The sequence below is a fragment of the Lemur catta genome, chromosome 19 (genome assembly GCF_020740605.2).
Source record: "Lemur catta isolate mLemCat1 chromosome 19, mLemCat1.pri, whole genome shotgun sequence".
Lineage (NCBI taxonomy): Eukaryota > Metazoa > Chordata > Mammalia > Primates > Lemuridae > Lemur > Lemur catta.
In genome coordinates this window covers 33,905,053-34,049,231 of record NC_059146.1, presented here as the reverse complement: position 1 = coordinate 34,049,231, position 144,179 = coordinate 33,905,053, and the positions used below count along the sequence as shown (strand labels likewise).

Here is a 144,179-nt window from a genome sequence, read left to right as displayed (position 1 = left end):
GGCTGACATGTGAGCAAAACACACACAGCATGCCTAGACACGGGAGCCAGGGGATGAAGGCAGAGCTGACATCTGCACCGAAACAGGAGTCAGAGGCTTGAGTGCAGACCCAGCTCTGCAGCTAAAGATTTTTGAGAGACTCAGGGAAACTCCTTCCCCTCTCTGGGTTTTATTTACTCAACCCTAAAATGGGCTTATGTCCTTCTAACCCTAACATTCTAGGACACTGATTTTCATTCAGCACTTTGTTCACAATGCAACATGGCATAGTGGTGGTGCTTAGCAGAGCATTTGTGCATTTGTACAGAATGTGCTTGCTACACCACAATATAATGAATTTTCTCACAAATTACACATGCAAAGAATTGCTCAGATGGAACTATAAGATCACTTCAGATGCACTATTGATTTTCATTATTTTAGTTTTCTCCATCTCTGAGTTCCCTGCAACCATCTCCCAATTTGATTTCACTAAACAGAACAATCTCTGCCTCCTCTTTCTAGGAGTCAGTTCATAAAACCTAAGAACTTGGGAGTCTGAGAAACTAGGCTGTTTTGGATAGAATGTCTATCCTTCCAGGCTGGGCACAGTAGCTCACACCTGTAAACTCAGTACTTTGGGAGGCTGAGGTGGAAGGATCGCTTGAAGCCAGGAGTTCAACAGCAGCCTGGGCAACATAGTGAGACCCCCATCTCTTAAAAGAGTGGGGAAAAAAAAAAGTTGAGTATGGTGGTGTGCACCTATAGTCCTAGCTATTATATATGTGGGAGGCTAAGGTAGGAGGATTCCTTTGCTTGAGCCCAGGAGTTCGAGGCTTCAGTGAGCTATGATCGCGCCACTGCACTCCAGCCTGGGTGAGAGTGAGATCTCTTTAAAAAAAAAATGTCTCTCCTTCCATAATAGGGATGGTAGGGGTGGTAACTGCCAACCTCCTGGAGTCACAAAGGATTCCTCTGGCTACAGCAGGTGTCCCTCGATGGCCATGTGAAGCATCAGTCACGTACACATACACACTCTTCTTATACAATAGAGAAAGCAACTTCTGGTAAGAAAAAAATACCCTGCTAAGGCACAAATGCTTTATTGCCCCACTACGGCTGCCTGCTGGGGAACACTGAGCATCCCTTCTGTGTAGGGCTCTCCAGCACCCACTTCCCATTCATTTTGCCCTTTTTACCCTGTTTCCTTGCAGTGACAGGGCCGTACAGCTTCCAGGCAGCATCAGTTCCTCAAAAGGGCAAGCAGGATAATTTTCCAACAAAGGAGGCCTCCCTCGACTTTGCAGAAGTCATCCAGGGGGCTGAGATCCCTTGGGTGTCCTTTCCAACATCTCTCCTCTGATTCATTGTCATCCCAGAACAGATTAGCTCTGCATACAAACACCAAGATATTAAAATTGGACACTGACTCTGCCTCTGATATTGGGGAACAGTCACAGATAGCTTTGTATAGAATGACTTCTGTGACAGAGCAACAAGATGAACGACTCCAAGGCTATTAAAAACAAAGCAGAATAAAAAAGTAAACCCAGAAGGGCTGCTAACCCAAAAACTTTCAGGAGAACAGGAATTAAGTCAAGAGACTATCATAGAGAAAAAGACCACAAAGAGAAAGGACTCAATGGCTTAAAGTGTTGGCCTTGGGGAGTTGGAATGAGCTCATTCACTTGTACAGAAGGCTGGGCACTGTCCTAAGTGCTGAATCTCCACACAGCTGAGAACACCCAGCAAGGTCCCTACTCCTCTGGCACTCACATCCTAGTAAAGGAAAACCAACAATTAAGTTGTAAACATATCACAGACAAGATGACTTCAGAAAGTTGTAAATGCTATGAAGAAAATACAAAGGATGGAGTGATTGAGAGAAATTGGCAGGGTCAGGGGAGGCCACTACTATAGCCTGGATGATCTGGGAAAGCCTCTCTGAGGAGGTGACATCTAAATGGAGTATGAAGAAACAAAGAAACCCAGGGTAACTGCTGGAGCATTTTGGCTTAAACAACTCTTTGATGGGAATGAATTATCAGCGTGTCAGGATCAATGACAAACCCTTTCCATTATTCTTGAGACAGACACAAGATTTTGTCGTTCAGGAGTTTAGGTAACAACTCATAAGAAATATGTAAGTGGTGGCAACATCAACTCTGCAACATGAGAAATATTTTAGCTTTTGTTTGCATATGATGATTTTTAACCTACTTCCTCAAAAAAACAAAGGCCAAGTAGAGGTTAGAAACAAATGTTGGCATAAATATAAACATCTATTTTGTGGAGACTTGATCAAAGCCAGGCCCTTCCTCTGCCAGAAGTGTGATTCTTATCTGCAAGGGCAGCAGAGGCCTTAACCCAACGGTTCGGTTGGAGATCCAGATTTTAAATTTAGTCCAGTGGGTCTTGAAGCCAATTCAATGGAGAATGGAGCATCTTTTTTGAGAATTCTAGTGTGTTTTATGGAGGTGAGGGGGCAAAAACAAATGGAGGGTGTAAGAGAGAGATGAGATTTTAGAAGAGGCAGAATATCAAGGAAGAGAAACTGCAAACAGATTCATGGGCATTGACTGGCTGCCTAGCAGCAGATATCATGTCTGTGGTTCCTGTGAGGGAATCACGTGACCGTCTCCAAGTGCGCTTGCTAGCTGTGTGGATGGCCTCTAAGGAGACGCAGTTTCTAGCCAATTGGACTTCACGTTGCTCAGTGCCAGCTTGGCGATTAGTTTTGCATTAGCACTGTAGCTTGTGAACTTGGTGAGTAACTACTCTGCATGGACAGCCAGAATCCTTCGTGGCACTTCACTTTTTCCTTAAAAAGAAAAAGATGGTGGTGATGATGATGATGATGATAACGAAAATGAGTTCGATCAGGTTACCATCTTGAAAAGTTGATCTATAGCAACCCAGATAATAGGTCTTTTAAAAATCTTTTCTGGTTCATTCCAGGGAAGAGCTCCATACATTTTTCAGCCTCTGCTCTTTTTGGGAGGACTAGGCCTCCCCATTTCTTTCCTTTTAGGCTCAGGATAATTTAGAATCCTGCAGCTAACAAGATACCTGGGAATTTGGTCTGGAGCAGATTGAGCTGGGGGTGGTGGGGAGTAATTTAGGAACAAATGCATCAGACTTAAACAATCTCAATTGTAAATATAAAAGTTCTCCTGTGTCTGATACCACCAGAAAAAGTTGGATTTTTCTTCTTTAGGAGACAGAAAAGAGCCATTCCCAGCAGAAGCAGTCTATCCTGGTCTCTGTTGTGAGTCCACATAAACTTAAAACTTTGAGCTGAGCTAAGAGTCTGAATCCCTGAGCATGCTCACTGAAGCTCCATTACAGCCTGCCATTTACTCTGAAAAATCTGTGGTCCCCTCCCCACATCCCTCCTAACCTCTTTCCAGAACAGAAAAGAGCGTGTTACTGTGATACAAAGAATTGTTCCATGATGCATGTCACTGCTCCTTCCACAATGGGACACTTGCTAGGTAAAAGAGCTCACTCTCAAACCTCCTTGCAAGGCAACTGTAGGGGTCAGTCTCTGTGGAAGAGGAATCTTGCGTGATGAATTCCAGCTGCAACTTCTGCTTTAATGAGAACTGCATAGAGCTGATCAGAACCACTGGGCTGCTGAAAGGAGTCAATGAAAGCTGCACCCCATCATCATACAAAACTTAAAAGGCTAATAAAAGGTTTCGGTGTCAATGACAACAAATGTTTTTGACTTACAATGAAAAAGAAAGGCCTCCTTAGCTTAGAGATGTCACAAAGAGTGTTTGCTCATGCACGTGAGTTTGTAGGTGCTGTGTGTATGCATGTACATAAGTGTGTGGGTGCATGTGTGTGCGTGTGTGTGTCATTTTCAAAGTAACAGAAGCCAAGGCAGTCTATTGATTTTCTGACAAGCTACATGGTCCTTTTCAACCATCAAAAACAGAAAGATGACCATAAGCAGATGAATATTGTCAGGGAGCTCAGGAAGTGCACACCAGGCAGACCCAAGCACTTGATCCAGCTCACACTGGCAATTGTTCGTGGTGGAGTTCTGCCATCAACATGGTCAAGATAATCCCCCCGGCACTGCGGCCCCTTAGGTCGAGCCCAGAAGTTGCACAGCTCATTGGTTTTACACCAACATGTGCTGATTGGAAAGTTGCACCCTGGAGAGCCATGAATTGTTTTAAGTATTTTGTGATCTAACATCTTAAGACTTCAGGCAAATACAACTATTTCCAAAAGACAGTATTTCCCCTATGCCTCTCTCAAAGAACCCAGTGTTAGCAAGCCATTTCAGACTTTATCCTTTGTTTGGTGATGCGTTTATGAGATGGTTCCATAACGTATAAAATAAGCTTGATCAAGGCAATATGTGGCTTTGTGTAAATTAACAGGCAAACGAGAGCTGCTCTAGAGTCCAATACAGTCAGGACTGGTTACGGCCAGACTCGGCCAGACTCCCAGCTCCAAGAGGGTGCCACGTATCAGCACACAAAGGGGCAGCCAGAAGGCAGGTCAATTCTGAAACACATAAACACTGCAGTCCAAAGAACTTGTCTTGTTAGACCATTTTACATAAATATTTTCCAACATATTCAATCAGCCCCCTCAAATTGACACTGTCACCAAAATTAAATCAATACTTCTTGTGAGAGAAGAATAAGTATCTTATCTAATAATCAACTTATTTGAGATTTGCAATGCTGGCCGCTATTACCAAAAGGCATTTCTCAATTATTTACATTGAACTATACATTACTTTGATTTTTGTCTCAGTTGCATTCAGATAAAATGTGAGCTTCTAATTTAATTTTGTTTTGGATTTCCTTTGACATATCTATTTATGACAATTCGCCCAGGAAGAAAAGGCCATCAGCAATAATGATAGTTTCAGAAAACACTTATCCAGCACTTTTAACAAGCCAGACTCTGGGCTTAAGCCATCACCAGGCCCGTCTACTTCAATCTTCAGGCACATCTGTGAGGAGACCAGGGATTGGTATCCCTCACTTTATGGATGATGAACTGGAGCTGAAATTAAGTGTCTCATTCCCAGGATTTGAGCCGGGCAGTCTGACTCTAAACCCTGCTCCTGACCACTGATAGCTCCACTTCCCAATGACATGAGTAATTCTGAGAGGAGACGGCCGTAAGATCTCCCACTGAGTCAGCAGATAAGCAGAGGACCGATGACGTTAGGCACTAGAATGGACCTAAACCGATGACCCAGTCCCTGAATATGGTCAAAGTCACTTCTGTCCACCGTTCTCCGCTGCCGTTTGGTTTCCTTGTGTCTAAGATGTTTGCTCTTCCCTAGGAGGGAGCACCATCTCTTACATTCCTTAGACAAAGGGCATTTCTGAGTAAGAATCAAAGGGAAGGGGAGGAACATGTGGATGTGGCATGGCGTGTAGATGAAGAGTAACTGTAAGAAGCCCAGCTCAGCATCTACAACTCCACGTTCCTGAGGAAGGGTCAAGTCTCTTCAAGTCCTTCAGTTTCTTCATCTGTACCATGGAGACAATCATAATCCCTCTGCTGCGTGTGGTGAGGGAGAAGATTGTGAGAAACAACACATGTACGGCGTGCGTTGAATGCCTGGGACAGAGTGAGTGCTCGGTCTCAGTTATGAGAGTTGTGATCACCTGCTGGGACCCCGCCCCCATCACCCTGAGTGATGCCTGCTCTGAGGTTTTGTTCATACACCTTCCTGCTCCACTGTTCTGTGGGTCACTCATGGGCCTGGGTTATGCCTCATTCATCTCAGGATCCTCCGCCCCCGACACAGTTCCCAACCCATGGTTAGCACTTATGCACGTCTGCCAATGGAGGGCTTACATATACGCACTTATGCCAATCTCAGCTCAGACGCCAAGCCTCTAGCTAAGGCCACGGAACTGGATGGTGGCACAGCTTCGAGGGGACTCAAGCCACTTGACTTCGAGTCCAGTGTCTGTCCAGCATAGCAGAGTGCCTCAACTTTGCCTTTTCTTTAAAAAGATTTTATCAAAGACCAAGACCAAAGTGATAACAGAACATCACTAATATTATCAAACTAGGGACACATTCAGAATCCATTTTTCTAACTTCCCATAATTTACATGTCAGCAATCTAGCACATGAAATGCAAAAAAAAATTTGCAAAAATATGGACCTAAACATTTTTAGTGTCTTGCATCTTAATTACACAGTAATACTACGATAATCTAATAACAATTGACAAGATAAAAATGCATAGTAATCATGTATTGTACGTGATAGAAGCAATATTATATCACCTGCCTTTTACACACCTATTTCATTACTTGGAAGCTCCCTGGTAATGAATATGCTATTAAGCAGGGTTTTTTTAATTTGCATGTTTCTCTTATAGTGATTCTTCAATAAATTTTTCTGACTGCCTTCATAAATAAGTTTCATTATTCCTCATTATTAAAAAAAAAAAACTACATTCTCCTTTCCTGAAAGGATGTCATATATTAAATGACCTTCCTATATAAAATCATAAACGAAAAGGCCAGACAACCTGCAAGGAAATAAGTAATCAGACAATAGGGTGCTAAATACAGCTGGGCAGACATACGGCATTACAGTATAGTTAAAAGTCTGCAAAAAGAATATTTTACGATGCAAAAACCAAGAGAGAATTCAGTTTTACTACTACGGCATGAGACAAGTCCCAGCTTTTGCACAATTTATCACTGATTTCTTCATTTTGTTGTTTTAAACATGCTTTTAAGACATACTGGATAACTAGTAAAAATTGTATACAATTCAAATGACATTTCAGATAAGTTTTATTGACTTAATGCTCTGATAATAAAATTATAACAATCAGTATTATTCTGATTTATTACAATTTTTACTTTCACTTTGTAATGGACTCGGTGCATCACAGAATTGAATGTAATGTTGCTGCCACCTCAAGGTCACTCTCTGAAAATGAGACAACTCACTTCAGTCTAATGCACTAAAGCAAGTAAGTAACTGAGGGCTTTATAGTTGAAAATACCACTTTGTGGTCACGTCACAGTAAATCTAAACTTTTATTTGCAAGGAAACAATGGGTTTTATATGCAATTTTCAATGAAAACACACTCCAGCAATGCTAGTATGGCATTGTGAGTACTGGGTCTGTGGGAGGAAAGCTTTTATATAACAGTCCAGGGGAAGAAATGTCAATGCATCAAACTGAAGAACCATCTGTGCAACTGGCATATTGACACCGCATAATCCAGATACAGTGGTTTCTTTAGAAAAAGAAATAGTCCTCGAGTTTATTTTTCTTTCATGAAGCTTACTTGGCTCTTTTCCTCTCCCTCTTCAATCTTTCCCAGTTGGTGACCTCCCTGAACCTGACACTCTTCCGTCTGGATTTATCAAAACTACCCTTAACATGAACAAACAGTTCACAGAAAAGGAAATGCCAAGGACTTAAGGAGATACATGTTTTGCCTAACAGATTGTCAAAGATCAACTTTTGATAACACTGGTTTGGCAAGGTAGTACTGTAAATTAGAAAAGAGGGAAATGTGATGATATTTTCCAAATTTTAAAATGCATATACCTTCTGACCAGCAATTCCACTTCTAAAAATTTATCTGTCAGATATATACATCCATGTGCACAAAGATGTATGTACAAGGAAATTTATCACAGCGAGAGATTGGAAACAAACTAGATGTCCATCAACAGAAGACTTGTAAATTATGGTGAATCCATAAAACGGAATACTGTGCAGCCTTTGAAATCAAGAAGGCAGCTCTATATGTACTAGCATGGCACAATTTCCGAGATCATATGGTTAAGTGGAAAAAAAAAAAGCAATGTGTAAAACGGTGTGTATAGTAGGCTCAGTGTGTATGTATTTGCATAGAATCTCTTTGGGGAAAAAAATACAATATAAACCATTAACAGCAGTCCCTTTGTAGGAGGAAGTGGGGGACTGATAACAGGGGTGGGGGAGCTCAATTTTCACTATAGATTGTTTTTTCTCTTGAATTTTAGACTGCATATATATATTAACAATTTGAAATGTAGAAACAAGAATAAAACATTTTAAAAACTGCTTTGGATTGTAATGCAAAGGGAAAGTCAAAATTTATGAAGAAAAGACAAAGAAGGCCTGAGGGGAGGAGAGAGGAAGAGAGGGGTGGACAAGGGCAGCAGAGCTGCCTCTGGGGGCCAGGGGCTGGCTTCCCTTTACTGCCCTTCCCGCGACCTCCCCCGGATGGCTCCTCCCTTCTGTCCTGAGCCTGTGTTTCTTTTCTGATCTCATTTCTTCCACTCTCCTCAGATGCCCACATATTCTCCTCCCCACTTCCATTCATTCTCCCTCTAGTCGTCAATTTTCATTCTGATGTCTCTGGTTCCTTGTGTTCTGCCTGCCTCTAAGGATTCTCTGCAGCCCCCTCCGGGAGGAGGACCAGAGCCAGCCCTTCTGTTCTGGTGCCAGCATGTGGCCAGGCTTGCCAGGTATGCGCTGTGTGCACCCTGGATGTACAAATAGTGTGAAGAAGCCGCATTGCGGTTAACAGTCCCATCTGCCATCTGCCCTCTACTGGAACTCGAAGTATTCAGCAGAGAGTTGTCTGTGCTCTGCTGCTTCTCTAAGCACAGATACCACAATGATGAACACTGTGTCTGCCAGCATGCAGAATAAATGCATTTGGGATGGGGTCTAGAAAACCGAAGACACTCCATGAGTTTGGGGGAGGGCAATGGGACGGGCGGTCACCCAGTCGCTCAGATGTAGACCCAGGAACACCCAGCACTACCTGATGTCTGTGTTGAATACCTCAGCAGAAATAAATGGTGAGGAAAACCAAGCATAGAGGAGAAAAGGGAGTTGAAGAAAGGAAGTGGGTACCTTCAACTGTTCAAGTGATTATTGGATTTATTTACCTTTCCCTTTTTCCTCTTTTATTAAAACAAATCCCTTGCTATTTTTCTAACTCCTTTCAATGACACATTATTAACAGTGAAGCCAAAATTCTATTTAACAATTACTTAATAATTCAAATTCCATCAAATGTCCATCAAAACACTTTCATAAGCCACTGAGACACAGCATGCACATTTCTCCTACCCAAGCCCACACGGGGACTCCCTGGCTTTCTTTCAGTACTGATTTGAAGTGCTACAGTTCAAAAGGTGAGGAGGATTCCTGCACTGACCCAGCAAGTTTCCTAAACTTTATCCAGTTTGAAAACAGGCACATCATTTTTATTATATTTGGAAGTTACTAGAAAAGTTCGGAAGCAAACCAATAAACAGATTATTTCGTCTTAAAGGGATGCCTTGGTAGATTTCTGGCATACAGAAATCTTTCTCTATTTTTCTTGCAAAGACCCTCCAAAAGGAGGTGAACCTGCTAAACCCTGAGGCACCGCCTTAGACTCCCAGGTGGTACGGGAGTACTGACTCCAGGCCTCAGTCTGCTCATCACCTCACACTGCCATGCCCACCTCTGAGATCCTTCCAGCTCCAAAACTCTACAACATCAACTCTGAGATGAACAGTGAAACAAGAGGAAAGCAAAATTGAAGAAGAATGAAAAGAAGAGTTTGGAAAGCTTAAATCAAGCCTTGGGCTAAGTCAGAGACAGAAAATGAGCTTCCCTTCTCTTCCCCTCCCCTTTTTTTAGGGATTTTGCACAGATATGAATTCAGAGAGACTATTTCCCTTTTGCCTCCAGATCCCTTCTTCCACCTTCCGTATAATTACTTGCAATCATCTCAAACGTATAAATAGACACATTTAAAAATACCCCCACCTCATTAGGTGTTCCAAACTGGGTTTTGAGATGGTGTTCTAGAAACCCAAGATCTCCTGAGGATACAAGGCTTGTGATGAAATGAGGAATAAAAGGGGCAAATATAGCCTCGCACCGGGAAGCTGACCCCTGCAATGAACATGCAAGCATGGCGGCTGCAGGATAATGGCCCATGGGAGAGCCAAAAGGTGGGATTAAGAGACAGATGAGCTCCTGAAAACAGTATTTGGGGATGGGGGAAGGTATTGTCCAGAAGGAAACAAATTAAGAAAATGACTCAACAGTAAAGCATCAACCAAGGAACCTAAGATGAGGCCTGCCGTGGTAACACCAGTGATCGCCGATCTGATGTGGAGGTCTCCCTGTTGACTATATCCCAGCATTGTACAAAGGTGGATGGGACAGAATTACTACAACTGTCAACATTACAGAGTTTCGAAGACTTTTATTCTACATTTAGGAGATTTACAGGAAATCTCCAGGCAGTTAAGCTGAGGGGCTGAGCTTGTCTTTCAGCTGGCTCCAAGCCAGTCATTTGGGGGGAAGCTTTAATTCCTAGGATATGGAGTCACACAGTCAGGAAGCAGCCCTGACCCCAGTAAGGTCAGTGTCATGGCCAACTACCCTGGGCTCAATTTAGAGACATAACTATGGCAACGACTGTGCCCAATCGGTTATTAGAGGAGATTTATTGACGGATATGCTTGAATAGCAGAGCCATTAATTGCAATTACCAGACAAGACACTTTGTTCATCTCGGGGAACTGAATGCCAAAATGCCCTAACAACTTTAAAATCCCATTTGCTCTTGGGCTCTCGGCTGGCGTCCCTGCACCTGCTCCAGCTTCCCCAATCCTGAGGAGAGGAGAGGGAGCATAGCTCAACGTGGCACCAGCTGGAGAAAATGGCAAGCACTGGGTGCCCAGGCATGAGCTGGAGGAACCTCACATGGGCCCCACAAGGCCCTTCTCAAAGGCGAGGGAGGCATGAGCTGTCCACTCCTCCCACTGCCCCTCCTCGGGCTCCCACCAACAGAGTGATGAAATGCCTCCCACCTCGCTCTGCCACTCCACACCAGTCACTTTCCCCAAGAGTCTCTGGGTCCCCGCTTGGCCTTCCTGTGCTTGGTGTTCTCAACCAAGGCTCAATTCACTTTGTGGTCCCCTGAACCTGGAATAATCACTTCTGGTCTTCCTCAGGGCAGCCTTTCCTGAACACCCCATTTCTCTAAAACAGAGATTCCCCTGCCCCCACCTTCTGTCCCCACCTCTGAGTTACTTTCCTCCTAGTACTGACACTACACTGTGCATTGTCAGCTTGTTTATGTCTGCCTCCCTCAGTAGATTCTAGGTCCATGAGAGCAGATATTCGGTCTGTCCTTTCCACCACTGTCTCCCTAGCACCAAGTACAGCACCTGGCACACAGTCAGCACTCAAGAAGTTATTTGTTCAATGAATGAGTGACCTGGTACATTCTGTGGTTGTGCTCAGAGGGACCTTCTCCATCCAACTGCATCATAACTTCCCTGAAAGCAGGGATTCTCCCACGCTCAGAGCATCTTCTTCAGGGCCGTGCACAGCCTTAGGTGCTTTGAAACCGAAACAAGCGAATAAGAGAGGTTGTGAGCCACAGACCCCATCCTGGCATCAGAATAAGTAAAAGCTATATCCCACCACTTTTTAAGGAATAATAATGGCTAACACTGATATAATGCTTTCTACCACAGCACTATTTTAAATATTTTCCAGTGTATTCATTCATAAAATTCACATGATAATGTGTGAGGTGTGGAATGTGATATTCTGCAAGTTAGAGGTAACAAATTGGGGTTACATGGCTGGTCAGTAACAGTGGCAGAGCTAAGAAAGAACCCCAGGCAGTCCAGACCCTTAACCTCTATGCTATGTCATTTCTCCTGACTTTGAAAACTAGGATAAATATAAAAACAATTAGAAAAATACCCAAGAGAAGACTTTGGGCACTAATACTACGTTCCCTTGAGTTTACTTTTTATTCTTTTATTTTTTTTCTTTCAAAGTAGATTACAAATTACAAATCTCTGCTCCAAATTAAGATGTCATTTGATAATCTCTGCCTTCCAGATCAAACATCAAGACTATACTTAACCTGAGGCTAGTGAGGCAAACAATTTTTAGGAATGTATTTCCAAGAGAGAGTTGAATGTAGGTCTTCCCCAGAGCTGTGAGAACACAACCCTCTTCTTGGGCTCTCTGCCAAGAGCCTGGATTACAAGAATTTTCAGCTAACATACATGAACTTCTCCGTTGCTACAAAACTGGCCATACCAGGTGCCTGTTTATTCTACATCATTTTGGTGTTAACATGTAGGAGGACCTGTGAGTACCGAGACTACTCACATAACTGGCACTTCCTATACTCAACACTAAGGCCCACCAATGTGAATTATGTATTTATTTAAAACAAAATTTCCTCAGTAGGTCCTACAACCCACATGCATATAATCCATGTTGTCTACCATCCAGTTCTCTGTTTTACACCATTGAACAGAGCGATCTCACATCAGGCTGATGAACCTGAAGCACTACAAGAACCTCAGTTCTACTTGCTAAGGCAGGAAACTGAACAAATGCACTTAAAAAGAGAAGGAGAAAGGTCAATAGCAAGGGTTGAAATGAAAAGGACTTCCTAGCTCATTTCAAGAGAAACAGAAGGATGGGGGTGGCACACACCTGTAGTCCCAGCTACTCAAGAGGCTGAGGCAGGACGATCACTTGAACCCAGGAATTCAAGGTGACAGTGTGCTGTGATTGGGCCACTGAACTCCAGCCTAGGTGACAGAGTGAGACTCTGCTTCTAAAAAAAAAAGATAAACAGAAAATTAAATCATCAGAGTGCACTCTCCAGAGTGGTTCAGTTAGGCTACATTTCACTACCCTCAGCTAACTCTATACAAGTCTTGCAAATAGCTCCCAGAAAACCTCAGAGCTTGGTAACAGCCAGGGCAAACTCATATTCAACAATGGAGATGGGATCTATTTTGCATTGCTCTCACTAAAACATAAAAAAAGCTATAATGTAGCAATTATTCTTGTGCTGACATCAACAGTATTATGCATCAGAACAGCAGGTTACTGATTTTAATCAGCACAAAAATCACAGAATTTTCATGCTGAAAGGAACCTTTCATGTTTACCATCTGAATATTTGAGTATTTTTCCATTATGTTCATAGATATTTTCATGTATAGTTTATCTTCTTTTAACATGTGTGTTTGGTGTCCTCTAAATAAGCTGTATGTTTTTCACGGGCTAAATCCATGTGTATTGCCTTTCAGTTTACCCTCATTCCCATGCAAACCCCAGTGGGACACGGACACACACACACACAAGAGTATACCCAGAATGTGCTCAATCAACACCATTAGTTGACTGACTTACTGACAACAGACTAAAGGCTGCCTCCTGAGTCTGATGGTCAAAGCCATAAAATCAAGACATTGATCTAATCTCCATTTAAAGAATCTGATAAAACTACAGGGCAGAGATGAGGTGAACCACCAAAGACTTGCTCCACTGGGTTCTCAAAGAATGGGAAAAACCAAAGGAGCTAGAAGCTGAGGCCCCAAGCCCTCTCCATGCAGCGAAAGTGACTTTGTCACCCATGGGAAGAGTGGACTAGGATAAAACAGGAGAGCTGAGAAGGATGCCACACCGCTGGTTAAAAGGTTGGGGGGAAATCTGTACATTAAGCAAACTGAGATGTGTTGCAATTTTATTAATAGAAGGAAAGTAATTTTCTTAGATGACAGCAGAAGCCACTTCCAGCTTTTTCTTTTCTTTGATCTATCAGTGCTGCCCTGGCCACCAACCAAGTTCACATAGTCCACGCATTTTGGATTGCATCAACATGTTAGCACTCCTATTTTTCAAAATGTGGAGGATATATATCTAAGATTAAACCTATAGAAATCAACCCCTAGATGTCATTGTTGCTGCTGAAATATCAAATCTCAAGTCTTTGAATTTTTAAATCTGAAGAGATAGCAGTGTTAATCTGAATAAGCCACTTAAATAATGCAAATTCAATTCACTTTCAATTTTTCAAAGCCAAGTCCAAAGTCTTCTGGACTTCTTAACCAAAATGTAACTAAATCTTAGGGTGTTAGTACGCATTCAGTTGCCAACAAAATCCACATTTAGGAAAAATAGGCTGAAAACCCACGTAGTCATATGTGACATTACTAACGTGCTCACATCAAATTCCACGACATAAGCTGATTATAGAGTAGCTGGTTGATTCTGCCCCTCTCCTCCTTTCCCGAGTGCCGTCTGACTTCCGTGCTGGCCTCTGTCGTTGGTGTCTGGAGCCCAGCGCCATCTGCGCCCTGGGAACAGCAGCTTCCCACCCAGGCCACACAGAGAGCAGAGGTGCTCATTGGCCCCCAGCTTCACACCCTATTTCCAATTAGCCATTGAATGCGACATAGTCTTTGTTCACAGCGTCCCTCAACTCCATCCCTTCCTTCCATTTCATGTCATTCTTGTCTGCATCTTTGCAATAATAATACTTATTGTTTATCAGTCACTTTCCATGAGAGGCACATCAGTGCCCCATATACGTTACATCCTTTGAACTTTTCAACAGCCCTTATGAAATAGGTATCACTATCCCCATTTTACAGATGAAGAAACCAAGGCACAGAGAGGTCAAGTAACTTGCCCTACGTTAGACAGCTAGTAAGTGCTTATAGGTTTTGAAGCACACGGTGAAACCCAGTCCACAGACTCCAGACCCTTAGGGCCTCTCTGAGGCCAACTCCCAGGTCCCTAACTGATGGCCACCTTTATTCTCCCTCCCAAGCCCCCAGCCTCCAATCTGAAGCCCCATCTGCCCAAAACACTGCTTTTGAGTAGCACCTCCAATAAACTAGGAGCATGTCTGCTAAATAAAATCACTTTTTCATTCAATCATTGAGTATTTACTGACTATAGCTACATTCTAGGCCCTGTTCTAGGCTAGGGGAAATATCAATTAACAAAACTGACCAGCTCTCTGGGCTCTTGGAGCTCATTCCCCACCAGAGTAGACAGATAGTGAAGCAGCTATCACAGGTGTAATCAGTGGTGATAGAGCTAAGTCCACAAAGGTGTGTGAAGTAGCACAAGTAAAGCCCCTAACACAGGCCTCCCTCAGGAAGGCCCTCAACACATGCTTGCCACCTCTCTCTGCATGGCCCAGCCCCAGCCCCAGCGTGACTTTCTGGCCATAGATCTTCCTGCTCCCCATTCCAAGCCCTCCATGCCAGGCAGAGAAGTCTCCACTATCCAGACAGATGCCCTGTGTCCACTTTCATTCACATCTCCATTCATGTTGGTGCATTTTCTTCCACATCCAAGGCAACCCGTTCTTAAACTTAGTTCGCTCAAGCTTTTCCCTCCCATTATTTGGCCACAGGGATCTCCCTGCATGTGGCCCAGAGCTGTGAGTTAAAGCCCTGCTCATCCCTGATTCTGGATGTGCCACTTCCAGCTCACAAGAATTTCAGCTGGGCCCTCCTGCCTTGTAGCTTTGTGGAGCTTATGCTGAGACTAAAAAGGGCATGAAAATTGCTGTGTGTACTTTCTCTGGGTACTGTATGCACTTTCCCTTGCTTTTCTTACTCATGTCCTCTTCTTGGTGAAACAAACATCCCAAAAGGTCAAATATTATACCATGTTCCCTATGTTCAGTCTTCTGCAGTATATGAGGAGCTCAAGCTGGGAACCTTAGACAGTAGACTACTTACTATCTATGGTTATCCATTTACTGGTGTCTTAAAGAAGCAAGAAGTAGAACTCCCAGCCAGCTGAGGATGATGCCAGCGGCTCCTCCTAGTCTATCACCTCAAGAGGAGCTGTCAAAATAACAAATGACATATTTTTAAGTAGCAGGATTACCCCTTAGCTGGGCTCTCTTGGTTTGATTAGCAGTTACTTTTCCTTTTAGTGTCTTTCTTCATCTTCTTCTCCTTCTTCTTTTCATTTTCTTCCTCTGCCTCACTCATCAATAAAGGCCACTGCTTTAGGGAAACTGCTTCTCTGGGAAGAATTTAGCAGTATCGTATTACAATCACATTGTCTTGTTCAGAATCAGGTGGTATTACCTGTCAACAGGGTTTTGGGCATAGCAAATGCTACCCCTCAACTCAGCTGAGCTACCACCTGGCTTCTGGGCAGATAAAGTGGCAAAAGGAAAGAGCCCTTAGGAGGCCTCAAAATCTCATTTTCATTCCGCTTGCAGAGAAGAGACTGACTTTATTGACAAAGACGACTGAAAATTGCTTGAGCGTTCCAATAACCAGTCTGCGTTGAAGCAGAGAGACAGTCTGGCGGAGGCGAGCTCCCTGCTCCACCGCGTAGCTCCGCCGAGCCACGCTCTGCTGCAGCACAAGTCTGTGGCATATGCAGACTAGACTGAAAGGAGCCTCCTGTCGGCCTCCAAAGCAGCCCCCCTCCACCTCCACTCCCAGCCTGCTGGTGCGTTTCCTGGATCCCAACCATAAATCTGCATGAATTCAGGGAATCTCTGCCAGAAACCGAACTCTTAGACTGATTCAGGGGCCTGGGGTCAGGCCTGGGTTAGCTGGGCAAGGCCAGTGTCCCACTTCCCACTGGAGTGCTCCGTGGCATGACTGCACATTCCAGGTAGGCCACTAGATGTCACCACCAATGATTCTTGTCCGTATACCCAAGTCCTGTTTGGGTATACAGACAGAACTCCAGACAGAATTCCATCACAACCTTGACTGCAGGGCTGCTACATTTGCTATGACTGTCTGAGCTCCTCAGTGGGCCTCTTCTAAACCAGTTAGCATCTCACGCCCAAAACAGCTGAGCTGCAAGTTCAGCAAGACCTCTGTTAGCCAAGCAAAGCTCAACTCTCACAATCACATCCTCTGCTGTTTCTCTTCTTCCTAGTCACAGTTGGTTGTTGGGTATCCTTCTGGTTCAGTTGGGCCCTCAAAAAGAAATAAATTAATATGTAGCCTCACAGTACCCAGGATTTTAGATGTCGATGTGCTGCTGAAATAATGTAGGTCTGTGGCTTTTAGCAGAGAATGAATGACAGATGGAGAACTTATAATGATTCTTGAGACCTGAACTATAATTATGAAGTATTTCTAGGTATCTATTCAGAATGCAAAATGTAAGGAACCTGGAGCTAATGCTAATTTATTACTGACAGCTGTATATATAATAATATGTCTTTTAATCTTGCATTCCTTCTGACTTACATCAAGCAATCTTTTCATTCATTAATAAAATCAAGCCTTGCTATTATTCTTAATGATGAAGTCCCATTTTGAACCCAGAGGACTCCTATAATTAAACTCTGTGCTTCCATATACCAGACATCTGAAGCTCAAAAAAAAAAAAAAAAGATAAATTGAACTTGTTTTACAAGCTAGGTTAAAACATTGGAAAGATGGAGCCCAACTGCTCACAGTCCCACAGGAACTAAATAGCAAAATCAGGAATAATTTTTGAGTTTATCTTCTCAGCTCACGTCATCACACCCTTTTCCCTTTTGGCCCTCCGGCCTCCTCTCATCCTTCCACAATCTTTCCTTTTTTGAGGCAGTATATTTTCTAAAGGTCATGATAAAAATTATAGCTAAAAGAAATACAGGTCACATGTCTTGTCCAATTTTCTGTGCTGTGCCAAAGACTTACATGATTAATCCCTTCAAAAGAAATCTAATCCAATCTTATTACACCAAAGACAAGGTGTCCTTCATAAGTATCAAGGCTAGAAACAAGTAAGGTCTTCCTCAAGTTTCAAGTGGTTTGGTGTCTCATTCGGTTTATAACCAGTCATCACCTTGGAAACTTACTGCACTGTCCTTTGTGTCCCCAAAATTCAAGCAGTGCTCTGGTTTGATTTATAAAGCACTGTGTATTATCAGGCCTGGCCACTTTAGAGATACAGACCCATGATACTTGTAGAAAAAAGCAAAACCTTTAACCTCATCGACTAATTAATGACCCCAAAGTAGAATAATGAGGTGTGTGGAGATAGGGATTCAGTTACCGGGTCATCTCTCCTCTGGAAACAGAATCAGATTCTACTGAATAGGCGCTAGATAACTGAGTAAGCAAGTTTCCTATCTATAACTCTAAATCTTACTATGATCGGTTAATTAAATCATGAGAAATAACATTCAATGGAAGGTACAGAGAAGAGTCTAGGTGAAATGTCCACAATTTCAATGGAACTACATCTCAATGTCTTTACATTCCTGACTCAAAAATATTTTTTGTAAATTTTCTGGAGAGCTCTTTTATACGAAAGAGAAACACTGAGGTTTTGTGTCACAGGCTTTCTGAAGTTGTCTAGGTTTTTCTCTTGGATTCTGCATCTTATACCTTCTCAGTCTTCAGTAATGAAGTTCCTAATTCTTTTGTTAACATTCCTTTCTGCCTGTAACGATTTCTTCCTATTGGCTCTGGCTCTTCCAGTTACTTTAGCATAGGAAGGAGCATCAGCAATGACTATGTCATGTTCCAGTAACAAACAGTTCCAAAAACCTCAGTGATGGGCTCACCCTACGTACCAACCGTGGGTCAGCTGGGGGCTCAGCTCATCACTGTCCCTCTAAGATGTTGGCCGACAGGGTGGCCACCACTTGAAACACTGCCAGTCATCAAGCCAGAGGGAAAAGAGTACTCTGGCAATTAAAAGCTCAAATATGGAGAGGATGCCCTCACGTCCACACACCATTTGTTAGCCAACCTCAGTAACACCCCCAAGCCACAGGAGAAATGGGAAGTTCTAGCTAACCTTGTGTCGGAAGACGGGCAGTGGAAAAAGCTGGTGAATACCAATGGTGACTACCACAGGAACTTCAGACAAAGATACACTTTTTTTCATTTGCTTTAGAAGTCTCTTATTTTCCCTAGATTACATTTTCTCTATTTTGTTCTTGCACTGTCCCTAGATCAAATAATTCTCTGATTTCTTTTCTGTCTACTTTCAGATTCATGGATATTACAGTTAAGCCATTTCTAAAGAGAAGCCTCTCTTCAGACAATTCTAAATCAGGATTGTTTGGGCCAGTAGCCCAAGGAAAGGAAAGGAAAGGAAGGGAAAGATTTTCTAACACTAGCTGTTTGTTCTTTCACCCTTTTGTATTTCTGGTTTTCCTTGATGTTTTTCCTTTTGCTTTTCCATGCTAGTCTACTACAGAATCTCTTACTTTTTAAAAAAAAAAAAGTACTCAACATTTTGACTTCTTCTTAGCTATTTTTTATCCAATTGGCAAAGGATCCTGTGGAATAGCAGAACTCTAACTTTGGGGGTTCCCCAACCCCCAAATTCAGATGAATTTGTACCCTGCAATACAATAAACGGAGTTACCAGCCTGTCAGAACTGTGGCTCTAAATTTTGCTGGCTTTTCCTCCCAGGACAATGACAGCCCAGCCTGCCCTAAAGGCCTCTAACTGTATCTGTGATTCCCACGGGGTATCTCACCAAACAAGCCCAGTCCATTGCTATGACCAGAGTCTTCAGTTTTACCCCCTTCCTCCTGTCCATGGCCCACCCACTGAGTCACGACCCACGCTGTGTGTTCTAAATATGGCAAACCAGGATTCTTGGTGAAGTTGGGCAGAACGCTTCAAGCCACCAAGTCCGGCCCTACAGACCCCGAACACCTCTCACACAAACACATTTCCGGAGCCATCTCTGCCCCTCAGTAGGCACAGCTAAAGTAAAGCCATGAACCCAGCTAGGGCCTCTACATTTTAGCCAGGAACACCTCAAAAAGTACAGCCCGACCAAAAAGAAAGAAGCTGGAAAACGTGGCTTAAAAGACCTCAGTGCGGCTGGTGAAAGCCAGTGGTGCGGGGGGCGTGGGGGGACGAAGCCGCCCACAGATTCAGGAGGCGTGAACACACTCTGACCTCTAGACCTAGACGACCGCTGACAGGACAGCGCAGAGGTCATTAGAGTCAGGCCACACGGGCCCGAACCCCACCTGGGAGCCGGCACTGTGGCGAACCCGCCCGGAACCTTCTTCGCGCCCGCCCGGCCTCGGCTGACGGGGATGCCCATGGGCGGGGCCTGGGCCTCGCCCCGCCCCCGCTGCCCGCCATTCGAGTCACCTGACCGACCCACGGCTCACGTGATCCGTCCCCAGCGCCGCCATTTTGGAGCTCCGGGTGAGGAGGGGGAAAGCGGGGGAAAAGAGGGAAAACAGCCGGGAGGGAGTGGGGCGAGGACGAGGGCGAGGGCACGGCCGAGTCCTAGCCGGCCAAAGGAGGCTCGCGGAAGCAGCAGCCGCCGCCCGACCGCAGGTACTGCGTCCCGGGGCCGCCCCTCAGTCCGCTGTTAGCGTTGCCGCCGACCATGTGCATCCTCCCCTCAGGCCTCTGCCGGCACCCGCTTCCTCCTCAGCCTGCCGAAACCTGCCTAGTGTTCTCCACATACCCCGAGTTCCGTGTCCCTGTTCTGTCCTCTGTGCAGCCCACGGCAAGGCTTGCGGAGACCTCGGGCTTGCCTTGCAGCTGGGTGGGTGGGAACCTGCTGCTCCCCGCTTACTGTCACCAGCCTGGTCCGCGGGCAGGTCCGCCCGAGGCGTTGCTTCCTTCCCTTCTGCAGATGTGAAATCGCTTAGGCCGGCCAGGATGGTTCTCGCCGCATTTCTTGATTACTCTTGTCAACTCCCCACCCCCAGTCGTCCCAGTCCTTTAGCCACTGCGTAGTGTGGGAAAAGCTAGTACGGAAAAGCAGTCTTGGCCTTCTACACTTACTACCAGCCTCTTCATGGAATGATCTCTCCAGAGATCACTGACACCCTGGAGGAAGCTCCCACCGCTTAAGACCTGGGGGCATCCGGAGTCAATGGTTTGTGTGAAAACCCAGGATGATTAGGGAGGCGGAGGCCACCTTGCCAACCCGAAGGCGATCTGGGCTGTAATTTGCTATCAGTCAGCATCGCTCTTCTCGGGCAGTTGATGGATTTATCACCTCCTTGAGTTTGTACTTCAATACTCCTCTCTGGCTCAGTGTAAGGATTGCCTGATTGATTAAAAGAAAGCCTGGTCCTTCATTCCTTTACCTCACCAACTCCTTCAGAATTAACTTGGGGGAGGCCCAAAGATGTGCCTTCTGCCCTGACAGTGAACTGTTTTATTTAACCATAATCGATAAGATAGTTGCATTCTAGGTGAAACGAATAAGCGTTCTTTTATCTTTTAGATTAATTTTAGCTAGTGTAAGAAACAGTAACAAAGAAATATTGGGCCAGGGTAGGAATCTGCATTAGAAGATATATAGGTCACGCCACTGTGTCATATCTTTTTATGTCGCTGTTTTGCCCACTGTTTGTAAAATTTGCAGAATCACTCTTCAGATCGTATTTTTGGTTAAGATTAAAATAACGATATTGCAGTTTATTGTTCTATATTCATTAGAAAGTGATGTCAAAACCCAATTGTGTTTTCAGTCAATTACTTAAATTCTGAGGTAAAACATAAAATGTGCAATTATTGTGAGAAGTTTCCAGAGCTTTTTTTTCTTTTTCTTTTTTTCCCTAACTTCTGCAAAATCCTCAAGTATACTTGTTAGGTAAATTATGTGAATTTGCATCATGTAATTAGCTTGCATGAACATTCCTCTGAATTTCTTTTTGAAGTGGAATATTGGGAAATTTTTCACTGCCAAAACATCATTACTTTGTTTCATCAAGAAAGAAATGTTTGATACTATATACTTTCATTCTTGGCCACAGCTGGATTTTGAAGATTGATCCAAGGGACTGTATTAATTTCAGGAATTGATTTGAAAGACACTGGCTCTGCCACTTAACAGCCATGTAACTTTGGGTAAGTCACTTAAACTGCGCTGAGTGTTTTCTTATTTATGAAATTGTGTAACATCCACCTAGCCTGTCCCAAACAGTTAAGAAGATCAAATACACTACCATGTTTGATACAGCCTAGATGTAAGGATACATTTTTGTTCTCACTAAGAACTAGGAGGAAGAGTGGTATATTTGAGAAATCACGGTTTTAGAATCAGACAGGCCTGGATTTCAGTTCTTAAACCAGTTACTACTTAAATCTGTGAGCCTCAGTCCTCATCTGCCCAAAAAAAAAAAAAAGATTAGTATTACCAGGAATTACATGAGTATTAAACAAAATCTACGTAGGTGTTACACCCTGGACTTGCAACTCAAGGGCAAGGATTTCCTTATACGTTTTTGTAGTCTCCAGCACTGTGGTTGGCACATTATAGGTGCTCAATAAATGATAGTAAATCTGAATATTGGTTTATGTTAGTTAGACCTTATGTCTTAATTGCAGCTGCCAAAGTAGAATGTTCTCTCAGGCTAGATGCCAGCTAAGAAACTCTAGACTATGAGATTCATACACTTACGATATTTACACTTAGTTTTTTCTTAGCAGCAATTAATAATTACATTGAGCTAAGAAGATTTTAAGTCAGATAAATTATAGCTGGCATTAGTAAGGTAAATCTATAAATAATGTGTAAGCGGTTTCCAGATAACTTTTTATAGACAGTTTATAATTCAGGGACCTAAAAGTTCATCCATGTCTGCCGTCTTATTTTATATCTGAGGAATCTAAAACCCACAGACAGTGACTTGCCTAAGGTCACACAGCTGTCTGAGGGCACTTGGGGGAGGGGCCCATAAGCTTATGTCCCCTGCGTTCTTTTCGCTGGAGCAAAATAAATGGGTTTTTTTTGTTGTTGTTTGCATTTTTTTATTCATTCATTCATTTAGAGACAGGATCTTGCTCTGTTGCCCATGCTGGAGTGCAGTGGTGTGATCATAGTTCACTGCAGCCTTGAACTCCTGGGCTGAAGCCATCTTCCTGCCTCAGCTTCCATAGTAGCTGGGACTATAGGCCTACACCACCATGTCTGGCTAATTTTTTTTCTTTTTTTTTCCCAATTTTTTGTATAGACAGGATTTCAGCATGTTGCCAAGGCTGGTCTTGAACTCCTAGCCTCAAGCAATCCTCCCACTAGGCCTCCTAAAATGCTGGCATTACAGGTGTGAGCCACTGAGCTGGGCCAATGTTTTTACTTTAGAATTATAATCAGGAAGAATGGGGTATTCATTGGCCATTACTTTTATAGTACAATTTTTTTTTCTAGTTGGAAAAGAACAAATTCTTATTCTGAAAGAGAAGGTTCTTTTGTATTATATTGTACTGCCTTCACTTATATACAGAAAATTACAGCCTTCTCTCTGGGTCCACATGAATTGTTCAACTTGATAACCATGCTGCTATAGCTAAAAAGAACTAATTAGATACGCATATAAACCAAATAGCAAATTATAAGGAAATAGAGACAACCAAGATACTTTGGCTTTTAACTTTTCTTGGAAAAGACATTAATTATAAGCTTTTGCCTGTAGATACTGTTGTCGAGGAAAGATTTGAGAGACTTGGTGGAAAAGGCTATAGAATTTTTCTGGTTTGGGATACAACTTTTGTTTGTTTATTTATTTAATGTATTTGTTCCAATGTTGTTATATCTAAAGATTCCAAACAAGAACTCTGTTTTGCTAATGCCTCTGGTCTTCTCTCCTAGTGAACCTTCCTGTTCAGCTATGTTGATCTTTTCACTAACCCCTAGCATGCTTATTCTCACTTCCAAAAATACAGTAATGTTGCGGCTGCCTTCCTTTTCGGTCTTATCCTTGTGTCAACTTGTATCTACAGTATTCTAAAGAAGCAAATGGTACATTCAAATTAGGATAATTCAAGGAGGGTATATTTACAGAGATACTAATAATAAAGGTGTTGGACTTACGTAGTCAAACCACAGGGATAATACTGTTTTCTGGAGATAGCAGCACCAGGAAAAGGAAAATGTACCAGAATCAGAAGAGTCTTGTAGAGCGGCCTACCTGGAGAAAAGTGGCCTCCTTTTGAGGAACACAGCCAGCCGAAGGTGACCTGGAGGTAGTGAACCAGGACAATGAATATTCTGATCTCACTCTGCTGCCTCCCTCTGAGCTGTCATGGCTCTCCGTTGGCTGACCTCAGCCAGAAACCAGAGAGCAGGGGAGCCTAATGATGTAATCTCTACTGAGACAGGGAATGGAGTAGAGAGGGGGGATTCAGTGAGTCCAGAGGGCAAATGGGTGACATCTGGCACACTGCCCATCCTTTGGGATCCAGTGTACATCTTACCTCTTCGAGAAGTCTTTATTTACTTACCTTTTCCTCGCCGGAACTCTTCAGTCTCTTTTAGGACTTTGTCATTGACTATTGCCTTCTGTTTTACATTGTGTACTATTACATTGTTTAGAAGCTATAACTTAATTCTTTTTAACTTATAAATATGTTTGTCTTAGCCACTTAGCTCAGTTTTAAACAATGAGTCCTATGAATTTAAAATTTTTCCATTCTTCTTGATACCTTGCTTTGTGCCTTGGACATGATGATTTTTTTCTAACTTCGTAGTATGAAAATTTTTAAACATTCACATAAGTAGAAAGAATAGTATAATGGACTCCTAGGTACACATCACTCAACTTCAGTTACAGAACCTGTCATTCTTACTTTATACCTACCCTATCCACCTTACCCACACACTACCACTGTGGTCATTTATTAAAGCTGTCTTTACACTGATCTCTGGGAGGCCAAGGGTAGTATGCAGATTATCATAATCCACGTTGAAATCATTATTGAGCCACTGGGATTATATTTGTATTTCTTATTTTCATCTCTTTTTTTATTCAAATAAATTTTACTTCACTTGACATGCAATCTCATATATATGCATATACCTTGCATATATACATGCATGTATATAAATATATATCTCTACATTTGTGATGTAAGTAAAATTTTTGTGAGAATTTGAGGAGTTAGCCTTAAGGTAACTTCCCCTCTGTGTATCCTTTATTACGAGCTGTTTATCTAACCGTTTTTTAACAGATACTTTTGTTTTTATGAGATTTAACTTGTGCATTGATTTTGCATGTGAACCCAAACTGGTTTTTCAGGTGTTTCTTGATGTATTTTATGTTGTCATATCTGTTTTATAGCTGCCATTACTGTACTTATCCCCAAATGTATGCAGCCTCTAAAATGAGATACTTACATAAATGTTCAGGGAAAATTGGAGCATCTGCTGCAAATTTCCATTAGCTCTTAATGCCTGAGCAGACACAGCTTTAAAAATCTGAATGTTTTGTCAGATTCTTTTGTATTAGTCTTTTCCTTGAGATAAGATGAACTCTTCCTCCTCTTCATTTCACTTTCTTTTTAAGGTACACACTGAAATGTCCATGGGGAGCAATTTGTACTGCTCTTTGTCACTTCTGTTATATCATTAAGTAAAAGAGAGATAACATGAGTCACCTTTGTAACCTTGTGGGTGTCCAAAGTCTGTTGAACAAACATTCACTTGTTAACCTCTAAATTATTGTCAGCCTACATGGATGTTACATTTCATGGGGAAGAAGACCTTAGATCTACAGTAGAGAGCCATATCTTGTCCAGAAAATTGAATGTTTGAGGATTCCTATATTAGACTTATTTAACTAATTTGCATTTAAGAATTGAACTGAAAGAAATAAAGCCTTTAAAAGTTAATCATCCTAAAAAGAAATCAGTAGTCACATGAAGAGCCACAGCTCCCCTTGGCCTAAAAATATGGAATTCTAAGGCAGTAGAGTGACTTAGAAACTCACAGAAGGGTTTTTGTAAAGAAACAAATTGTTCCCCTATTGGTCTCCTCTTCAGTGACTTAAGCTTGAGTGTAACGATCTAAAAAGACTTGTTCTTTCTACCTGAGAAAGAGGAAACAGAACTAGTCTTTTGAGAGGTTGTTCAGGGGAGAGAGTGGCTGAAGGACCACTGGCTTTTGGGAGCTAGAATAGCTGTCACTGTTGCAGTGTCTGTGGAACGCAGTTCCTGCCATGAGGGCAGTCAGTGGAAAAGACAAAAAAGCCGATCCCATGGGGCAGAGTATTAGGGAGGAGGGAAGAAGTAGTACCAAAGAAGCCAAGAGTAAAATGTTTGTAGTTTTGCCTGGTATGGACCTAAATCTAGAAAGCTGGTGTGCCAGAGAAGTAGAAAATAGGAGAGGAAAAGCTGTAGCCAATTGATGTGGGCGTCCTGGCACTGAAGCTGGTCAGAGCACTGGGGGGAGGGGGTAGTTTAGGTATAATCCTGGCAGGTGCCCAGGGGCCCTTTACATGTTGATTCAGCCATGTGAGGAAGAGAAGCCATGATTCACCACCTAAAATAAGAATTCGGAGCCTGTGACTGAAGTTTAAGAATAGTATGGTCTTTGGTCTATAGCTAGTGCCACTAAAAATTTTGCTGGCATTTATTGAATGTTGTGAGTAAGATTCCAGAATGCACCTAAAATGTGGAAAAACAAAACTTGTTGCTGGAAAAAAGCCTAAACTTAAAAATGTGATCCAAGTCAACAAATTAATCTCACTTTAAGCCAAAGGAAATGTTTGAAATGAAAGTACTGCCAGGAAATATAAAGAGTATTCAAGACTTAGGCAGAAAGATTTATGAGTATTTTATGTTTAGTGACTTCCTTGGTCGTAATGCATTATTAGAATCTTCAAATAACCTTTTCTAAGGGCTTCTGTTCATATCTGGACCTGAAATACAATTGGGATATAAACTTTTTCCTTCTCTGATGCCCTTTTCCCTTTCAGAAAAAAAAAAAAAATACATATATGTGGGTATGAGTAATAGCTGACCACTAATGTGACCTCTAGAAAAAACCACAGCATAGTTTGTGGTTTATCTTCAGGAAGATAAATCAAAGGAAGTAAAAGTAGGAACTGGGTCATTACTTTTATTTAGTTTCATTTGCATAGTACTTCTCAAAATTCACTATACCCTTTACAATAGGTTAAATGACTATGGTTTCACAATTTGGAGAGGAAAAAACAGAAATTTATGATTTTAGTAATAAAACTAGTTATTTCGTGTAAGAATAGTTTCTCAAGAATTGTATCAATCCAACTGGGTGTGGTGGCTCACGCTTATAATCCTGGCACTCTGGGAGGCTAAGGCGGGAGGATCACTTGAGCTCAGGAGTTCCAAACCAGCCTGAGCAAGAGTGTGTCTCTAAAAATAAATAAATAAAAATTTTTAAAAAAGAATTGTATCAATCATTGGCTTTATAGAATGTTATTTCTGAGTAACTTGAGGTGGTTCCCCATGCCATGAGAATGGCCATATTCCTTTAATCAGGGAATGAGAGTCTTTTTCCTTGGCGTTGTGGAAAAAGGAGTACTGATTGGGTTCATCTGAATGTCAAGGGCAAGGAAAGTGAAGAAAAATCGAGATAAATGTGGTTAAAGTCATTTCCAAAGAAACAAGGGAAGGATGGAAGGATCTTCATCATCAGTCTTTACAGGACATTGCATTTCAGAGGAAATTCTGAACAATTTGTGTATATTGGGAGTAGCCAGATACAGAACTCCCATCTTAGAAAACACTAAGATTAGCTTAAAATTGGCATATAGTTCCTGAATGCCTGTAAGTATCCTGTAACCTGTATTTTTTCTGTTGTATGTTACCCTTTTTAGATATGGAAGAAAGCAACAGTGTTGCCATGTTGGTGCCAGATATTGGAGAACAGGAAGCTATATTGACTGCTGAAAATATCATCAGTCCTTCGCTGGAAATTGATGAACAAAGAAAAGCTAAAACAGATCCATTAATTCATGTTATCCAGAAATTAAGCAAGATAGTGGAACATGAAAAGTCACAAAAATGTCTTTTAATTGGGAAAAAACGCACACGTTCAAGTGCCACAGCACGCTCTCTTGAAACCCAAGAACTCTGTGAGATTCCAGCTAAAGTAACCCAGTCACCTGCTGCTGCTATTAGAAGGGCCGAGATGTCACAAACAAATCTTACTCCTGACTCTCCCGCCCAGAATGATGGGAAGGCTATGTCTTACCAGTGCAGCCTTTGTAAGTTTCTGTCATCGTCTTTTCCTGTGTTAAAAGATCACATTAAGCAGCATGGTCAGCAGAATGAAGTGATACTGATGTGCTCAGAGTGCCATATCACATCTAAAAGCCAAGAGGAACTTGAAGCTCATGTGGTAAATGACCATGAAAATGATGCCAGTAGTCATGCTCAATCCAAAGCCCAGCAGTGCATAAGCCCTTCCAACTCCTTATGTCAGAGAACAATAGAAAGAAATAATGACCCCATTCCTGATGTCCCAGTAAATGCAGACAGTCCACAAACCCATGCTATCCAAACTTCATCCGTGGCAGAAATGGGTAGGAGGAAATGGTATGCGTATGAACAGTATGGCATGTATCGGTGCTTGTTTTGTAGTTACACCTGTGGCCAGCAGAGGATGTTGAAAACACATGCTTGGAAACATGCTGGGGAAGTTGATTGCTCCTATCCGATCTTTGAAAATGAAAATGAGCCCCTAGGCTTGCTGGATTCTTCCGTGGCTGCTGCACCTGGTGGGGTTGATGCAGTCGTCATTGCTATTGGAGACAGTGAACTGAGTATCCACAATGGGCCATCAGTACAAGTGCAAATTTGCAGTTCAGAACAGTTACCATCGTCACCTCCTTTAGAACAGAGTGCAGAAAGGGGTGTGCATCTAAGTCAGTCTGTTACCCTTGACGCTAGTGAGGAAGAAATGCTAGAGGTGATTTCAGACGCGGAGGAGAATCTGATTGCTGATAGCCTACTTTCATCAGCACAGAAAATCATTAGCAGTAGCCCAAATAAAAAAGGTCACGTTAATGTGATAGTGGAGCGGTTGCCAGGTGCTGAAGAAACTCTTTCACAGAAACATTTCCTCATGAATGCCGAAATTGAAGAGGCGAAAAACCTGAGCCAGGCAGAAGCCCAGATTGGGTGTGAAGTAACAGATGACGTTTATCATGCCGATAAATGTACTGTTGATATTGGGGGTTTGATCATAGGCTGGAGCAATGCAGAGAAGAAAGACGAGTTGATAAATAAAGGCCTGGCCCCTGATGAGAATGCCCCGCCAGGCCGAAGAAGGACAAATTCGGAGTCTCTTAGACTGCACTCACTAGCTGCAGAAGCCCTTGTCACGATGCCTATAAGAGCTGCAGAACTTACAAGAGCCAACCTCGGGCACTATGGGGATATAAACCTTTTAGACCCAGATACTGGACAAAGGCAAGTAGATAGTACCTTGGCAGCGTATTCAAAAATGATGTCACCGCTTAAAACCTCTCCAGATGGACTAACTAGTTTTAACCAAAGTAACTCTACCTTGGTAGCGCTCCCGGAGGGAAGGCAGGAATTGTCAGTCGGGCAAGTTAAGACAGGCATCAGCATGTCCTTACTCACCGTGATTGAAAAATTGAGAGAAAGGACAGACCAAAATGCTTCAGACGATGACATTTTGAAAGAGTTGCAAGACAACGCCCAGTGCCAACCCAACAGCGATACCGGTTTGTCGGGAAGCAGTGTGGTGGAGTACATCCCTAACTCTGAGCGACCCTACCGTTGCCGCCTGTGTCACTACACGAGCGGTAACAAAGGCTACATCAAGCAGCACTTGCGAGTCCATCGACAGAGACAGCCTTACCAGTGTCCCATCTGTGAGCACATAGCCGACAACAGCAAAGATTTGGAGAGCCACATGATCAACCACTGTAAAACCAGAATATACCAGTGCAAGCAGTGTGAAGAATCTTTTCATTACAAGGTAAGCCTCAGTTGATGAAATCTTTCAGAGGACCTGAGAATTGTACAGTGAGGTGGGAACTTTGTAGATCTAATCCAACCACCTCCTTTTATAGATGAGGAAACTGAGTCCCAGATAAGTCTGACACTTTGCCCTGGGGATCCCAGCTAATTAGTGTTAAAGTTGGGACTGAAATCTAGACCTTCAGAATTTCTGCTGCTAACATCTTTCCCCTGCCTGCTGCCTCCTTGAACAACCTCTGTGTTTATTAGTGTTTTAGCGTGTATATATATTTTTTAAGTGTTGATTTTCAATTATAAGGGAATGTACAGTGGATTGACATGATACACACGTTTGACTTATACAGATTTAACCATGTATCATCAAGGTAAAAAATATGTGTTTTTCATCTTACGTGGCCCCAAAATGCAAGTCATTCGCTTCAGCTGCTACACAGCCAATAGTAATTTGTATCATTGCAGAAGGAAAAAAATAGGCTATCTTGGGCTTATTGAAAGGCAGTACAGTGAAAATAGAGCCACATACACTGTTTTTTACAGCCAGTTTAAAGGACTTCAAAGGGTAATTTTGACTGTGGTTTTCATCTCATGTGCTGACCTTAAAACCAACAGCCTGTATGAAATCATTCTTTTGTAAAGAAAACTTGCATTCATTGAATCATTGGTTTAGAATTTTTCTTCTTCAGTGGGCCAGGTGACTCTTTGAAAATGTTTTAAAAATGTATCCTAAAGGGCTAACTGGGATGTAGACTTTTTCTCTCAGATGCCCCAGAGCTGGGGTCTAGCTGATAGTAAAAAGGTAACCAGGAACAAAAAACCTTTGAGTCTGAGATTCTGTGCTGCCTGGATCACCCTCATGAAATTCCAAGTAGCACATCCAAATAGGCTGAAATGCAAGTTCCAGAAGTTTCTAGGAGCTTTTTTTGCTGCTGTACTCTTGATTCATGGGGGTGAAAGTAGAGGAGGAGGAGATCACTGGAGGAACAGTTCCAATTAGGTCTCTCTAACACATTTAGTTGATATTTAAAGGCAAATATTAGGAGTCCAGTGATTACTGATGCAGATTTATTTTTGTGAAAGTGCTGCATTCCTCTGAGCACTGCCCTCTCCTCCTCTGGGCCTGCCAGCGGTTCAGTAAGCATGCACGTGCCATGCAGACAACACCTGAGACAGCGGTGACTTCTTTTGGAGAGTATGAAAGAGGAACTGCCTTTTTGAAGAGATTATGATTTCTCTAATGTATTTGTTTCTATAAATTGTCAAATATGTCAATTAATCTTTTAGCAGATTTGATTTTTAAATATTGATAATATATTCTGGGTACTAAGCCATGAATGCAATAAACCCTTTTTACAGTAGTAACTGCACATGTGTATTTACTGAAAATCATATATTCTCTCAATTTTTTAGAGTCAACTGAGGAATCACGAGAGGGAGCAACACAGTCTTCCAGATACCACGTCTGTAGCAACTTCTAACGAGTCAGGAATTGCCAGTGATACAACCGATGGAAAGTGTGTGCAGGAAGGTATCTGTGTTCATATTTTTTTATACAGGCTGCAGTGACTAGCATACGAAGTAAAAATGCTCTTAGTTGTCATGTGGATTATTTTCAGGACTAAAGTATACGAATTCTCCCGTGTTTTTACATTATGGATGTGAGTGAATCTTATCTCTATTTCTGAGGAAATGCCAAGGGCTAAATGAAGTAAATTATTGCTAGGTCCTAGGTAAGAAACACTAGATTAGTAAGGACTCAGCTTTAGCTATGTAGGTAGATGGTGCAGTTGAAATTTATGCTGTCCTGTAAGAGCCAAACTACAGCATAGACCCTCGGAAGGTGCTGTACCAGCAAGCTGGAGAAGCTGCAACAGAGAAAGAAAACCTCCTCTCCCTCTCTCAGTACCCATTGACCTACTGAGAATATAGCTTTTGCAGATGGTAGGCCCCCACCTCAAACTTTAACTGAGGCTTCCTGCTGTGATCTTATTCTTATCCAAGTATGACTGCCAGATTTCATCTGCATTATTTTAAAAAACACACACACAAGATCTTTTTATGTACTAGTTAGGTACCAGTCGGCCGAGTTTCTGGTAATAGGAATATTAGAATCAAAAGATTTAATTAGAGTTCCATGAAAAGGCGGATGCCACATCCGGAGAATTAGGGATAAAGTGTACTAAGCTGTGCTTCCTTGCTTCGGCTCACTTAAATTGATATACTTTAAATGTCTCAAGTGTGGCACATAGTGTTTATGGGAAATAAAACATATTGGGGTGACTTTCCTTTTTAGATTTGCTGAGAATTAAAGTTAGAAACGACTACAGAGTGAAATGTTTTACCATAATGTTTCATTAAATTATACCCCAGAAAGCATAACTGATTCTAGAATGTTTCTGAAAGAACTGATTTTGACACCACTGTAGCACCAAAATTCCCTTGTCAAACAGATGTCATCCCTGTAAAACTATCCAAAACAAAAGGAGTTTATGACATAGCATCTGTTTCTGCGATAGATGGCTGAGCTAAAACAGTTTTGTTTCCTCTTTACAAAATAGCCCTAAATGCCTCCTTTTATTTTAATTCATTATGTTTCCATATCCCCTTTAAAGGAGACATTAAAACATTTGATATGATTGGACCATAAATCCCTGATGAAGGAATAAAGTACGTACTGCTCACTAGCACCACCTGTAGTTAATACCAGCGCTGGAATATGGCTTTCCTAGCACCAGCTTAAAAGTCAAAAATTTTCAATTTCAAAAATCAAAAATAAAACTGTCCAAATGAGTTAAGAGATTAAAATTCACAATTTTAATAAAAAGATTAAGATGTCAACTCAAAGTTAAACCATTTCCAGCTCTACAGTATTAGTGTCTATTCACCATATTCCATTTTGCAGCATCTTTTCTTTGTGGATCGTACTTTTTTCTTAGGGACAAATGTATGGATTTTAAACTGCTTGTGGTGCCTTTTTCTCACCCCACGTGGCTCCATTTGCTTTTATCTGTCACGGCATTAACAGTTCAGATGACTGTCTTCCTTCCTACTTACACCTGGATGGGTACTTCATTAATTCAATATTAGATATTTTGAAATCTGGTTGTCAGGCCAAAGAACAAATTTTTAACTTACAAAGAAGGTAATAAATAATTTATGTTTTGTTAAAACTTCTTTAACCATTTAGTAAACTTACTAAACCAGAAGGGAGTTGTGTGCCTCTGTGGTCCCTGTTTCTTCTGCCCGTTATGATAGCACAGATGCCTCAGGGCATGTTTTCAACTTAGGGTATAATTGTGCGTCAGACATTCATTCGGCCACCAGGCATGGCATGCGTGTGTTCGGCTGGACACTGTGCTATGTACTGGGAGTACAATGAAGAGCGTCACTGCCCTTGAGGAACCCAGCTCGGTGAAGAAAACAGCTGGACTGATGGGTACAACAGCAGACACCACAGGTGCTCTGATAGAACCATGGGCAAAGCACTTTCATATGGCCTTTCTTCATGAAATTCAATTAAATAGTTTTTTATTGGAAACCTGTAATTTACCAAGCCCTGGGGATTCAGTATAAACAAAACAAGCACATCCTTGCCCTCAGGGAATCTACAGCTTAGTGACAGGGCAGAGACTTTACTGAGACATACAGGTAATGTACAGACTTTGGTGAAGGAAAAATACAGGATTTATTAAACCACAGCGTGAGCTTGTAGTATTTCCATCTTGTAGATGGGAAAACTGAGACCCCAAGAGGTAAAATAATTTACCCGTGATCATACTGGTAGTAAGTGGCAGAGCAAGGACTAAGCCCAAGTTTTTGAACTTTAAATCCAATATTCTTTCCATTGGAAACAGTTGCGTGAAGTAGCACAGGCTCTCATTCCGTGCTATATTAAGTTTTTCCATCTGTCAGTTTTATTAGTTGTCATTGATCTGTAATATTTCTCACACAAAACCATTATCCAATATTTCACACTTCATTTTTTCAGGATTTGTTTAAAACTGTATTTGGAACAGTGCCATTTATAATCAAGTCCAAGTTTTTAACCTACCAATTAAGAGCAATACTTAGATTATAATTATGATTAGTGTGTATATTAATGTTGTAGATTTATACCAGGAAATTAGGACATTTTGTTCTGCCTGGCAGTAGTTATTAGCAAAAGAAAGTTTCAATTTTAGAAAGCTTAAATTTAACTTAAGGATTTTCTTTGTTGAAATTTTAGTGTGGGTTTTCTTTTGTACCATTAATTTTTCTTTTGTGCACTATGTACTAGTGTTCCACCTAAGCTTTCTTCCTGCCAAGGGACACAGCTCTTCCTGCTCTGCTTACTCTTCAGCCTCCATGCTTGCTTTGTTTCTGAATATGAAGCAGTCAGGGTGTGAGTAGCCTGTGGATTTTATGCTGACAGAGAGCAAATAAAGCATTGAATATCTTCAGGAGACACTTTCATATGATCAGATCATTCAACTTGTATTGTCATATGCCTAGCCTGACTTTAATTACCCAGCCCTCTTGTTGCAGAGTGAGTTTACTAGCATGGCCTATTTCCATTGGATCTGTGTTTCCTGCATTTCAGAGAGCTACATATTCATGTTAGTCATAACCTTTGTCTCTGTGTCCTGTGAGTTTACTAGATGGAATTATACTACATTATAGAGCACTTAATAATTTGCAGGTGCTTTTTCTTCCATGTTGCAGTTAGCTCACATTTAGTTGTAAAGAAAGAAAACCCACAGGGTGAAAAAGCTTTTAGGCTTTTTATATTGAATTTGTCATATATGCTTCATAGCCACACTTTATAATATTGGATTATAGTATTAAATTACAGCTTGTCAGAGAATCACTGTTTCCTTAAGACAGTATGGCCAATATTGATTAGAGTAGCACCTATTTGTTGATAAACATCAACAGCATGTCTCTGGTTAATTTAGCTGCTACACAGTCAGCAGGAAGCAAGTTCATTATAATTTAGAATTTTGTACAAGGTTATGCAGAAACTAACCCAAACTATCTAGGTTTATGGGTTAGAGATGATGTTCAGTTTTTATCATCTTACGCAGGAGAACCTGTATAACCACTTTAAACTTGTTAAATTTAAGCAGTGAGAAAGCCTTGATTGAAATGTTATTACTACTGTGTGGTATAAATGTTCATTTATAATGGAATGTATATGCTGTCATTTAAATCCTATGAAAACATGCTGCTAAAACTCTGAAATACTTTGTCTAGGGAATAAGTCTTCAGTCCAGAAACAGTATAGATGTGATGTATGTGACTATACAAGTACAACATATGTTGGTGTGAGAAACCACAGACGAATCCATAATTCTGATAAGCCGTACAGGTAAGTGTGATGATCCTAGAATTTTAATACTTGCATTAAAATATTTGATAGTAACGAAATAAAACAGAAATAATCAAAAATTCACAGCACTTACTGAAACACAGGTTAAGAACCGAGACACTTTTACTGGTTTTATAAGTCTTGTTTACCTTGTGAAGGAACATGAACTTTAAGTTTGAGTCTTGGGATGATAGAGCTTTTGTCTAGTTAAAATATAGGAAGATGCTTTATCTGTCAGATCTATGTTTTCGTTTCATTTGGATATAAATTATCATGGCAATTTTCAATGCTTTAGATTACATTTCAGTAATTTGGCTGTTAGGTACTCAGTATTCCAGCAAAAGATCCTTAAAACTTAAAGGCAATAAAATTTTCTATGAAAGATTCTAGTTTTGAAAATTAAGCTATCACGTGTAGAACAAGGTCATTTAGTTTGATTTTTCACAAAAGCAAATTCAAATATGTCTTTTAGAAAACATAGATATTCTCAGTGAATTAAGGTAGGCTGATAAACAGAAATCATTATTTCTTAAATTAACTTTGCCTCTTGAGAATAAACTATTTGTTGTTTATGTATAGTAAAGGTGCAAAGAGTTTGTCCAGCTGTCACAGAGCAGTTTGTTCTCCCTGCAACCGTGGTGAAACGTCAGGGCCCGCACAGCGCTAACCCCGTCACCATGACTGACAGTTTTAGGCCCACGGGCATGAATTCTTTTAACCCGCTTGGCAAAACTTGTTTCACGTTTTAATTCTCTCTCCAGGTTTTATAAGTATGACACAAGTGAGTGTGTGAAAGTTATTCTGTAAATCTAAATGAAAGCCTGACAGACTGTGCCAAAAAGGTCATTACTTGATTCTGTCGTGTGGCACTCTATATATGGTTTTAAATGTTTAATATGTGCTTAATTTCCTAATCAGCAGACTTATTTATAATTACTCTTTAAACAGTGCCTGTTTGCAAAGTCTTACAGCTCTGTGGAAGGTATTTGACCTTACCTCGATGTCTATTTCTATTTAAAATGTTTTCAAAACTAGAATCCCTAAGAAAGATTTTTGCCCCAGAGTACAATGAAGACCATTATTAACAGTAGTAACTCAGTGCCATAACACTCTAGATAAGGAAGGATAGGTGAGATCGAACATGTATCCCTTCATAATTTACACTGGGAAATGTTTAGAGGAACATGGTGGAAACGGGACACTAGTTTACCTGATAGGAGGAAAAAGCTTTGTGTCAAATTCATGTGATTTGGGCAAGAATAAAATAACACTTTTTGAGTATAGAATGATTCTGTTCTTTCATTTATGGAGAAATATTTATTGAACAAATACTGTGTTCCAGGGGCTGTGCTAAATCCTTGAACTACAGTCATAACAAAAAAGGCCTCATCTTTGCCGTCGTGGAGTTTGTAAACAATAAATAAGTGAACTCTAAAATACATAATCATGATAAATTTATGAGAGGTTAATGATTGATTCTGGAGTTTCACATCTACCTGAATAGATTAGTGTTACAGCTTAAAGATTCATTTTGGCCAGGCGCAGTGGCTCACGCCTGTAATCCTAGCACTCTGGGAGGCCGAGGCGGGTGGATCGCTCAAGGTCAGGAGTTCGAGACCAGCCTGAGCAAGAGCAAGACCCCGTCTCTACTAAAAAAATAGAAAGAAATTATCTGGCCAACTAAAATATATATAGAAAAAAATTAGCCGGGCATGGTGGCACATGCCTGTAGTCCCAGCTACCCAGGAGGCTGAAGCAGGAGGATCGCAGAAGCCCAGGGGTTTGAGGTTGCTGTGAGCTAGGCTGACGCCATGGCACTCACTCTAGCCCGGGCAACAAAGCGAGACTCTGTCTCAAAAAAAATTAAAAAAAAAAAGATTCATTTTGATAGGTTTCAATGTCTTAGGGATGTTTTTTATGTTCTTCAAATAATCACAGACTCATAGGATCGGTTGCAGTTTTTCTAGGATCTTCCTACCAGTAGGCAACATCCTATGAGAATCCTCTTCATGTAACATCTGAGAAGTCTCAGTTTGTTACAGTTTTCCAAATTTATTCACACCCCTCTTTGTCAGTGGTTTTGGCCTGAGTGTTTATGTCTTAGAAAAAATGTCATACCTTCCTCCAAGTAATTATTACCAGGTTTTTCTCATAAGTCTTATTTTCTAATCTTGTGACTTCCCTTTTCACCCTCTTTAAATAGATATTTATTTTCATGGGATTTGCACTCTGCAGAGTATTGTGGATTAATATGTTCTATTCCAATATGTTTCTGGGACTTTCTCTTCATTGTCACATACTGTTTGCTTTAAGCTGACCTAGTAAGCATAGCCTTCATAATGTCTGATTTAATCTAAGGATTACAGTAGTTCTTCTGGTTCATTTCATATCTGCTTCATTCAGTTTTGTAGCCTTGTACGTTTATGGTCAGAGTTAGGGCTTGTTTTCTCAGAGTCCTTATCCTATGCGTTTCAGATTTTACCTAAATTTTAAGAAACACACTCACAAGTAGCAGTGATGAATTTCTTACAGAGCAAGAATGCATTGTTGCACAACTTCTAGACTTTGCACAAGAGCACAAAAGGTTTATCATGTATTTTAATGTGCCTGTTATGTAATATAATAGATTTTACACAGTGGCAATACCTGTTCCTTGGCTTTTTATGTGGCCATTCCAGTCCTTCACTGTCCCCATCCATGCGTCTGGGCAGTATAGCTTCATAGAGGCCTGGCTCGGGGGAGATAATCCTGGGATTGAACCTGAGCTCTCACACTTACGGGATTTGTGACCTTGAACAAACTGTTTCACCTCTCTGTGCTCGGTTCTGTCATTTATAGAATGAGGATGTTGAAGGTTGTGAGGATTAAATGCAATACCGTGTAAGGTACTAGCACATAATAAACAGCCAGTAAAGGGTAGCTGTCTAATAGATACTGGGCCCGGCTTTTATTCTCATCCCTTCTCAATGATTCATTGTCTAACAAAAAAAGGAGAGAAAGGGAAGGCTGTTGACCTCTCATCATTTGAGAAACGAAGACTAATTCTGTTCCTGGGTAGGCAGGCACAGCCTATCTTACAAGAGAGATGCTGTGCCCCCTGCTGTCACTGCTGAGGTCCCCATGCCATGTCTGGCTGCTTTAAAGGCAGTGTCTTGGGGAGCATCCATGCTCTAGAAAGGTCCCAGGTGTGGACTGTACACTTCTTATACCCCACCGGTGACAGTGGGAGCGTCAAGCTAAGCCTCCTTTCCCATATGAAACTGGGGAGAATACTGCCTCATAAGGCTTTTTGAAGAGTAATGAGATTATGTTACCTGATGTAGTGAAGAGGCTGGCTCCCTTTTTTTGTTCATGAAGTCACGAGGTCATCCCAGAAACTCTGTCCTTACTACAGAATGGAGAGCTGTTTTCCATTCCTGTGTAAGGACAGGGAAAAATTAAAATGGCCTCATCCCATCCCAATTTCTATCAAATGCAGTTAACTTTGTTTTTATTCTGTGTAAAACATACTCCAATTATAGTTATACCTGCTATTTATTTATTTAATTTTATTTTGTGAGGAGGGAGAGAGTCTCCTCCTTTCGCCCCAGCTACAGTGCAGGGGCGTCAGCCTAGCTCACTGCAACCTCAAACTCCTGGGCTCAAGCTGTCTTCCTGCGTCAGCCTCCCAAGAAGCCGGGACTACAGGTGTGTGCCAACACACTAGGCTAATTTTTTCTATTAGTAGAGATGGGGTCTCACTGTTGCTCAGGCTGGTCTCAAACTCCTGGCCTCAAGCCATCCTCACGCCTCACAAAGTGCTAGGATTACAGGCATGAGCCACAACGCCAGGCCTATACCTTCTATTTATAAAATTGACCCGAAAGTTTTACTGAAAGGTTTGATTCAAAGTTTTTCAATATTAGATTGTCTGCAGTTTAGTTTAATACTGCAGTACTAGAATTCCCCTGATTTACATCCCCCAATACCACTGTTGTGGAGAACAAGATGGGAGAACAAAACATTTTTCTGAGGTTACCAGGTTTCTAACCATATGACATTGAACTCATTTTCCCTTAGAAACACAATTGTCTTTGGTACTTAGGTTCTGAAACTCCAGTATGGCAGGGGGAGCAACAGGATGTAGAGGAGAGCACGTGGGCTTTGCACTACATACAGTACTCAGCACACTGCCTGGCACATGGTAGGTGCTCAGTAAATGTTGACTGATAGTTAACTGCATACCTCAGGTTTTCTCTTATATAAAATGGCTCTTATTCTGTAAGTTTATTGTATAAGCTTAATTTATTATTGAAAATAAATGTATAGTGTTATTACTATGCTTTTTTCTTCCTTAAGTGGAAGAGCTGCAACTTCAAATATTTAAGTTGAATTTTTTTAATACTCAGTCCAATTTTAATACCCAGTCCAAAAATACCCAATTTTTCCCTAAATGTTTCAAAATATACTTTAAGAATGAGTTGTTCACATCAGGAACCAAACGAAGTCCAAACACTGCATTTGATTAATAAGTCTCCTAAGTCTCTCCCTCTCCATCCCTCTCTCCCCCCCTCCCCCCGACCCTCTAAATTTTTTAAATTGACTTTGTAATTGAAGTTAGCATACATCCTAAAAATTACATAAATCATAAAGGTACAGCTTGATGAATGATCGCAAATTAAAATGTTTTATGCTTGCAACATAAAAAAAACACCTTTATAGGCCTTCCAGTCATTGACTCTCCCTCCTTTCTGGTAACCACTATCTTGAATTCTAACATTATTAACATTATTAATTAGTTTTGCCTGGTTTTGAACCTAGTAGAAATGGAATCATATGGTAAATATTCTTTTTTATGTCTAGGTTTTTTCACTCAACATCACTCTGTGTGGTGTGTGTGTATAATTCAGTGTAGCACTAATACATTTCACTGCTATATAATGTTTCATTGTAAGACTATACCACAGTTTTTTCTTTCTACTTATTGATAGATACTTGGGTTATTGCCCAGTTTTTCTCCTCATTATGGATAATGTCATTCTGAACATTCTTTCACATGTTTTTTGGGTGCATATATGAAATTAGTCCATTTCTATTGAGTTTATAGCAAGGAGTGGAATTTCTTGGTAAGTGGGCATGCATATATGTTCAGCCTCAGTAGATATTGTCAGCAGATTTCCAAACGGGCTGTACCAGTTCATATCCTTACCATCACTTTGTATTGTCAGTCTTTAATCTTTATCATTCCAGTAGGTGTATTGTGGTTTTAGTTTGCATTTCCCTGATAATTTATGAAGTTGAGCATCTTTTCATTTGTTTATAGGCTATTTCCCATTTCTTTATTGGATGGATTGTCTGCCTTTTTCTTACTGACTTTTTAGGAGTTGTATATATTCTTAATATAAGTCATTTGTTATATATATTGCAGATACCTTCTTTTTTTTTTATTTAATTTTTTTTTTTTTTTTGAAACCGAGTCTCACTCTGTTGCCTGGGCTAGAGTGCCGTGGCTTCAGCCTAATTCACAGCAACCTCAGACTCCTGGGCTCAAGTGGTCCTTCTGCCTTAGCCTCCCAAGTAGCTGGGACAACAGGCATGCACCACCACTCCTGGCTAATTTTTTCTATTTTTAGTAGAGATGGGATCCCACTCTTGTTCAGGCTGGTCTCCAACTCCTGAGCTCAAGCCATCCTCCCAGCTTGGCCTCCCAGAGTGCTAGGACTACAGGCGTGAGCCACCAGCCCGGCAGGTATCTTCTTAACTATGGCTTGCCTTTCTACCCTCTCAGTGATGTCTTTTGATAAACAGAAATTTCTAGTTTTAATGGACTCAAGTCTATTAATCTTTTTCTTTGTGTTTTGGGCTTTTTTGTCTTTAATTTTTTTTTTTCTTAAATAGTCTGGTGAACAAGGTAGATGACAATACAGAAATAAAAATGTGTGTGATTCTCAGGGATGGTACATCAACTGGGCTGAAAGTACTGTGTGCCTATGTATTAATAAGCCCAATTTTCTAGTATTGCACAAAAACTAAAAGAGAAATCTCAAAAAATTCCAGAAAGATTTTGAGCCGTGGGAATGACAGTTTGAATAGGAATGGCAGGTTGCCTCTCAGTATGGTCAGTCATGATATGATCTTTGAATAAATGTATTGGAAATAATAGCTAACATTTTTTAGAAGACTTTGTGGGCCAGGCAATGTACTAAGTGCTCAATGTATGTCAGCTCACTTAATCCTCACAACAGCCCAGTACTTAGGAATAATTACTACTCCTATTTTGTAGATATGGAAACAGAGGCTAGGATAAGTTACATAACTTTCCTCAGGTCCCACAAGTGGCAGAGCCAGGGCTTGAACTCTGGCTCTTAATGACCATGCTGTCCTACCTGTCTGTGCTATGCCAGGGAGATCTCTTCATGAAGTGTACTGCTGCTGTGTGCCAGACCACCCCTACCTGGTGTGAAACATCATCTGTTCCATTATGCTCAGGGATTCTGTAGGTCAGGAATTTGGAAAGGGCACACAGAGATGGCTTGTCTCTGTCCCATGCAGTCTTGGGTCTCAGCAGGGAAGACTCGAAGGCAGGAGGCAACTCAAGACAGTTGGGTGTTATGGGCATCTGAAGGCTCCCTCACCACAGGACGCTGGCTGATGCTGGCTGTTGGTTGGGCCTCAGCCTGGAACACATACATGTGATTTCTCCTCCTGGACTTTGCAGAGATGCTAGTCCTAAAAAGAACCTTCTCAGACAGGAAGTAGGCAAAAGCTGTATTGCCTTTTATGACCTAGCCTTGGAAGTCACATGCCATCACTTTCCACTACAGTTACAGACTTAAGTTTACTCTTTTAATCTGTGGGCATATTGACTTTTTAGTCAATGGTATTGGCTTGGGGAAAAACTCAAGTCTTTGAAAAACATGAATTTGTTTTAAGGAAAACACTTTAGCAGATAATTTAATTTGGAGGGAAAACATACGTTTTATTTTGAAGGGATGAATTTGTTTTTCACAGTGGCATGTAAAGACTTCTCAGGTTCATCACAAAATTGGTGTTGAAAGCTGTTTTTCTGGGCCTTCTTTATTTATTTGCATGCATAAAAAATGAATTGAATGTGGTAAGACAATCCCTACTGCATATTTTCTATTGAAATCCTGGCATGTATGTTTTAACCACACTCGAGTCACCCCAAATCTTGTAAGACATCCAGTGTCTGCTCTCTCCTACCTCAGAGGCAGTGTCCTAATTGAATCCGACCTGTTATGGTGTTCATGTATTTCCTCATGTCACAGGTGTGACTTTGCCTTGATAGACTTGAATAATTGAAGTACCAAATGCCTCCATCATCAGGAGCACCAGGCAGTTCCACTAAAGGAGCAAAACAAAATTGTGGCAGATGTTATGATAAATATGCCCATGCTGCTGCTATTCTTTTGTCAATGCAGTTTTGTTTTGGCTTAGATTTTTTTTGCTGAGTGGATGGGGTGGGGTAGGAAGAAGCAATTTATCCTAAATGGAAATGTGGACATTACTGGTCTGTTGGTGAGGTAACCGGTTAGAAATGATTTGTTAGACATAGCCTCTGTTTTAAAATGTTACTTTCTTCTTTTTCATACATTTTATTCTGTATATTTGAGGTTTATAACAATACAGGATACATATAGATGGTAAAATGGTTACTATATTGAAGCAAATTCACTTGTCATCTTCCATACTTATTTTTGTGACAAGAACAGCTAGATCTACTTATTTAACAAAAATCTCTAATACCATAAAATTTTAACTATAGTCCTCATGTTGTACATTAGATCTGCAGTCCCCAACCCCCAGCATCACCGCCTGAGCTCCGCCTCTGCCTGGGGCCCCACCCCCCACCTCCCCCACCTGCTTTTTGTGGAAAAATTGTCTTCCATAAAACCGGTCCCTGGTGCCAAAAAGGTTGGGGACTGTTGCATTAGATTTCTAGACAGGTTCATCCTACATATCTGCTACATTGTATCCTTTGGCCTACCTCTCCCCATTTCTTCCTCCTCTCCTCCACCCCAGTAACCACTATTTTATTCTCTATCTCTGTATTTTTTACTTTTCCGTTTTTGGATTCCACATATAAGTGAGATCATGCAGTATTTGTCTTTTGGTGTCTTGTTTATTTCACATAGCATAATGTCCAGCAGGTCCATCCATGTGATAATAAATTGCAGGATCTCCTTTTATAAGGCTGAATAATATTCCATTGTATTTTTACGCCACAACTTCTTTATCTGTCCATCAGTGGACACTCAACGTTGTTTCCGTATCTCAGCTGTTGTGCATAATGCTGCAATAAACATGGAGTGCAGGTAGCTATACAAAGTGGTGATTTCTTCTCCTTTGTTATATACCCAGAAGAGGGATTGCTGGGTCATGTGGTAGTTCTAATTTTAATTTCTTTATGAACCTCCATAGTATCTTCCATGGCTGTACCAATCTACATTCCCACCAACAGTGTGCTAGGATTTCCTGCCCCCGCACCCTTGCCAACACTTGTTATCTGCTTTTTTCTTTTTCTTTTTTTTTCCCCTCCTCTACTCTGAAGGAACTGTTATCTTTTTGATAATAGCCATCCTAATGGGTGTCAGGTGATAATTTCATAGTGGTTTAATTTGTACTTCCCTGATGATGTTGACCACCTTTTCATACACATCTTGGCCATTTTTATGTCGTCTTTGGAGAAATACCTGTTCAGATCCTTTGTTCATTTTTTAATCAGGTTATTTGTTTTTCTGGCATTGAGTTGTAAGAGTTCTTTATAAATTTTGGATGTTAACTCCCTATGCTGTTTGCAAATATTACTTCCCTGTCCCTAGGTTGCCTTTTCATTTTGTTGATTGCTTTCTCTGCAGTACAGAAGGTTTTTAGTTTGTTGTAGTCCCGTTTATTTATTTTTGCTTTTGTAGCCTGAGCTGTTGGTGTCATATTCAAAAAATCACTGCCAACACCAATGTCAAGGAGATTTTCCCCTAAATTCTCTTCTAGGAGTTTTATGGTTTCTGGTTTTACATTTAGGAACTTTATCCATTGGAGTTGCTTTTTGTGTTTGGTATAAGACACAGGTCCAGTTTCATTCTTCTGCATGTGGACATCCAGTATTCAAGGCACCATTTGTTGGAGAGACTGTTCTTTCGTCATTGTGTCCTCTTGGTGCCCTTGTCAAAAATTAGCCAACGGTATGTGTTTAGATTTATTTGTGGGTTCTCTGTCCTGTTGCATTGGTGTGTGTTTCTGTTTTTATGCCAATAGCTTACTATCCAAACATGTTTTCTATCATTTCTTCTTTCTCTGAGTACTACATGTACAGATCAAAAGCCTTAAGAAGGGGTGTGTCCCACAGTCTAGGAATGTTCTTAACTCGGGAAGAGGAAGAGGAGGAAATCAAGGTGGGGCACACGATCTCAAAGGAATGTTGGTGATGTTCTGTGTCCTAACTATGAATGCTCATTTTTTCTTTATTATTCTTGAAGGTTCTTGGGGGAAAATGAACTTGATCCTAAAGGGTAATCAGTAATGCATTTATATTGATGTATAAGGTATTTATTATATTAATGGCATTGTTTATAATCTCAAAACAATCAAAAATATCCTCGATTTATACTACTTAGCAGAGTGGTTTATATTATACTTTTCATAGGATAGAACATTATACCCCGTTGAAAATGCATAATTCTTAACTTTAGAAAATACTCATGGAACATTGTCAAAAATAAGATTAAAAATCTATAGAATGATTCTGCTTTTGCCTCAGGTCTACATGTGTACATTAAAAAAGAACAGGAAGTTACGCAAGTAGTTTTTTAGTTTTTGTCTTTGTACTTGCCTGTATATTCCATTTTTGTACAAGAAATATAGATTATATAATCAGGAAGAGTTTTAAATAAAGACAGCATTTGCTGACCAGTTGAGTGGAACAAAAATAGGCTCAGCAATTTAAACTAACCATCATAAGCAGGGGGCTCTCATTTCAGACAACCTAGTGGACTGGATAACCTGAACAACTCTCCAAATGATGACTAATATGCTGGATGAATATCTTAAATGTTTTACTTCTGCAGTTTCTGTCAGGAAAATTGAGAAACTGCAGAGGTAAAAATCAAAATAAAAGCAGGTACCCTGTAAGGTAAATGAGCTATACCTGTTAACTTGGGTGGATCTTTTTTTGTTTTCTTTTTAATTATCCCCAAGTCTGTGACATGGATCTCAAGAACACTGAACTAAAGATACACAAGCAAGTCACAGAAGAACACATAAAGTGTGATTCTATTTATATACTCAAAAACATGCAAACAAACAGTTGTTTAGTGATACACAGAAGTAAAACTAAGGAAAAGCAAGCAAATCATACAAAAACAAATTTCAGACAGGTGTGCTTCTTTTCGGGGAGGAAAGGGTATGAGATCTTGGAGGAACACTCAAAGAGCTCTTAAGGTAGTGGTGATGTTCTTCTTTAGCAGATGTAGTTTACAGTGTTTATTATTTTTTTTAATTGCATATCTATGGGAGAAGTAATGGTGAGAAAATGGAATTAAGTATGTAGATTTTGTAAGTAATTCAGTTTCTTATTTGTTGTTTTGAATGGTGAGTAGAAAAAATAAAAACTGTTTTTTCCCTACTCTCACCTCACAATAATCAACATAGAAGACTTCTGTGACCAACCAAGCAATTGATTCTGCAGCTGACACCAACTGGGTATCCTCCAGAACACTGTGTATACTAGTTTATTATAAGGGATGTTACAAAGGATACAGATGATGAGATAATGTACAGGATGAGGTATGGAGGATGAGGTGGGAGCTTCCATGCCCTCTCTGGGCACAACACCCTCCAGGAACCTCCCTATGTTCAACTATCTGAAAGCTCTCCAGACCTGTCCTTTTGGGCTTTGTGGAGGCTTCATTACTACGTGGGCATGATTGATCAAACCACTGGCCATTGGTGATCAACTTAACCTTCATTCTTCTCCCCTCCTTGGAAGTTGGAGGGTGGGGCTGGCAGTTCTAACTGTCTAATCCTGCTTGGATGCTTCCTGTGACCAGCCCTCATCCTGAAGCTACGTTAAGGGCAGCCTGCCCTCAGTCAACTCATTAGCATACAAAAAGACATTAATTTGGAAATTTTAAGGATTTTAGGAGTTGTATGCAAGTATGGGCTTTTCCATTTCTTCTGGTCATTTATTCTGTACCTCACTAGTACTTTTAAAGTTTTCTTCATGCATATTATTATGTACATTTCTTGTTTTGCATGTGTGTATATGCATACACATATATATGTGTATATATGTATGCAAGTAGTCCTCAGTTTGTACAATAGCATGGGGCTGTAAAAACGACCAGTGACTGTGCACTTTGGAACCATGCAAAGTGATCTTAATAATAAATTACAATTGTTCCATGAACTTTAAATTTTTATCTTAAAACATTAAAACCTCCCTTACTGTCAGTTATATAGGGAAATGAAAACTAGGAAAAGTAATATTTATTTAGAACACTATGTTTCTGAGTCAGTTTTCTGTTGCTATAAAAGAATGCCTAAGATTGGGTAATTTATAAAGAAAAGACTTTTTTTAGCTCACAGTTCTGCAGGATAAGTTCAAGACGTGGCCCTGGCTTTTGATGAGGGCTTTTATGCTTTGTCACAACAAGGCAGAGAAGGTGAAAAAGGAAGAGGACACATACAGAGAAGAAAAAAACTGAGGGGCATCCTGGCTTTATAACAACCCACTCTCTAGGGAACTGATCCACGCCCATGAGAACCAGTCCAGTCTCAGAAGAGCGAGAGCTCATTACCGGGAGAACAGCACCAAGCCAAATACTTCCCACTAGGCCCCACCCCCGACATTGGGGATCAAATTTCAGCCTGAGTTTTGATGGTGATAAACCATATCCAAACCATACCACTGTGTCTTAGTCTGTTCAGGCTGCTATAGCAAAATATCTTAGACTAGGTAATTCAGAAACAATGTAAATTTATTGCCCACAGTTCTGGAGACTAGGAAGTCCAAGAAAGAGGTACCAGCTGATCTGGTGTCTGCCCAGGGTTTGCACTCTACTTCAAACATGGTGTCCTGTTGCAGCAGCGTCCTCACACAGTGGCAGAGGTGCTCCCTCAGTCCTCTTTTATGAGGGCACAATTTCGTTCACAGGGGCTCCACCCTCCAGACCTAGTCACCTTCCAAAAGTCCCACCTCTTAATACCATCGCCTTGGGAGTTAGCTTTCAACATATAGATTTCAGGGGGCACCCACATACATTCAGATCATAGCACACTGTAAGTAAATACATAGAAACTTTGAGAGTTAAAGTTCTTTTTAATCTCTTTGTAAGAAACTTGTCGAGTGTTTTGAACAGTGCCTGCCTTCTCATTGTGCCCCTCATGATGTGCAGTGAGCATCTTTTCTATGCTTTGGCAGATTGTCCGTTCTAAGCATGGGTTGGCGTTCAATATTTTATCCTTTGCTCTTTCAGTATCGTGAAACATTTCCAAGAGTTCCTTTAATGTGGAATTTTTTGCCAGCATGACTCCCTTTGGGAACCACAGGCCTCATCTGTGTCATTAGATGCACCTTCACCAAGATCCTCTGGCTTCACATACAGTTTCTTCAGTGGCAATAGTGGCAGCATTCCTGTGGTCAGCTGTTCGTTCTGTAACTTACTTACATTTGTGTCTAAATGTGCTTCCAGCATTATCACTTTTTGGTTTTTTGCCACACTTCTGTTTTTTTGGCCAGTTCTCCTCTTTTGATTATCCATTTTTATAACATGTCATGTGGGTTTATCCCTAGGAGACAAGGAGGTAACACAACTACCTGCTTTGCTGTATGTGCGTGAACTGAATGGAAGCACAGTGACCCATCACAAACAGACTTTGAAAGCAGTGACATCACTGGTCATGGTCACGATGCTTCTCTGTTCACACAGTGGACCGAAGAGCTGCCAGTGAAGTTTCTGCTCTGTGATTACTCACGGTTAGCATACCTATGCCAGTTAGTAACTGAAATTTGAACAGTTAAATGACTGGTGACATTTAACGAAGCCATGGTAACAAATTCATGCGTATCCATGCAAAGTGAGGGCTCTCCACACGCAAACACTCATAGGCTTATTCCTGGGTATTTTTTCCATTGCTGTTATAAATTGTTTTTTCCTTCTTCCTAGCATTTTATATTGTTTTTATATAGGAAAGTTGTTGATCTGTGTGGAATGTTAGCTTTATGCCCTAATTGAGTTGTCTTTTTATAACGGTTTTTACTTTTCTTTTGGATCGTTAACTTATGTAACTATATAATCTACAAATAATTTCTCCCTCTTTCCTTTATATTTTTACCTCTTCTTTCTTTCTCTTGTCTAATTGTACTGACTAGTACCTCCATAACACTAAACAATGGGATAGTAAACATTGTTATTTTGTTCTTGGGCTTAATGGAAATGCTTCTAGTGTTTCCTCATTAAGCTTTATATATGAAGTTTGGAGTTGGGATAGATATATTTTATCATGTTGAAGAATTACCTATCTACCATATTGTGTAGAGAAGTTTTATTAAGAATATATATATTGGTATAGAAGAAAGAGTGTACGTTGTGTTTGGTGTATTTATTGGGTTTAGTTGTCGTCAGCCTGATCTAAGTGCCTCCGAGTGTGGCGGTGGGAAATACATGGCTGCACCCATGGAGCATATTTGTTTTTAAAAACAAAAAAAAAGGAAGAATTTTTAAAAATCTGACCTTGAATCCAGTGAAACCTCTAGATCAGTGATTCTCAACCAGAGGTGTTCCCCCACCCTAGGACATTTGGCAGTGTCTGGAGACATTATTGTTTGTCACAACTGTGAGAGAGACTGGTACTAGTACTGAGTGGGCAGAGGCCAAGGATGCTGCTAGACAAACTAAAATGCCCAAAACAGCCCCTACAATAAAGCATTATCTAGCCCAAAATGTCAAGTGCTGAGGTGGAGAAACCCTTTTCTAGATCTCACTACCAGTTACAAGAAATGTGAGGGAGATAGAAACATAATGAACTACATCATTAGAAGTCTACAAGCCAGATGACCTGGTATCGTCAACATATAAATGTATGATTAAAAGAGACTTAAGTATATACCAGCCAAATACAATACATAGATCTTGTTTGGATCCTAATTTGAAAATTACATTTCTAAAAAAAAAAATCAGGGACATTTAAGTTGGGAGAATACATGAAACAAGATTGGTAAAATTCCGATAATTATTGACACTGGGTGATACAGATTCATTATACTTTTATTTATAATTTTGTCTTTGTTTAATGATTTTCATAAGTTTTTCAATAGATATTGAATTTTTTAGATCATCTCAGCAACTTTTCTGATCCTTTCAATGGTAAATCATAATAATAAATTTCCTAATGTTGAACTGTCTGTATTCCTAAAATAAGCATCCCCTAAAAGAAAGCATATTCTGGTGTACAAAATAGTTTGTTCTCAATGATTTTAACCAAAAGCCTTAGGTACATAAAATTCTTACACAAAAATGATTGTCAACTTTTAGAATTGCATTAATTAATTCGTTTTTGCTTTCTTAAGAAATAGAGTGATATAATGTATTAGTTTTATAATTTTTCGTGTGTGTGGTTAAATCATTTAAAGATTTTTTATATTACTATATTAGAAATCTTTCCAAATATTGTAAAGCTAAAATAATCTGAGATGTTTGTCTTGATTCTTACAAGTCCCTTACGATATAAAATACCTCCTTTCGTTGACTGATTCTAGGACATCCATCCTAGGACTTCTCTGAAACGGATATGCCTCTCAGAATCAGTGGCATCCTGGACTCAGTGAAATATGATATGTCTAATAAGGCTTCAGAAGAAGAAATTTAATAAGTGTTACAGAATCATTATAATATTTTAAATCATACTAGGGGACCGTTCTGATTTTACTCCTCCCTACCTGTCTTTCAGATGCTCTTTATGTGGGTATGTATGCAGCCATCCTCCTTCTCTGAAGTCTCACATGTGGAAGCATGCGAGTGACCAAAATTATAACTATGAACAAGTAAACAAGGCTATTAACGATGCAATTTCACAGAGTGGCAGGTATTTGATCCTATCCCTTCCCTTTATTGCTATATGAACATTAAAGCTAGGATTAAATCTACTAGTCCTACATAATATCCCACTCAAAGTTTGGTGTGTTTTGTTTTGTTTTGTTTTGAAGAGTTCTAGGGAAATCACCTGGAAAGACTTTATTAAACAGCAGTGAAGAGAAAGCTGATCCTATCACTGGAAGTTCAGAAAATTTGGTGTCATCTTCAGAACTGATTTCCCAGGCTCCCAGTGAAGTTGTATGTCCCAACGACAATGAGAAACTGAGCCCTACAAATAATACCTCATATAGTTTAGACAAAATCTCCAGTCTGGCCCCTGCTGGCATGGAGTATTGCGTTTTACTCTTCTGTTGTTGTATCTGTGGTTTTGAATCAACCAGTAAAGAAAATCTCTTGGAGCACATGAAAGAGCATGAGGGTGAAATTGTAAACATCATCCTAAACAAGGACCACAATACAACGCTGAACACGAATTAATGGAATAATTACTCAAAGAGGAAAACAGAAGAGGATTCCTTTAAACCACAGTTTCACCTTTGCGCTGTCAAATAATAGACACAGAAGAAATAGTTAGTGTGATGTTTGAGAAATGACATGTGACTCTGGACCCAAACTCGTAATCTAATAAAAGGAATTCCAAATGGATGAGCATTAATGATATTTAAATATTTTGAGTAAGGGGAAGTGGGTTGAGGAGGAAGCAAAGATGTAATCCTGTATTAACTCTCTGTCACCTCTTCTTAGTGTTGAGTGTATTTATTAATAAAAGCTTATTATAGTATGGAAATGCAAGCAAAAGAGTAAAGAAAGGGCTTTTCAGGATCTATTCTAAAGCTTGTTATAAAAGTGTCAAAGTCGTAAGCAGAACTTAATTTTCTTCTCATTTTGACAAGCCAGCTCTAGAATGACAGGCCTCCTGTGAGAAATGGGAGGCAGCTCTTGTTTTTTTGGTTTGTTGGGTTTGGGTTTGGATTTGGTTTTGGTGTCACCAACAGAGTCAACAAGGAAACAGATAATTAGAGGGCTTTGAACTTATATCCCTAAATTAGTAGGAATTAATGATATACTCAATCTAAGATATGTTGCTTTACTCCTTAGAAAAGAAGAAAGACCTCTAAATTCAAATCTGGACCGTAAGCAGGCATTTAAAAAGTAAATTATTGTCTTAAATTTACAGTGAATTTCTTGTGCTCAGAGGAGGAAATAGGTGAATTCCCATCAGACTCAAACCAAATCTCAAGTTCATAGAAATGGTAACTGGTTGAGCTCAGCGCACTTCTCAGAGGTTCTTTTCAGAGTGTTTGTCAGGACATGGCACACTTTCTGCATAGTTACACGGGCCTTCTGCTCCTCTCGGCTAAATGACACCACGCTCATTGTGTGAAAGTGTCTGTTAAAACAGCAAAGTATGAAAATTTGCATTTGGTCATCAGGCCTTGAAAATAGTTTGAACTATTTCCAAAAATCACTTGGGGGATGAGGAGTGAAACTCAGAAGCTCCTTAAAAAGAGTACTGCTACTGAGATTTTCCTTCCTGGAGTTTTTTGATGTAGTTATATTCAGCAGAAGAGGAATAACCAAATGTGACTGAAATATAGTAAAAAATTCAGGTTGTTTATAAAAATCTTAATAACAGCATTTGGCAAGTCTGTAGGACTTCCATCTAGGAAATTCCATTTTGTTAGAGTGCGACAGCACATAGGGCAAACCAACTACAAGTGCTTTTGCATTAAAACTTGCCACCAAATAGATGTAATCTCCTGGTTACTTACACATTTCGTATTATAATTATTTCAAAGAGTGAAGAAAATGGTGTTTTGGGTTTTGTAGTTCTGATCACTTATGCATTGTTTTGTTAAAGTAAATTCTGCCTACAAGTCAGAAGGTCAGTGCACTGTTTGGTGCACCATCTTCACGGTGCTATTTCTGAATATCTGAATATTCTGAATGTTGATTTCTAACATCTAGAATTGAGGCTGTGACTCTGATAAACTTAGAACATCCAGAAGGTTTTGAATGGGCTACTGTTTGAATGGGATACTGTAGGCATGTTTTAGGAAGGAATTCTGTTCCCAAAGTTCCGATGTGAATTAAATGAATTAATATTGTTTAAATTATTACTATTAGGAACTGTTTAAGTGGGGCCAGGCATTTTGAAACATTGATTTGTTTTCTTAATCTCATTTGATGATGATATTTAAACAAACATAATTGATTATAATTTTACAGCTTTTTTTATTTAGCTTTAATTTATTAAAGTTAATCCATTTCTGATGTCCTTTTTAAAAAGATAAAATGAATTTATAGATACTAAATTATATTCCCCAAATCCACTGAATGTGGATTTATATTCATTTTCTCCTATTTTCAGAATTGAAATATTTGTATTTCAAATTCCAATAAAATATTTTAAATAGTTTCACTATTGTCACTCATTGTTACCACTCATAAGTCAGTTTTTTCATCGCTGGTAACTATGACTCAGTGTTCCTTTATAAAAATCTGTTATTCTGAAAATTAACAACCTTAGGATTTTGTTCTATAAATTTTCCTTGGCCTTGATTTTATGTTGTATTTGGAAAATATTAATAACCAAAAAAAATCCCAAAAATTTCAACAGTATGAATTTTTAAATTACCTGTCTTCATTTCCTTAAACCACTTCCATTGATTCTTTCTTAAATTTTCCATTTGGAATCATGGATTTAAAATTTTCTCAGCTTATGGGGAAAAATTAATCCAAAAGTTCAAAGCCTCTGTTTTCATCTGATTCTGTCCTTACAACGTCTTTAAAAGCTGTCCCATGGCCTCTTGGAGGAAGCATATATCAAGGATGTTCTGTACCTTAGCATTATCATTTTGTGGCAAGCTTTCAGTTAACAATGTCTCTACCAAGAACAATTGAGTTTTCTAAAAGTTATAATGAAAATTAAATATGTGCAATTATAATTATAGAAGAAGTGGCTCTTAAGAAGTAGGAACTCCCTTTATAGGAATAACATTTTATTTATTGGTACAGACCTTTGTCATACAAAGCTCATAGTATTTGTTTTCTGCTCTGAACACCTAAAATTCTAAGATTTGATAGTGAGAATAGTTTTTAAAGGAAACTTACTGGCTATGGCAAAGGTGGGAAGGGGGAAGATGATGCATTCTGATCATTATAAATAATACTTTTCAGGGCTCTATCATTTTCTCCCTTTCTCTGATAATCTAGAATATGATTGGTGTCCTCAATGTTCCAAAAATACCATGGTAATATTCCATTTCATCTGTAGACGGAGTTCTGTGGCCAGGCAGTGCAATGTAGCCACACTGACTGAAGCCTTTGTTGTAGGTCTTTCATCCTGTTCAAGGTAGCCATTGGTAGCTTTGTAATTATTTTTTGTTTTTTCTCACAAAGCAAACGGTGGGCGTCCATGTTTACATTGTATCTCCCCGCAGTGTACTTGCCTTGACAAAGACAAGCAGGCTTCTCTATTGAGACTTATTATATTTTTAGTTTTCATAGACACTTATTTAATCTTTTTTATTGTACAGCAAGGTGCTCTAAGTAATATTCAATAAAATATATTTAATAGAAATTTGAGTTTGATATTCATGAACATGAATACATGTATTTTTTTAAGAAATAAGTATTGTGTAACACTATGGCATTGCTTCTATAGCCAAAGTATAAAAATTTCTGGAACACTGACATGTAAAGACTACAGTTAATTCTGACACTGTATCTTATTAAAATAGGATGATTTGCATTTTGTAAAATTATCCTGCACATTGAGCTGCATGCCTTAAAGCTGAAAGTCTAGGATTGTGTTCATGGTAGAACAGTTTATCTGTTCAGAACAGTGAAGCAAGGCCTATAGCGCTTCTTTAACTACCTTTGGAAATACTGTACAATGTTAGAATAATTTATTTTGCTTTACAGGAGTTTGTCACGTATTGACTTTAATATTGTATTTTGGTAATAAATTTTTTGTTAAAAAAACTTGCCTCTAAGTTTTATTAACAAGTTATATCCATTCTTATCTTAGAAATATTGACTTTATTACTTAGAAAGTTGTATTTAAATTATTAAAAGCTTCCCAAGGGTTAAACAAGGCTTATGATTACTCTTTGGTAACTTGTTAAACTATTGCCAACTACTATATAACTGTGTTATACAAAGAGAATTGAAAAAGCATTTAGCTTTTTAAATCATTTTAAAACTTCAATCTAATTTTGAAGATTTTTTTCTCCTTGCTACAGTTCTTCATTTTATCTTCCAAATCACACGCTTGTATGCTTTCATTTCTGATGTAGTCAAAGTGCTAAAGACTATTTCTGTTAATGACAATTAGCATTGTTTAGTGAAGCCCAAAGATTACAATAATGTGTTCACACCTTGATCATTTTGTGGCCTGTGTCAAATATCTTTTGACATCATATTTTTGCATTGGCAAATGAACCTAACATCATCTGACTGTATCATTTATCTGGTTATCAATTTGTGCCCTTGAATCCTAAGCCACCTCAGTTTAAAGTGACTGAGGCCAATATTTCTTCCCAATAGCTGTAATCTCTTGTCCTGTGCTCCCCAGGGCAACATAATCATATCCCCTGTCTTTCAAGAACCAAATCTCAAACTGTGTCACTAAACTCCAAATTCCTTGTAGAAATCCTAGCATGGAAGGTCTGGAATATGTGGTCCAATTTGGTAGCCACTAGCCACATATGGCTCTTGGCAGGCACTTAAAATATAGCTAATATACTGTAAGTGTACATAACAGTTGCAAAGACTTAGTACAAAAAGAAATGTAAAGTATCTTATTAATAGTTTTTTATATTGATTACATGTTGAAATGATATTTTCGATATCTTGGGTTAAATAAAATGTATTATTAAAATTAATTTCACTTGATTCTTTTTTAATGTAGCATCTAGAAAATTTTAAATCACATATGTGCCTTACATTTTACTTCTTTTGGACAGGGCTCATATATTAGAGAGATTGGCAAACGAGGGCCCTCACTTCACATCCAGCCTGCCACCTGTTTTTGTAAATAAGGTTCTACTGGAACACAGCCACACCCATTTATGTATCCTATATTTCTATTTTTGTGGCACAACAGCAGCAGTGGGTAATGTGATAGAGACTATATGGTTCCAAAAGCCCAAATTATTTACTATCTCTTTGATAGGAAAAGCTTGCTGACCTCTGAACTATTAATAGAACAGTTATAATCTGTGTGCTTTAAAGCTACCAGAAACAAAAAACTTTTCATAAAGTTTTTTGTAGTATAGCAGTGTTTTTATAACTATATTGCTTCTTCCTCTGTAATTTTAGTAGACTACCTGATCTTCTACAGCTCTTACCTGTATTTTAGGACTATAACCTAACTCACTGTTTCATCATCTCTGATATTTAAAACCAAACAATTTATTTAAAATAACAATGCAAGTTAAATAATAAAATGCCACTGCGAAAAGTGTCATTTTCCTCCTGACTGCCTTAACGGTGTCAGTGTTAGCCATCCCTGCTCCACACTTCAGTGCCGTGACTGCTACTGCTGATGCGGGTCACACCACCTGCATGTGTAACCATGGTGCAAGGTAACCACAGTAACTAATCCAATCGACTGTGGTGACAACTGACTTGAATAATCCAGGATACAAAGAAGAGTCTTAGACACACCTCTTTATAGTGAATAGCATGTGTGACTCTAAAGCCAAATGTAAGGCTTGGGAGGAGGTTGTAGTTGGCTTTGGTGTAGAGCTGTTGATTAAACTGGCAGAGCTCAGAAAAAGTCAGAACTCTTCTACATAGATTTCTTCCAAATCAATCAGCAAAGATGTAAAATGAGAACGTTTTTGGCCCTATAAATTCTTAGAGAACTTTCTGTTTTTAATTGGCGCCATACGATAGGCTTACTTAGGTAGCGGGTTTTGGTGTGTATCTCAGAATTCAAATGAGTGTAAGATGCTGAAACCATTTTCAGAGTCCCACGTGGCAGCAAAATCCAGTTTGCATTACTGTGTTAGGGGACTAAATACCTCATCTTTTCGGTGGTACATTAATAAATATACTGTACCTAGTTTTATTTGAACTATGAAGTGTCTGTAAGATTATATAGCTTTGGTTTCTTTAATCTACTGATTTTTTTCCCCAATAATGCCTAATCACTGTTTGCCTTACAAAAGTAGATTATACAGGTTGTAGGTTTTCTTTTGAATTAAAAAGTTTAATCTTAGGCATTTAATGTAAATTCTTACTGCCATATAACAAAATCATCAAATGTTGGTATCTTTTTGCTTCCTAACTCAAACATATTTACACAAGTTGTGTTATTTAATCCAGATAGTAAAGGTGCTGTTCTGTAACAGTTTGCAAAATTGCATATAAGACAGGTACTTCTAAGGTAATATCGGGGTAAATGGGGCATTTATTTAAAAAGAACTCTACATATTAGTTGGATAGAATTTTACTTACACAAATCAGAAGATAATGAAATGGGAGGGGGTAAAAAAAAAAAAAAAAAAAAGATAATGAATCCTTGCCCATGAGCTCAGACCCAACTATTTCATCTTTTTGATTTCTCAGCTTTGTCCTTTGTTAAAGGAAAAATAAAAAGAATATTTATAATCATCCATGTTCTTGCTATGGATTAATCAGTAATCAAGTATGGTTTTTTTAGTAATAAAGTATGTTATCTTAAATGTGTACACAATGGAAAATTGTGACCTGAAGGGAACCTTCAACAAAATAAAACATGTTCATTTTTCAGGTCTTTTATTAGCACCTACTAGTGTTATTTAAAGGCTTATTCTCACTACAGTACACATCTCCAAATTTTTTTTTCTACTTGTCATTTCATTAATTTTAGTATCTATATTTCAGAAATAATGTGGCTGCATTCTACTGAAATAGGAACATCAGTCCACATCTTGCTTTTTGTTTGTATCTGCAGTCCTATTTAAATTCAGTATCACCAACCACAAAAGGTGTTAGAAAATCCTATTTCGGGCTGATGAGAAAAAGTACAGCAGGATGTGGTTCAAATCTTAAGCTGTATTTATTTCTGCTCCTCTGTAGCTGGCACTGCACAAAAAATAGTTATGCTGTAATAATTAAATGTAGGAGACCAGTGGTTTCAAGGTTACCTTCATTTTCTAAGCCCGTCTCCACGTGGAGCGTCAGAACACAGTTGGGGAGGTGGTGCCTCCCTGTGATCAAGGCAGAGCACCACCCAACGAACAGGTGAACAAAGAGGCGCTTCGCATCTGTGCCCACCTGAAGCAACCCTGTGCACAGTCTGCAAATGCGGATAAAAAGGCTCCAGTGTATTGTAGGGCAGTTTTCTTAAATTACTATTAAATAGCAGGCGGGGGGAGAGCGTGGATCTTCCTCACGGGAAGGCAGTCGCCACATCCCCTCTGAACAAGGGGGAGGAAGTCAAGAGCTGCACACAGGTGTGTATAGTTAACCTCATCCAACTTGGATTACAGTTTGGCTTTTCCTTTTTTAACCTCCTAGGCGTTCGGTTCTTTCCTCTATGTTTTTCAACGTAACATTGACAATAGAACACCTACCTTGTATAGTTGTATGGATTAAATGAGATTGTCTATGAAATGCCTAGTCAAGTTCTGATGGTTGGGGCAGTGCCTGGTCCCATTCCTAGCTCAGCAAGCCATGTGACCTTCACTAAGGCATTCCACCTTTTTCGAGCCTCAGTTTCTTTATTAGTAAAACAGATGGTAATACTTACCTTTTAGGGTTCTTACAAAGATTAGCAACTTATATACAAAAGGCAGGCCTGGCCGCACAGGGGCTCAAAAAGTGCTTACTGTCACAGTTTGAGCACTAACTTTGAGGAGGGGGGAAAAAAATTAAACTGCCGTCATAAATCATGGTGTCAAAGCTATTAGTTACAACCTTGGAAAGGAACTGCAGAACCATACCAATTTGTGTTCCGAGGAAGGACACTCAAAACAAAATGTCCTATATCCTTAAAATACACCAAAAAAGCCAAACCTGGCTTATCAGGTTTATTTGCCTAGAATATTGTACACAATTCATGTTACATCTAAAAAGATAACAGTTTGGGAGAAAGTGTTAGAGCATTACCCTGTTAACATCATATTAAGTTCATGAAATTTTTGGTGTATAATTCTTCTTTCAAAGCTCTCAACTGCCATTAAGGAATTATTTTCACCTGCTGTGTTGGATACAAGAAAAATGTGAAAATGGAGCTTTCCCTAAGTAAGATTAAGAGCTGGCTGCACTGGCAAAACAGGCCGCAGGAGACAGACTCCTACTGCACTCAGTATAACGAGCCGACTACTGTAACATGGTAGCAAGTACCATGCATCGGACCATTTGGGGAAAGTACAAGTTCCTGGAGAAGGTGCAGAACGGCCTGTCACAGACTGTCCAAGTCACTCTTCTGTCTCACAAGGACATTTCATCTGCAGCAGTCATACTTCTGAAGTGTACCGCAGGCCAGTCCAGCAGCCAGCCTCCAATCAGGTGCTGTCCTGAAGGCTTGGGGTATAGCCTTCCTAGTTCTACCGAGGCCTTGTCATCTGGTAGGAAGATGGCAAAGTGACAAAAATAAAACCAACTCAGCACTTGTGTTTAACCATAATCCCATGATATAAATTACTCTTCAAAGATTCAGTGGAATGAGAGCTGAGTAGCCACATTTGCAGCTGTGTTAATACCTTACAAAACAAAAAAGGAATACGGGGCCGGATGTGGGAGCTCACGCCTATAATTCTAGCGCTCTCGGAGGCCAAGCCGGGAGGATCACTTGAGGTCAGGAGTTGGAGACCAGCCTGAACAAGAGTGAGACCCCGTCTCTACCAAAAATAGGAAAAATTAGCTGGTGTCACGGGGCGTGCTCCTGTAGTCCCAGCTACTCAGGAAGCTGAGACAAGAGGATGTCTTTAGCCCAGTTTTTTGAGGTTGCTGTGAGCTGGGCTGACACCATGGCACTCCAGCCCAGGGAAGACTCTGTCTCAAAGAATGTGTTATGCGCATGAGATACAAAGGGCATAACATCTAAAGTAAAACAAAACCGTAAAACAGTAACACTGGTCTGGCGTGAATAGAAGTGCCAAAATTGAATTCTATCTGCACCCATACTTTGTATTAAATACCCTCAGGGGTTTTGAAATTCAAGAAGACATCAAATCTTGCCTACACAGTAATTTGCATTTACATAACACCCTTCAGCTGATTTTCTCAAACACTTAACAAACATCTACTAATTGAGTTTCTAAATGTCCCTGAAAGAACTCTTGTGGTAAAACCTATCCCATAAAATTCAATTTCCAGTTTAAAAAAAGAAATCTATGTTTTCCATGGGGAAAACTTAACAACTAGGGGGCCCAAATCTAGTAGCTGATCGGATTATCAGGTATCTCAGCGTGATGTTGGACTCTTCCCTGACACTAACGAGTTATTCTGGTTCTGCTCCGTCCCCTACAGCCTTCTCACACACTAGCTGCTTTTTGTTGTTTTTACTTGACTAGACTCTATGGTTACAACTGGCCTCTTTATGAAATAATTCTTATGCTGCTTATGCTTACAGAGATTATGATCATCAAAGAAACAGGACTAATAGTAGGCATGAAACAATACACATTCAACCTTAACCTTCAAAGGAAAATCTTTCACACAAGTTGTGGCAGACACTGCCCGGAGGTCATTCCCAATATCCAGTCTTCTCTTCCGTGATGGCAGAATTTTGGACACGTAGCTAGCTGCCCTGCTATACTGTATTTCCCAGCCTCCCTTGCAGGTACATGAGATCATGTGACCAAATTGTGGCTACTGGGAAATGAATGATATATGAAAGTTCTGAAGAGATTAAGTGAAATTTCTAGGGTCACAGAGTTGAAAGTTGGCTGAGGACAATATATCAATTGTCCTTAAACCATTCACTATATTTCATGGCCATCCTTAAGCAAAGCATATTGTGATAAAAATATAAAATTTGGGGAGGCCACGGCAGCAAGTTCACTTGAGGCCAGGAGTTCAAGTCCAGCCTGGGCAACATAGTGAAATCCCATCTCTACAAAAATTTTTGCAAATTGACTAAAGGGTTGAAAAGTATATATATTAATAAATTAACCACTTAAAGATAGTTGTGGGGAGGGAAAGCTACTTCAAAATTTCCTGGTGTCATAGCTGAAAATTTAAAAATGTCATCAAGCGATTGTGATTAAAAACCTCTAAGAGGAGGCTGCATTTGTTACCTACATCATGTGGGGAATCACTGATTTAAGGTACAGGCCAGGCGCGGTGCCTCACACCTGTAATCCTAGCACTCTGGGAGGCACAGGCGGGAGTATGGTTCGAGGTCAGGAGTTCGAGACCAGCCTGAGCAAGAGCGAGGGCCCCCCCCCCCTTCTCTACTAAAAGATAGAAACAAATTAACCAGACAACTAAAAATATATAGAAAAAATTAGCCAGGCATGGTGGTGCATGCCTGTAGTCCCAGCAACTCAGGAGGCTAAGGCAGGAGGATCGCTTAAGCCCAGGAGTTTGAGGTTGCTGTGAGCTAGGCTGATGCCATGGCACTCTAGCCCGGGCAACAGAGCGAGACTCTGTCTCAAAAATAATAAAATAAAATAAAAAAATAAAGTACAGACTCCACTCGGTACAGTCTCCACACAGCTGTCGGGAGAGTTCGAGTCCTAGCCACTTTTGGGCCTGGAGAGTTGCAATCAGACCTGTGAATTCTTATGCATAAGGAGTCCTTCAGGCCACCTCCTCACTATCCACGAGTTGACTCAGGAAGTTTTGCGGGGAGCACTTGTAAGTGTTTGTTAGTGAAAATCCAGCCCAGCGCTAGATTATCCGTAATTTCAGGCATGATAAAATGTCTGAATCTGAGAGTGTCAGAAACACATCCCCTTCTGGCTGAAAGTCCTACTTCTTCCTACAGAAAAACCAAAGAGTCTCAAGCCTGACAAATATGCCTCGGCATATGCTAGCAGGAAAAATCTGCTTCTGGGATTTTTAGACACCTGTGTATATGCCTGTTTTGCAGGGAATGACATTAGAGAAGTCCAACGAAACAAAGTGGAGGGCCCAGCCAATGCCATTGATTCTTGGACCAGAACAGCTGACATCTAAGGAATCATCACATTTGGCAAAAAGCTCATGTGATAAAGCATCATCTGTGTTAACTGAATAGCTTACCTATTCATGTCCTCATTCAAAAATACATAATTACAAGTTATTCTCACCATGGAAATGAAAAAAGTGTAGGTGGTAACCATGGAAATGAAAAAAAAAGTACAGACAAGTAGAGGTAAGAAGAGTAGCAGGTGTTAAGGAAGAAAATGAAGCAGAACTGATCATGTTTAAATACTCTGCTAACTTTAACTTCATTTGATAGAATCTTTGGATAATTGTGGACATACGCTAATCTGCCTATTAATTTCACTATTTTAAACCACTACAAATCAAGTTCAAACAAAGTTGATCAAAGAGAAAAAAATACAAATTATTTCATAATGCCTTTTCTGAAGCCTCTCACAGGGAAGAAAATATTTACTGGCAAATATTTTAAAGGAGGGAGGGAGGAGTCCAGTGTAATGTCAATTCCTGTGCAACTCTGGAATGATCTGAACATTGAAGAAGCTGATCCCTAGGACTCAGCATGGCCTCCCTAAGAACCAAGTGTGCCAAACCAGGAGCTCTGACATGAGTCATACAGAAGGAGTGTATAAAGCAATCCAAGAGGATGCAGGCAGAAAATATTAGGATTTCCATTTGTAGTTAGTTAAATATGTTTATAGGTATACAGAGAGAGAGAAGACAAAAATTTTTGTCTGATAGAAGTTTGGAGATAGATGCTCTGAATTTTGTCAAGACATTTGAAAAGTCACCCCTTCTGAACAAGGTGGAGAAATAATAAGTTGGATCAAAATACTGTTGGAAAAATATATGTAGTAGGCCAAACTGTCCTTAATTGAATACCTGTTTGTGTAAGGGAATATTCAGTATTGTGAAGAAAATTTCCCAAACATTTCTACACATTTTATACAATTTCAGTAAAAATCTCCATGGATTCTATTTTGGAACCTGGTAAATGATTATAAAAGTTATCTGAGCAAATAAATATGCAAAAATTGCTAAGATATGTGTTTAAAAGAAGCATAATGGTCAGCTGCTCTCCCAAATGTCAAAGCATTCTTCAAAGAAACAGTAATTAGAAATATGTGGAACTGTTTCAAGACTAGTTCTTTTGTTTAACCACTGAAACATAATAGTGAACTTATAAATAAGCCATATACATATAGAAACTTAGTATGTGGTATAGGTAGTTCAAATCAGTAGGGTAAGGATGATGGTAAAATAATTGGCTATCCGATTAGAAAAAAATTACATCTCTCTCATACCATATTTTAAAATACTAGGAGAAAGTATAAAAAAATTACAATCTTGAGATGGGGAAGGTTTTTCTAAGCATGATGGAAAACCCAGAAGTTATAAAGGAAAGATGATGGATTTGACAATATAAAAATGGAAAATCCCAACACAGCAAAAGACATCATACCAGATATACAATAATGAGAAAATATCTGCAATATATATGACAAAAGATGAATACCCATAATCTATACATAATCCTTTCTTATCAAGATTAAGTAGATGAACTGGCCAAACACAAAAAGACAAATTAGAAAAAGAAATACAAACAGCCAATAACTCCTGATGTAATTGTCTCCACCTCACTAATAAAGAAATACATGTAAGATAATGGTATATCATATTTGTCACCTAAGATTGGCAAAGATTAAAAATATCCACTATTGGCAAGGGCGTGGATAAGTAAGTACCATTAATACCTGCTGGTGGAAGTGAAAAGCAATAGAATTCTTAACCTTTTTGGAATGTAGTTTGCCAATGTTTGTCACAATTTAGAATGCAAGTTCTAGCAATTCTATTTCTAGAAATATATCTTCAAGAATTACATAAATATAAGTACGTTCTTACAGTGTTGCTTGTAATAGCATAAAACCAGAAACAACCTAAATGTCCAATTAGATGGAAATAAATTATAACACATCCATATGGGGGATTATTATATTGGTTATCTATCACATAACAAAATTACCCCAAAACCTGGTGGCTTAAAACAACAATAAACATTTATTATCTTCACAGCCTGTGTGTGTCGAATAATTGGGAGTGGCATAAACTGGCAGTGCTGGCCCGAGATCTCTCATGACATCATCTGAAGGCTGACTCTCCCACCACTTCCTGCTGGGGAGTCTACTTCCAAGATGGCTCACTCCCAAGGCTGGCAAGGTGGTGCGGGTTGTTGGCCAGGGGCCAGGTGCTGCCCATGTGGCCACCTCCACAGGCTGTTTGAGTGTCCCCTCAGCATGGTGGCTGGCATCCCCCTAAGTGAGCCATCCAACAGAGGCTACAGCTAAAAATAGGATGTCTTTGCAACCTAGCCTCAGAAGTCCCACACTGTCACTGCCACAGCACCTATCAATCACAGAGAAGAGCCACGATTCAGTGAGATAGGCAGCAAGGATCATTCAAGCTGAGAGCTGAAGGCTAAACAGTAGCTAGTCAGGTGAAGAGAATGAAAGAACCACTTTTTATAAATCTTGGGACAAAACTTTGAAAGAAGTTTATGTGAAAAGGAAGTAAAGATGAAGAGGTAAACAGAGCCTGATGTGTGGCAGTCCTTGCAAGCTGTGTTAAGGAGCTTAATTTTTATAATAAAGTCCTAAGCCACAGAAGGATTTACATTTCAGTAAGATCACTCTGGTTGTTACATGGAGGATGGATGGAAGGAACAAGGACAGAGAACAGGAATGGAGGTAAGGAAGAAGGTTATTGAAAGAATCCTGACAAGAAATGGACTATGGTGGTGGCAATGTGAATGGAGAAAAGCGGGCAAGTTCTGAGACAATTTAGGAGATGAACGCAACGGGTCTCAATGTCCGATTGAATATATGGATTAAAACAATAGGGAGGAATCAAGGCTGGCTCAAAGGTTTTTGATTTGAGCAACTAGGTAAATGGAACACATGGAAGGAAAAGGTTTGGGTATTAGAAAAAGTTTAACACGTTGAGTTTGAGGTGCTTGAACATATGGGTATGTCCAGTAGGCAGTGGACATATGAGACCTGGAAATCAGGAGATATGCCTAGACATAAAAACTTATCCACTATCAGATTATCAGTGGAAACTGCAGCCATGGGCCAGACAAATCATTGATTTTTAAGAGCAAGGGGAGGCCGGGCGCGGTGGCTCACGCCTGTAATCCTAGCTCTGGGAGGCCGAGGCGGGTGGATCGCTCGAGGTCAGGAGTTCGAGACCAGCCTGAGCAAGAGTAAGACCCCGTCTCTACTAAAAATAGAAAGAAATTATCTGGCCAACTAAAAATATATATATACAAAAAAATTAGCCGGGCATGGTGGCTCATGCCTGTAGTCCCAGCTACTCGGGAGGCTGAGGCAGTAGGATCGCTTGAGCCCAGGAGTCTGAGGTTGCTGTTAGCTAGGCTGATGCCACGGCACTCACTCTAGCCCGGGCAACAAAGTGAGACTCTGTCTCAAAAAAAAAAAAAAAAAAAAGAGCAAGGGGAGCAGCAAGAGACTTACAAAGGAATGCCAGAAAGGTAGACAGAAGAAACACCCAGAGTCTATTGTCACAGAAGGCAGGAATGATGGAGCATGTTCATACAACTAAGTACAGCAATTTAGAAATGAGCATTGTACATCAAATAGGAAAAAAGCCAATAGAACAGGAGAGCTCTCAGCCCCAGTCCCAAGACAAGATACTTCTACAGGAAGGATGTGATGATTAATTAGTGCAGTGCTTCTCAAAGTGTAATGTACATACAAGTCACCTGGGGATCATATTAAGCTCTTCTTCTAAAGATCTTAATATGATCTTGGGTACTGCCTGAGACCCTGCATTTCTAACATCCCAGGTTATGCCCAAGCTGCTAGTCCACATACCACAGTTTGAGTAGCAAAGTTCTGCTGTGGTTCTCAAACTTTACTGAGCACACAATCTAACAGATTAGGAGGCCCATGCCCCTCCAGATTTTGATTCAGTCGGTCTGGGGTAGGACCTGATGATTTGCATTTCTAGCAAGCTCCCAGGTGTTGGTGATCCCCAGACCACACTTTGAGTTGCACAGCTCAATTCTTGATAGTTCAGCAGAGAAAAAGCCAGGGGGTCCATCTGGGCTTCCAAACATGCTGCAAACAAGTATTCCTGTACACCACTGCAGTCACAGTCCGTTACCAGAGCTCAATCCTTTTATGGTCCCTCTCTGGCTCCTTGCTCATATGCTCAGAAGTGGGGACAAGGGCTTATACGCATTATCCATTTTAACGTGAAGGAAAAACACTGTAAGTATACAGCCCCTGCCCTGAAGTCCATATGAGAGAAGACATCAACAAAAAAAACAGCTGACATTTATTTTTATCCATTTGCACAAACTGTTGTGCTTGTTAACAGCAACGGACACAGAGAGGAGAAAAATGTCCAGCAGGGGTGACTAAGAAAGGCTTCCTAGATGGAGTAATTTAGTGTTGGAATTAGACCAATAATGAGCCGCCTTTTCACAGGTGGAGGTCCCAGAGGGCCATTCCTTTAACAAAAATCAATTAACATGTAGTTTGAGTATGTGCTGACAAGTAAAACGTTTTACCTGTTTTTCAAAGTGTGATCAAGAAGGCTACCTAGATAGAAAGCACAGTATCTGCCCTCAAAACAAAGGCTGCCAATTTAAGTTGGAGACGGAGTAACGTCTACGAGACTAACAGTCTCTTCGGAGATGCAGAAGTATCTCCGTGCGTACTCTCGCTGGCAGTTAGTAAGTGACGTCCAAGCACAGATCCATGGCAACGGGACGCTGGGGGTAGCCGCCGGAACCCGGGGACCGGGCGCGCCAGGCCCTGCAGCGCGGATGCTGGGACGAGTCCGAGTGGCCTGTTTCCGTTCCTCACGCCCGCCCTTACCGAACCCTTCGCAGCACTCAGCACAGGGGCACACGAGGGGAACAACGGGAAGAAGCACTTTTGGAAAGAACAGCCCCCTCTGCCGCCCCAGGCCCACACGGCTCTCGAGCGCCCGGGGCTGCGCGGGGGCCGCTCTGTCCACCGGGCAGCCCTCCTCGAGCCGCCTTTCTCACTCCGGCCCAGGACCGCAGGCACCGCGGTTACACGAGCCACGGAGCAGCGTGACGGCCTCACTGCCAGGCCCTGGAGCGACCGGGACGCAGCAAGCGGAAGTACGCCTCTTCCTTCCGGCCAGCGCCGCACGAGACGGGGCGGGGCGCCGCGGAAGGGGGCGGGGATAGCGTTGACGGACGGCTCCCGCGCCCTATGGGTACGGCTGTGGCGTCCCAGCCTCCCTGGCGCGACCCTTCCCCGGGGCTGCGGACGCCCCCAGCCCCGCATTTCCAGGGCGGTGCGCGAAGCTCCGCCGCTGCCCGGCCTCCCTTCCGCGTGGTGCGCTGCGGCCCGTCGTGCCGCCCCGCCTCGCCCCGCCGGCCGCCCGCCCCGCCGGGACCGCGCGTGAGGACGGCTGAGGCCGCAGGTCTGTGGCTGCGGGTCGGGCCGCCGGCAGCGCGCGGGGACGCGTGGGCGCCGGGCTTCCGCGGCCGGCTCTCGAGGGTCCCGCGGGGCGGGCGCTGTGCCTGCCGAGCGGCGGCTCGCGGAGGCGCGGTGACAGCCGAGAGCCCCTCGGGCCGCCCCGCCCCGCCGCGTGGCGCAGTCGGGGGGCGCGGCCGCGGCGCTCCGGGCGTCCCGGAGGGGGGCGGAGCACGGGATGTCCGCCCGGAATGCGGGGTCGGGGGCTGGGGGCCGGGCCCGGGCGTGGGGGAGTTTGCGGAGGGACTTCTCCTCAGGCGGCCGCGCAGACAGCGGGAGGGCCGGGTCCCACCCTCGCGGCCACTCGCGGTCGTGGGTGAGGTGGAGCGAGGGCAGCACTTGTCCGGCCGCCGCCTGCTCGGGTGGCTGTGTGATGGGGACGCCAGGTGCTGGGGGGATGTGGTGCGCAGGGAAGCGGGGACGCCGGGTGCTGCGGGGACGCCAGGTGCGGGAGAACGCCGGGTGCCGGGGTTGTGGTGCCCGGGGGACGCGCAGGACGGAACTTACAAAGAATTGCTTTCAGATTCCTTTCTGAGCGTTTAAGATGGCATTCTTTTCCATTTGATGTAAAACTTTCGTTTCATAGTTCTTGCAACTATCGCCGTGTCTGGCACATAATTGGCACTTCAACGTGTTGGCTTTTTGCCTTAACATGTTAGAATGTATGAATTGGGGGATTTTTAAAACTACTCTCCTCCCCCTTAGGGCATGACTCTAGGATTAGGTCACTTTGCGGGTAAGGCCATCTCTGGACCTTGCTGAGCACTCCGTTTCTTCCTCTCTGCCCCAGCTTCTCCATTTCCAGTGCTTGAAGGCATAGCCTTTAAATGTGTTTTTTCTCACTTTTTTTGTATGAATGAATGAAATGAAATGTATTATGTTGGTCTGTTCTGTTCTATAGAGCAAGTTTACCTTTGATTACTAGGAATTAATAAACGGTGGAAACAATCATGTCAGGCTACCGGTCATATTTAATAAATAATTAGTAAAACGCTGTTCATTATTCAGAGGAGTGAAGCAGGCTGTTCCAGGGGACTGGGACCCGCTTACTCACTGCCGACACTCCCCCGCCTCCCACTTGCTGCTTCCAAACCAGGCTCCTGCGCCCTGCGGTTACTCCCACTGTTGCTCCCTGGGGTGGCAGCTGCCCTGACTGGCACACCCGCGCTGTCATCACCACCGAGGCACATTCCTAAAGCTTCCAGCGTGAATTGTTTTAAAGAACACTGGTCTAGAAATTCAGATACATAAGACGAAACAATATTTCAGTTCTTCAAAATCTGATTGTTAACAAATTTACTGTTGAATATCTCCCACGTGTTCGGTTCTGTGGGAGATAGAGAAAACCTATGACTGCCTGTGGAAGTGTAGAAAATAATATAAAACTGTATGATTATTTGACAGATTGCATGATAACAGCTCGGGGAGGGAAAAGACCAGAGTAGCAGGAGCACCCTAGGAAGGAAGGCTTCCTGGGAGAAGGGCAGCGACGTTCCTGACTCCTGGCAGTGCCTGCTGTGGAGCAGGCACTTCATAAATATGATTGACTTAAATAAATATTCGTATTGTGTCTTGAGTGTAGCTTTGGAGGTTGGTTAAGATACGGATGGGAAAATGGGGCATGCTAACGGGGGAAACCAGACAAGTCAAGTCCCTTAAGCCCAGGTGAGCATGGGCTGGCACATGTGGATGGGCTGTTTTCTTCTGTGTTGTTTGTAGGAGTGGTTGGAAGAACGATGCATATAAGTCTGACATCATGATGTCCATCCGGCAAAGAAAAGAAGTAAAAACCACAGACGTTTCTGAGGATTTTCCGGCACAAGAAGAAAATGTGAAGTTTGAAAATAAATTGCCATCTGGTAGGTGGCATTTTGGGTTGCTTTTATTTCTGTGTATTATTACAAAATATCACTCTCCAATAGGGTAAAAGTTTGGTGAGACACAACAGTTGAGGAAACTTGTTCTAGTATCTAGTACCCTGATGTTCTGATTACAGTTTGATTGTTTTGGTTTTACAGTTAGAATTAAATAAATGTTGAAAGAGATTTGATTAGGACCCTATGTCAGCTGCCTGTTCATTTGCTTATGGTTACGCCAGTGTGATCTTTTGAGTTTCTAGAGTAATGCTTTTCCCCACCATTCAGATTTTAGTCTCTTCTACATTTTCTGCGTTTTGTACGCTTTTCACGCTAGGCAGCCTTAACTTGAGTGAGTTTCTCATTAAGTATTGAAAGGTGGATCAAGATGTTTTTTATTCTTTAGTTTCAGTCAAATTCCTGAAATTTTTCCCGTTTGGTTTTTTTTAGAGGGGGGGTTGAGTGATCAGAACTTGGTAAATTGTTTATATAATGCTAATGACTTAATAAGTGATGCATCAAATGGTGTTAATTACCAGCTTCTTGCTTCCTGAATTGCTTTTGTAATAAGTATGGTCAGGATTTTAAAAGTTAGCATGAAAAATTTCATGCATATCAACCATTTTGGATATCTGACAAAATTTACATTTGCAGCCATGTCAATTCGTATCAGCCAGAGCTGGTAAAGAAACTTGGGGAAACATGGCCCGGCACAGTGGCTCACGCCTGTAATCCTAGCCCTCTGGGAGGCCGAGGCGGGTGGATGGCTCGAGGTCAGGAGTTCGAGACCAGCCTGAGCAAGACCGTCTCTACTAAAAATAGAAATAAATTATCTGGACAACTAAAAATATATATAGAAAAAATTAGCTGGGCATGGTGGCGCATGCCTGTAGTCCCAGCTACTCGGGAGGCTGAGGCAGTAGGATCGCTTAAGCCCAGGAGTTTGAGGTTGCTGTGAGCTAGGCTGATGCCACGGCACTGACTCTAGCCCGGGCAACAAAATGAGACTCTGTTTCAAAAAAAAAAAGAAAGAAACTTGGGGAAACAGATTAATAAAATAAAAGTAATCTAATGGGAGGTCATGCCATGCAGGTCAGCCATTAGCAAGTACTGCATTTCAGATAATACCAAGTACTTTTTACAGACCTATACAATACAAATTCAAGGTTTTTTTTTAAAACTAAAACACAACTTTAGGGATTCTTCATTTTAGCAAAGCAGTATTTATTCATCTCAGGAAAAAAACTGAAAACCAAAGTTAAAAAGAAGGAAAAAATATCCCCACAAGCCCACCCATCCTGAGACTACCACTAATGACACTATCTTACTGCAAATGTCCTATTCTGTACATGTATATCCATAAGCATTCATATGTAGTTGTACAAAATTGGGATCTACATGCTGTTTTGTAACTTGCTATTTTTCTCTTACATTGTAAACATCATAAATCATTGAATATATTTGTAAAATGTCAGTGTAGTATTCCATTGTGTGGCTGTAGCACAATTTATTTAACCAGATCCTTGTTACTGATGATTAAGATTGTTTTCTAACCTTTTACTGACACAAACAGAACTGTCATAAATATCTTTGTGGTCAAGTGTCTGTTTAAAACTTTAATTATTTCCTTGGGGTGTGTCTTAATCCACTTGTGTTGCTATAAAGGAATACCTGAGGCTGGGTAATTTACAAAGAAAAGAGATTTATTTGGCTCACTGTTCTGCGGGCTGTACAAGAAGCATAGCGCTGGCATGTGCATCTGATGAAGGTCTTAAGCTGCCTTCACTCATGGAGGAAGGGGAAGGGGAGCTGACGTGTGCAGAGATCACATAGCAAGAGAGAAGGCGAGGGTGGGGAAGTGCTAGGCTCTTTTTAACAACCAGTTCTCTTGGGAACTAGTACAGCAAGAACTCACTCACCAGGAGAGCAGCACCAAGCCATTCATGAGAGGTCTACCCCCATGACCCAGATATCTCCCATTAGGTCCCAACTCCAACATTAGGGATCAAGTTTCACCATATTTAGAGGAGTCAAATATCCAAGCCATAGCAGGGAATATGCCTGGATTGAGAATTACCGGTCAAATAATATGGTGGCTTGTACTCACTATTGCCATGTTGCATTCTAGAGAGGTACCAATTTATGCTTCAACCAGCAGTGTTTAATGATGTCTATTTTTTATATCTTTACCCAAACACAGAGTATTAGCATTTTTTAAGCTGTCAAATTGGCCAAGATTTCTAAAAGCATAACTAATCGTTTTGATTTGCATTTCAGCACTAATGAACTTGAACATCTTCTGTGTGTTATTATTGGCCATTTTTTCTTTTGTGCATTGCCTATTCATATCCTCTGTTTCCTACTAGAATATTCATCTTCTTTGTTGAAAGTATTCATCTTATAATGATATTTAAGCTCTCTTACATGTTCTATAAATATTTTTCCTAGATTATGTGTTCTTTAACTTGAGCTGTGAGGGATTATTTATTCCTGTTTTGTTTTTTTTTAAGTATTAAGTATTTTGGTAGCTTTTAATGAATAAGCCACAAATTGTAAGTAGATCATCTAAAAGATTGATTACATCCCAGGGATGTAACCCATTTATTTTCTCCATTTAACAAACTTCACAGTTAAACTATGATTGTTAAAACTATGCTGGACACAGGCCCTAGGAATTAAAGATGAATAAGATAACACACTTGTCTTCAAGAAGTTCACATTCTAGTTGGCAAAATGAACAAGTGAACAGTAGATACAGTGAGGTAAAATTGTAATAAAACAGGTCTGTGGAATCAGAAAGGAGCCTCTGCTGGGGACGGGCAAAGCTTCACTAATGACAGGTAGCTAGAACTTGGCTTACTTCATAGTCTGAAGTAGAACTATTAAATTCTAAATTTTTTTTACTGACTTATTTATCTGTTTCATATTTCTAAAAGGTTGTACCAATAGAAGATTATGGACGATTCTGTCATTTACAATTGGTGGAACCATTGCCCTTTGCATTGGACTTCTTACGTCTGTCTACCTTGCCACTTTACATGAAAATGATTTATGGTTTTCTAATATTAAGGTATGAGGTTTCTATGACCATCGTGTGATTTATTCATCAGTGTCTCCAGTAGTTAACCATGTAGATGAATGACCAAGACAACTCAGTTTTGCCATAAAAAATTCAGTCTCTTGAAAGGTTTGACTATAGATGAAAAGACTTTTGTTTATTATTTTAAAGTAACATCAAAATCTTTATAATCAATTGAGTTTTCTCTTTTTCATGAACTTCATTTATGTAACAGTTACTCTGAATTACTATTTTTCAAGTTGTGAAATTAATGCAGTAGGTAATGAGTAACATTTATTCTGATGAAGTAGAAGAGGATACTGTCATATATAGTAAGGTTGAGAAATGTTTTGTGAAACTTTTATATGTATGTACAAATTGGGTCACAGTATAAAATGTATTTTTTTTTTCCTGTGGCAATAGAGAAAAAAAATCAGAAGCCCCAGCTATAAACCATGGAATCTTAATCTGGCTAATAGAGGGACCTCAACATGTTCATACCTTTCTAATACTATATGCAAATGGTTTTTTGGGGTAGGGAAGCCATAGTTTTTATCAGATTTTTCAAGAGGATTTGTGACTCTTTATTTTTTGGAGACAGAGTCTTGCTCTGTTCCCCTGGATAGAGTGCTGTGGCATCAGCCTAGCTCACAGCAACATCAAACTCCTGGTCTCAAGTGATCCTCCTGCCCCAGCCTCCCGAATAGCTGGAAATACGGGCGCATGTGCCACCACGCCCAGCTAATTTTTTCTATTTTAGTAGAGACAGGGGTCTCACTCTTGCTCAGGCTGGTCTTGAACTCCGGAGGTCAAGTGATCCTCCCGCCTTGGCCTCCCAGACTGCTAGGATTACAGGCATGAGCCACCGCACCCAGCCTCCCCATAGTGTTTAATTCAGTGTTACCCACAAAACAGGTGCAGTAATATCTGAATATTTAATTCAGACATTCACTAGATAAATATTTTATGTGTGCCAGACACTGTTCTAGGCCCTGGGAATACAGCATTAAATATGATGTGGAGCTTAATTCTGGGAGGAAAAAAATTAGAAACAAAATGAAAATAAGCACTATGATGAAAAACAGGATGATGAGACAGTCACTAGAAGGCCATTTGGAACTGGGAAGTGAAGCAGGGCACTCTTGAGGATAAGATAGTAAACCAAGACTTGAGTGACGAGAAGGAACTAGCCAGGCTAAGATCTGCGAGAACATTCTAAGCAGAGGGAACAGCAAGTGAAAAGACTCTAAGGTTGAAATAAACTTGGTAAGTCAGAAATCAGAGAGAAGGCACGTGTGGCCAGAATTTTATGAGCAATATCAAGAATGGTTCAAGAGAGAAGATCAGATCCCATGGGGCCTTGTAGGCTGCACAGGAGTTGGAGAGAGGTGAACAGTCAGAGCTTTTTAGGACATAGACTTGGGAGGATGTATTGATTCATCATGTGGAAGGCTGTTGAGAAGGGAGGATCATCAGGGACGATCTTTGTCCCATTTAGCAGCGGGATGGATGGATGGACATGCCATTTACTATGACATTGACCACTGTGGGAGGGGGAGATCTGGAGGGTTTAGTGACTTGTGACACCAACTACCCAGAGCTAGGCCAGAATTCCTAGGTTGAGGGCACAGTCTCTGAAAAAATGCCCTTACTTCACATACTGGTTGCAAATTTGGGGGGTTTCCAGGCAGCCCCCTCACTTCTGACCAGCTGGCTACAAATCCTTAGGTTCCCACTATCCACTCAGGTTCAATAATTCACTAGAACAACCTACAGAACTCAGGAAAGTGCTATACTTGTGATCACAGTTTTATTATAGCAGAGGGATGCAAATCTGAACCAGCCAAAGGGAAAGGCACATTGGGCAGGGTCTGAGAGGGTCCTAAATGCAAAGTTTTCATCCTCCTTTCCCTGTGGAGTCAGGCCCCGGTACCCTCCTGACACATCAGCCTGTGACAGTATGTGGACTATGCCAACCAAGGAAGTTCACCCGAGTTCCAGTGTCCCATTTTCACGGGGGCTTTGTTATGTAGGCGTGAGAGTGAATCGTTGGCCACATGGTTGGACTCCATCTCCAGGTCCCTCTGCTCCTGGAGGTTGGGCTAGTATCATGTGGCTCAAAGTCCCAACCCTCTGGGCACGTGCTTGGTCTTACTGGCTTGGCCAGCCCCGGTCCCAACCCTTCTCAGCACAAATTACGGCTCACCCTGTCGCCTGTTAGCCGCCTGTTAGCACAAGTAGTCAGACGTGGCCTCAGGAACCCAGCGTGAACAATGAGGACTCTTACCACTCAGGCGGTCCAAGGAGTTAGAGACTACCTTCCAAGAACTGGAACAAAGAACAGCCAAATTCTGTATTCCTAGAGCTTAGAGGTTACCTCCTGGGAAGCAGGGACAAAGGCCAGCCAAATGTTTCATTATCCTGGAAGCAAGGCAGGAATCAATGAGGTCACCTTTGGCTATGTTGGGAGGCACTTTTAAAGCTTCCCAAGTAGAGATATGGAATAAAGGAGGCTGGACTTAGGATCTGAAGGCAGGAGTTCCATCTGTGTTGGAAATGGACGTTTTCATATTGCCGTCTTTTGGATGTGTGGGTGAGGTTGTTTCAGGAGTATGTAGAATGAGAAAAGAAAGGGAACCTAGGCCAGTTTCTGTCTGTTCCTGAGATGCCATCTGGGAAACTATAAAACAGGCCCCTCCTCTAACGGGTTTCTCCCCACCCACCACCATCCTGGGCTCCTGAAACTTACAATTGAGCTCAGAGTCTTAGTGCATTTTTTCTCTTTATTCAAGCAGTAGCTCATAGTGTACGCTTTTTTTTTCTGTATCACAAGAGGAATCCTCCAATGTTGTAACTGTTTCTCAAACCTGATAATACCTCTGCACAGACATTTGGTTTATTTTTTAGCTTAGCTTCTCTACATCAGCACTCTGTAATTAAGGAAATGTTCTATATCTGCACTGTCCACTTGAAATGTAGGTAGCACAATTCAGGTGCTAAATTTTAAATTTTATTTAAGTTTTATTAATCTGAAGTTTAATTTCAAAATGTGTATACATTTTCCGGGCGCGGTGGCTCACGCCTGTAATCCTAGCACTCTGGGAGGCTGAGGCGGGTGGATCACTGGAGCTCAGGAGTTCGAGACCAGCCTGAGCAAGAGTAAGACCCCGTCTCTACTAAAAATAGAAAGAAATTATCTGGCCAACTAAAAATATATATAGAAAAAATTAGCCGGGCATGGTGGCGCATGCCTGTAGTCCCAGCTACTCGGGAGGCTGAAGCAGTAGGATCGCTTAAGCCCAGGAGTTTGAGGTTGCTGTGAGCTAGGCTGATGCCACAGCACTCACTCTAGCCGGGCAACAGAGTGAGACTCTGTCTCAAAAAAAAAAAAAAATTATAAGCATTACTGATTAAAGACATTAGCCAAAGGAAAAACGCATTCTTGGAGTGTATATGCCTTCATAAATTTACTTCTATAATTTATAGAATTTTTATTTATTTTTTTATTTTTTTTCCCCACCCACTCCTCTGTTCAATTTTTATATTGGATTGAGAAGGTTAAATCTATTTTTCTTTTGTATTTGTATGTTGTACCTTATTCTCATCAAAATTGGTATGCTAATGAAAATACTTTGATTTTATTTTGAATACTTTGAATTAGTTGTAATTATTTAGAGAGTATAAAAATATTGCTTATAAAATGGACAAGTCATACATTGAGTTTATGCATTCAGAATGATTTTTTAAATGTTTGTTGCAGTGTTAGTATGTGAAAAATGGTGACCCAAAAGCAGCAACTTGAAAGATAAAGAAAAAGATATTGTTTTTAGATGGTCTTAGAAAATCTGTGTGTAGGATCCTTCCTCAGCATATTTTTTAAATTAAAAAGTTATTTTCCTATTATCTTAACCATTGTGTTACATTTCCCTTGCTAGAAAATTGCAAGTGTTAGAGATTTTTTTAAAAATACCCTTTATTGAATGTCAGCTGTGTGCCCAGAACTATTACATTTTAGGAACATTGCATACATATTCTATTCAATCTGGCTGTCTGCAGAGCCCAAACACTGTAAATTGTCCTTTAAATGCAATTGGCTTTTTTGTTGCTCTTCATTAGAAACAATCTAAAAGGGCAAAGCCCATGTTCCTGCTTGCTGTGCTGCCCTCATGGTGCCTGCACATCCTCAGCACTAAGCAGCTTTCACTCCGTCTGGAGGAGAGTCAGCCTTTGGGGTGGGGGGGTGGAGCAGGCAGAGACTGGGAGGCACCTGGCTGCCGTGAAAGGTCTGGGTTGCAGTTAGAGCAGAAGGGTGCAACTTTCGGAGCTTGCCTTTGGGGATAGGGTGTAGTTAGTACTGGCAAGGGGAGAGCCAATCAGTGCTTTTTGTATGATTTGTGTTTAGTACATGCTGTAGTAAAAACCTATATAGTCTTGGTTCTTTTTGTTTTCAACATGTATTCTGCTTTTTTATTATGCAAACTAGACTGTGACAAATTTTTAAATGAAAAGCATTATTCAGTATTCATTACCAAAAAGCAGTTTTCATTTTTTCCTTCCATTTTTTCATGCTAAGTACCTATATATTTTACTTATTTATGACCCTAATAGTTTTTCTAATCTGTTTTATCTGATGTTACATCATATGCTTTTTCCATATACAGTTATATATTTTCAAACAACTTTTACAGTTGTTATGTAAATAATTATGGTTATATAATTTAATGTTTTTGAGGTTTTTATACCCTTAGTTAATTTACAGTTTTCATGCTCCCAATTGTGGGTAGATTGTTTCTAGTAGTATAGTGAAGCTCCTAGAATTGCTTCCTTCTCATTTTAAATTGGCAGTGTAACAATGTCAGTTTCTCTTTTTCTTGGAGTTAACTCAGAGCAATTAAGAAAAATTAAAAATAGAGTTCACTAATAGCTGTAATTTGAAGGGCTGCTAAATCCAGTGAAACTCAAAGAAGTATAGAAAGATTCTGAGAGAATTCTCAAAGCTGTAGGTTTCAGATAAAGGTGGCAAAGCATAGTTCTAAGTTACTGGCACACCCTGAGATGAAACCAGCTGTCCCCCGATTAGGCCCATGGGAGTGGGTGCAAGAATTAATGGCAGGAGCTTTCTTGGATACGCTTTGGTAAGAAGCATCAAGCTGGGCAGGTCAAAAGGAGTAATCACAGAAGCAAACTGTATTTGTAGGAAGTGCAATTTCAGAGGACAGGAACAAAGGGAGGCAACTTGCATTTTGAACAGCCTTGTAACTGTCGATCTCTGTTGACTAAAGTGAGGAAAAGAGTAAAAAATTCACTCCTATAAAGTACCCTGTGTAGGGAAAATTCTTGCTGGCCTGAGTTATGTCCCTGGCCTCTCCACCACGTGAACTTCTGCAAGTAGCTGGTATAGTAAGAACTTGTCACATTCAGAAATAACTACTAATCAGGAAGGAACTAGCGCAAGATCTGTACAATACTACAAGAAAAAAGGGAAGGAAAAAAACAAAAACAAATGAAGATGGGGTTTGATGAAGAACAGTTACCAGAAAAATTTTACAGCAGAGGCATGAAGATTGTCACCAAACATGCCACATTAAAAAATAACCACATTAGATCATTTTCCACTGTGGAAGATGAATTCAAAGCAGATATGTAAGAAGGTATGTACCTTGTTCAAGGGAATGTAGGAAGATAACAAAAGGAAATGAAACATGAACCGGAAAAACTTAGACAAGAAATAGTATTAAAAGATATAACCATAATAGAAATTATGACCATGTTGGATGCAACATACAGGAGACCAGAATCTTCAGAAAGTGAAGAAAGAGGGTGATAAAAGTAAATGAAATTAGTAAAGTTAAAATATTAGAAGAAAGTGACAGCTGAGGAAAAAAAAGAACTGCAAACATGCATAATTTATGTCCCAAAAGAAAAGAACCAAAACAATGGAACAGGGAAAAATATGTATGTTTAAAGATACAATTGGAGAAAACTTTCAAAAAAAAAAAAAGAAAATTTGCATCTGCAATTGAAAGGGCAGAGTGAGTCCCAGGAAAAATTGGCCTAGAAAAATCGTTAGTAGGATATAGTTCTGTGAAGATGCTGGACTTAAATATAAAGAAACCTTTGCACACTCCAGACAAAAAGAGCAAGCTGCCTATACAGGGAGATGAAGGTCAATGTGGCTTTCATCTTTTCTGTAGTAACATTTAATACTCAAAGACTGTGAACGATGCCTATAAACTACTCCGGTAAAAGCAAGTGATTTACACATTTTAACCCAGTTATTCCGTCACGTATAAAGGCATTATACAGGTTTTTTGTTGTTCCTGGGAAGTATATATTTTTAAGAACACCTGCAGAAATTGGAAGAGGAAAATCTTCAGCCAGCCAAGAAATAAATGGAGGCCGGGCGCGGTGGCTCACGCTTGTAATCCTAGCACTCTGAGAGGCCAAGGCAGTCGGATCATTTGAGCTCAGGAGTTCGAGACCAGCCTGAGCAACAGCGAGACCCCATCTCTACTAAAAATAGAAAGAAATTATATGGACAGCCAAAAATATATATAGAAAAAATTAGCCGGGCATGGTGGCGCATGCCTGTAGGCCCAGCTACTCAGGAGGCTGAAGCAGGAGGATCGCTTGAGCCCAGGAGTTTGAGGTTGCTGTGAGCTAGGCTGACGACGCCACGGCACTCTAGACTGGACAACAGAGTGAGACTCTGTCTCAAAAAAAAAAAAAAAGAAAGAAAGAAATGGAAAAACAAGGGCAGAAAGTCTGTCAGTTGGGCTCAAATTTATCTAACTGTAGCACTAATACCAAAATGTTACAGAACAAAATGTATATAACATAAGGAATCTAATAATAACATGATAATGTTAATGTATGTAATGTTATGATTAATAATAACAAAGTAATACAAGATAAAACAGGAAGGGAAAGAGAGTAAAAGATGGTAGAAATATCCTGATTTCTTTATCCTACAGCTAGAAGGCAGAAAGTTTCATTTAACTGATAAGTCAAGAAACAGGCAGCTGGGCATGGTGACGTGTGCCTGTAGTCCCCAGCTACTTGAGAGGCTGAGGCAGGAGAATCACTTGAGGCCAGGGGTTCTGAGCTGTGGTGTGCTATGCCGATTGGGTGTCTGTACTAAATTCTGCATCAGTGTGGTGACCTCCTGGGAGCGTGGGACCACCAGGTTGTCTAAGGCGGGATGAACTGGCCGAGGTCAGAACTGGAGCAAGTCAAAACTCCTGTGCTAATCAGTAGTGGGGCGGTTCCTCTGAATACCCACTGTATTCCAGCCTGGGCCACATAGTGAGACCCTGTCTCTAAAAAAACAAAACAGAGGTATAGTGTGTTTAAAAGAAAACTCCAAGAAAAATGCTATCGAGTAAAATTGGGCAGGGAAGAAGTATAAACTTCATAAGATTGTTATTACTCATCATAGGAAACCAGTAGTTACTATGCATAGAAAGAAAGAATTAAGTTATCCTATGAAGTTATAGTTACAAAGGTAACTCCTAGAACAAAAACATAAACCTCCCAAATTAAAGGAAACATGCACACACAGAAAACAAGCAGACACAGATAATATAGTGAAGGATTTGTTCTAAAAAGCAGTAAAAAGTATGACACAAAATGTGTTAACACATACACGTATATATATGCATGTTTAGATAAATAAATATTAATATTTATTACTTAGCTAATAAAGGAGAAACTCCAGATCACAAAACAAAACCTAAACCACATGCTATATGCACACAGTCCTCCCAGAGCAAAGTGACTTAGAAGGATTGAGAGCAAATCCTTGGCTAAGGACTTGCTAAATGGATGCAGAAAGGGAAAAGAACATTTCAGATAGAAAGTGTTAAATGAAACAAAGGGTAGTTTTCAGTGATAAGGATGCAGACCACAAATACGACTATGTATCAAATAACTTAGCATCAATATTCATAAAGTAAAAACTGTAGTAAAAACAAGAAATACAGAAACATTTAATTCCTCTTTCTCAGTTCATGAAAAAGCAAGTGGAACAAAAATAAGGATATAGAAGACCTGGGAAAAGTAATACAGTAGATCTAATCTATAAATATCTAAAAGCAGCGTTTACCTTGTTCTAAGATGTCCATAGAATGTTCACAAAAACATTGAAATGTTAAGCCACAAAGAAAATCTCAGATCCATAGATACAGAAATTACGTGGATAATATTCTCTGATTATAACGTAGTGGACAAGAAAAATGAAAACATGTCCACATAAAAACTTGGACATGAATGTTCATAGCATTTTTTATAATAGCCAAAAAAGTAGAAACAACCCAAATGTTCATCAACTGATAAGAGAATAAATGTGATATATCTATATAGTGATACATCATTTGCCAATTTTGCAGTGAAGTACCAATACATGCTACAACATAGATAAACCTTGGCAATGTTATGTTAAATGAAAGAAGCCAGGCACAAAGGACCACATTGTGTGTGATTCCATTTATATGAAATGTCCAGAATAGGCCAGTCTAAAGAGTCAGACAGTAGATTAGTGGTTACCTAGGGCTGGGAGGCATGAGCATTTGCAGAGATATTTAAATGGTACATGGTTTCTTTTCGGGGTAATGAAAATGTTCTAAAATCGATTGTAGTGATACATGCTCAACTCTGTGAATATAGGAAAAGCCTTTGAATCATATGCTTTAATTGGGTGAATTGTATGATATGTGAATTCTATCTCAGTAAAGCTTTTTTTTAAAAAAAAGGTACATTTTAAAATATGCTATGCACACATCTCAGGCCAAATGCTAAGGCGGTACCCCGTAGGGAAACAGAGCTATCGAATAGAACTTTCTGTGATGATGAAAAGTTCTTTATCTGTGCTATGCTGTCTAATACTGCAGCCCCTAGCCAAATGTACTCAGGAACTAAGGCACTGAATGTTTAATTTTGATTAAATGGAAGCAGGCATATGTGGCTACAGGCTAATGAATTGGATGACATAACACTACAAGCTTATCTTCAAGCCAGAGCTACCACTATTATTACTGTTGTTTAACATTGCTTCAGAGATACCAGCAACACAAACATGGGAAAAAGTAAAAAATATATATATAAAAATTGGAAAGGAGAAGGTAAAATTATCATTTGCAGATGATGTGATGCTATATCCCTGGAAACCCCAAGAGAATAATCTGAAAAATATTTTGAACAGTAAGGAAATTCAGATGGTAGCAGAGTACAAAAGTAAATGTACAGAAAACAAAATATTTTATTTTAAAATTTGCCAAATTGAAATTAATGGAGAAGGAAGAGCCCCTTTAGTGCTGCCTGGTAATCCTCCCACACTTCATCCATTTCCCCCAGCCCTCCTGGATCACCGTGGGATGCTTTTCTTCCCTCACACCTTCGCCAGGCCTTCCCCAGGCTTCACCCTCAGCCGATGGCTGCTTCTCATTTTGCTGAGAAAGTGGCAGCAGACTGAGGAAGCCTCCATGTGCTCCTACTCAGTATCGGCCTGGGTCTGTGCCCGTTTACACTGACTTTTCTTTCTGTCTCGTGTGTGTGATATCCTATCCCATCTCCTGAAGCACATCATGCCAGCAGTTGGTTCTCTCCTGTTCCTTCTCCCTTCCTGGGGGGGCGGGGCGAGTCTTTTGTGACCCCACTCTGTCTTTCAGCTACTGTTCCATTTTTCTGCTCATCTTAACACCAAAACTCCCCCAAAAGTTGGTTGACCTGTTTCTCTCCAATTTTCTGTCTCTCGAACCCATTCCAATAAGGCTTTTACCCCTTACACTGCTCTAAAAATGTTCCTGTTACAGTCCCCTTTGACCTGCAAGACGCTTGATGTAGTGGTCATTTCTCAGTCCTCAGTTCACCTGACCTATTAGCGTTTTTCCCTGGCTTCCAGGACACAGGCTTCTGGATCTAGTCCTGCCTCCCCAGCCGATCCCTGGGTCTCCTTGAAGGCTACTGCTCAGCCCCTGGCTTCTCATTAGCAGAGAACCCCAGAACTTAGGTCTTGTAATTTTCTGCCCACCCTCATTTCTAAGAACAATCTTGTCTTTGGCTTTAAATACCATTGATATGCGGATGAATCCCAAATGTGTAACCGCTGCACAGACCTCTCCCCTGTACCCGAGACCTTGCTATCCAGCCCGCTCCTTGGCCACCTTCATTTGGATCCCCAAGAGATGTGTCAGACTTAACAGGTCCAAAATCAAGCACCTGACCGTCCCCGCCCCCAGGTGTCTCTTCTTCAGTCTTCTCCATCTCTCTTCATCCTTCAGTGGTTCAGGCCAGAAACCTTGGGGAATCCTAGTTCTCTCACACCCCACATTACATCCTCAGCAAATCCTAACTGCTTCGCTTTTATGATATCAGGAATCTGATCATCTCTCGCGACCTTCACCTTTATCTCCACCTGGATTATTCCAGCAGCCCCTTCCTCATTGGCTTCCCCGCTTTGCCCCTGCCCCTGTAGCCGGTCCTGAACACAGCAACCAGTGTGGGCCTTTTATTCTAAAATATGAATCAGGCCAGGGCTGTAAGGCGGCTCAGGCCTGGAACCCCAGCACTGTGGGAGGCCAGGGGCTGAGGCCAGGAGTTCAAGAACAGCCTGGGCAACACAGCGAAACCCCATCTCTGAAAAAACCGTATGGTACATATTTTGCTTGTTTATTTGTTGTCTTCTCTCTCTACTCTAGATTATAAATCTCATCAAGGCAGAGATTTTTGCCTGTTTTATTCCTGCTGAATCTCGCAGCACAAAAATGCTTGTCACCTGCTGGTGGTCAATAGGTATTCTTGAGTGAATGAACGAGGAGATAGACTGCAGGAAGCAGAGACCAGTTAGAGGCACAGAATCCCGTGAGGAGAGCTACTTCAGTAGTTGCAGCAAAAAGCTGTTCATTTCTTTCGTTTGATACCGTTGTTTCCTTGAACACAGGCACACCTCAGAGATATTGTGGGTTTGGTCCAGACCACCACAGTAAGGCAAGTTGCACAATTTTTTTGGTTTCCTAGTGCATGTGAAAGTTATGTTTATACTATACTATAGTCTGAGTGTATAGTAACAGCATTATGTCTAAAAAACAACAGACATACCTTAATTTTAAAATACTTTAGTAAAAATAAACTGTAGTTACAGGTGTCAAAATATCCTTATTGCTAAAAATGCTAATGATCATCTGAGCCTCCAGCAAGCCACAGGCTTTTTGCTGGTGGAGGGTCTTGCCTTGCTTTTAATAGCTGCTGACGGATCAGGGTGGTGGTTGCTGAAGGTTGGGGTGGCCATGGCAATTTCTTAAAATAAAACAACAGTGAAGTTTGTGGCATCGATTGACTCTTCCTTTCACAAAAGATTTCTCTGCAGCATGAGGTGCTGTTTGACAGCTTTTTACCCACAGTTTCTTTCAAAATTGGTGTGAGTCCTCTCCAGCCCTGTCACTGCTTTATCAGCTACATTTATGTAATACTCTAAATCCTTTGTTGTCATTTCAGCAATGTTCACAGCATCTTCACCAGAAGTAAATTCCATCTCAAGAAGGCTCCTTCTTTGCTCATTTGTAGAAGCAATTCCTCATCCGTTCAAGTGTTATGAGATTGTAGCAATTCAGTCACATCCTCGGGCTCCACTTCTAATTCTAGTTCTCTTGTTATTTCCATGCCATCTGCAGTTACTAATACTTCCTCCACTGGAGTCTTGAGTCCCTCAAAGTCATCCAGGGAGGGTTGGCATCAAATTCTTCCTAACTCCAGTTAATGTTGATATTTTGACATCTTCCCATGAATCACAGATATTCTTAATGGCATCTAGAATGGTGGATCCTTTCCAGAGGGTTTCCAGTTTATTTATTCCATCAGAGGAAATACTGTCTATGACAGTTATAGCCTTACAACATGTATTTCTCAAATCATAAGACTTAAAGTCAGAATTGCTCCTTGATCCATGGGCTGCAGAATGGATATTGTGTTAGATATGAAAATAACATTAACCTCCTTGTACCTCTCGATCAGCGTTCTCAGGTGGTCAAGTGCACTATCAATGAGCAGTAATATTTTGAAAGGAATCTTTTATTCTGAGCAGTCTTAATAGAAGAGTATTCAATAAACCATCCTATCAACAGATATGCTGTCATCTGGGCTTCATTATGCTATTTATAGAGCACAGGCAGAGTAGATTTAACATAATTCTTAAGGGCTCTAGGATTTTTGGAGTGGCAGATGAGCATTGGCTTCAACTTGAAGTCACCAGCTGCATTTGCCCCTCACAAGAAAGCCTGTCCTTTTGATGCCACGCCTTGACTTGTCTCTAGCCATGGTTATCCTAGATAGCATCTTCTTCCAGTATGAGGCTGTTTTGTCTACATTGAAAATCTGTTCTTTACTGTAGCAGCCTTCATCAGTGATCGATCTTCTGGGTAACTTGCTGCAGCTTCTCCATCAGGACTTCCTGCTTCACCCTGCACTTTTATGTCATAGGGACAGTTTCTTTCCTTCAACCTTGTGATTCACCCTCTGCTAGCTTCAAACTTGTCTTCTGCAGCTTCTTCATAGAATTGAAGAGGATTGGGCCTTGCTCTGGATTAGGCTTTGATTTAAGGGAATGTAGCTGGATTGATCTTCTGCTTCGATCACTCAAACTTCCTCTGTATCAGCAGTAAGGCTGTTTTGTTTTCTTATCGTGTGTGTTCACTGGAGTAGCACTTTCAGTTTCTTTCAGGAACTTTTCCTTTGCATTCACAGCGTGGCTGTTTGATGCAAGAGGCTTAGCTTTCAGACATCTCAGCTTTCAACATACCTTCATCTCTAAGCCTAATCATTTCTACCTTTTGATTTCAAGCGAGAAATGTGCCACAATTCCTTTCACTTGAACTCTTAGAGGTCCTGTTGTAGGGCTGTTAATGTCAACGTTGTTGTGCCTCAGGGAATAGGGAGGCCCAAGGAGAAAGGAGAGGGACAAGGGAAGGGCCAGTCAGTGGAGCAGTCAGAACATACATTTATTGATTAAGGTTGCTGTCTGCTATGGGTGTCATTGGTGATGCCCCAAAGCAGTTACAGTGGTGACATCAAAGATCCCTGATCCCAGGTCACCATGATAGATATAGTAATGAAAAAATTTGAAATATCGCAAGAATTACCAAAATGTGACACGGAGACACAGTGAGCACATGCTGTTGGAAAAGTGGTACCAATAGATATGTTTGATGCAGAGTTGCCACAAACCTTCAGTTTGTAAAAAAAAAATACGTTATCTGCAAAGCACAGTAAAACAAGGTCTGCCTATAGTCATTTTCCCTTTGTTTACAATGCATCCTTCTTTCTTCTTGAAACATGAACTCCTCCAGTCAAAGAGTAGAGTTTTACACCTTCTTGTTGCCCCAGCAAATTAATGTTCACGGATGAGGAAAGGTAATTCTCATTTGGCTGTAAGCACTTAATTACTTTTTTTTTCTTTAGTTTTTTTCCTTGTGCTAACGTTTTCTGCTATTACTCTCTTACTTATTTGACATTGCAGACATTGCATGTATTCCCATTGAATACTCCTGCAAAGCAAGGAGTCTTTAGAATAAACAGGGCAGTCCATGCAATAGTATTAATAACTACAGTGGTCCTAAAACTGCTGATGGCTTCAGTGCAGGCCCAGTGGAAGCACTGTCACTTCAGCAACGGTGCAACCCACTCACAAACCCTGCTTGGCAACTCTCATGTGTCACGGCTTTCATCAACTTTAGGGCAAGAATCATTCCGTTCTAACAGATGGACATGAATTTAACCAGACAATAAACCATGTATGTGCCATAAATATGTTTGCTGAGGGCACGATTCCCAGTACAGAACTTTTGAGAACAGCTGTCTTATCATGAGCTACTGTTTCTTGGTGAGATGATTTGTTAACCTAATTCTGAAAGAGATTACATTCATAAAGTTAATCTTTCAGTGGCTTCCCCACTACCAGCAGCCTAATTTTGGGGGACAGTTTTTATAAATAAAAGTTATTTAGATGAGCGTCTATTTTTAAAGCAAGGTGAGGAAGACTTTATTCAGGACCGTTGTAACAGGTATAGGGACTGCTCCAGCAGGGTCTTGCGGTCGGGGGAAAGAGATTGGGCTCATGTCCTAATACTGCAGGGGCAAGTGGGATTCATAGCCAGAGAGTGGGTTGGGGGACAGTGGATGGGAAATGACTACAGAAACATCCGGAGTAATAGGAGATTCTAGCCCAGCTAGCCTCACAGAATTCTTGCGGAAGGCAGGCCAGGGTGATCTGACATCCCCTGAGGGATCTATTTATATGAGATTTTTAAAAACTGATGTGATGTTTTCTTTCCAGATTTGGTGTAATTTGTGTAAACGGGTTTGTTAACCCTTTTTTACATGACCAGCAACTTGTCTTAGTGCCTTGGGGGATGTAGATCATTAATTGTGAGCAGTCATTTTTTTCCTTGATGCTTTTTTCATTTAGCACTTCTGTTAAATTACTGTATAAACTATTACTTAAATGGTTTTAGCTATACAGTTCTTTAAAAATACAATTCTTTCGTCTTTCTACTTCTTTTCTGTCATTATCTTCAGAGAAGATGTTTCATTCTCTCAACAAACATTGCTTTCCCCAAGGAACCTGTGCAAATTAAAATATGAAGTCTGTGTTCGTTTTACATTCTTTAGAGGATAACTTCTACTGGTGTACATTTTCATTGGCATGATCTACCAGGCAAAGTATAAATTGCTGTAAAACTGGAAAAGTGTTTGAATGAGTAAAGCAGATGTTCTCTTAGCATGAAGCAGATGTAAAACTCACAAGTGTCTGTCTAATAAAATATAGCATTTGGTTCTATACAGCTGGTGCCAGATTGCCAATTAATCATGTTTGAGTGTATTTTTACTAATTAGATCCCCCTCTGTTCTTTACACATTCTGGGTATATTAAAGGGATGGGGCACAAAAGCTTTCTACTTTTAGTACTTTGAGCAATGTTTTTTCTTGTTTCCCAGTCTTTTATTGTTAGGCTCATATAGGCCCGCCTTTTATCCCTAATGACCCTCCAGTCTGATTTGGGGATGTAGGTTTGATGTTAGGATATTCCATTGAAGGCAACAGTTAGTACTTTGAACACTTTAAGGCAGCTGGAGAAAAGAAAAGGAATGTAATTAAACTTAACGTTGTTTTTCTTCTTACTTGCACGAACAAAAACTAGTATGTGTTCACTTAACATCAATTCATAACCTCTATGGTTATTTGAGCAGGAGTTTGAACATTATAGAAACAAGCAATACCAGTTTGTCAAAAACAATAGAGCAGTTTTTCTCAAAGATTAAAGAAGAATGAGTTAACGTAACTACTAAGAAGAGTTGCCTTTAGTGCTATGAAAGATACAACACAAATCAGTAGCAACTGTGAAAGCTAAAAAAGCTGTATCATTCCGTATTGTCCTTTTTATAAAGCAAATGTGCTAATGAAATTAACCTGGTGGGTTTTTTGGTTTTTTTGTTTGTTTGTTTTTGTTTTTTTTGAGACAGGGTCTTGCTCTGTTGCCAGGGCTGGAGTACAGTAGCATCAGCATAGCTCACTGCAGCCTCCAACTTCTGGACTTGAGCAATCCTCCTGCCTCAGCCTCCCAAGTAGCTGGGACTACAGGCACATGCAACCACACGCCCAGCTAATATTTGTTATTTCTTGTAGAGACAGGGTCTCGCTATTTCCCAGGCTGGTCTTAAACTCCTGCGCTCGAGCAGTTCTGCCTCAGCCTCCCAAAGTGCTAGGATTACAGGTATGAGCCACTGCACCCAGCAGTGGGCCTTCTGTTCGTGCTTGATTTCCCCAGGATAAATTTGTTTTCTGTGAAAGGATATTCAATCTATAAGGTTTGCTACCCTACCTCCCATTTTTCTAAAAAGGATTAGTTAACAGTGATATTAATAAAGCATAATAGTTTGGTTTTTTGAGTTGGTGATCAGATATTTACACTCTTAAATAATTAAGAGAATTTTTTTTCAATGCTTTATTTGTGAATTATTATAGTTTTGTAATGAAAAGGAGAAGTATTTAAAGAAATATTTAGAGCTAAAAAGAAAAATTTTTTAATAAATATGTAAAGGGTTGGAGAAATATATTAAATAATTTCTAGGTCTGAAGATAAATGGCATGAGTGGTTCTTTTAAGGAAATGTTTATTACCATTTGAAAGTTAGTTGGAGGTAGGGAAACAAAGATATGCTAAAAGAAGCTCATCTGCTAGAAAGTGAGATGTTCCTTGCTTATTGTCTTCCCCCAATAAAGCTAGCTTTGTGGAATGTGAAAAAACATAAATGGAAGTACAGTTTAATGTGTTGCAAATTCTAGAATCCGGTTTTTTGAATACCGGTGTAAAAGTATCTATAATGACGTAGATTATAATTTTTTGTTCATTTATTTAATACTTTTACATGCACAGTTGAATATCCCTTATCTAAAATGCTTGGGACCAGAAGTGCTTTGGATTTCAGATTTTGGAATATTAGCATGTACATAATAAGATACATTGGGGATGGGACCCAAGTCTAAACATGAAATTCCTTTATGTTTCATATATATCTTATACACATAGCCTGAAAGCAATTGTATGTAATATTTTAATAATTTTGTGCGTGAAACAAAATTGTACATCTAACAGTTAGAAAACAAAGATGTCACTTTGTTGACAATCTTTGGTTGTTTGGTATCACCATCATTCCTGACTGCATTTCTGTTGCCTTTATAAGCAATCATTTTCTCATACTTATTCACATACAAATACTTAACAGTAAAAAACATGACAGTGAAAAGATAATGTGTTCAGAGTAACTTGTGGCATCATGTTAGCCCTCAACAAGTTTTGAATTTTGAAGTATTTCAAATTTCAAATTTTTAGATTAGGGATGTTCAACCTTTATATAAAATTACAATCTAAGAGTATTCATAAGATTATTCCAGAAAGTCTCCCCCATACTTACTACCATTGCCTATGGTAATGATTTAAATTTTTAAAAAAGTATTTTGTAACCGAATTGACTAATAGCTATTAGTTATATCTTCAGTTCTTCTAAGGTTAAATACTTATCTAAAAGCAGTTTAAGATCATCACCTAAGTGCACATTTGGGAATAACACTAATCGGGTGTCGGGCAGATGAGGGGGGGAGCGGATGGGTGTATACCTACATAATGAGTGTGATGCGCACTGTCTGGAGAATGGACACGCTTGAAGCTTTGACGAGGGAAGGGGGGAAGGGCAACATACATAACCTAAACTTTTGTACCCCCATAATATGCTGAAATAAAAAAAAAAGAAAAGCAGTTTAAATATTTCATGTATCCATTTACCTACATGAACATCTTTCCACCGAGGTTACACTTGTCAAAGTAACATTCATATGTAAAAGGTCTGCCTCATTTGACTAGGAATACTTTGTAGAATAAAAAGAAAATTATTAATCTTATATTGTTAGCTTTTAGGCAGGTGTCTAATGCAATTACATTTCTTTTCATTTGGGAGAGTTTTTTAATAGCATTCCTATTTTCCAATTTTGTGTCTCACTAATATTCTGTGGGTATGGTGATATATTTTTAATTTTTTAAAGTTTAAACATTCACAAAAGTAGAATAGTATGACAAACCCCATTTTATCTGTCACCAAGCTTCAACAATTATTAGCTTTCTGTTTTTGTTTGCCACGATTTGAGACTATATCTTTAGAGATTTTTCTCTTTTAAGTTGTAGTTTCCGAATCCTTTCTGCAGTGCCAATACATATTTAAACAAAACTAGGTCAAGTAAACCCAGAGATCTAACTTTTTTCCAGGAAGTGGAGCGAGAAATCTCATTCAGAACAGAATGTGGACTGTATTACTCCTACTACAAGCAAATGCTGCAGGCTCCAACCCTCATACAAGGTAATTACAACTAATAGTCTGATTTGGGGTCAACTCTATTCTTTTTAATATTTTAGTCAAAAATACTTTGCACAGAAGCATTTTAAATGCTCTATAGAACTTGTGTAGTTTCTCCTTGTTAACATCTGATCATTCTATGGAAATGTTTTTTGCTCTGGAAGAAGTTATATAATTCTTTATATAACTCTCCTCTTCTTGCCCCATAGTAATTTCTTCGTGATTTCTTGGTTTTGTTGCTGATTTTTCTCATGATCATTTTGGAAGCAGTCTTTGCAGGTGAAAGGAGTATTGTCTGAAAACTGGAGGTATTTGGGTAATACCAATGAAAATTACAGTTGTTCCTCTTGTCCCCATTCCTTCCTTTATTTTGCAATTGCCATTTTCCTACATTTTCACTTTTCCTAAGTGGTTTACTCCATCTAGTGAAAGCCCCCAGAAGGATCTCTTCTACTTAATACATCCTTGATGTGCTTAACATGGGCGTACATGACACAGAACCACGCTTTTCTGGGCTTTACTTGGATTCAGCTGTGGTATTTTGGTGAGAATTGTTCTCAGGTGATGTTTTGTACGTCGGATTTTATAGCAATAGGAGACATGAAATTTTGGTTATCTTTATTTTTGTGTCATAAAAGTGAATCAGTGTTGATAGCCAGACTCATCCACAATAAGGCCAATTATGCACCAGCCTTTCACTTAGGGCTTAGCAGCCCTTGATTTTGCCTGTGTCTGTTATTTCCATAGGGCTCCGTCAGCCTGGGAACTCCGAGGTGCAGTTTGTACAGGAAAGGCAGGCTAAATATTGATGTTTTTCCCCTATAGTTGATCCTCGTTATTTACAGATTCCATATTTGCAAAATCATCTGTTTGCTAAAATTTAGTTATAACACCAAAATCAGTACTCATGGCCCTTTCACAGTCATTTATGGACATGTCCAGAGCAGTAAAAAATTTTAGTCACTGATGTGCGTGTTCCCAGTAGAACCAATGAGGTGACACTCTGCCTTGTTTGACATAATAGAGCATCCTTTTCTCAGTCTATTGCGTGTTGTGCTTTTTACTTTTTTTTTTTTTTGCTGTTTTTTTGGTGATTTTGCAGTTTACGGTGTCCCCCCAGCATAGTGTTAAAATGCTGTCTAGTGTTCCTGAGCTCAAGAAGGCTGTGATGTGCTTTACAGAGAAAATACATTGTTCGATAAGCTTCATTTAGGCATGAGTTACAGCGCTGTTGGCCATGAGTTAATGTTAATGGATTAATACTATATATATATAAGGACGTGTCTTAAATAGAAGCACACATAAAACAAGGTCATGTGTTGATCATTTGATGCAAACAGGCTCGTAGGAGCCCAGCCTTTATTTCTGACTCACTGGGTCACTCTTTACCAGTTCAGTTTTTATTGCAACTTTACAGAACGTAACTGCTGTGAATAATGAGTATTGACTGCATTTACTAGTTCTCAAAATTATGAGTTGCTTCCGTAGCATCCTCTGACCAGTGGTTCTCACTGGGAGCGTTTGTGTTCCTTGGGCACATGTGGAATGTCTGGAGATGTTTCTGGTGGTTACAAGTGGGGGACGGGGAGCTGCTGGAATCCAGTGGGCAGAGACCTGCGAGCTGCTAACACCCCACAGTGCATGGGCAGCCCCCGCAGCAAAGGGTCGTGTGGCCCAAATCTTAGCAGTGCTGAGGTGGGGAAACTGCTCTAAAGGCGCATGATGAGTATTTTCTTTCTCAGTATCACCACAGACTCAGCAGTTGATTTATGTTAATTTTTGTCATTCATTAAGATTATTCTTTTAGAACATTTCAAACATATAAAAAAAATGGAATCCTCTAATGGGGTTCTGTGTGTCTGCCAACCAGCTAAAAGTTACCAACTCATGACCAGTCTTGTTTCCTCTATGTCCCTGCCCTCAACCTGGATTATTTTGGAGTAAATCCAAGACATCATATTGCTTCAGGTATAAATATATCAGTATGTTTCAACAGTCAGTGTTCTCATTTCCAGTTGTCTTACAGATTTTTCATACAGTTTTTGAGATATCCAAATAAAGCCTGTAACACGTTATAGTTGATGTGTATCTTTAACTGTTTCTTTAAATCTATCATCATCTTTCCATCTTTTTTTCTTGTAATTTTTTGTTGAAAACGCTGATTCACTGTATAAAGAAGTTTTCCACCTTCCGAATTTTACTGGAACCTCATGGTGTCATATAATATTTCTCAGTTCCCTGAGTTTCCTCCTGTTAATTGGTAGTTGGATCTAGAGGCTTGCTCAGATTTAGGTTCTACTTCTTGTTAAGAATACTTCCTATATGGTGTTGTATATGATTACATCAGAGGGCACACAATGTCTAGGCTGTCTCTCTTGGGCTAAGACTGATCCATCAATTATTAAGTTCCTGGTTAGCCTTTCACCTAATGGTTTAGAACCACTGATGACCATGACCCAAATTTGTTAATTTCATAAGGACTTAAAAATGGTGTTAATTCTAATTCTATCATTATTAGAATTTATCTCTAAAGAAAAACATTTTCTCCTCACCTATTTGATAGCACAGTTTAGTTCATAAAGGAAAGGCAGGAAAAATATTTGACCTTTCCCTTTATTGTGTTTAGAATGAGTTGCTTTTCTACCATCTTCTTAAGATTTTGCTTTTTAAGTAGCATTATAAACTTGTGGATTTTTAACATAATTGATGTTTCGATCCTTTGTATTATTATTCTTATATTCAGATTGCCCAACCTTTGTCCAGTGGAATCCTTTCAGATTAGATTGCTGCCTTTTTGACGTGACTCCAGGGGTCTTTGAAAACTCCCTTGCTTTTGGGCATGACAAGATATTTCAGCTCCATTTTGTATATTTCCTACCCCTGATCTGGAATCAGCCATTTGTCAAAGGAGCTCTAGTTCTTTTTAGTAGTTCTTTAGAGACCACAGTTTGGGTATGAGGGATGCTTATTGCTACTAGATTGGTCGTTGTTTCTAGGCCTTTTTAGTGAGCACAGCTAGGAAGTATGAATATGTCTTCCTAAGAGAAAATACAAAGATAGATATTTTCAGTTCAAAATTAGGATAGCAGGGTTTTTACTTTTTGATTTTGTATTTGTTTCTCTTTTCTCTTTAAGTTGAAAACTTGGGTTCCATCTGATATTAAGGTTATCACTTGTTTTATGCTACTATGTGTGATACTTTCAAAGTAACAATAATAATATTGCTACTACAATATGATTACCTGAAAACAGTTCACACTGTCTTTGCGGTTGTTTTTCTCATTAGGATACAACCCACCTAGTCACATTCCTCTATTTTCAAGTCACTCGAAAGAGCTCCCTCTTTTGTGACCAAGCCACCAACTCAATAGGTTTCTTTGTTATATCTTGCTTTTGGTTTTCAGGGATTGCACTGTAAAATTTTTTATTTACCTTTTTTATACTTATTAAAAACGTTTACACAGTTCTAAGTCAGAACTATAAAATGCAGCATTCAGAGAAGTCCACTTCCATCCCTGTTCCCTCCACCCTGTTTCCTTCCTTACTCTTTAGGTAACCGTTCTTACAGATAACCATTTTTATTAGTTTTGTTTTATTCTTCTACTTTTAATATTTTTAATATAAGCAAATACTTTAATATATTCATGTTTCCCCATTGTTATAGAAAAAAATCTTCTTACTGTATAGTGTACACACTGTTCTGTATATTGTTTTTTTCACTAAGTAAAAATCTTGGGGGTCACTCTGTAGTAGAAAATAAAGATATTACAAATTCCTGTTTGCAACTGCATAGTGCTCCTTTGCATGGAGCACTATGGTCTCTTAAAGCCTCTGCTCAGACATGGTTGAGGCACGTCCACTGGCATGCCATCCGTCAGAGCAAGTAAGATAGCCAGACCCAAACTGGGAGTAGGGAAGGCTGCTCTCCCAGAGGGTACTCTCTGGGGGAGAACACTCTCCCAGAGGAGATAGTGCAGGTCGTGTAGCAGGAGGGCAAGGCGGGGAGATATAAAACCCCCTTGCCCAGATTCCTATAGAAGAACCATGCAGGTTTTTTTTCATTGCCATCACAATGGTTTTAATGGTTTTTTTTTGTTTGTTTGTTTTTTTGGTTTTTTTTTTTTTTTTTTTTTTTTTTTTTTTGAGACAGAGTCTTACTCTGTTGCCCAGGCTAGAGTGCCATGGCATCAGCCTAGCTCACAGCAACCTCAAACTCCTGGGCTCGAGCAATCCTCCTGCCTCAGCCTCCTGAGTAGCTGGGACTACAGGCATGTACCACCATGCCCGGCTAATTTTTTCTATATATATTTTTAGTTTTCCATATAATTTCTTTCCATTTTTAGTAGAGATGGGGTCTCGCTCTTGCTCAGGCTGGTCTTGAACTCCTGAGCTCAAATGATCCACCCACCTCAGCCTCCCAGAGTGCTAGGATTACAGGCGTGAGCCACCGCGCCCGGCCACAATAGTTTTGATTTACCTATGTTTGTGTAAACATTTAAATACTGTCCATCTAATATGTGGTGAGCTCTTTGAGGGTAAGACTGTGTTTTTTGCTTATTATTACATTCCCAGTGCATTCCACACTCCCTGGCACATACTAAAGAATCTATGAATAGTTTTGAATGAATAAACAACTGTAAATGTAATTATTTTCTTCCTGATCTTTCAAATATCAATCTTAGGTTTTCACGGCTTGATATATGATAATAAAACTGAATCTATGAGGACAATTAACCTCCTTCAACGAATGAATATTTACCAAGAGGTTTTTCTCAGCATTTTATATAGAGTTCTACCCATACAGGTATGTTGTGTTCTGCAACGTGGAATTATTAATATCAGATGAAAGTCAAAATCTGTCATTTTGAGTTGAAAGTTTTCACATATGTTCTTCTGATCTTCAACTGGTTTGGTAAAAAATCAGCAATACCCGGCCAGGCGCGGTGGCTCACGCCTGTAATCCTAACCCTCTGGGAGGCCGAGGCGGGTGGATCGCTCGAGGTCAGGAGTTCGAGACCAGCCTGAGCGAGACCCTGTCTCTACTAAAAATAGAAATAAATTATTTGGACAACTAAAAATATATATAGAAAAAATTAGCCAGGCATGGTGGCGCATGCCTGTAGTCCCAGCTACTCGGGAGGCTGAAGCAGTAGGATCGCTTAAGCCCAGGAGTTTGAGGTTGCTGTGAGCTAGGCTGACGCCACGGCACTCACTCTAGCCTGGGCAACAAAGTGAGACTCTGTCTCAAAAAAAAAAAAAAAAAAAAAAATCAGCAATACCCTAATTTTCTCCATGTATATTGTGAACTTTGCTTTCTATTAATATATAAATAAATATTGCTTTTTATTTATATTTTACAAGACAACAAGATTTTTGTACATACGTGCTTCCTGGCATATATTGTAATATATATGTGCAGTCTTAAAAGCTGATAAATATTTTCATTTGGAAATGTATATCACTCCTGATTTATTATTCAGATTAAAACATTATAAAATTACCAAATCACAATGAAAATTGGACAAAGGTGTAAAACTGGTCTAGAGTAAAGAATGAAGCTAGACTCTCATGAACTTCCCTCTTCTCTTCTTGGTGGTGGGAAGAAGGGCTGCTAGCACACTCCCATATGAGAGGGGATGATGTGGGCTTACTCCTGGGAAGTAACAGCAGGCTTCTGAGTATTACATTTCTACTGTTGTATTCTTTAAATGACGATGAAGAGGGTTAGGGCTTCTTTGACAAACATTTTTTATTGTTCCCTATACAGAAATATTTAGAGCCAGTTTATTTTTATATTTACACCTTATTTGGACTGCAGGCGATCTATGTCACAGCTCTTTATGTAACCAGCTGGCTCCTTAGTGGCACGTGGCTATCCGGACTATTAGCAGCCTTGTGGTATGTCACAAATAGGTGAGTTGGAATCAGTGTGTCTCTCTTCTTTCTAAAATGAGAGCAAAAATGCAGTTACTTTATTTGGAGTTCAAAGAGATTTCTTCTTCTACGTGTGTTTGGGTAGGAGCATTTTCTCTTTGGTCTACCTAGTGGTTTATAAATTTTTCTTACTTGGTAAGGTAGAAAGTGCTACTTATATGTATTTCCAGCTGAGGAACAGAACACTGAATTGCAAGTCAAGAGTATCATCCATAGTAATCCTAATTCTATTACTTGTTTGCTGTGTGATCAGTATTTCTCCAGCCACACAGCTCACCTCTTAAGGGTTTTAATATTTTCACTATCCATCTCAATAGGGTTGTGTGCAGCTCTCAATTAGCAAAGCTGTACAAATGCAAGGAAATTCTTACATTGTTTGATTAAGCACTGGAGCCTTATGAAATAGCATTTTAAAAATACATGTTCAAGATATATTGAATTATTGCCTGACCTACAGTAGCAATACCAATAGTAAGTGGGAGTCTTAAAACTTGAACACAAGTTCTAATATAGGGGGTTTTTTGGTAATACTGAGCAAATTACTTTTATTATAACCCTGTTGGGTGCTTAACTATATGCCGAGTACTTTAAAAAAGGCTTTGTATGTATTCTTTTAACAACCTTATAGAGTAGGTCCTATTATCATCCCCATTTTAGAGATGAGTAAATTGAGGCTTATAAAGGTTAGTTTTTTTGTATATGCACACATTCATATGTAGGTGTGTGTTTTGTGTGTATCATTCATTGAATGGCTAGTATGTGCAGGGATGATCTTGATGTTGAGTGTACAAAGATGAAAACTTGTACTTGCCCTCTCAGGGTTCACATTCTAGAGAGGCAGGAAGCCTTTAAAAATTACTACCAAAGACAAACTTAAGACTAAAGTATAAAGCACTAAAGAAACACAGAGAAGGAGAATGCATAGCATTGTCTGTTAACATTAATGAAGTTAGAAATAAAAGTAAGAGGTGCTTTGGCCTGATACATTCATGGGTTTAGGAGTCATACTGATATGGGCTTGAAAGCCGGTTCTACCACTTACCAAAGCATAGCCGTGGACAGATCACTTACATTTTCTCGATTGGCATGGGATGATGATGCTGATAAGGACAGTTATTGAGAACCAGTGACCAAAATCTAAGTATACTTATCCTTAATGTAGTACATCTTTCACTTCAGGAAATCTTTGAGGAAATTATTGTAAACATTATCATTTTGGCCATTCATGTTTTCTTTTGTGCAGAATAGATACCACAAGAGTTGACTTCACCATCCCACTGAGGGAGAACTGGGCACTGCCATTCTTTGCAATTCAGATAGCAGCAATTACGTATCTCTTGAGACCAAATTTACAGCCTCTTTCTGAAGTAAGTCTTTATAAAAGTTTATATATGTTTTAATTCCCCAATTTTATATAAGAAGCTTCAAAAAATGTGATGTGCGTAGTGTCCCAGTGTATGTGAATACTACTTGTTACATGACCTATTTTTTTAACTCGAGTTAAATTAAATTCTTTAACTGAGCTTTTTCCACTTTCCAAAGAAAATGTTTTCATTTTTGATGTTAAAAATGTCCTCTACATAATCTACCCTTAAATAGTTGGAGCAAACCCACACACAGTTTCTGAGAAGCTGTCAGAATTTTTAAGCCATTGCTCTTGAGATGTGATTTTGTGCATTATTGCCTCCATAATAGTGTGGAATACACAGAGCGTATGTGAATATTTATATGCAGAGTGTCACTTTATGATGTTTAGAGCTTAAATAACAAATGCAAGGGTTTTTGGAGCAACAGTGTATGGCTTTTCTATCTGGTTTATAGAGATATTGGCTGCTCTTGATAAAACTTGTCTGCAAGGTTTTTTATTACTAGAGACATGTAAATTATACAAAGGTTTTCTTTTTACAGAGGCTGACACTTCTTGCCATTTTCATATCAACTTTTCTCTTTAGCCTGACATGGCAATTTAATCAATTTATGATGCTGATGCAGGCATTAGTGCTGTTCATACTGGACTCCTTGGACATGCTGCCAGCAGCGAAGGTAAGCTTTGCTTTTTTTTCTCATTTGAGATTTTCACTGTTTCGTGTTTTGTATTGTAGAATGAGACGAAAATATGCACATACTTCATGATAAAATTGAAGCTCCTTCTTAGAGCTAAGTATGCTGAGGTCAGTTGATACTGAGCAATTTATGCAGCCTAGTTTGACCATCTTAACTTTTATTCTGCTTGTTTCAAGTTAAAAATGGATTTATTTGGCATATAAATGTCTAGGTCAATTGTTATTTATAGAGATGACTTAAAATTTAAAATATAAGGTAGCTCTCTTGAAATTTCTGACTACATATTACCTTATGTGCAAAGAACTCAATGGGTATGTAACAACTTTTCTGTAGTACTTCATAAAATTTTCATAGTAACATTTAACCAGTATGGGATGTGAATTCCTCTTGACTGGCCGAAGGAAATAAGGAAACCCATATCTGTGTCTCAGTGTCTGCTTGTGTCATTTAATCATGTGTGGTTTTTTTTCCATGTGCACAAACGTGTACATTTTTAATGCATACATTGTGTGCATTTTAAAAATTGTTCATAGTTACGTTGTCAGTGAAGGCCGTCTGAGAAGCAGTAATGAGGCAGCTCTTCCCTTCCCAGCCAGGGTGGTGTCAGCAGAGGCCTGCAGGGAGCCTGAACTTTCACCTTCACTCAGTAAGGAAGCACATCATCCCCATCCCCCAAATGTCAGTGGGTACTCTAGACTTTCATCTCTATCTGGAAATAATGAGACAGCATTTTTCTTTCCCTGCCAGCATAGAACTGGCACAGTGCTACGGTTTGAATGTTTGTGTCTCCTCAGAATTCTTATGTTGAAATCCCAACCCCAAGGTGATTGTATTAGGAGGTGGGGCCTTTTAGGAAGTGATTAGGGCCATTGTAAAATAGGCACAAGGGAGCTTTTTCACCCCTTTCACCAGGTGAGGGCACAGTGAGAAGGTGCCATCAGTGAACCAGCTAACAGCCCCTCTCCAGACACTGAGTCTGCCAGCTCCTTGATCTTGGACTTCCCAGCGTCCAGAACTGTGAGAAATAAATTTTTGTTCATAAGCTACCCAGGTGATGGTGTTTTGTTATAGCAGCCTGAACAGACTAAGGCACATGGTGTAAGAGGAGCCCTGCTGACATAGAAGATTCAAGTAAGATCCAGAGTCCTGTGGTGCAATAGGACACAACTGAAAATCACTCCTTATATGGAGAATCAGGAAAATCTCCCTTGAGTGAAAAGAAGCGATCAACAGATGCCAACACCAAGACACACAGAAATTGGAATTATCTGACAAGGAATTTAAAGCAGCTATCACAGAAAAGCTTCACTGAGCAGTTAGTTACAAACACACTTGAGACAAGTGAAAATATAAGTTGTAAGCAAGAAATAGAATATATAAAGAAGCAAATGGAAATTTTGGATTTGAAAAGTTTCAGTAACCAAAATTAAAAACTCGGGGGACAGGCTCAACAGCAGAATAAAATGGTCAGAGGAAAAAATCAGTGACCTTGAACACAGTCTAAAATTTATGTCATCAGAATCCCAGGAGAGGAGACAGAGTATGAGGATGAAAAAAATATTCAAAGAAATACTTTTGGAAGAAATGACTGAAACTTTCTTAAATTTGGCAAAAGATAGAAACCTACAGAATCAAGAAGCTGAGCTAATGTCAAATAGGATAAACCAAACAGAGCCTCACCAGGTGGATTTTTTGCAGAAATTGAAAAGCTGATTCTGAAATTCATATGGAAACTCAAGGGACCCAGAACAGCTAAAACAATTTTGAAAAAGAAGAATAAACTTGGAAGACTCACACTTTCTCATTTCAAAACGTACCACAGGCCAGGCGCGGTGGCTCACGCCTCTAATCCTAGCCCTCTGGGAGGCCGAGGCGGGCGGATTGTTTGAGCTCAGGAGTTTGAGACCAGCCTGAGCATAAGCGAGACCCCGTCTCTACTAAAAATAGAAAGAAATTATATGGACAGCTAAAAATATAGATAGAAAAAAATTAGCCAGGCATGGTGACACATGCCTGTAGTCCCAGCTACTCAGGAGGCTGAGGCAGAAGGATCGCTTGAGTCCAGGAGTTTGAGGTTGCTGTGAGCTAGGCTCATGCCACGGCACTCACTCTAGCCCGGGCAACAAAGTGAGACTCTGTCTCAAAAAAAAAAAAAAAAACGTACTACAAAACTGTAGTAATCAACACAGGGTGATACTGGCAGAAGGATAGACATTAGGTCATTAAATATGAAATGTCCGATTTCACATCAACAGTGTATGTTTGTTATCTCTCAAACAAGAAGCAGTACAATTAATCAAAGTGTGTGCCTAAACTATCGACACAGTTTTGCCATCTTAACGGCAGCTTGTTTATGCCAGCAGCAAAGAAGCCTGGAAAGCAAGTGGCAATGAAATTGTGAAAAGTGTTTTCCACAGCGTGTTGAGACTTGAATATTTTTCCTTGCAAGAAGTAGTCCAAAGCCTGGAAGAAGTGGTAGTCAGTTGGTGCAAGGTGTGGTGAATACAGTGTATGACAGTTTCCAAGTCCAGCTGCTGTAGTTTGAGCAACATTGTGATACATGTGGTCAAGCTTTGTCTTGCAAGAGAATCAGCCTATCTCTATTGACCAGTATCAGCTGCTTAATCACAAGTATCCTCATCATTTCATCCAGTTGATTGCAGTAGATATCCGCCGTGATCAATTGACCAGGTTTCATTAATCTGTAGTGGATAATACCAGCGCTGGACCACCAAACAGACACCATTAGCTCTTTTGGATGAATATTCAGTTTTGGACTGTGCTTTGGCACTCCATCTTTATCCAGCCATTGTGGCAAACGTTGCGATTGTCAAAAAGAATCCATTTTTCATCACACATAACAATATTGTGTAGAAATGGTTCACCTTTATGTTGTGACAGCAAAGAAAGGCAGGCTTCAAGACTATTTCTCTGCTGACACTTGTTTAATTCATGCAGAACCCATCTATCCAGCTTTTTTACCTTGCCGATTTTTTTCAAATGGTCCAATATTGTTGGAATAGTAACCTTGCTGCTAATACATGCATGGGCTGCGGTGGATTCACTTCCACTACAGCTTTCAGCTCATCATTATCCACCTTGGTCTGAGGTCACCCATGTGGCTCATTTTCAAGATTAAAGTCACCAGAACAGAATTTCTCAAACCATCAACGTACTGTGCGTTCATTAGCCGCATCCATCCCAAACACTTTGTTGGTATTTTGTGCTGTCTGTAATGCATTGGTTCCACAATGGAACTCATATTCTAAAATAACACAAATGTTTTACTTATCCATGGTTTCACAAAAATTGCTCTAAAAAAGTTTTGAAAGATAATCACAAGCCAAAACATGCATTTGAAAGACTGAGAGTGTACCTTCAGAATAAAAATGAAACAAGAAGTGTCAAAGTGAAATGTCAGAGGTATCAACTGTCAAACTTAGTACTTAAGGAAATCAGGTATTTCCTACTTAATAACCTAATAAATCCATGGAATAGAATTGAGAGACCAGAAATAAACCTTCCCAGGATATAAATAGTCAATTGATTTTCAACAGGGATATTAAGATAATTAAATGGAGAAAGAATAGTCTTTTCAAAAACTGATGCTGGAATAACTGGATATTCACATGCAAAAGAATGAAATTGGACTCCTTCCCCTCACCATACATGCTAATTAGGTTAAAATGTGTCATAGACCGGAGTGTGAGAGCTAAAACTATATAGCTATTAGGAAAAAACATAGGAATAACACTTCATGACCTTGGAGGTAGTGCAAGCCTTCTTAGATACAACACCAGAAGCACAAGTGACTGAAAAAAATATACTAATTGGACTTCATCAGAATTAAAAACTTTCGTGCTTCAAAGTATACTGTCCAGAAAGTGAGAAGAAAGCATAAAATAGGAGAGAAAATTTGCTAATCACATATCTGATAAAAGACTTCCAGAATATATAAAGATGTTCAACATCATTAGCTATCAAAGAATTGCAAATCAAAACCACGATGAGAATGGCTAAAATTAAAAAGCAGATAATGACAAATGTCAAGGATGTGAAGAAGTTGAAACTCTCCTATGTTCATCATGGGATTGTAATATGGTGCAATCACTTTGAAAAACAACATTTCTTCAGATTTTAAACAGAGTTACCATATGATTTAGGAATGCCACTCCTAGGTACATACCCAAGAGAAATGAAAACATACACAAAAGTTTGTATATGTATGTTCCTAGCCAAAAAGTAGAAACCACCCAAATGCCCATCAGCTGATGAATGGATAAACAAAATGTATATGTATATCCATACAATAAATAGTATTCAATGATAAAAAAAAAAAGATACTGATACCTACTGCCAACGTGGATGAAACTTGAAAACATCGTGCTAAGTAAAAGAAGCCAGCCACAGAAGACTACATATTGTATTAATCCATTTATATGAAATATCCAGAATATACAAATCTACAGAAACAGTACATTAGGGGTTGCCAGGGGCAGGGGGAGGGGATAACGGAGAGTGATGTCTAATGGGGATGGGGTTTCTTTTGAAGTGATGAGAATATCTTAAAATTAGACTGTGGTGATAGTTGTACAACTTTGTGAATATACCAAAAATCATGAATTGTATGCTCTCAGGGGGCAAATTTGATGGAATATGAATTATATCTTAATAAAGCTGTTAAAAAGGAAAAATCTGTGCTTCTCTAAACAGTAATTCTGCTTTTAAGAATCTTTCCTAAGGAAATGTATTTATTCATTCATTCCTTCCTTTAGTATGTACTAAGTGACACTATTCTAGTGGGGTTGTTTTAGGTGGTAAGAATACAACAGTGAACAAAGTAAGGATTAATAACTAATCAGATGTAATGATCTGAGGTTTTTAAAGATGGGATGTTCATTATAATTTAATAGTAATAAAAAGCTGGGAACGCCTAAATGATCCAGTGGCATAAAAATTATGGCATATGGTAAGATGTTATGAAACCATTTAAAATTTAAGTTTTTCACAGAATAGTCATTGATGTGAGAAAATTATACTGTATAATATAAAGTATAAAAGGCTATATATGAAATATTATACACTGCTATGAAATCAATATTATTTCTGTAGATAATAGTATTGGGTTTTGACTCCAGAGCCCGCCTTTCCATCAGTTGCTGTTTCTTTTTTACGTTTTTCTGAATTTTTAAAGTCAGTAAGATACATTATAATCCTAAAAACTATCCATATCCATTTCGCTGATTTCATTACACCAAGCGAAAGTGCTGAACTGTTGCGGGTCTCACTTCTCAGTGCTTGATGTAGGTTTGTTTCCTTTAAGCTTAAGAGAACAAAACCATGAGGGAAGTCGGATTTGCTGCAGAATAAAACTAGTATTTTTATATGCCCGTATGAATATGGAGTTGTCTAATTTGAAAAAGAATAAGAAAACTAACAGGAAAAGTATCACCTCTTAATCAGGGGTTGTCTTTTTTTTCTTTGTGGCGTGTTTTTTGTTTTTAAGTTGGTTGCATTTTGCCTCCTTCAGTGTCAGCCTGTCAACAATCTTTATTACATCGAAGCTCTCCTTAATGAGTACTTATTAGGCACCAGGCATTTCCATACGTTACACATCCAAGTCTTCCAGCAGCCCCTGCTGCACCTCTGTGAGGAAGGCAGAATCGTCTGTCTTTACAGATGAGCCATTTCCAGCACATTAAGGTCACACGGCTGGTTTATCCCAGAATCAGGACTGCACAGTGCAGGTGCCACTGAGGCCCGGGCTCCTGTTCCTGACCGCTGTGCTGCGCTGCCTGCTGTGAAGCTGCAAGGTGCCTCCCGCAGGGGGAGCTTTGGCTCTGACCAGGGAGTTTGGGCGCACACACACACAGACAGAATGAAGCAATATACGACACAGTCCTGAAGTGCGTAGTACGGAAAACTAGGAAATAATGGAATGCACAGAGTACTTACTATTGGCTGTAAACAGTAACCGTAAGAGAATTTAAAACTGAAGATTACAAATGGCACTTGCCAACTCCCAGAATACATTTATGCCATTGTTTGCTTCCACTGCTTCATATCATCCTCATTCATTTGCCGTTTAATTAATGTTATAAGATTGTAAGTGTTCTGTCCTTAAAAGGTAAATAAATGGTATGTATATGCTTTAGTTTCCTTTTTTAGATGGTGTTTCTTGAAGCTAAGTGGGTTTCCTGCATTATTTGTAACCTGGAATGTACCCATCTGATGACCAATGTGTCAGCATGTGGTCTCTCCTGATAAAATCTGTTTAATCGTCTCCTCTTCGGCTGTTGCAGGCAACGTGGCTGTATGGCATACAGATAACAAGTTTACTTCTGGTCTGCATTCTTCAGTTTTTTAATTCCATGATTCTTGGGTCATTGCTTATCAGTTTTAACCTTTCAGTATTAATTGCAAGAAAACTTCAGGTAGGAGTTTTTTGTTCTTTATGAAAATAAACTTTTTTTTTCATTGTGTGGTTTGTTGGGCCTTATTTTCATACAACGTGCAAAAGAAAATTTATAACCCGACTCCCAGTAAAACATGAGTGGCATTGTTTGCTTTTTTAAGTGCATGTTGTAGTATTGTTGAGCCCCCTGAGATCATGTGCCATCCCTTTTAAATTATTTCTTAAAGAATTGGCATCTTAATTCAGTTCAGGGATTAGCCATAGATGCTTAGTTGAATGTTAAAAGAGAATTCTAAGTTTTTAGCACTTGTGTGCATGTGAGCTCAAGAGTGAGGAGACTCTGCTGCTCACGGGAGTGTTCCTCACAGTGTCTCGAGTTGGCAGACACCTGGCTGTTGTTTGATTTAGTGACACTACTCTTTTCCTGTTCCTTCCGTATCGTATTGCTGATTTTTCAGTGAATTCACATTAACTCTATTTTGAGAATCTAAATAAATACCTTTAGAAATAATGGGACCTTTCCCATATTGTGAAATTGTTCTCGAAAACATCAACCTGATCTTTTGGCTTTATTATGTAATTACATTTCTTAAATTTACATGAGGTTTAAAAGTCATTTGTTTTTGCTTAAAATTGTAAAAAAGCCTGTTTTCTTTCTCATATGCTATAAACATTTCTATATCAAGAAGCCATTTTGTTTTCCACTTTGAGAAAAATCTTTTTTCTTATTATTTACTGTTTTGAGTGAGAATTGCTATGGACAAACTTTCAAAAAGGTTTTTTTAAAACCAGGCTTTTAGTTGACTATCAAAAATAGCAGTTTTCATTCATTCGTTTACCCTGAGTTATAAATATCACTCTAGATATTTGAACTCTTTAGATTTTATATTTGACAGTGTTGTCTGAAGGTTATAAGAAACCTATTATATATCAAAGGGCACAATTTATTTTTTTAATACTGATAAGTCTTTTTAAAATTGAGTTATAGCTATGCCTCTGATACATGAATTAAAGGATAAATGATGTAATGATTTGTTCAATCAGCGTATCTGAGTACCTTCCAAGTGGCAGACCCCAATACTCTGGTTTATGAGGGTTTGTTTTTTATTTTTTTATTTTTGGAGACAGAGTCTCGCTTTGTTGCCAGGGCTAGAGTGAGTGCCGTGGCATCAGCCTAGTTCACAGCAACCTCAAACTCCTGGGCTTAAGCTATCCTTCTGCCTCAGCCTCCCGAGTAGCTGGGACTACAGGCATGCCCCACCATGCCCAGCTAATTTTTTCTATATATATATATTTTTTTTTTTAGTTAACCAGCTAATTTCTTTCTATTTTTAGTAGAGACGGAGTCTCGCTCTTGCTCAGGCTGGTCTCGAACTCCTGACCTCGAGCAATCCACCCACCTTGGCCTCCCAGAGTGCTAGGATTACAGGCGTGAGCCACTGCGCCCGGCCTGTTTTTTTTTTTTTTTTTTTGAGACAGAGTCTCACTCTGTTGCCCGGGCTAGAGTGAGTGCCGTGGTATCAGCCTAGCTCACAGCAACCTCAAACTTCTGGGCTCGAGCATTCCTCCTGCCTCAGCCTCCCAAGTAGCTGGGACTACAGGCGTGTGCCACCATGCCCGGCTAATTTTTTCTGTATATATATTTTTAGTTGTCCATATAATTTCTTTATATTTTTAGTAGAGATGTGGTCTTGCTCTTGCTCAGGCTGGTCTTGAACTCCTGAGCTCAAACGATCTGCCCTCCTCAGTCTCCCAGAGTGCTAGGATTACAGGCCTGAGCCACCAGGCCTGGCCTATGAGGGTTTTAAAAACAAAAAACAAACAAATGAAAGGACTTCTGGTTTTGAAGGTCTCAAAGAGAAAAAAGACTAGCATACATTTTTCTCCTTATGGAGCTCATTTTTAGGGGATTCATTTGCTACTAGAAAGTTGTAAATATTAAGACAGTGAAACCCCATAAAGATTAGCAGGTTATATTTTCCATTTATGTTGCATGATCCAGTGTTTCAAATCCTCAAGTAATCTCATCTTCGGTGTTATGAAGTTGTATTAAAATTTAAGAATTAAAACACAGCTCTTTTTTTATTTTCAGAAAAATCTGAAAACTGGAAGCTTCCTTAATAGGCTCGGGAAACTTTTGTTACATTTATTTGTGGTTTTATGTTTGACACTTTTTATCAACAACATAATTAAGGTAAGTTAATAAAATGACATATTTAATGTGTTTTTGAATTTGCTTATGGCATTAGAGATAATTTTTGAAACTTATTTTTTTTTAATTTTTTTTTTTTTTTTAGAAACAGGGTCTTGCTGTGTTGCCCAAGCTAGCGTCAAACTCCTGGGCTCTAGCAATCCTCCTGTCTCAGCCTCCCAAGTAATAGAGACTACAGGCATGCACCTACACCCAGCTTTTTTGAAATTTTCAATTTCAAATAATTAAATTCTTGCTTTATGAAGTGTATTAGCATTACTGAAGAGTTACCAGTTTTACTTTAAAAGGCTCAGTTTTAACTTTGTTTTAGTAACAAGGATTATTTTGTTGATTTTAATCATTGATGTCTATTCAGTCTTTCTAAATGTTCTATTAATACCTTGAATGCACTTTTAAGTTATTAAATTTTTAAAAACTCAACTTTAAAAACATTAAATATTTCTATAAATTTAAAAAATTCTATTTAGCATCATAGAGTACACATGGTTTTCTACACTGTGGTACTAAAAAAAAAGACGATTTTTATTGGGTTCAGGTAATAAATAAACTGGCCTCACTATCTAACGTCTGCGAGAAAGAAGAGTTGAGCTCATTTTTGGTAGCTATTCCCTGACATTTAACTGACTTACAATTAACAACCGTAACAGCAGAATGACACATTTAGTAACTTAGGCATCCATTTGTTCTATGTTTAGTAGGTGCTTTGCTAAGATTTTTTTAAGTGCCCTCGGGGCTCTGCTTAGTTTAACATGCTTTATTTTTTACTATATTTTTTGCATTTTATTTTATTTTATTTATTTTATTCTATTTTATAAATATATTTATAAAATATATAGTTATATTAATAAATATAATATAACTATATACTACAAGTAGATAGTTCTTGGACCATGATTTCCTCTTTCTTTTTATGTTAGAGCAAAACTACTGTGATTTCTTCAGATGATTTTGTCCCTGCTAGGAGGCTGGTCTCAGGAAAAGAGACATTTGCAAAACAGGCTCCTTCTCCATAAAAGAATGGTGGCCCTTGCTGCTGTCTGTTGACTGTCAAAGAAAAAAAGACTCTTCACACAACCAACCATGTTAAACACCTTATTCCAGGTCCTTGTCACTGTGTTCTTAAACTCTTGTACAGCTCAGTACTTATCAAAAGCTTATTTGAGCAGAACAATCAGCATTTCTGGAAGATTGGCTGAAAGATATGCAGTTCATCCATTTGCCCACTCTACACATTCAGTGATCTGTTCTTGCATGAAACCGACAGAGAGCTGCATCCCAGGACCACCGGTTTTTGACTCCCCAAGAATAACATCTATATTGAATTGCACTTGGTATTTTGTCAGTGACCTACAATAAGAGGGATTAGAAAAATAGTCTTTGAAACTCCTTGCTGTTTTTACTGTACCCATGGGAAAAATTTCTCTTGAGCCTCAGTTCTAAGACTGTTGGGTTCTCTTCTGAGCACCTGGTTTGTTTACTCTTAAGACTCTGTGAGTAAAATAGATGCATTTATCTCCCTCTTTGCATTTACTCCTTGGGCATGAGACCATCTTTGTGGCTCATCTCTAATGAATATATTTTGCATACTAACCACATTTCTGGCTTCATCTTATTTTTTTCCCTATCTTCATTTTTCTTCTGATGCAATGTCTTCACCATTTATCTTATATGGATTTTTGTAAGCTATAAATTAAAAATAAAAATATCAGGAATTAAAATAGTAATCAGTAATGATGAACACTGGCATTTGTCTGTTCACCCCTTGAGAGTTGCAGTCTTGAATTGTGTTTCAGTGAATGAGTCTTAGCATCAGTTCTATCTACAGACCAAAAACCCCAAAGCAAAACAGGCCTTGTATCTGTTTGAGGTTTCAGATTGTCCTATTATCTGGTCTGAAAAATTGTATTTACTGTGCTTCAGCCTTCTCCCTCTCCTTGAAACCAAAAAAGCTCATCCTTTATCTATTTTGCATATTTAACTTATGTATGTTTTTTGAATAAAGGATTATGCTAAAATGGGGGGGAAGGGAGAGGAGGGAGTTTGAAATTTCCTGCTTTAGAATTCCTCAGTTCTGAGAACTGCTGTGAACATTTACTAATTTTATACACACACACACACACACACACACACACACACACACACACACACACACGCACGCACGCACGCCTATGAAATTGGACACTGAATATCCATATGCAATGGGAAATTATCAGGAAACCTGCCTAAGACACCAATAGCAATTTTTTTCTCTCTCCCCAATAGAAAATTCTTAACCTGAAGTCAGATGAACACATATTTAAATTTCTGAAGGCAAAATTTGGGCTTGGAGCAACAAGGTATGACTGTATTGAAAATCTGTGTTTGCTATTTTATTTTAAGTCAGCAGGGACTTTAAAATTCAGGCATCATTATGCCCTAGACTATTAATTGCAGACTCGTTTTAAGGAAAAGTATAATGTAGTTTCCTTGCCTTGTATTGAATTTAATGCTTTGCTTTCCATTTGTTCCCTAGGGATTTTGATGCAAATCTGTATCTGTGTGAAGAAGCTTTTGGCCTTCTGCCTTTTAATACATTTGAAAGGCTTTCATATACTCTGCTTTTTTATGCTTACATATTTGTTCTGTCCATCACAGTGATTGCAGCATTCGTTGTTGCTTTTCATAATCTCAGGTATGGCATATTTCAGAACTGTAACACTTTGCTTTAATGAACTTGTTACATGTTGCAGAAAAATTGCTAAATTGAAAATCAGAATATCAGACACAGTACAGAGTAGTAGTATTAACCTAAAGGGGAAACATCCGGTTTGGCATGGACCCCAGTCTCCATAGCTAAGCCACAGCAAAGAGGAATGGTCACAGTGCATGCTGGTCCGGGTTTAAGTCTTAGCTTGCACACTTGAGAATAAGTGATCTTTGAGTCAGTTATATAACTTTCCGGTATTTCCATTTCCTTGTCTGTTGAGTGGGAATACTAAAAATACTTAGTCTATAGGGCTTCATGAGAAATAAACAAGTTAAAATAATATAAAGTACTTAAAATAGTGTCTCATGCTTATAATATTTGGTAGATGTAAATTATTAGCTGTTAGTACTATTGACTCATAAGTTGCTATTTTGTTTCCCTTATTAATTTCCTGTGTTTTTCTACCTTCTTCCTCTAGCTGCTTTTTTAAATTTCTTATGACATATCAAGAGTTAATTATTGTTCATTTGTTTTCTTGCATCTTGTTTCAGGGCTTATAAAGTTGGAGTACACCATAATTATTAATGTCTACTAAAAGTTTTAAGCAATAATTGCCAGTTTTTTAAAATTTTGCATGTCTACTAGTCTACTGAAAGAAAAAAAATCAGGGAATATAAAGCCTTTTTAAAAACTTACAGAATACCTGTCTGTCAAGCTGGTAGGGGGTTTGCATTTACTACTTGTGTTAAATTGAAAGAAAATTAAATGAAAGAAGTTGAAGGTACTGTCATTTGTGAAAGCTTAATGAAGCTCACAAGGAAGCCCTTTCTCTCCGTAGTTACCTTGCCAATTAAGGTGCCGGTGAAGTATGATTCACAGCCACAAGAGAGGTGTCATTAAAATGAGTCCAGAACAGTTGAGGTGTTTTATGATTATCAAGAATGAAGCAACATTGAACCATGAAAATATTTCATTGACTATAAAGTAGTTCAGTACCTTTCAGATGTGTCCTTTTTTGTACCTAGCCCAAGATAAAATTTAGTCCTGTGACAATAGATGGAAATTATTCTAGACAGTGTAATTTAATATTATTCCAGACACCAGGTGTCGACAGGATTCTAGACTGCATACAAAGCAGGAAGTTCAGTTGGCCTGCAGTACCTTTTGACAGTGTCTGCCACGCTCAGTGTGAATCTGTGAGCCGTCTCTGGAGCTGATTTGGTATATGATCATAGATAAAGATTTTAGAGCATCCTCATCTACCAGGTAGGGATATTAGGACTAATAAGAGGAAAAGCACTGCATTAAAGTAATTAAAGGATCATAGTACAGTGATGCGTTACTTAACAATGGGGATATGTTCTGAGAAATGCATCGTTAGGCTATTTTGTCGATGTGTAAACATCATAGCATATACTTACACAAACCTGGATATAGCCTACTACACACCGTGGCTATCTGCTATAGGCTATTGCTCCTAGGCTGCAATCCTGGACAGCATATTACTGTATGAAATACTGTAGGCAGTTCTAACACAATGGGAGATATTTGTGTATCTAAACATTTAAAAGGTACAGTAAAAATATGGTATAAAAGATAAAAAAAGGTTTGCCTGTATAAGGCACTTACCATGAATGGAGCTTGTAGGACTGGAAGTTGCTCTGGGTGAGTCAGTTAGTGGTGAGTGAATATGAAGTCCTAGGACATTGCTATACACTACTGTAGACTTTATAAACACTGTACACTTAGGCTACATTAATTTTATTAAAAAATAAAGTAATTGTGCTACAATGTTACCGTGTCACTGAGTGATGGGAATTTTTCACCTTCATTATAATCTTATGGGACCACTGTCAACTATACTGTCTTTCATTGACTGAAATGTCATTATGTGGCACATGACTGCACCTTAATATGCATTAACTTTTAAGTAACTTGAAGGATATTTTATCAATGCCAAGTACTTAAAGCATTTCTACCTTTTTAGTACTGGGGAGGATGATACTATTACACTTACACAACACATCTGCATTAGTGTGAAGGCTACAGCTGAAAGGGCACGGTGTTGTATATTCATGGGATTAATAAGAGCCTTCCAGCTTGGCTGGGGTATTGGGGGAGGTGTTGCAGAATTCTCCCAGGTATCAGGGAAAGATAAGAGCATATGTTCTCCTTGTCTGGAGTAACCTTTTAGTATCTATATAGAAGCCAATGTTTGGGTTGTAATATTTAACATTTAAGTAAAGATTACTACCAATGGTGAAAACTGCCTTAGAATATCACTTTACTTTTCCTGTGTATCTACAGTAGTGAAAAGAGGATCTCTAGAAAGTAAAATCTCTGTAGTTATATAGGGCAGCATTATACAGATCCAGGTCTATTGGATATGCATGAAGGATCAGTAGGGCCTTCATGAAAGTTTTATTTTTATTTTAAACTGGCAGCCCTCATTGCTTTCTTTTCCCTCAGCAACAAATTGTGTGACATCTAAACTCACTCATCAATCTTAACATCACTTAAGTGGAGACAGCCAGTTTGTGCTTCCCAATGTGATGCATTCAGTAGGCCCCCCTTTTCATGGGGGGTACGTTTCAAGACCCCCAGTGGATGCCTGAAACTGTGGGTAGTTGTGCACCCTACACACTACTGTGTTTTTTCCTATACGTATATACCTATGATAAAGTTTAATTTCTAAATTAGGCACAGTAAGAGATTAACAACAATAGCTAATAATAAAATAGAACAATTATAACAATATGCCAGCATCACTACTCTTGTACTTTGGGGCCATTGTTAAAGTAAGGGTTACTTGAACACAAGCAATGCCGTGATAATTGATCGGCTGCTAAGTGACTAATGGGCAGGTAGCCTATGCAGCGTGGATACACTGGACAAAGGGATGATTTATGTCTCAGACGGGACAGAGAGGGGTGGCAAAAGATTTTGTAACATAAAAACACAATTGAAAACTTATGAATTGTTTATTTTGAGAATTTCCATTTAATGTTTTCAGACAGCAATTTCCGCAGTAACTAAAACCACCAAAAGGGAAACCACAGATAAAGAGGGACTACTGTACATCATGACCTTGTGAGGAGTTTGTGCCCAAACAAAATGAACTTGACTCTAACAAACCTGTAGCTCTAACTATAAGTTTACAAGAAATATGGAAATAGAGAATGTATTAAACACCACATAAAGCTAAATACAGAAGATGGGAAGAGTTACAGGACAAATGTTATATTTCCTTCAACAAGTCAATGGCTTTTTTTTAAAAGGGGGGGATACTTTTATAGATCAAAAGATATTTAAAGAGATATATCAGTGAAATGCAATACATAATCTTTGTATCCTGATTCAAAGAAAAAAAACTACCAAAAAAAAAATAAGTTGCCACAAACAGGGAAAATAGAACATAAACTGGGTATTAAATGATGTTAAAGAATTAATGTTAATTTTATTGGTGTGATAATGTAGCCATATTTGATAGAAGTCATCTCTTGGAAATACATCATGAGGTATTGATGGGTTAAAAATGTGATTTTGGATTCATAAAATTGGTCCCAAATATTTTGATATATTTTTGCTTTTGCTTATTTGTAAACATTTTAAAAATGCTGGTAATAACTGGTAAAACATCTTTAAATATCTCTTCCAGTTTCCATGATTCCAAAAGGATTTTTTTTGCTATTCTCTTTTAAAGAATTGATGCACTTTAAGTTTTTACTTAAATTGAAGGCTACTGTGAAATTTTAGCTTTTCTAATTACTAATGCATTTATACTGTGACACTTTTACCGTCATATATTCAAAATTGATCAGTACTAATATATTTCATCTTAGGGAAATAATACATTTCTAAATATATAAAGACATAAGTTTCTTATATCTTCTTTAAGATTTAACTAAAGTAAAATTTTTCCAACTTTAATTTTGTATGTTTGTTATCTTATTCAGTGATTCTACAAATCAACAATCTATGGGTAAAATGGGAAAATGTACAGTTAACCTGAAACCAGAAACTGCCTATAACTTGATACATACCATTCTGTTTGGATTCTTGGCCTTGAGTACAATGAGGTATTTTTGTCTTACCTATTTCTTTGATTTATTTTTTAATTTGACCACTGTTTACTTGACATTACTTAGCAGTATAATCTGGAAACTGACAATCATCTTCATTAATGATTATGGTTCCCATAAAATTGTCATGATGTTCTGTCTTCTCCCAGTACAAAATTTTACCAATAATTAGTTTTTTCTTAATACAAACAGTCCTCTATGTTTTACTTACGTGATAGTTCTCAGAAGACAAGGGAATTAATAACTGACCCTTTAGCAAATGGTTTCTGCGTAGTTTAAGATTTTATGGTCATAGACTAAAAAGCTGCCTTTACAGTTATCTCAGACTCTAGGTTTATACATAACTAGTCCTTTGTTGACTTTTGTAAAAACTTCCTGTTCTTACAGAATGAAGTACCTCTGGACATCACACATGTGCGTGTTTGCATCATTTGGCTTATGCAGCCCTGAAATATGGGAGTTAGTTCTGAAGTCAGTCCACCTTTGTAGCCCAAAGAGGGTCAGTGCTGTTCCTTTTTCCATTGACTTGTTAATGGTTTTTAGTATTTCTTTCATACCAGTTCTTTTTTGTCAGTAGTTTCCCATACATCAGTCAGATAAAATGGATACTAAAATTTGAATATAAAAATAGATAACTGATGCATTCAGATTTTATAAGGAATTATTTTGTAAATAATTTTATTTTTAAAAATTATTTATTTTTGCCAGACTGTAGATTATATGTTAACTGTACAGAATTTGGAAATATTTAAAAAAGCACAAAAAGAAATTAAAAATTACCAATAATCCCCTTATCTGAATTGTAACTGTTATTATTATAATGTATTTTCCTAAAAATAATTGTAAGTGTATGATAATGTTCAGTAGCCTAGAAATGCAGTCTTGGATTGTTCTGCCCTATAAATTCACTAGGTGGCAATATGGTAGAAGCTACCAATATCTTATGAACGATTAGAACCCTTATATTGACCTCGTTGTTTTGGGTATTGAGCTCATGCTCCATTACATTATATTTCTGTTATTTAAAAAAAAAATAAGCGGCATCTATTTACAAAGCAAAACCGTTCAAAAAATCCGGGCATGATGGTGCAGGCCTGTAGGCCCAGCTACTTGGCAGCGTGAGTCAGGAGCATCGCTTGAGCCCAGGAGTTCCAGGCCAACCTAGGCAACATAGCAAGACACTCCATCTCTTAAAAAAAAAAAAAAAAGTGTTCAAAATACTTATAATCTAAATAGTGTCTTTCTTATGTAGATATGTATAATGCGATATTCAGTACCGATATTAATACTGCTGTATCTGTGCTATAAGGTAAGATGGATTTTCCTCATTCTTGTCCATTAATCTATTTAGCAGAATAATTGCTTTGACTCAATATGTTTTGTGCATTATTTGGCAAAATAGAGTGGTTTGTGGAGGTTATAAATATCTCTTTAGCTTCTTATTGCAATTGGCATTGATAGAACAAGTAAAAACATAACAAACAAGGAAAACAAGTAAAATATAACAAAAACTACTATAGCATTTAGTCATTCTAATTAATTTTGGTTTTTGATTCTCACTATTCAGCTGATGCAAAGTCTGAAAATAAGATGTTTTCGGACCTATTTTGAAATGAATAAAGTAGAAAAATTGTTTTCCCCATTACCTAATTTATATCGAGTAAGATTTTTATTCATAAATGTATCTTACTTAATCTAGGCCTTTTTATCTGTTCTTCAGTTTCAATAGGAAGTAATGGAAGTTTTTTATACTCTCAGTTGACTAATATCTGAAACAACATTAACTCTGCTTGAATTCTGAGAACTTCCTACTAGAGATGATTATTGATCAAGTTGTACACATCTTTGGGATATAAGGCTTGAATTAGCACCTGGGCAGCTAGCACAGATTGTTTTATCCAATTGAGTTCCTGCCCTCTCTTTTTAAAAAATTTTACATATTTTTTTTAAGTTTAGATTTATTTCGATTCAACTTTTAAGTTAGAACTGTGGATTTCAAACTCTACTGTAAAGAGCCCCTGATTTGGAGGCTGGTAAAGGTCCCCACCCGCAGAGAGGATCAGCTGAAGCAGTTCCGCTTTTGGTTTTATTTGTTTATATTTTCATGTAAAGTTTTGTGAACCAAAGGTTTTAGGCTAAAAAAATATTTGATAAACACTATAAGTATTTTTAAAAAATATGTTCTATTATGTTCCTATACATCAAAACATTTACTATCATGGGCAGAGCTCTATGCTAACTCCTACATGTTGGAAAACACAGAAATAGATTTCTGCCTCTCTGCCTCTGTAATTTTATTGGTCTAATGTAAATAAGTGAAACTTACTAAAAACATGTGGGAAGCAACAATTAAAGATTAAACAGAGTGTCTGTTAATGAGGAATCAGGTAACTTCACCTGTACACAATGATTTTGAGGATTAAAACACTCTCCTCACAGGAAAGATAGCTCTTCATCGTTCCTGTCCCACCACTAAAGACACATGCAAACTGGAACAATCTTTTCCACTGCCTGTGTGCATGTAGTCTCCGTTCTTTTATGTCCCAGCTGTTTATTGAAATTTTATTAATTTTTTTAAAAGCTATTTGAGGCCTAAGGTCCCTCGCTCTTAGTAAAATTGAGGAAGGGCGTTGTGGAAGAAATGAACTATGCTAGAGAGCATAGGCTCTTCAGGTGTGGTCTCCAGACAGGCTGCATCAGCATCACCTGGGAACTTGTTAGAAATACAGGTGTTTGAGTCCCACTGCAGACCTGTTAGATCAGAAACCCTGGGAGTGGAGCTCAGCCAGCCCATCAGGTGATGCTGATGTTGTACCCATAAAGTTTAAGAAACCCCTGCTGTATTGTTAACAGGGTTTCTCAACAGTGACACTACTGACATTTTGGCCAGATAATTCTTTGTCATAGGGGGCTGTCCTGTGCATTGTTTAATGTTTTAGCAGCTCCCTTACTTCCTACCCACTAGATATTGATAGCACCTCTTTCTCCCCTAGTTGTGACAACCAAAAATGTCTCCAGACATTGCCAAACATCCTCTGGGGTGGGAGGAGCAAAATCTTTCCCCTCACTCCTCTTGAAAACCACTGCTGTAGAAGAACCAGTGATAGCACTGAAAAAAGTCATCATTTCCTGGAAATTCTTGTAGATTTTTTCTGATTAAGAGATAATATTCTAAAGAATCCTCTGAAAGATTGTTGGCCTAGCCTCTCTTGGTATAGGACTTCAGGAGAAACCCTAATGCATTCAGCTTTCACTGTATAAAATAGTTTAGATGTTTCATCTTCTCAAAACTTGTCAAATATGAAATCATAGAGAAAATAAAGATGTTATATATCTTAGGGGTTGCCCTGAAACTGAATCTGTTTTCCAACTGTTACAGATTTATCTGTAAGTAATGTGAATTCATATATTTCAAAGCCTGAATTTATATCACAGTTGTAATGAGGGTTTAAAATTTCTTGTTCATGATACTAGTTTTGCTATATCTCTCTTTAGGATAATCTTATTAAAAGGGAAAAGCATGTACTGGTCTCTGAAGTTAAGAGTTTAATCAAATTATTACTCTGGTCTTGATTAATTTATTGGGGTTGCTGAAATCCCATGTAAACTACTGCTGATAGGTAAAAACAGCATATAATTAATTCAGCACTTTCACATTGTTAAAGGAGTTTGCCACAAAACTCTCACTAGATTTTGACATTTTCAGAATTAATAGCAGCAACTTTCAAACTAGAAAAATATCTAATATCCATTGAGTTTACAGATTTCAAATGTTTTATACTGAAAGAATTAGAACATTTCATTAAAATGTTGGCATTCTATTGATTATCAGGTTAATAGGGAAAATGGATAATTGAAATATTACAAAGGTGTCATTTAATCTGTAATTTTGCCACATCTCTTCCAAAAGCTAGAACCAGAAGTGCTGACTCCTGATTTTCCATCCCCAGCAAATTCCCTGATTCATCCACCCAGGAGATAAGATTTGAATGAACAGTAAAAATGGCCAAAGATGAGATGACCAAAAAAAACGTGATAGGGCTAAAACACAGCCATAGACCAATCAGTGCTACTTTGGTTCTACTTAGTAGTTCTTAAGTAAAATTATCATATTTTCTACATCAATGAAGCATAGATACATTGTTGTTGGTCTTCTGTGCCAATATGTGAAATGAATACTGCAGCTGATATGAGCAGATCTTCTTAGTCAACCATCATTTGATAGAACAATTAAGATTTAATTAATTGTTGAATTAAGTAGCTTTAAGTTATTATATATTAGATGAGTGGTGAGTTCCGAGTGTAATTTTTACATTATATCTGCATAACCTTAAATAAATCAAGTTCACCAAGAGGCACCAATGGTATAGTCAAACATCAGATTTTCCGGGAGAGTCCTACATTCAAATGTTCTTCTCTCTCATTTTACCAGTAATTATATTAATATATGTCAAACCATTTGATCAGATTTCTAGTACAAAAAATATAATCACAATATTATGCAATGAAAAGGGGGCTGGATTTGGAGCCAGGTTCTAAGTCATGGCTCTGCCAGTTGTGGCCTGGTCAAGTCAGGCACCTCTCTGAGCCACAGTTTCCGTACTTGTAAAATGAAAAGCAAATCCCAGTGGTGATGTTGCCTTCTGCGTCATCTGTCTCATGGGTTATTGTGAGGGTAAAATGAGATTCTGTGTTCAAAAACATTTTTCTAGCTATAAAATGGTATTAGGCCTATGGGGTAAGGTCTACTTTTTAAAGGTAGATTGCATGATGTTAGTTAATTACATTTTCCTGATATATTGTGAGCTTTCTCATGGTTGGCATTCTTGTCATATCAAAATAATGTTTTACTTGGTATTAACACCACATGCAGTAGTGTTTTTATTAGAGAAAAATAAAAGCTCATTTATAAAGTTGGCGATACCTTTAGTCCTAATTAGCTTCAGCTCAAGATAATTTCAAAGTCTTTTCTCAGACTTCAGCTCCCTTGTGCTTAGGGGGGTTGAGTACAGAGATGAAGGAGTTTTATATTCCATTTGCCATGTTTATTTAGATCACAAACTATGTGGAGTTTCTCTTTTTTTTTCATTTAATATTAGTGATAGTTGTGGGTATGGGGGTGGATTTTGTTTTTGTTTTGTTTTGTTTTTAATTTCAGTTCTGGCCAGGAATGATGGATGAACTCTCCGAGTTGAGAGAATTCTATGATCCAGATACAGTGGAGCTGATGAACTGGATTAAGTAAGAGGATTTTTTTTAACCTTTAAAATTCTAAGTGCCTTTTAAGAGTCACTATATACTTCATTAGTTTTTTAGGGGTTTTTGTTTGTTTCTGAATCTAATTGTGAAAAAACATTAAATTTTTCTTTAAAACTCTATATTTGGAAATAACTTCTTTCCATTCAAGAAATATTCTCTCCAACTATATCCCATGAAGAAAGGAAAAATACCCATTTGGAGAGGAAAGCAGAGTGGAGGAATAAATTTCAAACCACTGACAGAAACAGCAATAAAATGTTATTTATCATCTGTTTTAAAACTCACAGTTTTATACTCTCTTCCAAATTTATCTTTATTATACTACTGTTCAAATTTTCTATTAATGCTGACATTTGAAAGTATTCTTTCCTTGTTAATTATTTTTAAATTGTACTGTAAACTCCAGTTAATTAGAGTCATAATAGCTCAGTGCAGATTTCATTTTAGGTAATCGTATTGCCCAAACATAAGCCTAGAGAAAATGTAAAATACAAAAACTGGAGCTTGTTTTCTCTTGAACATCGTAATACTTTAGCACGATATTGGTTCTTATTTTCTCCTGTGCTTTGTTGCTCCGCCTCAGCCTTCAGCATCAGAATGAAATTCTTGTATTTCAAAGCTTTGTTAATGAAACCTGCCTCCTACCAGCAAAAATAAACTTTTCTGTCCAGAGCAACATTCCCATGCCCTGTAATACTGTATTTCCCTACTTTATAATCAGAAAGCAGCAGTGTTGTTATTCACACATAAATAGATGTTGCAAATCTTGTGTGACATATTCTGAAAGCATGGGCTGTATTGTCTCCATCACTTAGAATTTTTGTAGCAGTATTGGCACCTGGTCATGACTAATGTTTACTAACCAGTACAGTTTAGCGCTGCCTGTGTATTAAGAGATGGTAAATGTTTGATAGCTTGGATCTCTTGGGTGCAATACATGGATTTTATAGAGATTTATGTCTAAAATATATATGTGGCTTTGGTCCCAATGTCGGACTGGGTTTGACTAGATGCAACGAGTGTAATTTTTCACGTATTTCTGGTGCTGAGAGTGTTAAGCAGTGCTTTGTTTTTATTTATTTAATTTTAAATCACAGCAGACAATTATAATAGAGTAAATGATTCCTTCAGTATTTATTATACATAGGAAAAGAGAGTTATTTGTATAAAAGAAAGCTAATTACTTCCACATTAACTATATAGTCAACTGGAAATTTATGACATGTGCATCTGAAAGTGAGGCTGATGTTTTCTGTCTGTAAGATCACACCTGGAAATGCTGTGGGACACCCACGCTCTGGTAGCATCCCCGAGGGGGTAGATCTTTTCCAGATCTGCCTGGGTTAGCATTGCAAGCCCCTCGTTTCCACTCCCGTCTTTCAAGAATTAATTCCAGTCGTTCAAAATGTATTCTAGCAGAGCCGCGGGTTATCTTCGGCTGCCCCAGCCTGGGTGCACTTAGTTGTGGTGCCTTTATCTTCATGCTTTTTCTCACGGAAGATGACTTAAAGTAACATCTGGCTCTGAAAAGTTGTGAGTGAGAGGTTATGCCAGATGTAAAGAAGACTGTGATAGTCTGTTATTCCTCCTTTTGGGGAAGTGTCTTTGTTCCTAGATTTCCTCTTACTGGCAGCCCCCTCTCCCCGAGCTGTGCCTTTGGAGACAGACTCTTCTGACTTTTTTTTTTAATTCTCAGCAACTGAAGGTTTATATTGTTCCAAAAAATTTGTTCCATTGTGATCTAACTTCGCCTTTTTTTCCTCTAAAATTCTTCTAATCTAAATTACCGTTTTTGTAAAAATAGCTGCGTGGCATGTTTGTGAAATAAGCTTAAGTGATGATGAATGTATGCCAAAATAGGGTCTATTTAGACATAAAATATGTTTGTTTAAATCAACATTTAAATCAGCTCTGGTCCTCAGTCTTCCATTCCAAACACAAGTGAATGTACTTAATATTCTTTTAATCTGCCCTGATTTCTTCTGTTTTCGAAACATAAAATATGGCCTTCAGCTTTCAGTTCACTGCTTTGATTCATCACAGTGTCCATTGGCATTAGCAGGTGTGAGTTGTGCTGGGGAGAAGACCGTGGCCTAAGGGCACGTGGAGTGTGCCTGAAAGCAGCCACTGGCTGTCTGGGGGGGGAGCCGTGCTGTCGGAGGGGGTGCCTCAGTTCCCTCCATCCTGTCTTCTGCCTGTGCTGTTCTCAAACACCCAGATGTCTGTCCTTTGTCAATGCAGTCATGACAGTGTCTCTTGGGCAGGGGCACAGCCTCCATTACCAGATGGCTGCCACTGGGGTGAGTCAGAACTAGAGAAATGGTGACCTGCGGAAACTCTAGGGGACCCTCATTTTTGCACAGGGTAACTCTCATGTAAAGTGTGGAGAAGAAGCTTATTTGTCATCTTCCAGCCTCTGCTTGATCCTGGGAAGACCTCAACCTCACCGTAGGCATCACTGTTGGGCTCCAAGGACTCTGAGCTTCCGCTTGGAGATTCAGACTTTGCAAGCATTTGCTGAAAGCATCTGTGCTTTGAGGGTAAATTGAAAGATGACATCGCCTCAGTCAGAGTTAGTTACTTTCTTTTCTTTTTGAGAGGCCTGGTTATGACCTTTTATAGGCTAAAGAGATATCTTCAAGGGAAAATAAAGGGCATTACTTTAGGATAACACTTATAAATTCGAGAGGCATCATGCCAGAGGGATTGGATTTCTGTGTAAGCATTTAAAGTCTTAATATTTAAATTTATTTCACATCTGAAGTTTTGTACTTATTAATACAATTCAGCAGATGTTTATTGAGCACCAGCTATGTATTAAACGTGTTAACGCTGGGTAGCAGTCCATTAACTGCCTCTTCATTAGGGTAAACATTGAACTTCATCTCAGCACCATTGTCTTCATTCTTTTCTCCCATGTTCATTCTTTCGACTCCATTTTAAGATTTTCAGAGGCTTAAAAGGTTTAGTGGAAAAATTTTTTTAGAGTTCTAATTTTTAGTAATAGAAAATGTTGCTTTACACTTTCCTATCTTTAGTTCCTTAAAGGAATGGAGATTTAAGTATAAAACTAAGAATATTTAGGGATTCAGTTGTTCTTTTTTACAAGGATATTTGGACATTTTAATCAAAGACATTTTACATGGCATGGACATTTCGTTAAAATCAGGCCACCGAGATGTAGTAGCCTCAGCTGCCTTCCCTGGGAGCGCCAGGCGGTCAGCTCACCCCTGCTGTCCACAGCCCTAGCCTGTGTGTGCACCTGGCTGCCTGCTTCCCACACTGCACTGAGGTGTCGCGTGCTTCGTTTTCAAGCAGATTTAAATGCATATATTCATATTTACCCCTCTTTGCTGATAATGTTTCCTGGATACAAACCTGGGTGGTTTGTTGGTTCTTTTTTTTGCCTTCTGGTATCTCTTTCAGCAAAAACCAGGTGGTACTTTTATAGGTTTTATGTGTGATTAGAAAGCACATTTACTTCAGCAAGGCCAAATGCAATAGCAATCTGTGCTTCATACCTTTTTCCTTTGTGTCCTTGAATGTTTCGTTTTTGGTTCCTGAAAATTTTCTTTGACATTTTGCAATTAAGATAGACAGATCTGCAGATTCGAATATTTTGAGGTATGACATTTTAACTACTTGGCTATAGGAGATTTTCACTAGAAATAGTCTCTTTTCAGTAATGAAGCGTGTATGTGCAGTGTATTCTCAGTGGGACTAAAAAAATATACCAAGTTTCTTTCACATTTAATCAAAGCAGAAAGAGTTACTGTATATTTTTAATATGATGTAGGCTAAGTTCAGATTTTAAATGCCTGTAAACCTCTTTTATATTTAATGAATCATTTTGTAGCATTTGCATAATTCTGTAAATTTTTGAAGTGGAGGTAAAGCAAATGTTCACACATTATATTATAATGTTCAGTTTACCCATTAGTTCAACAGTAATTAACTTGTTGAAACTTAGGGCTTAAAAAATCGATGAGATTATTTGTTCAAAAATGCCATCAGGTCTTCCTGGAGTGACATTTAAATTATGTAATGTAAATCCATTTGACCTGTGAGTCCTTGTTATTATGTAGTGACATTTCTTACAGAACAAATTGTTTGCAGGTTGGGCAGCCTGTGATGGAGCTTGGCAGAGAACTATAAAAAAAATTATCCTTTCATTTTATACATCATTTGTTCATACATTTGTAAAAATTGCTTTGTTTTTCTGTAATGGAGAAGTGTCACTCAATGGTTAAAAGCACATTAGCTATTTTAGATACAGACCACAGACTGTATCAGGCAAAAGTATCTGTGAAGGAAGAATGCCCAGCATTTTATCTGTAATTGTGCATATTTTAAGTTAAGGACAAAGAATCCCGTCTCCCTTTGTCTGCTAAATTTACCACAGAAACTATAAAATACAACAAATATAGGGGTTTTTTTTAAGTTTAGAAATTGTGTGATTGATTCTTTTTCATTTTGTTCCACTTTGCTTGTTGCTTTTACTTTTGCATTTATGTTACCGGTAAAGTAAAATATTTAAAGTAGCAAGTGGTACAGCCCAGATTTACCATGGAGCTGGCATTTAAAACCAGGTCAAACAGAATAAAGTAAATAAACATCATCTCTGCTATCCTCAGAGGTCAGTAGTTTTGAAAGAACTATTATGTCTAATTCATTTTATAGGCATTAGGATACTTGTATTTTAATACTTTAAAATATAACCAAGGGCCTTAGTGAAAGACTCTGTTAACCACCCGGAGGAGTGTTGCACTCACAGCTTAAACAGATTAAATTTCTTTCAGATTTTCTGATTTTTTGCTAATAAAGCCAAACACTAGGACCTTTTCAATTTAATGAGCTTTATTCTATTTTATTTTTTATTTTCTTATTTTTTATATTTTTATTCTATTTCTTCATTTTTTTAGTTTTTTATTCTATTCTATTTTTTCCTCAATTCCTCTAAGCAGTCATTGACACATCACCGTACTCTGCTGCTGCCTTGGGGGCTGTGCCTGTAGGGGCTTAGGAGGTAGGAACCTCTCAAGTGCTGTTAGAGCATCCTGAGGAGGGAGCATTTTTAATAACTGCGTTTAGTTTCCAGCGTAGAAGGCCTAGGGTAAGCGTTAGCAAATGTGCGATAGGCTAATTACAGTATTAGTTTATTTGAAATGCTTGCCTGTCATGGGAGCTGAGCCTGGCTATATTAACTAGTAAGTTTCTTGAAAAGAGGGTATCAAACCTTGTTTGCCAGCCCAGCACATAGTAGGCCCTCAGTAATATTTTTTGAATAAATAAAGAACAACTTTGTAACTCCCTTGAGAGCAGTTCAGGAGTTTTGACATTTAAACCTCTGTGAACTCTGTAATTCGTCAAAGCATTATGATGAGAGTCCAGGAAGCAGACTGAAACCTCAGTCGTTAGCTGTGAGTAGATAACAAGGTCCGTCACCTGTCTCTGCTGTCGTTGTAAAATAACGCCCTATAAACAGCTCTGCGCATCTTCTTGGTGCTGATTTCTATTACCTATTCAAAACAATGATGCTGTCTGGTGATTTGAATGGCTATTGTAAGCTCGGCTACTGGGCTTGTCTTTTGTGTCGAAAGACCCGGCTTAGCACTCTTAGGCAGTAAGACATACAAACCAGGATTGTTCACCACGTCAGCTTTCGCCTCTGCCTCATGCTCTGCCAGACGTGGAAACCAGACTCTTCCTCTTTCTGCATTCTGTGTCTGTCTAGTTCAGAGGACCCAAAGACAGCCACTTTTTGGTATTAATATATGATGTTATTGTATCATTTCTTTTAGTGGAATGGCTTATGTCAGTTGAGAGTATACAAAAGGAAAGAAGACTGACTTATAAAAATGATGGCACTTTCTTTAATTAATATTTGTTCATATTTATTTTCTTTAGTAATAATGGCACACCACAAGTGAAGGCAGTACGGTATGCAAGGCCCAGAATAAGTGTCAAGTGTCAATGGAATCAAACTGAATTTCAGTAAAACCTTTCACTGAGGAATTCTGTGCACCTTCACATGTTTTCATTTAAACCCACGTGTTCCTCTGACCACGTGGGACAAATGTCAAAGATCCCTTGTAAATTGTTGGTATAGGGGATAGAGCAAACATGTGTTTGTTCTTGTGTTCCTGGGTCTGATTGTCAGAGCGATGACAGCGTATCAAGTACAGCCAAGCCACGCAAAACTTTTTTCTGTCGGAATCCACATTCTAGACTCTGGCATGGGGGGGGGAATGCAGATTATGTGTCATTCCTTGTATGCTCATTGTAATTCCATCCGTTTTTTTCCCCTCACTTAAGAAAGCTTATTGGAATGCGAATGAATGAGAGTGTCATTGTTAGAAAGAAAATCTTGAATTTTTCAAAAGTAAATTATTTGTAAATGTCACAACTTGAGTTGTAGGATGTCTTGCTCGTAGACATCCAAAGGCCTTAGTTGGATGGCATTCATGCTGTAGTCTTAGCGCTAAGTTGGAATACATAAAACATCCTGGTGGGATATATGAATATGATGAGGCTTCTCTTAGAAACCTCAGCAGCAGAGCAAGTTTCATGCCCTGTTCTCCAAAACCATTGAGGGAAAGAAACAGCCTGCCAGAGCTGCTTCTGCAGAGGATGTTGAATTTTAATGATTTCATATAAAATCCTCAGAACTATCTCCCGTATTTAGCTCAGTCAACAGGCATGGATTCCTCTTTCTTAACCCAGAAAGGATAAATGTATCTTGCAGTATTCCTACTGGGCCTCAGGAAAAGTGTGCACTGGGGAGAACCCCTAAAAGAGCTGTGTGGTCTCCACAGTAAAATAACAGCTCATCAGTTTGCAGGTGACTCTCAGGTTTCCAAAAAATGGCAATTAAATCAATTTCTACGGTTCTTTGTTTCTCCGGGGGAAAAGGAAACATGCTCTCTCCATATTCTAAGAGTCTTTCCTTGGGCCCATCATGGTGCCCCACACCCCACTGGGAGGCAGAGGATCATAGCATGGTGGTAACTGGAGAGTGAGGTTGCACTTTAGTATTAGAGTGTCCTGTATTCCTGAACCTGCACATAGTTTTTCATAATCAAAGCTAAAGAAAAGGAATGTGTAAAATATTTTTGTTTCCACATCAGAAGTATTTTACATCCCCATATTGAGTAATCAGATATTTGCTGTTTCAGGATCATCTTTTCACGTTGTTATGTTTTTATTAATTCTCTTTTTCATAAAAGTAATTTATAATATCTGTGATTTTTTTTTTCATGCTTTTTACAAAAATCCTTGGAATTGATTCATGATCACCAACAGTTTCTGGCAATAGTTTGTTATAGTTTACTCTGGGCAGCCCTTTAGTTAAGTTTAATATAAAAAGCAGTGGCAGTCTTTCGAGTTCTTTTTGTTAGAATCAGCCCCTCTGGAACAATAGCAAGAGAGGGTTGTGGGTTTTAGCCTAGAAGCCTCAGACTCAGGAGCTACCTGCCTCTTAAGACAATTCATCATTAAAGTAAAGTCATCCAAACAGTAAGTTAGAAGCTTCCCAACCACTATTCTAATGAACAGTCAAAAACAAACACAAAGCGTTTATGTAATAGTAATAGTTTAAGTGCAAATCAAAACCTACGCAACCTCCTGGTTTTTTTCCCCTCCGACTCTTAACACTTGCTTACATAGCTGCGTAATTCTGAAAGAGTATGTATGATACTGTCTTCTTTGTTGGAAATCTTAGCGGTGGTGTTAATTCAGACTCTAAAATCTTTTAGTTCTAACACTCCAAGAAAGGCTGTGTTTGCTGGAAGCATGCAGTTGCTGGCTGGAGTCAAGCTGTGCACGGGAAGGACCTTAACCAACCACCCACACTATGAAGACAGCAGCCTGAGAGAGCGAACGAAAGCGGTGAGGCCCCATCTGTGCCTTTTCTCACTTGGTGAACCGGCCGTGGGCTGGGTTTCCCCATGTTTGGTAAAGATGGGGCGTCATGCTGCACCCCCAGCTCGTAGGTTACGAGGGGAGTCAGAATACAGTGCACAGCTGCGCCTGCTGGTTCTGAACTGGGGGTGCCCCTCCTGTCGAGGGCGTGCTGTCCAGGCCACAGGTCCTGGGGAAGAGCTGGGAGGCACCTGCCTCGAGGCATACGTGAGGGAGGGCTTGGGGGCAAAGCCCTCAGAATTTTTGAACTGGGGAAGGGAAGGAAAAGGAATTGAGGCGTACTGCTGACCTTTTTTATGGACCATTTCTGTTGTGTGGTGTTAACTTTTTAAAATAGGTAAAACAGCCACACAGTTCAAAGTTCAGAACATACAAAAAGAAAGACAGTGAAAAGTTTCCCTCCCACCTCTGTATTCCAGCTACTGGTTCCCCTCCTGGGAGACAAATGAGGTTTCCAGCTTCTTACGTAGCCTTCCACAGGTATTTTATGCAGGTTCAAATATGAATTTTTGCCATATTACTTTCCCCCCTTTTTACAAAAGAAGTAGCATTCTACCTCCTGCCTTTTTAGCACTTAATGTATTTTGGAGATCATTCTGTATCAGTATATTAACAGCTTCCTTGTTATTTTTAAAGCTGCATAATATTTTATGTGAATGTAGCATATTTAACCATTTCAATTGTTTCCCTGTTTTTTGCATTTATATAGACAATGCTCCAAATACACTTGTATATGCGTCACTCTTTACAAGTATGGTGTCTGTACATCAGATTCTTAGATGTGGAGCTGCTGGGTCAAAGGGTATTGGCATTTGTGATTTAGATAGATAGATGTTATCAAGTCACCCTCTGCATAGGTCATATCAGTTTACAGTGCAGGAGGGCATCTTTTTCCCTTAGTCCTCACCAGTAAGATTTCAGATTTTTTAATGATTCATGTTGGTCACTTCTTAATGTAACTGAGAAGTTGTTGAAAAAGTCATGTTTTGAGGTGGGATATGACTAGCCTAAAAGCAAATAATTTTTACTAAATCTCCTGTTTTTTATAAGAACCATCTGAATTTAGACACCTGCTAAAATGGGAATTTGTCAATTGGCCCAGGTGTTCAGATAGTTCCAAGTTAAGTAGAAGAATGGGGGGAAAGTGTCCCTGCTCTCTGGACACAAGATTCGGGTCAGGAGGTGGCCTGTCCCACTTGGACTGAGAGCTGTGGAGAAGACATGTCAGTGCATGGGGTGTCCTTCTGTGTACCACCCTCTCCAAGAGCCAGTCCCCACTGAGGTACCAAGTGGTATGCTCTAAAAGTTGTCATCCTCGAGTTCCTGCTGCTCCTCTTCAGTCATGACTTTCAAACCCTTGGAGTGCCTTCCGTCTGAGACCGTGTGCTGGACTGTAGGATGACCCCACAGTTTCGCAGTAGAAGCAGCTCACCTCCCCACCATTTCACCCATCCACGTGGACACATTGAATCAGGCCCTCATACCCGGTCCCTTATGTCAGAAACTGATCATTAGAAATCAAGGGACAACAGAGGAAACAGTACCTCCCTTCATGAACACACAGCCTTTGCCCGTTGCAAAGTCCCCCCAGGACTTTGTATGTTCGTCACAGTGTGTTGCAGTGGTGGAGGTGACGGCAGCGCTCCTGCTGCACTGCCCCTGGTGCTGCAAGTTGCTCTTGCTCTCGGGAGGGACGGGAGGTGGAGACGTGTTAGGGTCTCCTTGTGATCAAGTGCCGTAAAGCAACAGGTGCTGCCCCAGCCTAGGACCAGGGACCGCACAGGATCCTTTTCCTCGCCTGCCAGTGTCAGACACTGGGTCTCCTCCTCACTAGACTGCACCATCACCCCTAATGGACCAGTTTAGTCTGAAGGTCCCTTTTTAAAGGTAGAGACTCTGTCTTATTGACTCAACCGTGTCATTTACCTTGGCAAAGCAGGCTTAGAATTGGCATCTACTGGTGAATATATTCATAACTCAAAAGAATACATTCTGAGCCCAAATGTATTCAGCATGATTCACTCTCCCCCTTCCCAAGGCTAAGCAATTACAATATTCTGTTGGAAAATTTCCACACACGCTCCAGGCCTGCAGATGAGTGAGCACAGCAGTGGCCCAGGCAGGGAGAGGAGGGGGACTCAGGTGTTCAGGTCTTCGATTCAGCCCCTCTGGGAGGTTACGTCATATTCCTCGATTAACTCCGTGGCAGTTGAGTGGTATTTTACCCGATTCCATTTGTATCTCATTGTGAAGGTTTATCAGATATATGCGAAGAGGTCTCCAGAGGAGGTGCACGCCCTCCTGCGGTCCTTCGGCACTGACTACGTGATTCTGGAAGACAGCATCTGCTACGAGCGAAGGCACCGCCGGGGCTGCCGGCTTCGGGACCTGCTGGACATCGCCAATGGACACGTGAGCATGTCCAGCCACGTGCGGGGCATCTCCCTGGGGGCGGGATTCCAATCTGAATCCTAAGGGGGGGAAAAAAAGAAAATCAAGGTGTGAAACTGAAAACTAGTTAACTAGCTAAATACAGGTACAGATATAGATATATCTACATATTAATAGGTACATAGTATAAATGCATTTAAAAGAAACATGCAGGAAAAAAGAATGTCAGTCTTTTTACAGTTTATGTCTAATAAAATTACATTATGAATCAAGCATTCGCTTTTCTCCTTTCCTACAGAGCCTACCTCGGCACTGCAGTGACTGCCCCAGGGGCTGGGCAAGGGCAGACACGAGAGGGGAGCTCAGGGGGCCCACTTTCACATCAAACCGAGCAACCGTGCCTTTGGCCGGTTTGTATAATGGGGCTCTGCATAAAATTTATCTTTTAAGGATTTTTCTGCTAAAAACAAAACCTCAGCTTTTAAAGCCACTGCTCCAAAGCTTCATATTGGCTCATCCCCAAGTGGCTGGGACTGTGGGGCCCCTGCCTCCTCTCTGGCCCTGTGGCGGATTCTCACTGCTCTCCCTGTCCTCCTCCCTGGTGTCCTGTGTCCACTGGGACACTGCCACAAAGATGGTTTTCTGTGGCTGAGCTTGCACTGCAGAGCAGAAAAGCGACAAGCCGTTTCTCCTCCTCCCTTCTGAGAAAAATGTTCTTAGAGCTATGCCAGGTCTCAACACAGCAAACAGAGGATTTTCACCCCTGAGAGGTGTAATGTGTGCTATAATTAATGGTAGAAAAGCTGATAGAGATTTGTAAATGAGTGGGACAAAATGACAAACATAGCCTAAATTTCAAAAAAAATAAAAAACTTGACCATACAGAATTGGAGATTCAGATTTTTGCGCAGGGAAAATAATAGTCCAAGCTATCTTGAATTCAGAGGTGGTACAGACCAAAGACATGCATTTAATTTTTGCTTTGTGTGTACCTTGTTCTAACTGGGCCATCTGATGAGTTAGAGAGCTGTCTCTAGTCATGGTAGTCCTCTGTATTTCATTTTTGTGGGAAAGAGTATAGTATGTTCCTGAGAACAAGGAGGTCTGAGTTCTGCTTCTGGCTTTGCCATTAATGACGATCATTGTGTGACACTGTACTACCTTCTCAACCTCGTTTTGTGCTTCGGAAGGGGGAGAGGGTGGACCAGATGATCTCCAAGTAGCCATTGACACTGAAATACTGTAATTTAATTTCATTAACGTAACATTCATAAAGAAACCCGATACCTATTCCTGTTTCTGTTGTCTTTTATAAATACAATTTTCCTCCCAAATTGTATTTGGGTTTGTTTTGGTTTTAGATGATGGATGGCCCAGGAGAGAATGACCCCGATTTGAAGCCTGCAGACCACCCTCGCTTCTGCGAAGAAATCAAGAGAAACCTGCCTCCCTACATGGCCCACTTCACTAGAGTGTTTCAGAACAAAACGTTCCACGTTTACAAGCTGTCTAGAAATAAGTAACAAGGATTTCTGTCCAGTCTCTATTTTTGATACAGCAAAACTGCATCCTAATGAAACTCAGTAGATAAGGTTTCCTATGTACGTAGGTAGCCGGCACCTTAAAGCTGTGATATGAGTAAGTTCTTACTGATGTTTACACAAGCATTACCGTCATCAAAAGTATCTTCTGTGAGCTCAAGTCATTTTGTCTCGTCTGTATCTTTTCCATCAATGTTCTTTAGCCTGAACATTCACAGCTTTCTAAGAGTGATGTAGAATTTTGTTGCTGGGGAGAATATATGTTCCATAGGTAGCCTGGACAGCCGCATACCATGTAGGAAGATGAGAGCCTGTTCAGGACTTGAAATGCTTCTAATTTTCAGTTGACTTAAGGAGGGTATGGCTGAGTCGAATTGAAAAGATGATTAAATTATTTAATATTGTTTCATTAGTGAAGGCCAATTGGTGGCTTTTTAAAAAGTTCTTTATTGTCCTGTTTCACCTTAATATTTTACAATGCTTTCCAATTGTCATGTTTTTAACATTAACAAAAAATATCATGTTAGATCTTTGTATCAAACATTTTGTTACACTCTGAAAGGCAATATGTACCATGTCAGTAGCGTGTGTGGTCTGTTGAGAGAGAGAGAGAGAGTGTGTGTGTGTGTGTGTGTGTGTGTATATGTGTGTGTTTTAATGCTGGGCACAGAAAAGTGTTACAATTTCCATACTGTAAGTCCTCAAAGGGGCAGAAATATATGTAGACAAGTAGAATTTGTTACTGTTCAGTGTTATTTTAAAACCTGATACTCTTTTAACCTCTCTCTCCTGCAAGTAAAATAGTTTTGCTTTATTTCTTACTCACTTCAATTCACTGGGTTTGCAAAATTTTGTAAACTTTTTGTGTTTTTACCCTTTGTATTTTTTGCAGCCTAGAACTTGCAAAGTCTGAATATTTTTAAAATGTTATATCTTAACTAGTTCACTAATACAGTATTTTTAGCAGACAGCATTTTCATACCAAGTTTGACTTGTGGTCTCCAATCTTACTGTGAGGGCCCTGGCAGCATTATTCTTTTCCTTCATAAAAGGTAACCAAGTGCCTCTAAGTCATGCTTATTTGTAACAACAAAGAGAATTATATGTACCTGCTCAAAATTTTTTGATAATTGCTTTTATAATTAATTTCCAATGATGGGTACCTGTAAAAGTTGCTGATATGAGCACTTAATTAAATCAAAGATGACTAATGAAATTAGCTTTCTTCCCTGTTCTTGCCAGTTGGAAATGATGCAAATATTTCTCCTTGCAGTTGTATTGAAATAAATTACCATAGGCAGCAAGATGGATACATCACATTTTCAAATGATCTTACAGTCAGCTACTACTTACCAAGCAGCATTCAAAAAAATTTTTACACTGTCATGTTGGACACAAGGATACTCAGCTTTTATCAAAAGGTATTTAAATAAACATTGAAAATAGTTGGGTTATTAAATTACACAACTGAAACTTTCAAATTATATCTTTCCTATATCCCTTAATAAGGTTGGAGACCACTACAGTTTAGGATAATACAATAATAAGGCATTTTAATCAGTACTAAAACTTTAATTAAGCCAGCAATGATGCATGCCTGTTGGGGCTGACAGCATGGGTCAGAGCATCCTTCAGCGAGTGCCTTACTCTAATTGAAACCAAGCACATGTAAGGTACAGTTTGTCAGACTGTGTGGTTTTGTTTTTAAAATCCTCTGTTACCTTTTCAGATGTATCTAAATTTATTTTAAATATTTCTGTATGTTTTCATCTAAGCATTTGGGCATTTGGAGTCTCAATATACAAAACATGTACTTAAATCTTTATGCTTATCATCACCACAGTGATGGCATACAGTGATTTTTTTTTCATTGTTTAGGTACCATTGTTGCCAAAACATTTAGTGTCAGTCTTCAGTGAAAAATATAAAGTGCCAAAACAATCTTGCAAGACAGAATCCATACTACACTCTTTCCAAGACACTGTGACCATGTACAGTAAAGTTTTTCCTGATGACCAAATCTCTCAACGAATCATGTTAAATATTTTTAGCACGTGTCAGTATTGTCTTATGTGACCTTCTCATTGAAGTACACATGAGGAAAGAGAGGAAAAGCGTCTGTCTGACTTCTGGCTCTGGTTTCTAGCCTCTCCTGATAAGCTGAAGCAAGAGAACTGTGTCCTAAGCCCCGTGCCACACAGACCTTGGTGGGTGTATTAATACTTGGTAATAGCCACAAATAGTGGCTCTGTGTTTTATGGATAGAAAAACTACTTGATTTTGCTTCTGGGTTAGCAGTGAGAAGACCCTCTAAGTACAGCAGAAGTGCTCTTAACTGACTCTGCTTCTGTGAGTCTCCAGACCCAGAAGTCTCCGTCCCTCTTGGGATCTGCCTGCCCCAGCACAGCTGGGAGGCTGCTCCCCGGTGTTCACAGTGCTCTTGCTCCCTCCCGCCCTTGAGTTCTATGCCCACACCAAATTTCTCCATGCAAGTTCTACTTCTTGTAAACAGACAACTCAATTACTTACATAAACCTAGGAAATACAGGTGTAAAAAGAAAGGGTTATTTCTGCAAAAATTAAGTTGAATGCTTTGGTAAGATTTGATAAAAGTTGAGTTGCTGAGAAAGGTTGCTTTTCAATTAGATGTGGTTAGGAAAATCATAAAATATTGAGGAAAACAAATCAAGAAAATTTCTGAGCTTAGATTGCTTTGCAGATTTACTTAAGGACTCATTCCACCTTTAAAAAATCTAAACCAATAGGAAAATATTAAAATGTACCCAAATCATGTTATTGGTGTGATTTATGCAAGAAGTAGAACTGCAGTCATTGGACCCTTATACAAAGGAAAGACCTTGTCTTTACATCAGAAGATTAGCAAATAAATGTACAATTACACATTTTAAGTTATGATTCCCTGCTTTAACCTACTTACTTCATTAAATGACCAACTACTGGTACTGATCACAATGGTTATGAGAGATTCTACTATAGTTGAAAGGTTCCAGTGACTTTTATTACAGGCTTTTTAAAAATAGGGATTCATTTCAAATAGGTGTTATCTAGGCAATTTGCTGTCCTCTTAAAGATGATTTCTTGACCTTTGTGAGATCATCTCTATAACTGTGTGTATGTGTGTATGTTTTGAGTGGGTGCTGCCAGGTGGCAAGGGCATATACAGATACTTCATCGGATCTGCATCTTTATTTCACAATTAACTAAAAATAAAAATGTTTTTTCTGATTCTACATTAACTTTGTCTATAATGTAAAAATTTTATCTTTGGCCAAAATCTATCTGAATTAACATAGAAGTATTTGATTTTTAAAATTCCATTCAAATCTTGGAATCAATGGGAAGACACTAAAATGTTGTCAGATTATATACCTTGGTTACTATGCTCCCCAGATGCTTTATACATGGCAACCTTTTGGCCTAAGAGTGTTTGTTCATGGAAAAAAACTTTTGAGATGAGAGGGTTGCTTACTTTCTTGTGGCAATTGATTTTCAGTTTTTGACATCCTATGGGTAAAATCTTACAAAGAGGTTTTATAATTTGTCGTACTGAATTGTTTGGAGATTATATACTAAGTAAAGTTCTTTTAAGTTGTATGAGATGAGTGTCTTACATTTCTTTGAAGGTCAAAACCCAAGGAACCTGCTTATTGAAGTGATTAAATGTTTGCTAAATAGAGTAAATCAGCTGGATTTCAGCCACTCTGGTATGTGTGTAATGATATTGTAGTTTTAATTGCCATTTCCCTAATGACAAATGATGTTGAGTATCTGTTCACATGCTTTTTACATATCTATATCTTCTTTGGTGAAATGTCTGTTTAGATCTTTTGCCTATTTTTTAATTGGGATATTTTCTTTGTTATTATTAAGTTTTAAGAGTTACTTGGATATTTTAGATTCAAGTCCATTATCAGATATGTGTTTTAATAATATTTTCTCCCATGCCGTGGCTTGTCTTTTTGTTTGCTCAACAGTGTCTTGCACAGAGAAAACGTTATTAATTTTAGTAAAGTCCAGCTTACCAGTTTTTTTATTCATGAATTGTTCCCTTGGTGTTGATATTAAATTAATGCTAGCCTCAAAGAATGAATCATGAAGTGTTTCCTGTGATTCTATTTTCTGGAGGAGATTGTGGAGAATTGGTATTATTTCTTCCTTAAATGTTTGGTAGAATTCACCAGTGAGAGTTTAGACCGTCTGGCCATAATGCTTTTTTTTTTCTTTTCTTGAAGGTTATTAATTGTTTGAATCAACAATTAATTGAAATTGAATCATTTCACTAGTGAATACAGGGCTACTCAAATTATCTGTTTCTCCTTGTGTGAGTTTTGGTGGATTATGTCTTTCAAGATCATCCACATACACAAAAACGTACCTAGGTATAGACCTTACACCTTTCACAAAAATTAACTCAGAAGAATCACAGACCTAAATGTAAACTGTAAAACTATAGAACTTCTAGAAGAAGACATAGAAGAAAATATCCTTGACCTAGAATTTGGTGATGAGTTTTTTGTTAAAACACCAAACTCATGTCATTGATAAAGATGTGCATATGGGTATTGTCTAGGCGAAAAAAGGAAAGCTGAAAGCACCCTCTGAGCCCTTTCTGTCAGCTGTAATTCCTTACACTGTCTCCCCCGCACAGTGAATGAAGACAAATCTGAAGGCTGCACAGAAATAGACCCTTAGGGCTCCAGACCATTTACATACCAAAAGCACATTACTCAAAAGCACTAGGGTATCAAATGGGTGTCACATCCAATTTGTGTAAACAGACATAATATGTAAATAATTGTAGTCAAATATGTCCTTAGACAGTTTAGAGCCATATCTTTTTTTTTAATCCTAAAGTCACAAAAGCCCAAGTTTAACCCCAGACAAACAAAACTATCAATTGGAAAAAAAAGTCTTTGGCCTAACTCAGCAAATCCATTCAGCTTCATCCCATGATCGGTGATTGATTGATTAAATCTTTAGAAAGATCATAAAAGTTTGTGTGTTTAAAGCAAGATTATTTCTGTGAATAAAGCTGAATGTTCTGAGAGGGAACATTAGAAAAGGAGCCGGCCAAGGAGGAAGTGGACATTCAACAGACCAGTGTCTGATGTGGCCGAGAAGCCCCCCACTGATTGTATCTCAGCAGCAGGAGAGGACACACAAAGGACACCATCCCCACCTCTGATGCTGGATCACCAGCCCTGAAGGTATTGCAGGGATGGAACTGTGGAGCCACCCAGGGCTGGTCAGAGCTCAGCACCTCCCTTGTTCCGTGAGCACAGTGTCCTCACCCCTGGATGGAGAAAGTAATGATCCTGATTCTCAGAAGGACCTGGTGAGAATTAAATGAAGCAATGTGCCTGGACCTTACAAAGGGCCAGCACGTCACAGGTTCTCAGCAATCCCCTGCCCAGCACTTCTCATTCCACCTTTGGAAATTATTCAGAGAGATTCCCAAATGCATGAGAGAAATGTACATTAAACCTGCACCAAGATACGCCTCTCACGACATTAGCAAATATGGAATCCCTGTGTGACAGAGGTGGCATTACAAGATAGAACATTCCATAATGGGGTTGGGACAGTCTGGACAGAAAAAGGTGAAATTGGAGCCCTGCGTTTTACCTGATGGGTAAAATTCCTCATGGATTATAAATGTTTAAATTGGAAAGAAAAAACTTTAAAAATGCCCAGAATAAAATACAGGATAACATATTATCTTGAGTATAGAAGAATTTCTTAAGGCACAGAAAGCAGTAACTATAAAAGAAAATATCAATAAATTTTACATTTGGCATGTGCCTGTAGTCCCAGCTATTTGGGAGGCTGAGGCAGGAGATCATTGGAGCCCAGGAGATCATGGCTGTGAATAGCTCTTGCACTTCAGCCTGGGCAACATAGTCAGACCCTGTCTCTAAAAAAAAAAAAAAAAGTTAAGAACTTTTGTTCACTGAAAAATACCATGCAAGTTATACAAGATGTTAACATAGGGGAAGGTGGGTAAAGGGAATACAGGAATTTTCTATACTATGTTGCAACTCTTCCATAAGTCTCAAATTATCTCAAAATGAAAAGTTTAAAACAAACCAGAGTAGTGCTCCCTTATCCTTAAAGGATAGGTTCAAGACCCACCGTGGATACCTGAAACCACAGATAGTACCAGACCCTACATACACTGTGCTTTTTCCTGTAAGGTAACAGGTAGCGTATACAGCGTGGACACACTGAACAAAGGGATGACTCGCATCTGGGTGGCATAGAGAAGGACAGCACAAGATTTCATCATATTATGCAGAGCAGCGCAGAATTCAAAACTTATGAATTGTTCATTTCTGGAGTTTTCTGTTTAACACTTTTGGACCGCAGTTGAGTGTGGGTAGCTGAAACTGGAAAGCAAAACTGCAGATAAGGGGGCACTACTGTATGGATTAAAATGAAAAGGCGAGCCACAAACGGGGAAATGTTTGCAACACGTGTAACCAGCCAAAGGACTAATGTCCAGACTATGTGAAGAACTGCTACGAGTCAGTAAGAGAAAACATGCAAACAACCCAGTGGAAAAAAGCACATACACCCAAAATACTAAAAATGAAAAGAAAAGCATGGACACTCATTTCACAGAATGGCCTGTACATGTGAAATTTATCCTTAACTCATTAGACATCAGGGAAATGCAGCTGAAGACCACCATGTGTGTGTGTCCACCTTAAAATACTTTGGGTAAGTATCCTCAGTGGGGCGATGAGGAGAAGGGGCTGGTTATTACTATTCTCTCTACTCGGGAACATTTGGGAAGGTTCATAATAACGATTTAAAAAAACCTACAGTGAGATACTGCTTTCCACTCAGTTGATTGGGCCCAATTAGGAAGCCTGACATGTTTTGGTAAGCATGTGGACCCGTGGGAACTGCCCACTGCTGGTCAGAGTGGGAACTGCCAAAATCCCTCTAGAAAAGAGCATGGCAATTTTGCAAAGTTGAACACATGCATATTCTATGACCCAGCAGTTCCCCACTATTATGCACCTAGAGGAAATACTGCACTTGTGCCCCAGGAGATGTGGAAGATTATTCAGAAGAAATACGATTTATAATGGAAAAAAATTTTAGAAGGCGGTAATCCAAATGTCCATCAACAGGAGAACAGCTGCATAGAGCTAGAGTCACAGAATGGACTTCTCACTACAGTAGTGACAATGGATGAACTGCACCTACCTGCACCAATATGGATGAATCTTAGAAATACAGTATCCAGTGGTTAAAGCAGGTCACAGAAAGCCACATACAGGATGATGTAATTGTTGTAAAATTCAATAAGGGAGGATAAACAATATATTGTTTAAGGATACATATATATGTAATAAACTTTTATTTTTAAACAAGGGAAAGAAAAGCTTTGGGATAGTGGTTACCTCTGGAAGGAAGGCAGGAGATAGGATATGTAACATTCCAAGGACAGGCAACTGAAGAAGTAATTGCTAGAGAGAAATCCCCAGTCATGTATATGATAGTTATTGTGTAATTATATGTTTATGATAGTACTAAATTATATTCTAATAAGAGACTAGTTACATAATCAATGGTACATGCATGTGACAGATGCCATGCAGCCATCAAGAATCTTGCTCTCACTGGGCACAGTGTTTCACATCTGTAATCCCAGCACTGGGAGGCCGAGGCAGGAAGAGCACTTGAGTCCAGGAGTTCGAGACCAGCCTGGGCACCATAATGAGACCCTATCTACAAAGAATTTTAAAAATTAGCCAAGCACAGTGGTGCACTTAATGGTTCTAGCCACTCAGGAGGCTGAGGTGGGACTTGGAGGTTGCAGTGAGCTGTGATGACACCACTGCACTGCAGCCTGGGTGACAGAGTGAGACTCTCTCTAAAAAAAGGGGGAAAAAAATCTCAAGACTACCTTAGGATCTTGGAAAATACATCATTTCATGGAAGAAGTTTCAGAACTGCACAGAGAGACTAGATAAAGATGGTGTGCCCAGTAAATGCCTAAAAATGGCAGGTGTACATACTCTCACATATACATGTCTGCATTTTTACATCTATGAACAGTACTGAAAAAGGAAGGGGTGCCTTCAATGAACCCGTGATTAGGAGGAATCCCTGACATTCACAAGGCAGATGGGCCTGATTTGGAGGACTTGCCGGCCTAAAACATGCCCAGGAGTGGACTTCTGTGGAACACGGGAGCAGCTGAGGTGCTGAGGCAGGAGGGGTGGCCTGGGGTGTCCAGCCGGATGCTGGCCAGTGCTGCAGCCGTGGCCACAGGCGGGTCTGCTCATTCTGTTCCGCAGGCTGTGCCAAGCAGGGGCAGGAGAAAAGGGGATGCCTCCTGGGAATCCATGAAGCAAGAATGGGATGTATGAAAACGAACATGTAAGAGTCTTGGAAACAAGTGGATGGGCCAAGGAACAGGATGAAGAGAGAGTGAGCAAGAGAGGAGCAGCGTGGTGGATCTGGATACATGCAGACCAGGAAGCCTAAAGGCACCAGGAGTTCTCAACAGCTGGAGATCCAGAAGGAGAAGGAGGAGAAAGGGGGAGAGAAAAAAACAAAGAATAATAAGAGCTCAAAAGAGACGAGTCCACAGAGCATCATACAGGAAGAATGAAAGAAAGGGAGACCTGCCCAAGACCCAGTATGTGAAGTTCAGGACGAGAGAGAGAAAGAACTCTTAGAAGCTTTCAAAGAAACAATCAGTAGACTTCCCATCAACAACCCCGAATAAAGGATAACAGAGCAACTTCGTCAAGATTTTGACGGAAAACTATCCTGCACCTAGAATACTATTCCCAGCCTGATTATCTTTCAACACTAAAGGCCAGGTGACAAACACAGTCTTCAAGGAGGCAGCAAATATACCATGTTAGTGACAAAAGATACCAATACATGTGTAGGAAAGTCTTGATAGATTATGTTCCCGGTGACCTTAGCAGGGAGACGGGAGGAAGCGAGAGCTCCTTGTGGGAGGGAGCAACACGGATACTGGCGGATTCTAAATCTTAGGAGAATTTAATCATTTTATTGGATCATTGATCCCAAGGAAACCCAGATCGTCATCTACTCAGGACGCTCTCCTCCCAGTGAGAGGCCGTGTGCACTGTGTGCAAGGGCGAGATGCAGAAGACAGTGTGTTGAAGAGACCGTTGCACTTTTCGCACTACTGAAAATCCGGAGTGTTACGGACACACCAGTATGGTAGTTCCCCCATATCTGCAGTTTTGCCTTCCATGGTTTCAGTTACCCACAGTCAACCACCATCTGAAAATATTAAATGGAAAATTCCAGAAACATTTCATGTCTTAAATTGTGTGCTGTTCTGAGTGATGTGATGAAATCTCACAACATCCCACTCTGTCCCTCCCAAGACGTGAATCCTCCCTTAGTCCAGCGTCTCCATGCCGTCTGCGCACGACCCACTTGTGGGTCACTTGGTAGCTGTCTGGGTTATCCGATCGACTGTCCCAGTATGGCAGAACTTGTCTTCAAGGAACCCTTCTTTTACTTAATAATGCCCCAAAGCTCAAGAGTGGTGATGCTGACATATTATGATAATTGTTCTATTTTATTAGCTGTTCATCTCTTACCATGCCTAATTTATAAACTTTATCACAGATGTGCATATGTAGGAAAAACATAGTATATATAGGGTTCAGTACTATTGGAGGTTTCAGGCATCCACAGGAGGTCGCAGAATGTATCCCCTGTAGTTAAGAGGGGACTACTGTGCCCAGCACAAAATCTTCTTTTGAAAATTAAATCAAAGGTATACATGTCCCTGTGCCTAGTGAGGTGAGTTCTGTAGCACTGAAAGTTACTTATGGTCAGCATTATTTGTCATGTTCTCTGTCTTTTGTGGGCCAGGAGCCAAGTCCAGCACTGCCCTGCCTCAGCCATCTCCGGTATTACATACAGAAGTACCCGTGCACCTTGAAAAAGCTCTTTCCTAGGGCCATTTTCTCCTTATCAAATCATGATTAAGAAAATATGACAAAATTTAAAAACAAAACAAAACATGACAATAAAACCTGATCATTTGCTAAACATAAAATTATTGGATCTGATATATCACAAACCCTTACCACAATGATAAAACAGCACAGAAAAAGGTACTGGTGGTTAATTTTATGTGTCAACCTTGAATTATCAGTTTATAAAGTGATTTATAGCTTCATAATCACCAAACAGGTGAAACAACACTTTTAAGATAACAAAGTGACCTGGTAAGACTTCTTAAAATTAAAAAGTCCATTCCTTTTAGCCAATATTCTATCATGGTACATTAAACGAAAAAGAGGACCTCGCCTGTAAGATTTTTTTTTTCTTTTTGCATAAAACTCTTAAGTTCGCAGTCTTTAAATAAGATGGACATAAGTTGGCTCTATAGAATTTTGGCTGAATAATTAACTTAGGATTCAGCTTCTTACTTGTAATAAGATTGAAAAAGATAAAGAAATTAAGCCTTTGACCATTTTATCCCAAAATATAATTTCTTCATTATGAGGAACAAAACAGAAAAGAAGTTAAAGAACTTCCTTCATAAAAGCACTGAACTGCCACAAGTCTAATAGACTATTAGGGCCTAGATGAAAATGGAAAATTACCTAATAAAAATTGCAATTTGCATAGATTTGCCCCATAATTACAAAACTTATTAAGCTCCATTTTCCAGATACTATAATGGGGTTCACCTTTCATTTAATGCAATTTGTGATCACTGAGTACTGCAGGCAGCAAACGTTGGTAAAATCAAATCCATAATTACATTTTTGGTTCATACGTGAAAGACTGAAATATTCATTAGCTGATATATATACTATTTGTTAAAATTAAGTAGAATGAAAAATTCTGAAGAAGGTTCTACTCAATTCTTTAGCTTTTCAGGGCTTTTGGTCCATTGATTCTGTGCAAGCTATGCTTATGAAGGTTACAAAACAGGAAAAGGAAAAACTCACTTTGGGTCTGTATTCATTCAGTCTAATTCAGTATAGTAAATGGTAAATGTTTGTTAAAATCTTCCCACATGTGTGGTCCTGTCTGCAAATGTCTGTTTCATGCTGAACCTTGTAAGTCGCAACTGCCTTATGGTTTTGTGGCAGTCTGAGACAGTAAGGCCCCAATGAATCATGCCTCCCTGGGTTCACGTCCCTTTTCAATGTGACTCTATGGCCCCTCCCATCGAGTCGTAAGGTCTGTTTCCACCTGAATCTAGGCTGGCCCTGTGCCTTGCTTTGGCTGGTAGAATGCAGCAGATGTGAGCCTGGGCCAGAAGAAGCCTTCATCTTCTGCCTGCTGCATTGTTCCTGCTGTGGGGGGAGCGAGGATGATGAGAGACCAAGTGTCGGGAAAGGCCTGCCAGACGGCCAGCACTAAGACCCCAGACACGTGAGGAGGCCAGCTTGGACCCTGGAGCTTCCAGAAGGCTGTACAGCCTCGTGAGTAGTCCTGGACAAGACTCCCCCAGCTGAGCCCAGGAACCCATGGAATTAGGAGAAAAAATCAATCATTACTGTTTTTAAAAAGCACTAAGTTTGGGGATGGTTTGCTAAGCAGCCCTGGGCAGCTGACACCATCTCCAAATGCCCAGTTTCCCAGGAGAGAGTCTCTGCGGTACCAGAAACCATGCTAGTGGGTGTGACAATCAAGAACCATCCCCGAAAACCCAAATATGTCTTTTGTTCTTTTCAGTTTTTTTCTTTTCTTTTCTTTTCTTTTTTTTTGGAGACAGAGTCCTGCTCTGTCACCCTGGCTAGAGTGCCGTGGCGTCAGCCTAGCTCACAGCAACCTCCAACTCCTGGGCTCAAGTGATCCTCCTGCCTTAGCCTCCCAAGTAGCTGGGACTACAGGCATGCGCCACCATGCCCGGCTAATTTTTTCTACATACTTTTGGTTGTCCAGATCATTTCTTTCTATTTTTTTTAGTAGAGATGGGGTCTCACTCTTGCTTAGGCTGGTCGCGAACTCCTGACCTCGAGCTATCCTCCCACCTCGGCCTCTCAGAGTGCTAGGATTACAGGCATGAGCCACTGCGCCCGGCCCTTTTCATTTTTTTCACTAGTAGTTATTGCAGCTAGCTCAAATGCACTATTCCTATATTCTCCATCAGTCTCAATAACATCTCCTATATGAGATTTCTAGGAAAAAATAACACATGCGTGGTGATACATGCAGAACAAATTTCGGTGCGACCAAAGTCGTGCAGAGTGGTCTTGAAGTTAATGCTTCCACATCTCAGTCCTCCCAACATCGTCGTAATCGTACAGCAGACTCTCAAGTACGCAAGTTGATTGATAGTTTGATTGGTGAATTTATTCTATATTTGCCTGAAGGTGGTTCTTTCCCAGAGCTCGGTTTAGAAGCGCGGTGGGGAAGCTCCTGTGCACGTGCTCTGGGCTGCCCCCACCCCACGAGGACCCCCTCCCTTCCTCACCTCACTACTCCTCATCGCCTGGTGCCCTTCCTTCCCGCCAGACTTGGTTAAGTCTCTCTGGCTCTGAGTATCAAACTCTCTCAGATCAGGGTAAAGGGAGAATTTATTTTGCATCATAAAAGTTATCCAAAACTTGAAAACAGACAAGATAGATTGGCTGGGTGTTCTCTGGGGCAGTCTTGCTTTTACGTCCTTGATTGACTTGGTATCGACTTGGCTATTTCATGTCGCTGTAGGGGCAGAGGTGAACTAAGAGATTTTCGGGGTAGATATGCAAATAATCTCTGACCAAGTAGAAAAGATAACCCCAGATACAGGGTTTTTGACTCTGTTAGACATTAACCAATTTACTATCTCAACCAGCAATCCTAACATCCCTTTATTAAGTTGCCTGAAACAGCCAGTCCCTCAAGTGCACTTTGAAGCAGTTTTAACATCTTCCTGGTCTCCATATTAATTAATGAGTCAAAGAAAGTCTTTGGCACTTGTTCTTTTAATTGCTGAATCATGTTATTTAATCTTTTGTAAATTATACCTTAAAATGAGGCCCCAAAAAGGGTTTCAGAGAACCCAGGGACTGGAGGAACCATTCAGCCTCCCGAGGCAGCCACAACCTCACGTCCGTCTCTCTCTCTCTCTCTCTCTCTCTCCTCTGTCTCTCTCTCTCTGTCTCTCTCTCTCTCTCTCTCTCTCCCCCTCCTCTGTCTCTGTCTCTCTATCTCTCTCTCCTCTGTCTCTCGCTATCTCTCTTTCTCTCCTCTGTCTCTCTCTCTCTGTCTCTCTGTCTCCCTCCTCTGTCTCTGTCTCTCTCTCTCTCTCTCCTCTGTCTCTCTCTCTCTATCTCTCTCTCCCTCCTCTGTCTCTCTCTCTCTCTCCCTCCTCTGTCTTTGTCTCTCTCTGTCTCTCTCTGTCTCTCTGTCTCTCTCTCTCTCCTCTGTCTCTCTGTCTCTCTCTCCTCTGTCTCTGCTGCACTCCCCTCTCCCCTCCTCTCCTCTCTCCGCACCATTAGGGAAAACGACCACCCCACAGCCCTCAAGTCTGCACATTCTTGATTTAGAGGAACAGCCCAGACTGACCACAGTTACAGAATCTTAAATCTATTTCTAAGCGAAAGACAGATCGCTGCAGTTTGGTCCTGGCACCTGCTCCTTGAGCACTGGAAGACAAGGACAAGACTGAGAAGTTCCTGCATCTGTGTGACCAAAAACATCACTGCAGCCTCCCTAGGGCCGGGCAGTGGCCAGCCTGAGGCTCCCGCTGCCTCCCGATGCCCAGAAGCGAGCTGAGCCCGTGGAGAGAAGGGAGGGTGGGTGTCTTGATGTTATTAATCTCCCCTCTCAGGTTCGCCAGCGTTTTTCTTTTGCCTGATTAGCATTGCCAAAATTTAAGTCATTTTAAATTTTTTTTGAGAGAACCATTCCTTATATTAAAAATTCCACTCTAGTTCTTGTAATTTGTTGTTCTCTGATTTTGTCTCCATTAGTTTCATTTTTATTTCTCTTAGCTTTATTTTATTGGTTTTCTAGCTTTTTATTGAATACTGAGTTCGCTTATTTTCATCCTCTCTTGCCTAATAATGAAAACACTTCATCCTCCTGCTCTGAGCAGATTTGGCTGCATTTCTCATAACCTTTGGGGTGCTTCATGTTCTTCCAGTTTCTAACTTCTAAGGAGCCTGTGATTGCTACTTGGGTCTGCACCTTGACAGAGGGGTACTTAAAAGGCGTGTTTAGCTTCCAGGGTTTGAATTTTTTAAATTAACCTTTTGTAATTGATTTCTAGTTTTATTACATTGTTGTCAGAAAATGTGCCCTGTGGCACCCCTTGCTGTGTGGAACTGGAGATTTTCCTCTTCTGGCTGTTGCATAGGTTCTAAG

The 144,179-nt window shown here is 39.6% G+C and overlaps 2 protein-coding genes across 6 annotated transcripts; both read left to right on the top strand.

Moving 5' to 3' along the window:
* The first annotated feature begins 19,902 nt into the window (after positions 1 to 19,902).
* Positions 19,903 to 50,545, top strand: ZNF507 (zinc finger protein 507). Of its 3 annotated transcripts, XM_045531918.1 has the most exons (7): positions 19,903 to 19,939; positions 21,511 to 21,604; positions 27,331 to 29,462; positions 30,872 to 30,989; positions 34,694 to 34,808; positions 49,755 to 49,889; positions 50,011 to 50,545. In XM_045531918.1, the coding sequence occupies exons 3-7, from the start codon at positions 27,333 to 27,335 to the stop codon at positions 50,375 to 50,377; spliced, it is 2,865 nt and encodes a 954-aa protein (XP_045387874.1). In that variant the 5' UTR covers positions 19,903 to 19,939; positions 21,511 to 21,604; positions 27,331 to 27,332; the 3' UTR covers positions 50,378 to 50,545. The 3 variants fall into 3 exon arrangements, with proteins under 3 accessions (XP_045387874.1, XP_045387875.1, XP_045387876.1); XM_045531919.1 differs by lacking the exon at positions 21,511 to 21,604 and having other exon boundaries at positions 19,932 to 19,939; XM_045531920.1 differs by lacking the exons at positions 19,903 to 19,939; positions 21,511 to 21,604 and adding an exon at positions 20,058 to 20,074.
* Positions 50,546 to 66,345: 15,800 nt separating this feature from the next.
* On the top strand, positions 66,346 to 133,940 carry DPY19L3 (dpy-19 like C-mannosyltransferase 3). Of its 3 annotated transcripts, XM_045531876.1 has the most exons (19): positions 66,346 to 66,469; positions 68,242 to 68,381; positions 71,315 to 71,448; positions 89,242 to 89,332; positions 94,012 to 94,133; positions 95,097 to 95,242; positions 96,507 to 96,630; positions 97,172 to 97,306; positions 103,630 to 103,761; positions 105,835 to 105,936; positions 108,217 to 108,290; positions 108,467 to 108,625; positions 112,597 to 112,719; positions 113,110 to 113,221; positions 113,975 to 114,031; positions 117,881 to 117,963; positions 125,736 to 125,868; positions 128,155 to 128,313; positions 129,654 to 133,940. In XM_045531876.1, exons 2-19 carry the CDS (start codon positions 68,279 to 68,281, stop codon positions 129,813 to 129,815), a joined length of 2,151 nt encoding a protein of 716 aa, XP_045387832.1. In that variant the 5' UTR covers positions 66,346 to 66,469; positions 68,242 to 68,278; the 3' UTR covers positions 129,816 to 133,940. The 3 variants fall into 3 exon arrangements, with proteins under 3 accessions (XP_045387832.1, XP_045387831.1, XP_045387833.1); XM_045531875.1 differs by lacking the exon at positions 66,346 to 66,469 and having other exon boundaries at positions 68,053 to 68,381; XM_045531877.1 differs by lacking the exons at positions 66,346 to 66,469; positions 71,315 to 71,448 and having other exon boundaries at positions 68,367 to 68,381.
* Positions 133,941 to 144,179: the final 10,239 nt, after the last annotated feature.

Coding starts and splice junctions, on each gene's coding strand:
- ZNF507 (XM_045531918.1), top strand. CDS start 27,333: ATGGAAGAAAGCAACAGTGTTGCCATGTTGGTGCCAGATATTGGAGAA. Junction 34,809..49,754: donor AATTCTGATAAGCCGTACAG/GTAAGTGTGATG, acceptor CCTGTCTTTCAG/ATGCTCTTTATGTGGGTATG. Junction 49,890..50,010: donor GCAATTTCACAGAGTGGCAG/GTATTTGATCCT, acceptor TTTGTTTTGAAG/AGTTCTAGGGAAATCACCTG.
- DPY19L3 (XM_045531876.1), top strand. CDS start 68,279: ATGATGTCCATCCGGCAAAGAAAAGAAGTAAAAACCACAGACGTTTCT. Junction 96,631..97,171: donor ATTTACAGCCTCTTTCTGAA/GTAAGTCTTTAT, acceptor TTCTTTTTACAG/AGGCTGACACTTCTTGCCAT. Junction 97,307..103,629: donor ACATGCTGCCAGCAGCGAAG/GTAAGCTTTGCT, acceptor CGGCTGTTGCAG/GCAACGTGGCTGTATGGCAT.